This window comes from Rutidosis leptorrhynchoides, chromosome 1, assembly GCF_046630445.1.
Source record: "Rutidosis leptorrhynchoides isolate AG116_Rl617_1_P2 chromosome 1, CSIRO_AGI_Rlap_v1, whole genome shotgun sequence".
NCBI lineage: Eukaryota > Viridiplantae > Streptophyta > Magnoliopsida > Asterales > Asteraceae > Rutidosis > Rutidosis leptorrhynchoides.
Window position 1 is genome coordinate 68,637,039 of NC_092333.1, and position 144,179 is coordinate 68,781,217.

Here is a 144,179-nt window from a genome sequence, read left to right on the forward strand (position 1 = left end):
TAAATCCGTTTTGAGTGAATCAAATTGCTATGATTTCATATTGAACTCTATTTTATGAATCTAAACAGAAAAAGTATAGGTTTATAGTCGGAAAAATAAGTTACAAGTCGTTTTTGTAAAGGTAGTCATTTCAGTCGAAAGAACGACGTCTAGATGACCATTTTAGAAAACATACTTCCACTTTGAATTTAACCATAATTTTTGGATATAGTTTCATGTTCATAATAAAAATCATTTTCTCAGAATAACAACTTTTAAATCAAAGTTTATCATAGTTTTTAATTAACTAACCCAAAACAGCCCGCGGTGTTACTACGACGGCGTAAATCCGGTTTTACGGTGTTTTTCGTGTTTCCAGGTTTTAAATCATTAAGTTAGCATATCATATAGATATAGAACATGTGTTTAGTTGATTTTAAAAGTCAAGTTAGAAGGATTAACTTTTGTTTGCGAACAAGTTTAGAATTAACTAAACTATGTTCTAGTGATTACAAGTTTAAACCTTCGAAAAAGATAGCTTTATATGTATGAATCGAATGATGTTATGAACATCATTACTACCTTAATTTCCTTGGATAAACCTACTGGAAAAGAGAAAAATGGATCTAGCTTCAATGGATCCTTGGATGGCTCGAAGTTCTTGAAGCAGAATCATGACACGAAAACAAGTTCAAGTAAGATCATCACTTGAAATAAGATTGTTATAGTTATAGAAATTGAACCAAAGTTTGAATATGATTATTACCTTGTATTAGAATGATAACCTACTGTAAGAAACAAAGATTTCTTGAGGTTGGATGATCACCTTACAAGATTGGAAGTGAGCTAGCAAACTTGAAAGTATTCTTGATTTTATGAAACTAGAACTTTTGGAATTTATGAAGAACACTTAGAACTTGAAGATAGAACTTGAGAGAGTTCAATTAGATGAAGAAAATTGAAGAATGAAAGTGTTTGTAGGTGTTTTTGGTCGTTGGTGTATGGATTAGATATAAAGGATATGTAATTTTGTTTTCATGTAAATAAGTCATGAATGATTACTCATATTTTTGTAATCTTATGAGATATTTCATGCTAGTTGCCAAATGATGGTTCCCACATGTGTTAGGTGACTCACATGGGCTGCTAAGAGCTGATCATTGGAGTGTATATACCAATAGTACATACATCTAAAAGCTGTGTATTGTACGAGTACGAATACGGGTGCATACGAGTAGAATTGTTGATGAAACTGAACGAGAATGTAATTGTAAGAATTTTTGTTAAGTAGAAGTATTTTGATAAGTGTATTGAAGTCTTTCAAAAGTGTATAAATACATATTAAAACACTACATGTATATACATTTTAACTGAGTCGTTAAGTCATCGTTAGTCGTTACATGTAAGTGTTGTTTTGAAACCTTTAGGTTAACGATCTTGTTAAATGTTGTTAACCCAATGTTTATAATATCAAAAGAGATTTTAAATTATTATATTATCATGATATTATGATGTACGAATATCTCTTAATATGATATATATACATTAAATGTCGTTACAACGATAAACGTTACATATATGTCTCGTTTCAAAATCATTAAGTTAGTAGTCTTGTTTTTACATATGTAGTTCATTGTTAATATAATTAATGATATGTTTACTTATCATAATATCATGTTAACTATATATTAACCATATATATGTCATCATATAGTTTTTTTTACAAGTTTTAACGTTCGTGAATCACCGGTCAACTTGGGTGGTCAATTGTCTATATGAAACCTATTTCAATTAATCAAGTCTTAACAAGTTTGATTGCTTAACATGTTGGAAACATTTAATCATGTAAACATCAATCTCAATTAATATATATAAACATGGAAAAGTTCGGGTCACTACAATAAGTATATTAACAATGAGTTATATACATATAAACAAGACTACTAACTTAAGGATTTCGAAACGAGACATATATGTAACGATTATCGTTGTAACGACATTTAAATGTATATATATCATATTAAGATATATTAATATATCATAATATCATGATAATATAATAATTTAACATCTCATTAGATATAATAAACAATGGGTTAACAACATTAATTGAGATCGTTAACTTAAAGGTTTCAAAACAACACTTACATGTAACGACTAACAATGACTTAACGACTCAGTTAAAATGTATATACATGTAGTGTATTTAGATGTATTAAAATACTTTTGGAAGACTTCAAGACATATATCAAAACACTCATACTTAACGAAAATGGTTACAGTTACTTTCCCATTCTTTTCTTTCATCAAGAATTCTAGTCGTATTCTTACCCGTATTATACACAGCTTCAAAACGTACTTACTATGGGTATATACCAATAGGAACTAGCATGGGATTCCACTCTTGATTATGTCATGTATGACTAATCAATTTTAACTTCTACCATGAGCTAGTCAACTAACTAGAACTCCTTTTAACCCCACTCACCACTCACCAATTACCACTCATCATTCACTCCATTTCACTTCCAATTCTCTTTCTAATTCTCTCTCAACACACACACACACTATTATGAACGTATTTTTCCAGTAGTTAATCATCATCTTCATTAAAAATCACTTCAAGAATCAAGCTATAATCATCATAGGAAGAACACTTCAAAAATCCCTTCAAGTTTACTAATTTACTTCTAAGCTTTCTAATCCATTCCAAGTAATCATCTAAGATCAAGAAACCTTTGTTATATACAGTAGGTTATATTTCTTATTCAAGGTAATATTTATATTCAAACTTTGATTCAATTTCTATAACTATAAACTATCTTAATTCGAGTAAAAATCTTACTTGAACTTGTTTTTGTGTCATGATCCTACTTCAAGAACTTTCAAGCCATCCAAGATCCTTTGAAGCTAGATCATTTCTTGTCACTTCCAGTAGGTTTACCTACTAAACTTGAGGTAGTAATGATGTTCATAACATCATTCGATTCATATATATAAAACTATCTTATTCGAAGGTTTAAACTCGTAATCACTAGAACATAGTTTAGTTAATTCTAAACTTGTTCGCAAACAAAAGTTAATCCTTCTAACTTGACTTTTAAAATTAACTAAACACATGTTCTATATCTATATGATATGCTAACTTAATGATTTAAAACCTGGAAACACGAAAAACACCGTAAAACCGGATTTACGCCGTCGTAGTAACACCGCGGGCTGTTTTGGGTTAGTTAATTAAAAACTATGATAAACTTTGATTTAAAAGTTGTTATTCTGAGAAAATGATTTTTATTATGAACATGAAACTATATCCAAAAATTATGGTTAAACTCAAAGTGGAAGTATGTTTTCTAAAATGGTCATCTAGACGTCGTTCTTTCGACTGAAATGACTACCTTTACAAAAACGACTTGTAACTTATTTTTCCGACTATAAACCTATACTTTTTCTGTTTAGATTCATAAAATAGAGTTCAATATGAAACCATAGCAATTTGATTCACTCAAAACGGATTTAAAATGAAGAAGTTATGGGTAAAACAAGATTGGATAATTTTTCTCATTTTAGCTACGTGAAAATTGGTAACAAATCTATTCCAACCATAACTTAATCAACTTGTATTGTATATTATGTAATCTTGAGATACCATAGACACGTATACAATGTTTTGACCTATCATGTCGACACATCTATATATATTTCGGAACAACCATAGACACTCTATATGTGAATGTTGGAGTTAGCTATACAGGGTTGAGGTTTATTCCAAAATATATATAGTTTGAGTTGTGATCAATACTGAGATACGTATACACTGGGTCGTGGATTGATTCAAGATAATATTTATCGATTTATTTCTGTACATCTAACTGTGGACAATTAGTTGTAGGTTACTATCGAGGATAGCTGACTTAATAAACTTAAAACATCAAAATATATTAAAAGTGTTGTAAATATATTTTGAACATACTTTGATATATATGTATATATTGTTATAGGTTCGTGAATCAACCAGTGGCCAAGTCTTACTTCCCGACGAAGTAAAAATCTGTGAAAGTGAGTTATAGTCCCACTTTTAAAATCTAATATTTTTGGGATGAGAATACATGCAGGTTTTATAAATGATTTACAAAATAGACACAAGTACGTGAAACTACATTCTATGGTTGAATTATCAAAATCGAATATGCCCCTTTTTATTAAGTCTGGTAATCTAAGAATTTGGGAACAGACACCCTAATTGACGCGAATCCTAAAGATAGATCTATTGGGCCTAACAAACCCCATCCAAAGTACCGGATGCTTTAGTACTTCGAAATTTATATCATATCCGAAGGGTGTCCCGGAATGATGGGGATATTCTTATATATGCATCTTGTTAATGTTGGTTACCAGGTGTTCACCATATGAATGATTTTTATTTCTATGTATGGGATGTGTATTGAAATATAAAATCTTGTGGTCTATTGTTACGATTTGATATATATAGGTTAAACCTATAACTCACCAACATTTTTGTTGGCGTTTTAAGCATGTTTATTCTCAGGTGATTATTAAGAGCTTCTGCTGTCGCATACTTAAATAAGGACGAGATTTGGAGTCCATGCTTGTATGATATTGTGTAAAAACTGCATTCAAGAAACTTATTTTGTTGTAACATATTTGTATTGTAAACCATTATGTAATGGTCGTGTGTAAACAGGATATTTTAGATTATCATTATTTAATAATCTACGTAAAGCTTTTTAAACCTTTATTGATGAAATAAAGGTTATGATTTGTTTTAAAATGAATGCAGTCTTTGAAAAACGTCTTATATAGAGGTCAAAACCTCGCAACGAAATCAATTAATATGGAACATTTTTAATCAATAAGAACGGGACATTTCAATTGAATCACAATATTGATACGTGAGCATTCATATCTTATCTTTTATATATTAATAGTGTATCCCTGACTAGTGCTCGAGTATATATGATTATGCATGTTTGTATGCTTAGTTTCGTCGTTAAATAGTTTATGATAAATCACGAATTTGATACATATGCTACTGAGATAAGGTATATGATATGCATGTCGTTGAAAAGCTAAAGAAAAATTAATAACTTTTCATTTAGAAATCGTGTGGGTTCGATGAACGGATTAAAAGATATGGTCAACTGAATTATTATTAATTTTAATATTATTATTAAAACGATTATTATAATTATTATCAGTTGATGTTATTACTAAAATTTTTTTTATTACTAAAAATTAATATTTTTATTGAAACTATCATTTTATTATTTTTATCATTATTATTATTATCAATATTATTTAATCAAATAAATATGCGTACAAAGATATTTTTACCACACGTAATATAATTACATTAATAATACATACCACTATATTTTTATGATATTAAGTGAATTTTATAAATTTTATTACTTGAGATATATAAAAGTATATTTTTATCATATATAAATTTAAATATAAATTTTTATTTATTAATAAATGACTTGTATTATTTAGTATAATAAGATCTGATAAATATATTTAAATATATAAAACGACTATATATAAGTTATATAATAAACATGTATAGATTTTGGAAGTCATTTTGGGTCAAGTTGACATTTGTTGACTTTTGCATGTCGGTCTCGAGCATTAGGATTGTGATACACTACGACCTGACCTAAATTGTTAGACAGATATTGACCAACATATAAATATATATATATATATATTTAATATAGGTTCATGAATCCGAGACAAACCCTGCACTTGTTCAGTGCCGTCATATACATAATTGCTACGAAATACAGTATTGTGAGTTTCATTTGCTCCCTTTTTAATTGCTTTTGCAATATATATTTTTTGGGCTGAGAATACATGCGCTGTTTTATAAATGTTTTACGAAATAGGCACAAGTACTGAAACTAATTCTATGTGGGTTTAAACCAGAAATATACCCTTAGCTTGGTAACATTAAACTACTTGTCTATGTACGGTAGGCGCGAATCCTAAAGATAGATCTATTGGGCCTAACAAACCCCATCCTGACTATGGGATGCTTTAGTACTTCGAGGTTTATATAACACACCTGATTCGGTGTACTTTTAGAGGGTAAAACATGAACGTTAAGGCTTGTTACCAGGTGCCTACAACTTATAGAATACTTTTATACACTTGCGAGTGTACATATATTTATAAACGGAAATCTTGTGGTCTATTAATATATTGAAATGATTGATATGATAAACCTATGAACTCACTAACCTTTTGGTTGACACTTTTAAGCATGTTTATTCTCAGGTATTAAAGAAATCTTCCGCTGTGCATTAGCTCATTTTAAGGATATTACCTGGAGTCATTAATGACATACTTTGAAAGACGTTGCATTCGAGTCGTTGAGTTCATCAAGATTAATATTAAGTCAATTATAGTTGGATGTAATATGAAATGGTATGCATGCCGTCAATTTTTGATGTAAAGAAAGTTTGTCTTTTAAAAACGAATGCAATGTTTGTAAAACGTATCATATAGAGGTCAAATACCTCGCGATGTAATCAACTATTGTGAATCGTTTATAATGTATATGAACGAATCCTTTCAGTTAGTATCAGAGCGGTGGTCTTAGCGAACCAGGTCTTGAATTAGTGTGTCTAACTGATAGTTGTTAAGATGCATTAGTGAGTTTGGACTTCGACCGTGTCTGCATGTCAAAAGTTTTGTTTATCATTTTTAGTCGGAAATCATCTACTTACCATCCTTAGGAAATTACCTGCTTATCATTCTTAGTCTAGACACGTCTTGCTGCATTGATTGCATGAATAGTGTATAGACAAAATTCATATCTTAGCGTATCTGCTAAATCATATCTTATCGTATCTATTACCGTAAACTTTGCCTGACATATTCCGTAAATTCCTCCGTAATCTATGAAATCTTTTGATCTATATATATATAGATATTCTATGTAGTTAGAATACCACCCGATAGCCGGAAAATCATTTCGTATCAAAAAAATCCTTTATCAAATCGTACAAAATGGAATTCGTCATCAGTTCAAGTTTCTCGGATTCCGAAATGGAATCCCACTCAAGCTCTGAAAGCAGTGTGACTGGAATGGATCAACCAATCAGCCATCATCTATTCTGGATGAATTGGGGATGGTTCATAGCCTCCTTAATCATTGGAGACAAGAAGAAGGCGATCCTTTCCATCCACCACATTGCCCTATTGGCAATGAACCTGAAGCACTTACCGACGAACCTGTCCGAAACACCATTTTCTCTCTCATTTCCAGAGTATCTCGTCATGATTATATACTACACCAAATTCTAGATCTTATTTATCTGCTCGTCCGAACCGACAATCACCCCGGTGTAATAGAAGAAGTCAACGAGCTTCGCACTCGGGTAGTGGCTTTGGAGAATATGGTGCAAAGTTACAAACACCAGCAGCAGCACCAGCAGCATAACCAGTACCACCATCAACAACATCAACATTACCATTACCACCACCACCACCAACAACAACCGCATCGTAAACCTCAACTTCACAATCTGTCCCACAAGCATCGACGTCATACGCCATGTAGATACCAAGGAATACCACAACGATGAAGTACTGATTCATAACTTCATTGGGAAAACATTCTACGACGATTATGTAATTTCTAAAGTTTAGAAATTATCTATGCTAGCCTTAACCATAAATCAAATGAGTTTAATTTAATATTAACTCATTAAATCTATATTATATCTAAAGAAATATACACATATATATTTCCATAAAGACTGTAATAAAATTCTTTTGTACAAAATATTAATTGTGAAATTTTTTTTAACGGGTAGGTAATACCCGAGAGATATATAAATTCACAATTAATATGTTACATTCTTCGAATCTGATTCAGCAAATCATCCATTATACTCCCTACTTTCACAACAATATACATTCTTTTATAGAAATCAAAACAACCATACTCATTCAAAATCTAATTACATATTCTGATTTTGAAATCTCAGAATTCGATTCAAGATATAACCGAAATCATCACTCTTATATTTCTACATCTTTCAAAACTATACTTTGACTTCAAAACTGTCCTAGAACCTCATTTCTATTCATGGAACTCACAAAAATATTTGTATCATTCAAAATCTTAGAACATCATATGTATATTAACAATTACAATATGTGTTCAAACACTTCGAAATTATTAAAGACATGCGAGATGATGATCCAACCACACATTACCCACTGCCATGCACCTGAAAAGCTCTCGAAACCAAAGTTATAGTTTAACACGTATCCGTGTCAGATCCTTTGATATTTATTACCAAATATAATTTTTCAATCTCTTTCCAAAATAGACAGTTTTGTCATAGCTTCAACAAATCACCTTCATTTGTTTATACGAATAAACCTTATATAACAATTACCCCTTCATCATTGTTACCGGGGAACCTTTCATATCTCGCCACATTAGCAGTAAACTTATCAAAAACTTCATTAACCTTCGACTTAAGCCTCTCCGAAAAGCCACTATACTTATTCATTAAAACCCCATCATGTACTCACCTACATCCTGTAACAATAATTATCACACCAACTACTGGGAATTAGCAATCAGTATTTTGAATTTCGCGACAATTTTACGTCAAAAGTTATATGTATACATATAACGTCTATCTCCTAGACTTACATACTTCGAATGTGAATTTTCTGAAAAACATCCCAAACTATGAACTAGTTCTCCGAAATTGGAAAAATGCTGATGAAGCAGCAAAAACTGTAAACGACTTTAACAGTCAAAAGTTTGATGATAAAGAATAGTATGTTGGTAAAGCTGAGAAAAAGAGAAGGTTTGAAACTGGAAAATGGATTGAGCAGACCATGAAGGAGGCTGTGGACAAATCACAAAGACTAAACCTGCCTTCAAAGGATCCAAATGATTCAGAGTCTACTGAAATAGTTAGCAAACACCTTACTTCTTATTCTAAACCTTCACAGACAAATCTTCTTCATCATCCATCTATGTTAAGAATTCTAAGATATTATCGTATCTTTTATTATAAATATCTTCGATATTCATGAAGATATTTTCACAACTATTCTTATCCAAAATCTTCTATCTATTCGCAATATCTGCGTTACAACATAAAAAGAAACTGTGTTAGTTTCTAAATTCTGAAGAAAAAAAAATTCAAATTTAAAATAGGAATGTTTTTGAAGTAGTATTGGGAACTGAAGCATTAGTTAGTATAATATAATGACACTTGATCAATGTGATTATATTATAGTAAGTCATACTGAGTTTCTAATGGAACGTGATGATTCACAGAACATACCGTCATCATGTACTATTTACACGACTCTTACATTCTACCCAATTTCCAAACATATTAAGAACATATCATCTTGATAGCTCTATATTTTAGGATATTCTGGTAATTTGCCAAATCAAGATCGTGCCATTACGATTTTATTCTTGGAACATTAACTATGTTCATCCAAAAATTCATATCTACAAATTCTGGACCATTATCCTCTTGACTTAAGGTCGGGAAGAGAAAACGAAAGCATGAAGCTCCGAAATATAATGGAGAATATAAAGCCCGATAACAACCCCGAAATTACAAACCTTGTATATCAATGCGTATATCAATATAAAGACACGGGAGGATGAAAAACACAATAACCCCAAGGTAATGGTAGAAGAAAATAACTTCCTCCGGTGGTAGATGAAAAAGAAGAATGACATATATGAAAGTTAAGAGTATATCAAGAATCAATACTGGATGAAGCATATTAACGAATGCTTTAAAGTATGAATTGGGGAGAAAGACTAGAAGGTGGGAGCTGTGGAAATAAAGAAACGAAGGGGTGGATTTATAGTAAAATATCAGACAGAGAAATCGAGACAGATGATTGCATTTAATCAAATAAGATCCTGATTTCCTTAATCGCCAAAGAACCAAATCTTATTGCAAAGATTTTCTTTAAATTCCATGAATTCCGGAAATCAATCATAACTACGTCATCGGTTAAAACGAATATACGTTTACTCATTTCACTCTCTTGCGATAGCTTCACTTATACTCTTCGTGTAATCAAATTGTTTTATCTATATTACTCAATGATGATAAAACTCTATTTATCAACTCATATTCGTCATGAAAACATTTTTAAAGTTAGCCATGACGACCTCGATCAAATTTCGGGACGAAATTTCTTTAACGGGTAGGTACTGTGACGACCCGGAAATTTCCGACCAAATTTAAACCTAACCTTTATATGTTTCCGACACGATAAGCAGAATTTGTAATGTTGAATCTCAAAAAGTTTGGAACTACATTCATGTAATCAATTACCCTTTAACCGTGTTTGACGATTCACGAACAATTATGTGTATATAGATATGTATATATAATATATATAATAACTGAAAATATTAACAAAGTATTTGATATATATGATACTTTACATGAACGTATTTGTTTCGATATATTTATCGACAGAATTAAGAGATAATATCAAATGATTGAATTATCAGATACATTATGATATGATTACGGGCCAATGTTATGAGGTCCACTGTGATTTAAGAAATCTATTCTTTTTGACAATATTCGGAAAATGGTAAAGTGATCTATAAGTAAGAATGTGGAGTGTAAATAACTTAGATGTTGGATATCGACAAGTTAAGTAACTCGACATTTTTCATTAAGATGATTTCATACGTTTATTAAACCTTTGGATTTTATCCCATGCTTCACCAACAGACTGTAATTTAAAAACTTGAAACCTATTATGAATATATATAATTCTACTTTTCTAAAATGTTTTATGATATAACGATTTAAATTAATATTAAATATATTTATACGCGTATTATACGTACATAGTTTTATACTTTTACTATACTTTAACTTTACCTTTACTTTACTTTTACTTTACTTTAACTTTAATAATTCACTTTAATAATTCACTTTAATAATTCACTTTAATAATTCATACTTTAATAATTCACTTTAATAATTCATACTTTAATAATTCACTTTAATAATTCATACTTTAATAATTCACTTTAATAATTTAAAAATCTATTATAAATAGAATTCAATAGGTTTTATTATTTCATAGAAACTTGAAAATATATTTCTCTAAACTCTCTCAATCGAATTACATATATATATTTACTTAGTATTATTTCAAGATATTATTAGTATACATAAAATACTACGACGGAGTTATATTCAGATGATTTCAAAATAAGTTTTCAAACGGGATAGAGCTAAGGAAATTATGGGTTATAGCTATGGAGGTTATGGATATTGTTCAAGGGTATTGCTCGTGAGGTCAACCTAACTTTTATCATTTTCGTTGCGTCTACGTACTTTCCTGCAATATTGAATCACAATATTGATACGTGAGAATTCATATCTTATCTTTTATATATTAATAGTGTATCCCTGACTAGTGCTCGAGTATATATAATTATGCATGTTTGTATGCTTAGTTTCGTCGTTAAATAGTTTATGATAAATCACGAATTTGATACATATGCTACTGAGATAAGGTATATGATATGCATGTCGTTGAAAAGCTAAAGAAAAATTAATAACTTTTCATTTAGAAATCGTGTGGGTTCGATGAACGGATTAAAAGATATGGTCAACTGAATTATTATTAATTTTAATATTATTATTAAAATGATTATTATAATTATTATCAGTTGATGTTATTACTAAAATTTTTTTTATTACTAAAAATTAATATTTTTATTGAAACTATCATTTTATTATTTTTATCATTATTATTATTATCAATATTATTTAATCAAATAAATATGCGTACAAAGATATTTTTACCACACGTAATATAATTACATTAATAATACATACCACTATATTTTTATGATATTAAGTGAATTTTATAAATTTTATTACTTGAGATATATAAAAGTATATTTTTGTCATATATGAATTTAAATATTAATTTTTATTTATTAATAAATGACTTGTATTATTTAGTATAATAAGATCTGATAAATATATTTATATATATAAAACGACTATATATAAGTTATATAATAAACATGTAGAGATTTTGGAAGTCATTTTGGGTCAAGTTGACTTTTGTTGACTTTTGCATGTCGGTCTCGAACATTAGGATTGTGATACACTACGACCTGACCTAAATTGTTAGACAGATATTGACCAACATATAAATATATATATATACTTAATATAGGTTCATGAATCCGAGACAAACCCTGCACTTGTTCAGTGCCGTCATATACATAATTGCTACGAAATACAGTATTGTGAGTTTCATTTGCTCCCTTTTTAATTGCTTTTGCAATATATATTTTTGGGCTGAGAATACATGCGCTGTTTTATAAATGTTTTACGAAATAGGCACAAGTACTGAAACTAATTCTATGTGGGTTTAAACCAGAAATATACCCTTAGCTTGGTAACATTAAACTACTTGTCTATGTACGGTAGGCGCGAATCCTAAAGATAGATCTATTGGGCCTAACAAACCCCATCATGACTATGGGATGCTTTAGTACTTCGAGGTTTATATAACACACCTGATTCGGTGTACTTTCAGAGGGTAAAACATGAACGTTAAGGCTTGTTACCAGGTGCCTACAACTTATAGAATACTTTTATACACTTGCGAGTGTACATATATTTATAAACGGAAATCTTGTGGTCTATTAATATATTGAAATGATTGATATGATAAACCTATGAACTCACCAACCTTTTGGTTGACACTTTTAAGCATGTTTATTCTCAGGTATTAAAGAAATCTTCCGCTGTGCATTAGCTCATTTTAAGGATATTACCTGGAGTCATTCATGACATACTTTGAAAGACGTTGCATTCGAGTCGTTGAGTTCATCAAGATTAATATTAAGTCGATTATAGTTGGATGTAATATGAAATGGTATGCATGCCGTCAATTTTTGATGTAAAGAAAGTTTGTCTTTTAAAAACGAATGCAATGTTTGTAAAACGTATCATATAGAGGTCAAATACCTTGCGATGTAATCAACTATTGTGAATCGTTTATAATGTATATGAACGAATCCTTTCATTCGTAGCCTACTTAATCATTAGAGACAAGAAGAAAGTGATCCTTTTCATCTACCAAATTTCCCTCTTGGCGAAGAACCTGAAGCATTTACTGGCGAACCTGTTCGTAATACCATTTTCTCTCTCATTTCCAGAGTATCTCGTCATGACTATATACTATCTCGAATTTTAGATCCTATTCATTCGCTCGTTCGAACCGACAATCACCCTGGTGTAATAGAAGAAGTTAACAAACTTCGCGCTAGAGTGGTGGCTTTGGAGAACATGATGCAGAACTTACAAGCATCACAAGCCCCACAAACGCCAACTGTACCACCGAAAACAACACCAACAGTACCATTACCACCACCAACAACAACTGCATCGCAAACCTCAACTTCACAATCTATCCCACGAGCATCAACGTCATACGCCCTATAGATACCAAGGAATACCAACAACAACAAACGATGAAGTATTGATTCATAACTTCATCGGAAAAATATTCTACGGTGATTATGTAATCTCTAAAGTTTTAGAGATTATTTATTCTAATCATAATCGTAAACCAAGATGAGTGGATGGATAGAGATGATACAGGGCAGAATAGGAACCCTGACAGGAATAGTTCATGCGTTACAAAATAGACTTGTTATACGAGCAGCACCAGCAGTACCTACAGCATTATTAGCACCAGCATCACCATCAGTATCATCAACACCAGCAACACCTGTAGCACCACAAGCTCCACCAGATCCATAATCACTGCAAACATCATCACTAATCAACAACGCGTATATTGTATCAACGAGTTATGAAGTATTAACTCATTCCCTCTGAAGAAATTATATGTATATTTTATATATATATGAATTTTGAAATCAAAATAAATCTTTTCGTACTAAGCTATTATGTATGAATTAAATAAGGGTAGATACTACTTGGTTAAATTCATATTACTAATATGCTAAGATGTACATCCTTCCTTAACAACTTAACCATCGTTAACTACGATCTCTGTTTCAACTCAATGAATTCCGTTTCATAATAAATTAAGTGTATTATTCAATTACATGTTTGATTTTACACTTTCGATATACTCGAAACTTTCTAGACAACATCATTCGTACCTTGCGAAGTTTACAAGAATCCCACGAACACCAACATCATTCACTGAGTAAATATCCATAAGAATGAATAATGAAGTATTGATTCATAATTTTATTTACATCGAAGTGATAATCCACGAAGATTACGAAACTTCTAAAGTTTTAGAGATTATTCATTTCTAGTTCCAGCTGAAAATCAAATGAGCTTAATATGATATTAACTCATTAAATCTGTATTACATTTGAAGAAAATATACATATTAATATTTTCATGAAAATTGTAATAAAATTCTCTTGTACAAAATATTACTTGTGAAACTTTTAATGGGTAGGTAATACCCGAGAGATATATAAATTCACAATTAATATATTACATTCTTAGATTCGAATTCAGCAAATTATCCACTATACTCCCTACTTTCACAACAATATACATTCTTTTATAGAAATCAAAACAACCATATTCATTCAAATTCAATTGCATATTCTGATTTTAAAATCTCAGAATTCAATTCGAGACATAACCGGTATCATCACTCTTAGATTCCTACATCTTTCAAAGCTATACTTTGATTTCAAAACTGTACTAGAACATCATTTCTATTCATAGAACCCAGAAAAATATTTGTATCATTCAAAATCCTAGAACATCATATGTATATTAACGATTAAAATCTGTATTCAAACCCCTCAAAATTCCTGAAGACACTTCAAATAATGAACAATCGAAATGATGATCCAACCACATATTATCCACAGTCTTGCACTAGAAAAACTCTCGAAACCAAAGTCATAGTTTAACACATATCCGTGTCAAATCCTTTGGCATTCATTACCAAAAATAACTTTTCAATCCCTTTCAAAGTAGACAGTTTTGTCACAGCTCCAGCAAATCAACTTCAATGGTTCATTCGAATAAGCCTTATTACAACGATTACCCCTTCATCATTGTTACCGAGGAACCCTTTATGTCTCGCCACATTAGCAGTAAACATACGAACAACTTCATTGATCTTTTATACTCATTGAAACTATATCATGTACTCATCCACATCTTGTAACAATAATAGTCATACCAACTACAGGGAATTAGCAATTGATATTTCGAATTTTGCAGCAATTCTATACGAATAGTTATATATATATACATATAACATCTATCTCCTACGCTTACATACTTCGAATGTGAAGTTTCTGAAAAACACCCTAAACTGCGAACTAGTTCTCGAAATTTTGAAAAATACTGATGAAGCAGCAAAAACTGTAAATAACCTTAACAGCCAAAATTTTGATGATACAGAATAGTGTGTTGGCAAAGCTCAGAAAAAGAGAAGGTTTAGAACTGGAAAACGGATTGAGCAAACCATGAAGGAGGCTGTGGACAAATCACAAAGACAAAACCTGCCTTCAAAGAATCTAAATGATTCAGTGTCTACTAAAGTCATTAACGAATACCTTGCTCCTGATTCTAAACCTTTACGAACAAATCTTCATCATCATCCATCGACATTAGAAATTCTAAGATATCATCATATCTTTCATTATAAATATCCTCGATATTTCTGAAGATATTTTCATAACTATGCTTATCTGAAATTTTTCATTTCTTCACACTATCTGTGTTATATCATAAAAGAAACTGTTTTAGTTTCTAAATTATGAAAAATTCAAATTTAAAATATGAATGTTTTTGAAGAAGTGTTGGAAACTGGAGCATGAGTTAGTATAATATAATGACACTTGATCAACGTAATTATATTAAAGTAAGTCATGATGAGTTTCTAAATAGAACGTTATGATTCACAGACCATATCGTCATCATGTACCATGTTACACGACTCTTACATTCTACCTCATCTCCAAACACATTAAGAACATATCTTCTTGATAGTTCTATTTTTCCGGATATTCTGGTAATTTGACAAATCAAGATCGTGTCATTACAATTTCCTTCTTAGAACATTAATTATGTTCATTTTGAAATTCATACCTACGAATTCTGGACCATTACTTGCTGTGCTTAATGGATATAAGAGAAAACAGAGCATGAAGCTCCGAAATAGAAATGGGAGTATAAATCGTAGCAAATAAGAGAGAGTATTAACTGTGGATGTCAATGATTATAGAAAGACAAGAGCAGTGACTCCGAAAAATAAGGAAAGATATAAAGCCCGACGACAGCGCATAAATTACAAACCGTGTATATCAATAAGTATTGCAACGTAAAGACACGGGAGAACTAAAAATACTATAAAACCAAAAGTATAGTAGAAGTGAATAGATTCCTCTGGTGGCAGATGAAAAAGAAGAATGACAGATATGAAAGTTAGGAGTATATCAAGAATAAGAACGGGATGGAGCATACTGACGAATGTTTTAAAGTATGAATTGAGGGAGAAAGAATAGAAGATGTGAGCTATGAAAATAAGGAAACCAAGAGAGTGGATTTATAGCAAAATATCCGACAGAGCAATCGAGACAGATTATCGCATTTAATCAAAGAGAATCCTGATTTCCTTAATTATCGAAGAACCAAATCTTGTTACAAAGATTTTCTCTAAATCCCTTGAATTCCGAAAAATCAACCGTGACTACGTCACCGGTTAAGACGAACCTACATTTACTCATTTCACTCTTTTGTAATAACTTCACTCGTACTCTTCACATAAACGAATTGTTTTATCCATATTACTCACTGATGATAAAACTCTAATTTCCAACTTCTATGAGTCATGAAAACATAATTATTGTCAGTCATGACCATCCTAATCAAATTTCTGGACGAAATATCTTTAATGGGTAGGTACTGTGACAACCCGGAAATTTCCAAACAAATTTAAACTTAATCTTTATATGTTTCCGCCACGATAAGCAAAGTCTGTAATGTTGAAATCTCAAAAACTTTGAACTATGTTCATGTATTCATTTACCCTTCAATTGCTCTCGATGATTCACGAACAATTATGTGTAAATAGATATGTATGAATATATACATATGTGTGATTATTAAATTGAGAAATATTAATAAAACATTTAACGGTTTGGTTGATATGAAAATAAGTTATGAAATTGTTATATGACTTGAAAATGTTAACAAAGTACTTGATGAATAATACTTTACATAAACGTATTAGTTTCAATATATGTTTATCGACGAAAATTAAACGATAATATTCAAATGATTGAATTATCAGATACATTGTGATTATGATTACGGGTCTCTGTTATGAGGTCCACTATGATTTAAGAAATCTGTTCTTTTTGACAATATTCAAAAAATGGTAAAGTGAATTACAAGTAAGAACAAATGTGTCAATTAACGAGAACTAGACAAGGATTAGTGGAGATTTCGGTTTGATTTCCAATTCTTACTTTACGATATTTTTCTTTTGACTTTGATAAGATAACTATTATAACTTTCATGTTAGTTAATGTGAAGGTAAGAACGTGGAGTGTAAATAATTTAGATGTTGGATATCGAAAAGTTAAGTAAATCAACATTGTACATTAAGATGATTTCATACATTTAATTAACCTTTGGACTTTATCCAATGCTTCACCAACAGACTGTAATTTAAAAACTTGAAAACTATTATGAATATATATAATTCTACTTTTCTAAAACGTTTTATGATATAACGATTTCCATTATTTTAACATTTTAACAAAATGATTCTTAAATATATTTAGTTTTGGAAATCAAAATTATCATATTTATTTGATTTAGTTTCAAACGTACAAAAACGTTTTCAGTTTAAAAAGAACTTTATTATTAAAATGTATATAACATTTATAAATATCTAGAACCACTTTTGACAACTCATTACTTAACCAGTATGATAAATATAACTATATTTATATTTTATTTTATTAAATATATAAAACGATTTAAATTAATATTATATATATTTATACTCGTATTATACGTGCATAGTTTTATACTTTTACTATACTTTAACTTTACCTTTACTTTACTTTTACTTTACTTTAACTTTAATAATTCACTTTAATAATTCATACTTTAATAATTCACTTTAATAATTCATACTTTAATAATTTACTTTAATAATTCAAAAATCTATTATAAATAGAATTCAATAGGTTTTATTATTTCATAGAAACTTAAAAATATATTTCTCTAAAATCTCTCAATCGATTTACATATATATAATTACTCAGTATTATTTCAAGATATTATTAGTATACATAAAATACTACGACGGAGTTATGTTCAGGCGATTTCAAAATAAGTTTTCAAACGAGATAGAGCTAAGAAAATTATGGGTTATTGATGTGTGCGAGGTGTAGTACGAAATACTATTATTTTTACTACGAAATACAACGAAATATAAAACAAGTTTTATTTAATTTATGGATTGATATACCTATACCTTGCTACAACACTTATAGGCAGTGTACCTAATCGTAGAGTAGTGTAGTTTTTAGTAAGTCAGGTTCGTTCCACGGGGAGCTAGTGATACGTACTATATTTTTAACAACTATATTTATATAATATATATATATATAGTATATATATATATGTATATATATATATGTATATATATATATATATGTATATATATATATATATGTATATATATATATGTATATATATATATATATGTATATATAAGTAGTAATAATATTATATAAAAGGGGGTTTTACCGTTTAATGACCGATTTGTCGATTTTATATTTTAAGCGTAAAGATAAATGACAATAATTAAAGTGCGTAAAATAAATGACAAAATTAAAATGACAATAAATAAAAGTGCGATAGAATATGAAATAAACAATTATGCTTATTTAAACTTCCGTAAACATGATGTTTGACGTTTTGATTTTAATTTATTACTCTGGGTTAATTATCCTTTGTCCTGGATTATTTGAAACCTATCTGGTTTTTGTCCATAATAGTTCATCGGTCATAATTATAAAATGCTCGTCAAATTAACCTTATTCCCGAAGTCAAATATTCCAACTAATTAGGGATTCGAACTGTAACAAGGTTTTAATACTTTGTTTAATGATTATACCAGGTTATCGACTGCGTGTAATCCAAGGTTTTAATAATTTGTTAACAATTACACCAATTATCCTTGTATGTAATCCATCCCTGTTTTAATGAGATATGAATATTAATTTACCCACTTGATCAGAATGAATAATCAATTACCCAACCCGAATAATTAATTAAATGATTGTAAATGATGTCGTATAAACGTCACTAAATAGGACATACATAATCATTTTAATAATTATTAGATTAACTAATTTGAAGATAGGTTCGACAGGTTCTAATGAGTTGTCATTCAATTAGACAATACCCCCTACCTATTAATAGTCAATAGTCCAATGTTCACAAGTGTCGGTCTTTTGTCCAAACCTTAATTATGTTACAAAATCCAATAAACCCGTCATAATATTTAGTCTAACATCACGATTACTTCGGCTCAAATAAGCATAATAATAACTTAGTTACGAGACATTAATTTAAAAAGGAAGAACATAGCTTACAGTGGTGATTAATCGCGTAGCGTTACACGGACAGAGTTTCATCTTATAAAACCTTAAAATATTTCTTACAATAACCCGATTATTATTAAACTTAATTTAAACTTATATATATATATATATATATATATATATATATATATATATATATATATATATATATATATAGTGGACCAATCCATGGATAAGCACTAAATGGGGCACAAACTGGATAAGTAAAATTTTAAAAATTTAAAAAAAAAAAAAACGATCCTTTAATATGCAAATAGAAGAAAACGAAAAAATTTTAAAAAGTTTTTGAACAAAATCGTTCGAAAATCGATGATGAATGGTAAACATCGATGATGAATGGTAAAAATTGATGATGAATGGTAAAATTAACCATTCATCTGGTTAATTTATCATTCATTTTTGTTCGCGATGAATGATAAAATTAATCAATGCTAAAAAAAAGCAGATGAATGGTTAATTTAACCATTCATCTGTTTATGATGAATGATAAAAAACAGATGAATGGTTAATTTAACCAATCATCTGGTTTTTTTTAGCATTGATTAATTTTATCATTAATCGTAAACAAGATGAATGATAAATTAACCCGATGAATGGTTAATTTTACCATTCATCATCGATTTTTGAAAGATTTTGAACTTTTTTTTATGAAAAAAATTGATTAGAGGTGCATTTTAATGCAGATTTATGAATGTAAAAAAAAATTCAAAAAAAAAAAAAAATTTTATTTTGCTTATCCGGTTTGTACTCCTTTTAAGCTTATCCATAGATCGTTCCCATATATTTATATATATATATATATATATATATATATATATATATATATATATATATATATATATATATATATATATATATATATATATATATATATATATATATATATATATGTTTTCGTTACAGAGAAGGAAAAGAAAAAGATGTTGTTTAAAACTCTTCGAATTCGCTGGCTTTTATAGGACCTGGTCACAACTTTACTGCCATACGATCGCATGGAAGTTGTGCCTCCAGGCCATGCGATCGTATGGCCCTCTATGACAGCTAACATTGATTTGTTTTCTTCTTTGTCGACGTTTTATTTAAATATATATATATATATAATATATATAATTTATATTAATTATATATATTATATTAAATTCTTGTGCATAGTTGACTTGTAATTTTCGCTCCATTGACTCGCGCGTTGATGCTCGGTTTATGCCTCGGTTTCGGATTTTCAAACGTCCTTTCGTACGCGTAGATATCTTGTACTTTGCGTTCCGCGGCTTGTACTCTTGTACTTTTTAGACGTTTCCCATCAATAAATTGAACCACTTGAATTATATCTTGTACATTTGAGCTTTTTGATCATTTGCGTCTTCAAATCGTCATTTTCTTCTTTTGTCTTCGCACTTATTTATTTAAACGAATATTACATAAAAATGGAACAATTGCAACTAAAAGCTTTACATATTGGAAGGATATTGATACTAAATATATGTTCATTTAGAGCACTATCAAATATCCCCACACTTGAACGTTGCTTGTCCTCAAGCAATACATAACTTGAAATTAAATCACACTTCACTCGAATCACACTTTTTTTATTCTCACACTTTATACATCAGTGATTTTGATACGGTGGTATAAACAATGATAGTAACAATGTGGTTTACAGTCCCACATGACTATAAAAATTTAGATCCTTTAAGGAAATTGAATCTTTATGAAAACATTTGATCTTTTAAAAATTCAAGAGATTTTACCCTAGACAAGTTTTCCAGAATAACCCTTCACCGGTGTTTGCAAAATATTTTTGTGGGTTTTGTGGGTTTCAGATTTTTAAAATTTTAGCTCAAAACTAGTGGTTTTGTGTCACCCACTTACTAACCTTGTATTAGGAAAGCAACACGTCCAGTATACTTGCTCCGTATATTACCTTTCGGTAAACTACCGTCCGGTTGTAAAGAAAAGCAATGAACAAGCAACTGTTAAGGCAATGTCTAATGACATGCAGATGATCATGGTCAAAAACATGTCGGATGCAATTACTATCCTTTGTAGGAGCAATAGTAAAGATCACCCTATAATTTTTCGGTCTGGCACAAGGTCCTGTCTTCGACCATGCTATGCAACCACCGTTCTTACGGTTGACACCCGATTTGGTTCAGGTGACCTAATGAATTCCGGTGAATTCTTAGGATTTTACGTTCAATGGTAACGAACGCATTGAAAATGGTTTTTTAGAAAACAAATCGGTTTTAATTTGATCAAAATATTTTCTCGTTCAAGCTCGAGTTTAGATATCATCGAATTCCATGAGTTTATAATTCTCAAGCTTTAAAGTCAATCTCAAGGATTGAGTAATATCATGCTTAAAAGCTGATTTTTAATCTTTAAGGAGATTATCCTTTCTGGGGTCTGATTCATTAGTCTTATCAAGCTAAATTGCACGACACCCTCCCCATTTTACGAGACAGATCCTCTCATAAGTCTGACCACTTGGCGACCCTGTTTGATGCTGAGGTCCGTGGATTTCCTGCTGATTTTAGAGATGACTTTTCTAGATTTTTCGTCAACCTATAGCTGGTCCGGACGACAACTTCTTGACCTAAATCAAGAAGCGCGTGTCTTTTCCAGAAGACTCTACTTCCTTTTAATGATGGAATTGATTCATCGTGTAGATCCATTTTTCTTTCATATATATTACACTATATTGGGTAAAACTGATTAGTTTAGTCTAAAGCAAAAGTACCTGCAATAATCTTGTACAAAATATGTGATATATGTTTTAAAGAACTTGGTGCATTCTTCCTACACTTAGCTTTTATTTATTCTTTTCTTTGCCTTTTTATTCTCTTTTATTTCATTTTAAATGAATTCAAGAGTTTTAGGTTGTTTCTCCATTTATGTTCTCTCCGAGGTAACAATAATTTCGGCATTAACACCTAGTTTTATCGTTCATAAATATGTATAAACATGATTTTGAATTCATTTAGTTGAAAATTTTTCAAAATTTTCAAATTTTCATAAAATTTGGCAGTTAAACCAAGTGTAAATCCGAGAGAATTTATAACCCTTCCCCACACTTGAGATCATGCAACGCCCTCATTTGCATGAAATCAGACTATAATTATAAATTCATGAGGGTGATTAGTGTAGAAAAGTGATTAAAAATACCCAGTTTGTAATTACTAAGCTCGTCAAATGATAGATGGTTCGCCTCATCGTTCATTCCTTTGTTGTAATTTCACATATGTTTTGCGTCTTATCGTCAAAATTAGTAGCTTTTGCTGAACTTAATGTCAGTCTTTGAAAGTGTGCTGTTTTACCATGTTTTACATAAGATAAACTACAAACATAATATTTTTATTATTTTTTTATTTTTATTTTTATAAAACCTTTATTTATTAAAACAATTTAAATGAATAATTTTTTTTTAAATTTTTTTTCTTTTACTTTAGGTAGTTTCGGTATGTTTACCTAGCCGTCCCTCGACAAAATTTAAAATTTGTCGTTAAAGCGATTGTTTTAAAAGCAAAGATTTTTGAGTTTTTTAATTTTTTTGGTATACTTTAGATCAATAATGATAACAAAATTTTTCACCCCGCCCTCGGGTAAAGCAATTTCGGTTCCATGACCTAGTCTTCAACTTACGATGAATTTTAGAAATTATTTTTTAAACTTAATGAAATAAAGTAATTTTTGTTTTTTAAAATCACACAAAAATTAAATTTAAAAATGTAAATTAATTTCATTCAAAACCTACAAAACAAAAATTCAGAATGGGGGAGAAAACTAGTTCTTTAGTGTCTGCTAGTGGAAAAGACCAATCGGATTCCATTCTCGGAACTACACGAGAACAGAACAACTAACTTTAGACAGCGTTTTCTTTTTAGAACATTTGAATCTCCCCACACTTAGGTAGCTGTGGTGTCGAAATTGTGATTAACTTCATTGTTAATTTCTCTTGGACCATAATCAACTTGCATATCTGTGACTTTTGCTTTAAGCCATTGGTCGGATTCCTGTGTAATATCTACAAATTCAACTACTTTCTCCTTTTCTTTAGGCGACAGATTGGATACTAACCGGTTACATAACTTAAAGTTCCCCTTGGTTATAGCATCGCGAATCCGTTTAATAAGTTTATTCATTGAACTGTTAATAATGAGATCATTTAATTTCATATCAACAATAGGGTTCTTTGTTATCAGGTCATCATTAGGTGTTACTTCATCTTCCCCACACTTAGGTGTTTTATTATTGCTAAGCACTACCGTTGGAGTTGGTAAAACAATATGCTTCTCATCGATCGTTTTTATTGGTTCAACGAATTTGGTTGGGGGAGATTTAGACTTTCGAATCACAAAGGTGATTGATTTTTCATCATTACTAAGTGTCATTCTACCCTCTCTTACATCAAATAACACCCTGGTGGACGCTAGGAATGGTCGACCTAAAATTAGTGGAATGTTTGAGTCCTCTTCTATGTCAATGACAATAATTCGACTAGAAAGGTTAAATTACCTACTTGAACGGGTAGGTTGTTAGCAATTCCAACTGGGTGTTTAATGGTTTGATCAAAGAGTCGAACACTCATTTCCGTTGGACTTAACTCACCTACACCTAATCTCTTATATAATGAAAGAGGCATAACACTTATACTCGCACCTAAATCTGCTAGTGCATCATACATGACACAATCACTAAGTAGACAAGGAACAATAAATTCACCCGGATCACCTAACCTAGGTGGAGGTATTGGTGGAACTGTCTTCACCGAGTTTATTTTTATGATTTTTGTTTCTTGCACTTTTTCATTCTTCTTCTTTTTCCTAAGGTATCACAAACTTTATTACCTATCACTTGCTCATACTCAACTCCTTTTCTTGGAAACGGGATGGGTGGGGTGCCACCACTGGCTTTACATAATCGGGTAGTGGTGGTGTTGTAACTTCTTCATTGTTACTCACATTTAAAACCTTCTTATCTTCTGGTGCTGGTTTTTCAGAATTCGTTGAAACCATATTAACATTCTCATTCCGAGGATTTACTTCAGTATTACTCGGTAGCTTTCCTTGTTCCCTCTCACTCATCATGCTAGCAAGAGTACCTACGTGTTTTTCTAGATTCAAAATGGAAGCTTGTTGAGTTCTTAATGACTGATCAAACCTCTCATTTGTTGGGTTTGAGATGTAATAAATTGTGTTTGAGATTCCATTAGCTTTGCCATCATTTCTTCTAGATTTGACTTTTTCTCTTCGATTTGTTGTGGTGGTTTATACAAGCCTGGTCTTTATTGATTGAAAGTGTTGTTTTGAGTTGGTTGGTTATTCGGACCTTGTTGGTTGTACAAGTTATTGTTGGGTCCATTTGGATTGTAAAGAATGTTTTGATTTCGATTAAAGTTTGGCCTTGGCGGTCGATAATTATTTTGATAATTATTTCCCGACCTTTGGTTCATGTAGGAAATATTCTCACGTTGTTCCATCGTTTGCTCAATGTGACAATCTTTTGTTAAGTGTGGTCCACCGCATTGCTCACAACTGATTCGTATTGCGTGAATATCTTTAGTCATTTTTTCCATTCGTCTCTCGAAAGCATCTATTTTTACAGAAACGGAATCAAAGTCATGGCTAGAATCGGCTCTAGCCACTTTAGATGAACGAAAAATATCTTTTTCTTGGTGCCACTCATGCGAGTGGGAAGCTGTGTTATCAATAATTTTGTGAGCTTGGTTGCGGTTTTCTTCATAATGGAACCACCAGCTGCTGTGTCGATGTCTTTTCGTGTAGCAACGTCAACACCTTGGTAGAATATTTGTACTATTTGATAAGTATCTAAACCGTGTTGAGGACATCCTCTCAACAATTTTCCGAATCTTGTCCACTCCTCATATAATGTTTCATTTGGCTTTTGCGTGAACGTAACAATTTCTCCTTGAAGTCTCACGGCTTTAGATACCGGAAAAAATCTTTTAAGAAATTTCTCAACTAAAACATCCCATGTGTCCATCGCTCCTTCAGGTAACGATTCTAACGAATCTTTGGCTTCTCCATTTAAAGTCCAGGGAAACAACATGAGATAGATCTGTTCATCCTCAACTTCTCTGATTTTGAATAGAGTACACATCCTATTAAAGGTTCGAAGATGTTCGTTTGGATCTTCTTTTGGCGTACCACTATATTGGCATTGATTATTTACCATGTGTAGGATTTGTCCTTTGATTTCATAATCTGGCGCATTAATGTCTGGCTTAATAATGGCGTGTCCTTGGCCCGTGCTTGTGGCTCTCATTCGATCTTCCATACTTAGAGGTTCCTGATTTTCCATGATTGAATTTGTTGAATCTGAATCACTAGGGGATTCTGATTTAATAGTTTGTGGTTCAGGAGGAATGATTAGTGGTTCAGGATCTTGAAATTGTCCTTGAATATCCTCCGGATTTTCAATTTTGAAGTAGGGTTCAAAAAATGGATTATCGGGATTTTGAGTTGGAGTACTTGTTTGACTAGATGATGATTCTAAAGAAAAATCAACGGCGATAATATTAGCTAGATGTCTTGATCGAGTTACAGGTGGTGAACGTATGAAAGGTGGTGAACGTTTTGCTCGGTGCATTCACTGAATAACTTATTAGTTATCAAAATAAAAATTATATAAGTTATCAAATTAATAGACTTTTCTGCTTTTGCCCACGTTTCGAATAGCCAAAAGATGCAGCAGGGAGCCAGGATCCTTTAAGTCGGAAAATCCACAACTCAGCCACTAACAAATCCAACTATTACTACAAAGCAGAAAATTTGGATGTCTATCAATTTAACGGCTTAAAATAATTTTTCGTTGAAATTTTGAAGATAAAATCTATGTCCTAAAAACTAGAGCGTAGAAATGAGAAAGAAAAAGAGTGCGTTGAAAAACGTCGAAAAATAAAAATAAGAAAGAAAAATGTCGAAACTTAAAAGTCTAAAAATTAAATATAAAAAGTTGCGTCTAAAGGTATTAAAGCTTAAAAGGAATTCTAAATCAAAAACGGCAATTACTTAAAAGGCACTAAAATCTATTAAATATTAAAGCGATAAGTGACGTCGTAAAATTCTAAAGCGCATAAATCTTAATCTAAAGAAAAATCACTTAAGAGATTTTACGACAAAGCTTAAAAATCTAGAAATATAAAATTACTACGGAAAAATACTAAGTTTAAAACTAATTACGAACGAAAAATTATAAAAATTACGAATTAAACGATTAAAATATACAATAATGATAAAATTACTTATTTTTATAAAAATATTATTTTTATATTATTATTTTATAAAAGTATTAATTTATATATTTAATAATAATAATTACACTTAATATTACAAATAATATTAAAACTAAACTAAATATATTAATTAACTAAAACCCTAATTAGGTTTAATAATAATAATAATTAATAAAAACCCTACGTGTAATAAATGCGTACAAGGTTTCCTGTTAGCCTATCTCATGCGATCGCATGAGTTTATACCTTCAGGCTCATGCGGTCGCATGGCCCAGTAATCCAGAAATGGTTGGGACTGCTAAACTGACTCGGCCCAAACTTAATATTTATATTTATTATTTGTTTTTTAATTTTTTAATTTTATATTATAGAAAATATTTATATAATTTTAAAATAAACTTATATTTTAAAATCTAAAAATAAAAGTACTTGTTAATTTTATATATAAAATCTTAAAATATATATATATATATATATATATATATATATATATATATATATATATATATATATATATATATATATATATATATATATATATATATATATATATTCTTTTTATTATAATTTTTTTACACTTATTATAAAAACAAAATATTTTTACGAAATAAGAAATAATATATTTTTACAAAAATATAGCGTTTTTCACCGAGTCCCCGGCAGCGGCACCAAAAACTTGATGTGTGCGAGGTGTAGTACAAAATACTATTATTTTTACTACTAAATACAACGAAATATAAAACAAGTTTTATTTAATTTACGGATGGATATACGTAAACCTTGCTACAACACTTATAGGCAGTGTACCTAATCGTAGAGTAGTGTAGTTTTTAGTAAGTCCGGTTCGTTCCACAGGGAGCTAGTGATACGTACTATATTTTTAATAACTATATTTATATGATATATATATATATATACATATACATATATATATATATGTGTATATATATACATATACATATATATATATGTATATATATATATACGTATATATGTATATATATATATATATATGTATATATGTACACATATATATATATATGTATATATATATGTATATCTATATATGTATATATGTATATATATATGTATATAAAGATAAATGACAATAATTAAAGTGCGTAAAATAAATGACAAAATTAAAATGACAATAAATAAAAGTGCGATAGAATATGAAATAAACAATTATGCTTATTTAAACTTCTGTAATCATGATATTTAATGTTTTAATTTTAATTTATTACTCTGGGTTAATTGTCCTTTGTCCTAGATTATTTGAAACCTATCTGGTTTTTGACCATAATAGTTCATCGGTCATAATTATAAAATACTCGTCAAATTAACCTTATTCCCGAAGTCAAATATTCCAACTAATTAGGGATTCGAACTGTAACAAGGTTTTAATACTTTGTTTAATGATTATACCAGGTTATCGACTGCGTATAATCCAAGGTTTTAATACTTTGTTAACAATTACACCAATTACCCTTGTATGTAATCTGTGATGACCCGGGAATTTCCGACCAAATTTAAACTTAATTTTTTATATGGTTCCGACACGATAAGCAAAGTCTGTAAAGTTGAATCTCAAGTTTTTTGAACTGTTTCGTATATTCAATTAACCTTTGACCATCCTCGACGATTCACGAACAGTTGTGTAAAAATAAAAATGTAAATATATATATATATATATATATATATATATATATATATATATATATATATATATATATATATATATATATATATATTATTTGGAATTAATAAAATATAATTTAATAAATCGAATTAATTATGTAAAATATTACACAAGATAAAAAGTTGTTATTTAAAATAAAACTATATGTAAATATATGTATATATATAATTTCTTTGTATAATTATTATTATATTATAATATATATATATAAAATGTATAAATAATAAATATTCCATTAAAGTTATTATATAATATATCATATAAGTAATGATACATATATAATATAAGAATAAATATAGTTATAGTAACATCGTTATTACTTTCAACATCAATACTAGTGATATTAATATTATTTAAATATATACTCTATAGATATGAATTTAATTTAATATATATATAAATTGATATACTATTATTATTAATATTATTATTATCATTAATAATATTAGTATTATTATAATTAATATTATTGTTATTAAAATATTATGATTATAAATTTTATAGTTATTGTTATCATCATCATTAATAATAGTATTATTATCACTATTATGTTAATATTATTATTATTATTATTATTATTATTATTATTATTATTATTATTATTATTATTATTATTATTATTATTATTATTATTATTATTATTATTATTATTATTATTATTATTATTATTATTATTATTATTATTATTATTATTATTATTATTATTATTATTATTATTAGTTATAATATTAAGAGTGTTATTATTAATGTTATATTTAGTAATAAGAATAAGATTAACTAAAATACATAAATATATATATATATATATATATATATATATATATATATATATATATATATATATATATATACGGATACATGATATGATATATGTATATATACAAAAATAATTACAGATATATTATTACGGATTATATATTTGGTTACCAGATATATACGGATTCAGTTCTTATCCTAATCAACTTTATGAATTTTGTTTCTATCTCAATTTCTGGTTACCAGACGAAATTATCACGTATATGAAAATAAATTAGTTGGACATAAAAGTCCTTAATTGGTACGAATGGTTTGCAATCAGTATCTGTTATGCATATATTTTTGTTTTATCCTACTGATTGAATTATTATGTCGATAATTTGAGAACAAATTGAGTGGGTTGGATCATCCTCTAACTTTTGACTAAATAATATATTAGTATTATTATTATATACATATATTTATATGATATATTAACATAGATGATTGAGGGTAGAGAACCCAATCTATGTTTCTGCTTTTCACTTCTAAACCGTCACCAGTTGGTCATCTCTTTGTTCCTATTACAAATCAAAACTAAGCACTGCTACTAGTTCCTTGTTGTTCCTGGTTCCGGCCCGTAACTAACTCAAAACAACAACCCGAACAATCATCAATGATCAACCCTTATTGCCGTTAACTTTTATGGTATGTTTTCTGCTTCAGCTCAAATCTATCACCATGCTCAAGAACCACCATGCCACTTTGTTTTTATTCGAACCACCATTGCATGCCTTCTTTGCTATGAACCCACAACCACAATAACCGATAGCCACCTTCAACATGTAAACCACCTTCTAGCACCTTGAGAACCACCACAAAGTATCACCAAAGCTCGAACACCCAACACCCACCACCGCTGTACAGCTTCATATTTTTTTTTCTTTCTCTTTGTTTGTTTAACCGCTACCACGTAGCTAATGGCTGCTGCCAGCTATACCTGCTATGCATATAATTCCTCCTGTTTTATGGTTAAACCGAAATCAAACAATCCACTTGATATTTATATAACGTGGCCGACATTTTGGTGATCCCATTTATCCACTTTATAAAAAAAAAAAAAACGAATTGATGACTGGTACGAATTTGATTTTTGGACCGAGTATTGTTCTTATTTAAGTGATAATAATGATGATTAAACTGCTTCAACTACTACACAATGACTCATTTTCGGTTACTGTGATTAAAATATGAGTATGAACTAGATATGTCATTGTCCCTTTTTGGTTTTGGTTAAAAGTCGAAGGCCCCCCATTATCTTTTGTTTGTCGACACAATTCATTGCAATTGGAAGTTTATTCAATGTGGGCCGAGAATTTTTTTTTTTTTTTTTGTGTGTTCACCGAAAATTGTTTTGATTTGTTGGGCCGAATGTATTAATGGGCCAAATAAGATACATATAGGTGACGGTTAGAAATAATACAAGTGTGGGGATGATATGATTATGGTTCAATAATTAAATTAAAGATGATGAGGTTAGAGAAGAGGATTGAACAGGCGTATAGGTTATATAGTTGATAACGCGAGTTAATAAAGAAAATCGGATAGCTCAGCTGGTTAGGAGGTGTGTCATGTAACCGAGAGGTCTCGGGTTCAAGCCTGGGCTATGACATTTTTTTTGAAGATAATTCCTTAAGGAAGTATACTCATTATTCTTACTATTATTATTTTATTCATTTTTATTATTAAAATAAGTATTATTAATACTAATAACAATAATATTATCATTATCATTATTATTTTTACCAGTAATATTATTATTATCATTATTACAACTATATTAATATTATTATTATTATTATTATTACTAATATCATTATTATTATTAACATTACTAATAAAAACTTTAATTTTAAATGTATTTTGTATATAAATATAAGTATATTTTTATGATTTTAAACTAAAAAGATGGCTATTATAGGTAGATACAAACATTCGATATATAGAAGTATATATAACAAGTATACTACTTTTACTAATAAAATACCTTTTGATCATTTACGTTTTAATATAACCCTAATTTATTAAAAGTATTATCATAATAAAATTTTGCGTACTTAAAAATATTAATACTAACTATGTATTCAAAATATTTTAATAGAGTATATAATATATCATTATGATAATTTAATAAAATATATAAAATAAATATATTTAAGTAATTAATATTAAACAACAAGTATATTACTAATATCAGAATAAATATATTTAATTGAATATTATATGTGTTAATATACATACTTGATATAGGTTCGTGAATCCGAGGCCAACATTACTTTTGTGCAATGTCGTTCTATGTATTTTTACTACAAAATACAGTATGGTGAGTTTCATTAATCCCTTTTTAAATGCTTTTACAATATATATTTTTGGGACTGAGAATACATGCGCTGCTTTTATAAATGCTTTACGAAATAGACACAAGTAATCGAAACTACATTCTATGGTTGGATTATCTAATCGAATATGCCCTTTTTATTAAGTCTGGTAATCTAAGAATTAGGGAACAGACACCCTAATTGACGCGAACTCTAAAGATAGATCTATCGGGCCCAACAAGCCCCATCCAAAGTACCGGATACTTTAGTACTTCGAAATTTATATCATGTCCGAAGGAGGATCCCGGAATGATGGGGATATTCTTATATTCATATTGTGAATGTCGGTTACCAGGTGTTCAATCCATATGAATGATATTTTTGTCTCTATGCATGGGACGTATGTTTATGAGAAACAGAAATATGAAATCTTGTGGTCTATTAAAATTATGAAATGATTATTTATGTTAAACTAATGAACTCACCAACCTTTTGGTTGACACTTTAAAGCATGTTTATTCTCAGGTATGAAAGAAATCTTCCGCTGTGCATTTGCTCATATTATATGGAGTCATTCATGGCATATAGAGGTCAGAACCTCGCAATGGGACCAACTGTTGAAGATTCCGTCCAGATGGATTAGGTCGGGTCTCTACAGGTGGTATCAGAGCGGTGGTCTTAGCGAACCAGGTCTTGCATTAGTGTGTCTAACTGATAGTTGTTTAGATGCATTAGTGAGTCTGGACTTCGACCTAGTAGTTGTTAGGATATATTACTAAGTCTGGTCTTGAGCCTGGTCTGCATGTCAAAAGTTTTACTTATCATTTTTGTCGAAAATTACCTGCTTATCATTCTTAGTCTAGACACATCTTACTGCATTGATTGCATGAATAGTATATAAACAAATTCATATCTTAGCGTATCTGTTATTGTTACCTTTGCCTGACAGCTTCCGTAGATTCCTTCGTAACTTATGGGATTTTAGTATTATATATGTATATGTAAATTATGTATTGCAGGATACTAATCTACATCCTATAATTTATTTCTTATCGAAAATCCTTCATCTGATCGCACGAGATGAATCCCTCAACTAGATCGAGTCCCTCGGATTCCGACAGCTATTCCGACATAGATGTTCACCTAAGCTCCGAAAACAGCGTCATCGGCATGAATCAACCAATCAGCCATTATCAATTCATCTGATGGGTTCTTAGTCGACTTAATTAATGGAAACGCACAGAAGGTAATCCCTTCCACCAACCGAATTCACCTCTTGACAATGAACCTGAAGCGTTTACCGGCGAACCTGTTCGAGACACCATTTTCAGTCTCATTTCCAGGGTAACTCGACAAGATTATATTCTATCCACAATTCTAAACGTTATTCATCCACTCGTTCCGATCGACAATCATCCTGGAGTAATAAGTCAACGAACTTCGTGCTCGAATAATCAATTCGGAGAATATGGTTCAAAATGTACCAGCTTCAGCAACATCACCGACATCAACAGTACCATCAGTAACAACACCAGTACCATCAACAATCCATATTTCAATATCATCATTTGTACTTTGACTATGATCTTTGTTCTACGTATCGTTCTACCTCATTTATCTTCGTTCAACATGGCGAATATGTAATCTCTAAAGTTTTAGAGATTATTTATTCTAGTTCCAACCGAAAAGCAAATGAGTTTAATATCATATTAACTCATTAAATCTATGAATACATCTGAAGAAAAAAAATATATGTATATATGTTCTCATAAAGATTGTAATTAAAATTTCTCTTGTACCAACTGTTAATGGTGAAAATATTTTAACGGGTAGGTAATACCCGAGGAATATTTAAATTTCACATTAATAAGTTACATTGTACATTCTTCAAATATGATTCAACAATCATTTACTATCCTATTTACAATCACAGATATACGAATCCGTTCACCACAAAACAACCATTTTCATTCAATTTTATATTTGGATTTTGACCTATCAGAATTCAACAAGTGGCATAATGAAGGAATAATGGACACAATAAAAATTGAATAGAAACAGACTAATTGACAATATGAAATTTTGTTAAGAAACCACGCTAACAAAATCCTAGCTAACTGTTCCTAGCTAACTGTTAATTCCATATTACATTTTATTTATCGCAATTTAATTATCGCAATTTATTTTATAGTAATTTTAATTCTCGTAATTTTATTTAAATGTCATTTAATTTCTGTTATTTACTTTACGCACTTTAATATTCGTCATTTATTTATTTTTATTTTTTTATTTTTTATTTTTTTTTGTTATTTATTTTACGCATTTTAAATATCGGGACACGTATACAATGTTTTGACATATCATATCGACCCATATATATATATATATATATATATATATATATATATATATATATATATATATATATATATATATATATATATATATATATATATATATATATATATATATAGTTTGAGTTGTGATCGAATCTGAGGCGGATACGGGTCACGATACGTATTAATTAATTCGAATATTATATATTAAACTATATATGAATTATTGGACTGTTGATGTGAACTATCAACTGTGAACTACCAACACTGGATAATTAAAATGAATTAAAATATTGATTATAACATATGAAACTAAACAATTCTTCAAGTTTGCCACTTGATTTCATTTTAAACCCCATTCGTATCATCACAATTACAATCTGCGTTCAAACCTTTCATAATTCTTGAAAACACCTCAATCGAGAGGATGAACCAACCGCACTTCATCTACGGAAGGAAAGATTTATGCATATAGTTATGCACCTGAGAAACTCTCGACAACTGAGTAAAAGTTTAGCACGTAGCCGCGTCAGATCCTTTGGCATTTATTAGCAAAAATAACTTTGCGATCCCTTTTCAAAGTAGCAAATTTTGTCACAGCTTTAGCAAATCAACTTCGACTTTTCGTTCGAAACAACCTTATTATCACCTTGACTAATATGTATGTTCTTTTATTGTTACCGGGAACCTTTTATATTCCACCATATTACCGTCAGCGTTTAATCATCTAAAAACACAATTTCTTGAAATCATCTCGGATCGATAACTAATGATTCAGATAGGGTAGCAGTAAATGTAGAGGAATCGGCAATCAGTACTTTGAAAACTCACAGCATATCTACATCAACAGTTATATGTATAACATTTATCTTTTAGAATAATGATCTTTCATCTGAAATCCTGAAAAGCACTCAGTCTACAAATCAAATACTCTGAATGTTGAAAAAGTTGAAGGAAGCAGCAGAAACCGTAGACAACCGTAAACGACCTTAACCGTCGAAAGTTGATGATAAAGAATTGTAGGTTGGCAAAGCTCAGAAAAAGTTTGAAACTGAAAAACTGATTCAGCAAACTATGAAGAAAGCCATGGACAGATCACAAAGAATAAGTTTGACTTCAAAGAATCTAAGTGATTCAGTACCTGCTGAAGTCATTAACGAATACCTTGCTTCCGAATCTAAACCCTTACAGATAAATCTTCTTCATCATCCATTGATATTAGAAATTCCAAGATATCATCGCAGCTTTCATTATAAATATCCTCCATATTTCTGAAGATATTTTCATAACTATTCTTATCTGAAATTATTAATCTCTTCCTGATATCAGTGTTACATCATATAGAAACTGTTAGTTTCTACATTCTGTAAACTTTCGAGTTTAAATATGAATGTTATTGAAGTAATGTTGGGAACTGATGCATGAATTAGTATAATATAATGACACTTGATCAACGTGATTATATTACAGTAAGTTATGCTGAGCTTCTAAATGGAACATGATGATTCACAGATTATAACGTCATCATGTGACATGTTACATAACTCTTTCATTCTGATTAACTTCTGAACATATCAAGAAAATATATTCTTGATAGTTCTATTCTCAGTAACTCTGGTAATTTGACAAATCAAATCGTGTTATTATGTTCTTTCTTGTTTAGAATATTATATTCATTCGAAACTCCGTACTTACGAATTCTGGACCATTACAAGAGGTGTCCAATCGTAAAAAGAAGAAACGAAGGGACAAAGCTCCAAAAGAAATAGAAATTGGAGTATAAATCGCAGCAAATAGAAGGGAACGTTAACTGTGGATGATAATGATTATAGAAAACAGAAGCAAGGACTTCGAAGTATAAGAGAAAATATAAAGCCCAATGATAACACCGAAGTTACAATCATGGATATTAATACAAATAACAATATAAAGACACGGTATAATTAAGAATAGTATCATCCTAAGGTAATAGTAGAAGTAAACAGATTCTTCTGGTGGAAGATTGAAAAGAAGGATGACAAAAATGATGATTAGGAAAATATCAAGGATTAGAATGGGATTAAGTATTTTCACAATCTTTTAGATGTAAGAACTAAGAAAAAAAAAATATAGGAATGGTGAGAATAATGGAACAAAAGAGCTTAATTTATAATGGAAATATCAGACAGAGTAATCGAGACAGATCACCGTATTTAATTATAGAGATCTTAATTTCCTTATTCGCTGAAGAATCAAATCTTATAGATTTCGAAGATTTTCTTTAAATTCCTTGATTTCCGGAAATCAACCATGACTACGTCACTGGTTAAGGCGAATCTGCATTTACTCATTTCATTCTTTTGTGATAGCTTCATTCGTACTCTTCGAATAATCGAATTGTTTTATCCATATTAATCAATGATGATAAAACTCTATTTAACAGCTCTTATTCGTCAGAAAAACATTCTTATTGTTAGCCATGACGACCACACTCAAATTTCGGGATGAAATTTCTTTAACGGGCAGGTACTGTGATGACCCGGGAATTTACGACCAAATTTAAACTTAATTTTTTATATGGTTCCGACACGATAAGCAAATTCTGTAAAGTTGAATCTCAAATTTTTTGAACTGTTTCGTATATTCAATTAACCTTTGACCATCCTCAACGATTCACGAACAGTTGTGTGAAAATAAAAATGTAAATATATATATATATATATATATATATATATATATATATATATATATATATATATATATATATATATATATATATATATATATATATATATATATATATATTATTTGGAATTAATAAAATATAATTTAATAAATCGAATTAATTATGTAAAATATTACACAAGATAAAAAGTTGTTATTTAAAATAAAACTATATGTAAATATATGTATATATATAATTTCTTTGTATAATTATTATTATATTATAATATATATATATAAAATGTATAAATAATAAATATTCCATTAAAGTTATTATATAATATATCATATAAGTAATAATACATATATAATATAAGAATAAATATAGTTATAGTAACATCGTTATTACTTTCAACATCAATACTAGTGATATTAATATTATTTAAATATATACTCTATAGATATGAATTTAATTTAATATATATATAAATTGATATACTATTATTATTAATATTATTATTAACATTAATAATATTAGTATTATTATAATTAATATTATTGTTATTAAAATATTATGATTATAAATTTTATAGTTATTGTTATCATCATCATTAATAATAGTATTATTATCACTATTATGTTAATATTATTATTATTATTATTATTATTATTATTATTATTATTATTATTATTATTATTATTATTATTATTAGTTATAATATTAAGAGTATTATTATTAATGTTATATTTAGTAATAAGAATAAGATTAACTAAAATACATAAAAAAAAACTATATATATATATATATATATATATATATATATATATATATATATATATATATATATATATATATATATATATATATTAATATATATACGGATACATGATATGATATATGTATATATACAAAAATAATTACAGATATATTATTACGGATTATATATTTGGTTACCAGATATATACGGATTCAGTTCTTATCCTAATCAACTTTATGAATTTTGTTTCTATCTCAATTTCTGGTTACCAGACGAAATTATCACGTATATGAAAACAAATTAGTTGGACATAAAAGTCCTTAATTGGTACGAATGGTTTGCAATCAGTATCTGTTATGCATATATTTTTGTTTTATCCTACTGATTGAATTATTATGTCGATAATTTGAGAACAAATTGAGTGGGTTGGATCATCCTCTAACTTTTGACTAAATAATATATTAGTATTATTATTATATACATATATTTATATGATATATTAACATAGATGATTGAGGGTAGAGAACCCAATCTATGTTTCTGCTTTTCACTTCTAAACCGTCACCAGTTGGTCATCTCTTTGTTCCTATTACAAATCAAAACTAAGCACTGCTACTAGTTCCTTGTTGTTCCTGGTTCCGGCCCGTAACTAACTCAAACAACAACCCGAACAATCATCAATGATCAACCCTTATTGCCGTTAACTTTTATGGTATGTTTTCTGCTTCAGCTCAAATCTATCACCATGCTCAAGAACCACCATCGCCACTTTGTTTTTATTCGAACCACCATTGCATGCCTTCTTTGCTATGAACCCACAACCACAATAACCGATAGCCACCTTCAACATGTAAACCACCTTCTAGCACCTTGAGAACCACCACAAAGTATCACCAAAGCTCGAACACCCAACAACCACCACCGCTGTACAGCTTCATATTTTTTTTCTTTCTCTTTGTTTGTTTAACCGCTACCACATAGCTAATGGCTGCTGCCAGCTATACCTGCTATGCATATAATTCCTCCTGTTTTATGGTTAAACCGAAATCAAACAATCCACTTGATATTTATATAAGGTGGCCGACATTTTGGTGATCCCATTTATCCACTTTATAAAAAAAAAGAAAACGAATTGATGACTGGTACGAATTTGATTTTTGGACCGAGTATTGTTCTTATTTAAGTGATAATAATGATAATTAAACTGCTTCAACTACTACACAATGACTCATTTTCGGTTACTGTGATTAAAATATGAGTATGAACTAGATATGTCATTGTCCCTTTTTGGTTTTGGTTAAAAGTCGAAGGCCCCCCATTATCTTTTGTTTGTCGACACAATTCATTGCAATTGGAAGTTTATTCAATGTGGGCCGAGATTTTTTTTTTTTTTTTGTGTTCACCGAAAATTGTTTTGATTTGTTGGGCTGAATGTATTAATGGGCCAAATAAGATACATATAGGTGACGGTTAGAAATAATACAAGTGTGAGGATGATATGATTATGGTTCAATGATTAAATTAAAGATGATGAGGTTAGAAAAGAGGATTGAACATGCGTATAGGTTATATAGTTGATAACGCGAGTTAATAAAGAAAATAGGATAGCTCAGCTGGTTAGGAGGTGTGTCATGTAACCGAGAGGTCTCGGGTTCAAGCCTGGGCTATGACATTTTTTTTGAAGATAATTCCTTAAGGTAGTATACTCATTATTCTTACTATTATTATTTTATTCATTTTTATTATTAAAATAAGTATTATTAATACTAATAACAATAATATTATCATTATCATTATTATTTTTACCAGTAATATTATTATTATCATTATTACAACTATATTAATATTATTATTATTATTATTATTACTAATATCATTATTATTATTAACATTACTAATAAAAACTTTAATTTTAAATGTATTTTGTATATAAATATAAGTATATTTTTATGATTTTAAACTAAAAAGATAGCTATTATAGGTAGATACAAACATTCGATATATAGAAGTATATATAACAAGTATACAACTTTTACTAATAAAATACCTTTTGATCATTTACGTTTTAATATAACCCTAATTTATTAAAAGTATTATCATAATAAAATTTTGCGTACTTAAAAATATTAATACTAACTATGTATTCAAAATATTTTAATAGAGTATATAATATATCATTATGATAATTTAATAAAATATATAAAATAAATATATTTAAGTAATTATTAATATTAAACAACAAGTATATTACTAATATCAGAATAAATATATTTAATTGAATATTATATGTGTTAATATACATACTTGATATAGGTTCGTGAATCCGAGGCCAACATTACTTTTGTGCAATGTCGTTCTATGTATTTTTACTACAAAATACAGTATGGTGAGTTTCATTAATCCCTTTTTAAATGCTTTTGCAATATATATTTTTGGGACTGAGAATACATGCGCTGCTTTTATAAATGCTTTACGAAATAGACACAAGTAATCGAAACTACATTCTATGGTTGGATTATCTAATCGAATATGCCCTTTATATTAAGTCTGGTAATCTAAGAATTAGGGAACAGACACCCTAATTGACGCAAACTCTAAAGATAGAGCTATCGGGCCCAACAAGCCCCATCCAAAGTACCGGATGCTTTAATACTTCGAAATTTATATCATGTCCGAAGGTGGATCCCAGAATGATGGGGATATTCTTATATGCATATTGTGAATGTCGGTTACCAGGTGTTCAATCCATATGAATGATATTTTTGTCTCTATGCATGGGACGTATGTTTATGAGAAATAGAAATATGAAATCTTGTGGTCTATTAAAATTATGAAATGATTATTTATGTTAAACTAATGAACTTACCAACCTTTTGGTTGACACTTTAAAGCATGTTTATTCTCAGGTATGAAAGAAATCTTCCGCTGTGCATTTGCTCATATTATATGGAGTCATTCATGGCATATAGAGGTCAGAACCTCGCAATGGGACCAACTGTTGAAGATTCCGTCCAGATGGATTAGGTCGGGTCTCTACATAATCCATCCTTGTTTTAATGAGATATGAATATTAAATTACCCACTTGATCAGAATGAATAATCAATTACCCAACCCGAATAATTAATTAAATGATTGTAAACGATGTCGTATAAACATCACTAAATAGGACATACATAATCATTTTAATAATTATTAGATTAACTAATTTGAAGATAGGTTCGATAGGTTCTAATGAGTTGTCATTCAATTAGACAATACCCCCTACCTATTAATAGTCAATAGTCCAATGTTCACAAGTGTCGGTCTTTTGTCCAAACCTTAATTATGTTACAAAATCCAATAAACCCTTCATAATATTTAGTCTAACATCACGATTACTTCGGCTCAAATAAGCATAATAATAACTTAGTTACGAGACATTAATTTAAAAAGGAAGAACATAGCTTACAGTGGTGATTAATCGCGTAGCGTTACACGGACAGAGTTTCATCTTATAAAACCTTAAAACATTTCTTACAATAACCCAATTATTATTAAACTTAATTTAAACTTAATATTATATATATATATATATATATATATATATATATATATATATATATATATATATATATATATATATATATATATATATATATATGTTTTCGTTACAGAGAAGGAAAAGAAAAAGATGTTGTTTAAAACTCGTCGAATTAGCTGGCTTTTATAGGACCTGGCCACAATTTTACTGCCATGCAATCGCATGGAAGTTGTGCCCCCAGACCATGCGATCGCATGGCCCTCTATGACAGCTAACATTGATTTGTTTTCTTCTTTGCCGACGTTTTATTTAAATATATATATAATATATATAATTTATATTAATTATATATATATTATATTATATTCTTGTGCATAATTGACTTATAATTTTCGCTCCGTTGACTCGCGCGTTGATGCTCGGTTTATGCCTCGGTTCTGGATTATCGAACGTCCTTTCGTACGCGTAGATATCTTGTACTTTGCGTTCTGCGGCTTGTACTCTTGTACTTTTTAGACGTTTCTCATCAATAAATTGAACCACTTGAATTATATCTTGTACATTTGAGCTTTTTGGTCATTTGCGTCTTCAAATCGTCGTTTTCTTCTTTTGTCTTCGCACTTATTTATTTAAACGAATATTACATAAAAATAGAACAATTGCAACTAAAAGCTTTACATATTAGAAGGATATTGATACTAAATATATGTTCATTTAGAGCACTATCAGTTATAGCTATGGAGGTTATGGGTATTGTTCGAGGGTATTGCTCGTGAGGTCAACCTAACGTTTATCATTTTCGTTGCGTCTACGTACTTTCCTGCAATATTGAATCACAATATTGATACGTGAGCATTCATATCTTATCTTTTATATATTATTAGTGTATCCCTGACTAGTACTCGAGTATATATGATTATGCATGTTTGTATGCTTAGTTTCGTCGTTAAATAGTTTATGATAAATCATGAATTTAATACATATCCTACTAAGATAAGGCATATGATATGCAGGTCGTTGGAAAGCTGACGAAAAATTAATAACTTTTTATCTAGAAAGCTTATGGTTTCGATGAACAGATTAAAAGATATGGTCAACTGAATTATTGTTAATTTTAGTATTATTATTATTAAAATGATTATTATTATTACTATCGTCGTTATTATCGTCGTTATTATTATTTAATAATAATAATTATTATTATTAATATCATTATCGTTATTAATATAAGTATTATTATTGTTATTGTTATTACTATCGTTATTATCATTAAGGTTATTGTTAGTATTATTATTATTATTATTATTATTATTATTATTATTATTATTATTATTATTATTATTATTATTATTATTATTATTATTATTATTAGTATTATCATTAATATTATTATAATACTTATTAGTATCATTATCATTAAAACTAATATTAGTATCATCTAATTATTATGATTACTATTATTATCATTATTATGAATACGATATAAAAGAGGACTAAAAGCTATTAAACAAGTCAATTAGGAAATAATGAGTATAAGTTTCATGATTCAGTTAAAATATTGTTAAGATTATGATTTAGAAAAAAATATTGTTTTCATTATTTTTTATCATTATTAGTAATATTATTAGACATTAGTATTACTACAAAAGATTATTATTTGTTATCAAAATTATTATTATCATTAGTAAATATCAATATTGTTATTATTATTATCATAATTGTTATTATTAAAATAATTAATATTATTATTATAAAATAATATAACTTTTGGTTCATTATTATTATTATTATCAATATTATATTATTTAATCAAAAAAATTCTTGATACAAATATATATTTATGATACATATCACTACATTTTTATCATTAAAAAGATATTATGTGAACATTATACAAATTATAATACTTACTATATAAAAATATATTTTTACTATATATTAACATAAATTTTTATCATTAATACATTATAATAAATGATGAAATTAAAATATTGTAAGATACTGATTTAAATAAAAATATCGTTTTCATTATTTTTATCATTATTATTATTATTAAAAGTATCAATAATATTAACACTATCATTCTATTAAAATTATCATTTTTAATAGAAATATCATTGTTATTATAAGATATCATTATTTAGTATCATTTTAGTATTATTATTATTATTATTAAAAATTATCATTTTGAATAAAATTATTATTTTTATATAAAATATTATTATTATTATAGTTAATATTAAAAAGTATCGTTATTATTAAAATTATCATGATTAGAATTATCAATTTATTATAATAATTATCATCATTAGTAAATAAATATTGTTATTATTATTATTAGTAGAATAATTATTATTATTATTATTATTATTATTACAAAATAATACAACTTTTTCTCATTATTATTATCATCAATATTATTTTATCAAATAAATATGTGATACAATTACATTAATAATACATACCACTATATTTTTATGATATTGAGTGAACTGTATAAATTTTATTACTTGAGATATATAAAAGTATATTTTTATCATATATAAATTTTAATATAAATTTTTATTTATTAATAAATGAATTGTATTATTTAATTTAATAAAATCTTATAAATATATTTAAATATATAAGACGACTATATTTAAGTTATATAATAAACATGTATAGATTTTGGAAGTCATTTTGGGTCAAGTTGACTTTTGTTGACTTTTGCATATCGGTCTCGAGCATTAGAATTGTGATACACTATGACCTGACCTAAATTGCTAGAGAAAATATTGACCAACATAAAAATATATATACTAATATAGGTTCGTGAATCCGAGGCCAACTTTGCACTTGTTCTATGACGTCATATGTATTTTTACTACGAAATACAGTATTGTGAGTTTCATTACTCCCTTTGTAAATACTTTTGCAATATATATTTTTGAGACTGAGAATACATGCGCTTTTATAAATATTTGACGAAATAGACATAAGTAATTGAAACTACATTATATGGTTGGATTATCGAAATCGAATATCGCCCTTCAAGTCTGGTAACCTAAGAATTAGGGGAATGGCCCCTAATTGACGCGAATCCTAAAGATAGATCTATTGGGCCTAACAACCCCCATTCATGTCTATGGATGGCTTTAGTACTTCGAGATTATTATTATACATACGAGATGTCTGTGGGGATATTCTATACATTAAGGTTAATGTCGGTTACCAAGTGTTCAATCCATATGAATAATTTTTATGCAGATGGATATATGCATGCGTGATGTTTATGAGAAATGGAAATATGAAATCTTGTGGTCTATTAAAAATGATGGAAATGAATATTGATGATAAACTAATTAACTCACCAACCTTTTGGTTGACACTTTAAAGCATGTTTATTCTCAGGATTGAAAGAAATATTCTGCTGTGCATTTGATCATTTTAAAGATATTACTTGAAGTCATTCATGATATATTTCAAAAGACGTTGCATTCAAGTCGTTGAGTTCATTAAAGATTAGGATTAAGCAAATGATATATTAGGTCATTTATAGTTGGATATTATGAAATGATATGCATGCCTATCAACTTTCGATGTAATGAAAGTTTTCTTTTAAAATGAATGCGGTGTTTGTAAAATGTATCATATAGAGGTCAAATACCTCGCAATGTAATCATATGTTATTGTATTCGTCCTTATGGATTAGGACAAGTCGTCTCATGTGGTATCAGAGCGGTGGTCTTAGCGAACCAGGTCTTGCATTAGTGTGTCTAACCGATAGATATTAAGATGCATTAATGAGTCTGGACTTCGACCGTGTCTGCATATCAAAAGTTTTGCTTATCATTTTTGTCAAAAATTATCTGCTTATCATCTTAAGTCTAGACGCGTCTTACTGCATTCATTGCGTAGATAATGTATAGACAAATTCATATCTTTACATATCTATTACAGTAAACTCTGTCTGACATCTTTCGAAAATTTCTCCGTAACTTATGTAATCTTGGTATTATATATACATATGCAAAATATGTATTGAGGAATACCAAACTCAATCCTATAATCTATTACATATCAAAGTTCATTTTCCTGAGCGTACGAGATGAACCCCTTAACTAGTACAAGTTCCTCAGATTCCGATATGGATTTTCACTCGAGCTCCGAAAGCAGTGTGACCGGAATGGATCAACCAATTAGCCATCATCTATTCTAGATGAATTGGAGATGGGTTCGTAGCCTACTTAATCATTGGAGACAAGAAGAAAGTGATCCTTTCCATCCACCAAATTTCCCTCTTGGCGAAGAACCTGAAGCATTTACCGGCGAACCTGTTCGTAATACCATTTTCTCTTTCATTTCTAGAGTATCTCATCATGACTATATACTATCTCGAATTTTGGATCCTATTCATCCGCTCGTCTGAACCGACAATCACCCGGGTGTAATAGAAGAAGTTAACGAACTTCGCGCTAGAGTGGTGGCTTTGGAGAACATGATGCAGAACTTACAAGCATCACAAGCCCCACAAACGCCAACTGTACCACCGACAACAACACCAACAGTACCATTACTACCACCAACAACAACCGCATCGCAAACCTCAACTTCATAATCTATCCTACGAGCATCAACGTCATACGCCCTGTAGATACCAAGGAATACCAACTACAACAAACGATGAAGTATTGATTCATAACTTCATCGGAGAAATATTCTACGGTGATTATGTAATCTCTAAAGTTTTAGAGATTATTTATTCTAATCATAATCGTAAACCAAGATGAGTGGATGGATAGAGATGATACAGGGCAGAATAGAAACCCTGACAGGAATAGTTCATGCGTTACAAAATAGACTTGTTATACGAGCAGCACCAGCAGTACCTACAGCATCATTAGCACCAACATCAACATCAGTATCATCAACACCAGCAACACCTGTAGCACCACAAGCTCCACCAGATCCATAATCACCGCAAACATCATCACTAATCAACAACGCGTATATTGTATCAACGAGTTATGAAGTATTAACTCATTCCCTCTGAAGAAATTATATGTATATTTTATATATATATGAATTTTGAAATAAAAATAAATCTTTTCGAACTAAGCTATTATGTATGAATTAAATAAGGGTAGATACTACTCGGTTAAATTCATATTACTAATATGCTAAGATGTACATCCTTCCTTAACAACTTAACCATCGTTAACTACGATCTCTGTTTCAACTCAATGAATTCTGTTTCATAATAAATTAAGTGTATTATTCAATTACATGTTTGATTTTACACTTTCGATATACTCGAAACTTTCTAGACAACATCATTCGTACCTTGCGAAGTTCACAAAAATCCCACAAACACCAACATCATTCACTGAGTAAATATCCGTAAGAATGAATAATGAAGTATTGATTCATAATTTCGTTTACATCGAAGTGATAATCTACGAAGATTACGAAATTTCTAAAGTTTTAGAGATTATTCATTTCTAGTTCCAGCTAAAAAATAAATGAGCTTAATATGATATTAACTCATTAAATCTGTATTACATTTGAAGAAAATATACATATTAATATTTTCTTAAAAATTGTAATAAAATTCTCTTGTATAAAATATTACTTGTGAAACTTTTAACGGGTAGCTAATACCCGAGAGATATATAAATTAACAATTAATATATTACATTCTTAGATTCAAATTCATCAAATTATCCACTATACTCCCTACTTTCACAACAATATTCACTCTTTTATAGAAATCAAAACAACCATATTCATTCAAATTCAATTGCATATTTTGATTTTGAAATCTCATAATTCAATTTGAGACATAACCGGTATCATCACTCTTAGATTCCTACATCTTTTAAAGATATACTTTGATTTCAAAACTGTGCTAGAACATCATTTCTATTCATAGAACCCAGAAAAATAATTGTATCATTCAAAATCCTAGAACATCATATGTATATTAACGATTAAAATATGTATTCAAACCCCTCGAAATTCCTGAAGACACTTCAAATAATGAACAATTGAAATGATGATCCAACCACATATTATCCACAGTCTTGCACCAGAAAAACTCTCGAAACCAAAGTCATAGTTTAACACATATCCGTGTCAAATCCTTTGGCATTCATTACCAAAAATAACTTTTCAATCCCTTTCAAAGTAGACATTTTTGTCACAGCTCCAGCAAATCAACTTCAATGGTTCATTCGAATAAACCTTATTACAACGATTACCCCTTCATCATTGTTACCGAGGAACCCTTTATGTCTCGCCACATTAGCAGTAAACATACCAACAACTTCATTGATCTTTTATACTTATTGTTATTGTTATTACTATCGTTATTATCATTAAGGTTATTATTAATATTATCATCATTATTATCATCATTATTATTATTATTATTATTACTATTATTATTATTATTATTATTATTATTATTATTATTATTATTATTATTATTATTATTATTATTAGTATTAGTATTAGTATTATCATTAATATTATTATAATACTTATTAGTATCATTATCATTAAAACTAATATTAGTATCATCTAATTATTATGATTACTATTATTATCATTATTATGAATACGATATTAAAGAGGGCTAAAAGCTATTAAACAAGTCGATTAGGAAATAATGAGTATAAGTATCATGATTCAGTTAAAATATTGTTAAGATTATGATTTAGATAAAAATATTGTTTTCATTATTTTTTATCATTATTAATAATATTATTATGACATTAGTATTACTACAAAAGATTATTATTTGTTATCAAAATTATTATTATCATTAGTAAATATCATTATTATTATTATTATTATTATTATTATTATTATTATTATTATTATTATTATTATTATTATTATTATTATTATTAGTAAAATAATTAATATTATTATTATAAAATAATATAACTTTTGGTTCATTATTATTATTATTATCAATATTATATTATTTAATCAAATAAATACTTGATACAAATATATATTTATGATACATATTGCTACATTTTTGTCATTAAAAAGATATTATGTTGATGTTAAAGCTAAGGGGTATAAAATACGATACAATTTTACACAAGATATTTATTTATTTATAGAATGGATATACTTAAACCTTGCTACAACACTTATAGGCAGTGTACCTAATCGTACAGTAGTGTAGTTTTTAGTAAGTCCAGTTCGTTCCACAGGGAAAATCTTTAAATAAAGCTTAACGCTATATTAGTTTTAATTTATAAAAATACAAATATATATAAGTAATATTATTATTATAAAAAGGGGGTTTTTACCGTTTAATGACCGGTTTGTCGATTTTAAAACTTAGTCGCAGTTAAAACCTAATGTAAAATATTGAAAATAAATATAACTTAATTTAAAGCGTAAAGTAAATAACGATAATGAAATTGCGATAAATAAAAGTGCGATGAAATAAAATACAATAATTAAAAAGTGCGTTAATTAAAAGTGCAATTAAATACAATGACAATAAACAAAAGTGCAATAATTAGAAGTGCAATTAAATATAAAATAAAGGAAATTAAATATGAAATAAAAGAATTATGCTTATTTAAACTTCCGTAATCATGATGTTTGACGTGTTGATTTTTAGTTTTATGCCCATGGGTTAATTGTCCTTTGTCCTGAATTATTTAATATGTCCGTGTAGTTTTTGTCCATAACAGTCCATCAGTCATAAATATAAAGTGCGAGTGTCCTCGTCAAATTATCCTTATACCCGAAGTCAAATATTCCAACTAATTGGGGACTTAAACTGTAACAAGGTTTTAATACTTTGTTTAATAATTACACCAGGTTATCAACTGCGTGTAACCCAAGGTTTTAATACTTTGTTATCAATTATGCCAAGTGTCCTTGTACATAATTTCACCCCTGTTTTAATAATTCCATAGACTATTAATCCATTCCCGTGTCCGGTTAAATGAACGATTATTCGTACATATAAATATCCCGCCCATCGTGTCCGATCGAGTGTATATGGTTATTTATAGGGACATCCAATTGTAAATCTTTATATTAAAATTAACAAACTATCATTTAGTTAAACAAATATAAAGCCCATTAATAGCCCATAGTCTAATTTCTACAAGTGTCGTTCTTTTGTCCAAACCCCAATTATGGTACAAAGCCCAATTACCCAATTTTAATATTTTTAGCCCAACATTATGATTGCTTCAGATTAAATAAGCATAATAATAACTTAGCTACGAGACATTAAATTAAAAAGGTTGAACATAACTTAAAATGATTAAAAATAGCGTAGCGTTACAAGGACAGAATTTCGACTTACACCCTTACAACATTCGCTAATACACCCTTATTATTGAAATTTAAAATTAAAATTAAAATTAAAATATAAATATATATATATATATATATATATATATATATATATATATATATATATATATATATATGTTTTTGAGAGATAGATAGAATTAGGATATATAAAACGTTCAGAATGCGCGAGTTTTTATAGGCATTTTTGTCCATGACAGCTCCGCGAGTTGCGGCATTTTTGCACTACAAACTCCGCGAGTCGCGGAGTTCGTAAATCCAGCTCACACAAGTTTGGATCCTAGTCTGCCGACGGTTTTAATATATAAATATAATATATATATAATTTATATAATTAATTATATATTATATTATATTTATATACATAGTTAACTTGTAATTTTTAGTCCGTTGCATCGAGCGTTGAGAGTTGACTCTGGTCCCGGTTCCGGATTTTCGAACGTCCTTGCGTACAATTTAATATCTTGTACTTTGCGTTTTGAATCTTGTACTCTTGTAATTCTGAGACGTTTCTTATCAATAATTGGAACCTCTTTGATTGTATTTTGTACTTTTGAGCTTTTTGGTCGTTTGCTCTTTAATTCGTCGAATCTATCTTTTATCTTCACCTTTTATTATTTAACCGAATATCACTTGTAAATAGGATAATTGCAACTAAAAGCTTGTCTTTCTTCAGGAATAATGCTATGAAATATATGTTCGTTTTTAGCATTATCAAATATTCCCACACTTGAGCGTTGCTTGTCCTCAAGCAATATAGTCTTGAAATATACTAGAATCACTTCTTTATTCTTCACACTTTGTACATCAGTGATTTCTATACGGCGGTATAAACAATGGTAGTAACGATGTGGTTTACAGTCCCACATGACTATAAAAATTTAGATCCTTTAAGGAAATTGGATCTTTATGAAAACATTTGATCTTTTGAAAATTTCATTCTAGCTTTTACCATAGATAAGTTTTCCAGAATAACCCTTCACCGGTGTTTGCAAAATATTTTTGTGGGTTTGGCGGGTTTCAGATTTGAAATTTTTAGCTCAAAACTTGTGGTTTTGTGTCACCCACTTACTAACCTTGTATTGGGAAAGCAACACGTCCAGTATACTTGCTCCGTATATTACATTTCGGTAAACTACCGTCCGGTTGTAAAGGAAAGCGTTGAACAAGCAACTGTTAAGGTAATGTCCCCTGACATGCTTTTAATTATGGTCTATAACGTGTCGGACACAATTACTATCCTTTGTAGGAGCAATAGTAAAGCTCACTCTTATAATTTTTCGGTCTGGCACAAGGTCCTGTCTTTGACCATGCTATGCAACCACCGTTCTTATGGTTGACACCCAATTTGGTTCAGGTGACCTAATGAATTCCAGGTGAATTCCTAGGATTTTACGTTCAATGGTAATGAACACATTAAAAATGGGTTTTCAGAAAACAAATCGGTTTGTAATTTTGATCAAAATATTTTCTCGTTCAAGCTCGAGTTTAGATATCATCGAATTCCATGAGTTTGTAATTCTCAATCTTTAAGGTCAATCTCTAGGATTGAGTAATATCAGTCTTAAAAGCTGATTTTTGATCTTTAAGGAGATTATCCTTTCCGGGGATCTGATTCATTAGTCTTATCAAGCTAATTTGCACGGTGCCCCCCATTGTACGAGATAAATCCTTCTCATGGTTAGGATAAATCTGACCACTTGGCGACCCTGTTTGATGCTGAGGTCCGTGGATTTCCTGCTGATTTTAGTGATGACTTTTCTAGATTTTTCGTCAACCTACAGCTGGTCTGAACAACAACTTATTGACCTAAATCAAGAAGCGCGTGTCTTTTTCGGAAGACTTTACTTCCTTTAAATGATGGAATTGATTCATCGTGTAGATCCATCCCTTCTTTTCTTTCATTGGGTAAAACAGTTAATTATCGTCCAAAACAAAAGTATTTTCAATTATTTGTACAAAAATATGTGATATATGTTTTGAATAACTTGGTAAAAATTTCCCACACTTGGCTTTTATTTTCTTTTCTTTGCCCTTTTATTTTCCTCTATTCCATTCTTAAATAAATTCTAACATTTTGGGTTGTTTCTCAATTTATGTCCTTTCCGAGGTAACGACAATTTCGGTATTAACACCTAGTTTTCATCGTTCATAAATATGTATAAACATGATTTTGAATTCATTTAGTTTGAAAATTTTGAAATTTTTTTACTAGAAGTGGGTAGTCAGTATATATAAGACTAGGGCTGTTCTTTGTTATCAGAGAGCACTAGATTCTAATACAACTACTGCGTTACTAGTATTTTTAATGGTGACCAAGTGTTTAAATAAATTTTTTTTTTTAAATCCGAAAGAATTTAACCCCTTCCCACACTTAAGATCTTGCAATGCCCTCATTTACAAGAAATCAGTAACAATTTAAATTATTGAGGGTGATTAGCGTAGAAAAATGATTAAATTTTACCAAAGTTTCCAAACATATTGGCGTTTGTTTGCTGAATGATAAATGGTGCATATCATTTGTTCATTCCGTCTTGTTGTTACATCACATTTATTTTTCATCTTGTCGTCAAAATTAGTTGCTTTTGCTGAACTTAATGCTATTCTTTGAAAATGCGTTGTTTTACCCTGTTGTGTACATAAGATAAACTGCAAACATATATACATATTTTTGAAGTTTGGTATATTACCCCACATTCAAAAATTATTAAAATCTAATAATAAAAGTTAGAAAATTATAAAAACTATTACAATATCAACATAGGTGTTAAATGTAGTAACATTACAAAAATAAAATAAATAAAACTAAATAAACTAGGGTTGGTACTGATACCAGTAGGGGTTCCATGCATAACCGTATGTGTTATAAAATGCTTCAGCTGGGTTATAAGTAGGATACGGTGGTTGGATTTCTATAGACCAGGGAGGAAATATGGGCTTTGGAGTAGGAATATAGTTTCTACCTACATGTTGGCAATGAGCTATGATGTGGTTTTGATGAACTTGTCAATCTTCAAATGCTCGATGTCTAGCATTTTCATAATCTTGTGAAGCTATAAACCTTTGCATTTCTGTCATTTCATTTCCCCCTCCCACATTACCTGGCTGTTGATTTCTTTCCACCTGTGGATGTCTTCCATTATATGGTACTGCGGCGTTATTTCGCCTCTTCAAAACCTTAGCACCATGATTTACATTTAAATCAATTGTATCGTGGGGTTCTGGTTCTTCGATTAATAATCCCCCGACTTATATCCACACCGAGATACTTAGCAATTAATGTAATAAATATAGCACCTCCTATGGTCTCATCCCCCAAACCATAGCTGATAAATAATAACCCACACAATAAGGTATACTTACAGCGCTTTGTGGGTCTCGAATACACATGTGGTAAAATAAATCTTGCTCATTTACCTTTTCCTTATTTTTACTTCGCTGTGTAATTGAGTTCGCTAGAAACCTGTGAATTACTCTTAACTCAGCTCTATCTATATCCATATAAGAGTAATTTCCCCCTTTAAATCGGTGATGGCTAGTCATTTGACTCCATACACCATGCGTATCAAAATTTTCATCAATCTTCCTACCATTTAATATCAACCCTTGACAATCGGCAGATGCTAGCTCCTCAGGCGTATATATACGTAAGGCCTGAGCCATGTCTAGTAGAGACATGTGGTGCATCGAACCTCCTAACAAAAATCTAATAAAAGTTCGATCGGTTAAACTAGCTACCCGATCATTTATTTCTATACTATACAATAATTCTTCACACCATACTTTATATACAGGTCTACGCATGTTGAATAAACATACCCAATCGTTAAAAGTAGAATTACCATACCTCTGTGTAAGTAATTCTCTAATTGGCTCGGCCAATTCCACTACCTCTAATGGTTCCCATTCTATTACCCTAGGTACTTCAACAGCTTTAGAATGAAGAGTGTGCAAGCCCCTTTGGTATTTTGGATAATCTGTCCAACGTCTGTCTAATCTCAAGTTCGGGTGCAAATCTTCCACGTGCATATCTGAAAATGTCATAACTGGATGAGGTATATCTTGTTTGTAATAGTTATCAATATCCTGTTGTTCCGCATTCTCAGGAGGAGCAATGCGAGCGTGGGATGAAGATTCACCCCTTTCAGTCTGCAAAACATATCAAACACAATTTTTGTGCATCCAAATATGCATTAGTGTCAGCAAAATCATCAATCAAAATAATTACAATGACATGTTCAATTTATATCAAACTTATGCTCATTTTCCTATTTTTATTAAATCTACACTTTTTCAAATAAGCATATACGAAAATGTTCGCCAAGTTCATATGCATTCAACTCAAATAACATGTCAAAATAATCATTATTAGCAATTAAACAAGTTTCAAATGGCATTATCTCTCAAAAATCAAGTTCATGAATTTAAGACTTAAAAAAGTCCACTTTAATTCTCAAAAATCATGTTTAGGCTCAAAGTTTGGATCATTTAGCTACCTAAATATGTTACACTACTTAATTTAGCAATAATTCATGACAAAAATCGGCCATAACCTGTTTATATCAAAAAGCCCCAAATTGCTCAAGAACACAAACCCTAGATTACTCAAAATTTGAAGTTTAAGGCTTCTAATCATGTTAAGTAGCATCAATCTAGGTTATACAAGCATAATACATAAGCAATTTAAGCATACTTACACTAAAAAGCATCAAAATCGAATTGGGTATAAATTTGTTCAAGAACACTAATTTTCGGATTAAATGGGTGTTTTGATGAAGAAATTACCGTTTTCCTACAGTAATTCCTTGATAGCATCCTTCTCAACATGATTTTGTGAAAGATTTGATGAAAAATGGCCAAAAATTGCGAATTTGGGAGGCTTTTTTCGGGTTTTTTTCGCAGTTATTTGGGTGTGGGTGTTGGTAAACTGATCTGTTCTTGTGTTTTATTTTTTTCTGGAATTTGCATCCTCCGCGAGTCGCGGTGTATAACACCTTCAAACTCCGCGAGTCGCGGTGTCCTTTTTTTTTATATATAAAAACCTTAACTTATAAAACAATTAATTAATTATTTTTAAAATTTTGTTTCCCTTGTTATTTAGGACGAGGTCGTTTCGAAACGATGTCCTAGTCCGTCCCTTGACAAAATTTTAAAATTTTTCAATTTAAAGCTCGGTTTTAAAAGCAAAGATTTTTGGGTTTTTTTAATTTTTTTTTGGCATACTTTAAGTCAATAAGATTAAAAATAATGATAATAAAAATTCTTGTCCCGCCCTCGGGTAAAGCAATTTCGGCTCAACGACCTAGTCTTCAACTTACGACGAATTTTAAAAATCGTATTTTTAACTTAATGAGATAAAGTAAATTTTTGTTTTTAAATTCACACAACTTAATTTAAAATGCATAAAATTCAAAATTAATATTAAAAATTCACACCAAACTTAAATTTAATTTTGTTTTTATACATACAAACTTATATTAAAAATATTAATTTTTCAAATATTTACAATTTAAATATATTGATTTAAAAAGTTTACAATATCAATTTAAGATTTATATATTAATTTTTAAAAACATGGTAAAAATAAAATTAAAAATCTTTTTAGCTTTTATTCCACTTTAATCAATCAAATATTATCAAAAATATACGCCCCTCTTTTCGGTAAAGTAATTTCGGTTCCATAACCTAATTTAACTCATGACAAATTTTTGAAATATTTTGAGTTGATTGATTAAAGATATTTATACCTTAAGAATAAACGTTAAATTTCGCAGTGATGTAATAAATTTTTGTATGATATCAATAATTTCGGTCGCAAGACCTAATTTCATCGAATACCAATTTAATACTTTATAGCGAATAAATTAGCGTTTATTATCAAAAGGTTAAAAATAAAAATAAAAATAAAAATAAAAACTGTAAAAACTTACCTGTGAAATAGATTTCTTTAGTGATATGCTCTAGCTCACTCATAAGATAGTCGGACTAATTAATTTTCCATGGCTACATAGGCGTAACCTCGAGCATTTAATGTTTTTTCTTCTAAACATATGAACGGTCCATCTCTGCATAAAGTAACAAATTTGGTGTTTGAATAGGTTTGATTATTTGAACATTTACCTTCGTGTGACCATTTTCCGCATTTGTGACATTTTTCAAGGTGTCGTGCTCTTCTTTTCGCTGCGGATTTTGATTTTCCTTTACCAAATTGTAACTTATTATCTTCGCATCTGGATTCTTTTCTTACTCCGTCCAATTTTTCTCTGATTACCGATACCAGTTCACTCGAAAGTGTGTCATTATTACGTTTAGTGATCAAAGCGTGTAGCATTAGACCATGGTTTAGTTCACATGAAGTCTTCATCTCGTAAATCCTAAAAAAATAAAAAATTCAGAATGGGGGGAGAAGACTAGTTCTTTAGGGTCTGCTAGGGAAAGACCATTCGGGTTCCATTTTCGAGAACTACACGAAAACAGAAAATCTAACTCTAATAGAAATACATATTATCCTTTAAAGACTTGATTCTCCCCACACTTAGTTAGCTGTTGTAATAACCCGTCCTAATCCATCCGGACGAAGTCCATATCGATTATAAACGATTCACAACAGTTGGTTACATCGCGAGGTACTTGACCTCTATATGGTACATCTTACAAACATTTCATTCGATTTTAAAAGACAATCTTTCTTTACAACGAAAGTTGACGACACGCATAACATTTCATAATATATCCAACTATAATTGACTTAATAATAATCTTAATGAACTCGACGACTCGAATGCAACGTCTTTTTGAAATATGCCATGAATGACTCCAAGTAATGTCCTTAAAATGAGCAAATGCACAGCGGAAGATTTATTGCATACCTGAGAATAAACATGCTTTCAAGTGTCAACCAAAAGGTTGGTGAGTTCATTAGTTTAACATAAATAATCATTTGATAATTTTAATAGACCACAAGATTTCATATTTCCATTTCTCATAACATACGTGCCATGCATAGAGACAAAAATATCATTCATATGGATTGAACACCTGGTAACCGACATTCACAATATGCATATAAGAATATCCCCATCATTCCGGGATCCTCCTTCGGACATGATATAAATTTCAAAGTACTAAAGCATCCGGTACTTTGGATGGGGCTTGTTGGCCCGATAGATCTATCTTTAGAGTTCGCGTCAATTAGGGTGTCTGTTTCCTAATTCTTAGATTACCAGACTTAATAAAAGGGGCATATTCGATTTCGATAATTCAACCATAGAGTGTAGTTTCGATTACTTGTGTCTATTTCGTAAAACAGTTATAAAAACATCGCATGCATTCTCAGTCCCAAAAATATATATTGCAAAAGCATTTAAAAAGGGATTAATGAAACTCACGCATATAAATATTGTAAAATAGTTAATAAAGCATTTTCATGTATTCTCAGCCCAAGAACATAAAGAGTAAAAGGGATCAAATGAAACTCACGCATGTAAATATTGTAAAACAGTTAATAAAGCATTTGCATGTATTCTCAGCCCAAAAATATAAAAGGGTAAAAAGGCAAATGAAACTCACCTAATGTATTTGGTAGTAAAAATACATATAACTATATTGAACAACTGAACAAATGCAGGGTTGGCTTCGAATTCACGAACCTATATCATTTATTTATATATCAATACACATAATTGAAATCGAACAAAAAATTATATATATATATATATATATATATATATATATATATATATATATATATTAGTTATTTCATTTTATTTTAATAACATATATATATATATATATATATATATATATATATATATATATATATATATATATATATATATATATATATATATATATATATATATATATATATATTCACTTTGTTATATAAAATATTAATTTTCGTTATGTTATATGTATTAAATATATTTTAACATATATATATATATATATATATATATATATATATATATATATATATATATATATATATATATATATATATATATATATATATATGTTTATTAATAATAGTATTTATAATAAAACCAAAATAATATTAATAGTGGTAAAAAAAATGATAGTAATTATAATACTAAATTTTACTAATGAGAAAATAATATTAATAATTCTATAAATAATACTTATAATGATAGTGATAATTATAATTGTAAAATATTAATTTTACTGTTAATGATAGTTATGTTACTGATTTTAGTAATTACATAATAATACTCGTGATAATACAAATAATAATACTTATGTTAATATTAACAATTCTATTATTTATAAAAAGATACTAATACTAATATTTACGAAGATAATAGTAATTTGTATTATATTTCCTAATGATAATAATAAATACATTTAGGATACTTATAATAATAATTATAATACTAATAATAACAATAATAATAATAATAGTAATCACAATAATATCAATAATAATAATAAACATAATAATAACTAATAATAAATTTAATAAAAATGAAATTAAGAGTATATACCCCATTAAAAGCCTTTTCTAAAAAGAATCGCTCCATACGAGACTCGAACCCTTGACCACTCGCTAACTCGCAAACACTCTTAACCATGGCTCCATCCACTGTCTTTCTGTTTTATTCCAGACCCGTGAGTATATACTCATTTATATCATTTCGGCCCAACAACTTAAATTATTTAAGCCTACTTAAAATCCCTAGTGACCCAATTTGTTTAGATTTGATCTCGGCCCAATTAACAAATCAGATTTCTAGGCCCAACAAATCTGTTATTAAATAAAAAAAATAACTTTGCCATAGCTGGGGATTGAACCTCTAACCTCTTGCACACCCCTAACATAACCAGACCACTCCGCCATTCTTCCTTTTCTGTTTTAATATCCTCTTTTATTTATAAAACCCGTTTATTCAGTTTCTTATTTATTCTACCTAAATAACACCCAGAACTATTTAATATCCTCTTCATCTTTCATCATCGCTATCTTATACTCGTTCCAGGATCACAATCATCATCGCCTAATCCTTTTCTTCATCATTATCATAATCAACCGTAACCCAAATCATATTCATGAAATTAAAATCACTATACATCGTCTCTATCATTTCATGTGTGTTGGGTCGTGAAAGGAAAGAAAAAACAATAACATCACTAAGGATTATTGTTGTTCTTCGACAGAAACGAGGAAGTAACAGCTGCAGTTGCAGCTGCACAACCATAGCAGCAACCGTGAGCAGGAAAAACATAATATAATAGTGGTGTTTCACATTTAAGATTAAGAGAGAGGGAAGAGAGAGATGATAGTGAGGGTGTTCTTGAAGATGAGGGTTGTAAATGGTAAGGTGGCGGGTTATAGTGGTCAAACTGATGTCGACCGATGATGATGGTGAAGTGGTGATCGGCGTGGGGTTTAACTAAGAACATAAATCATCGAGTATCAATATAATATCGAGCTTTAATCGTATGACATGGTGATATGGCTACGGCTCACACCTTTTTGTTTTTTTTTTTTCCAAAACTGTATCCTTCATATATGTATAAATAGCAGGTGTCGATCTTGGGTTTAGTTTTCGAATAGTATCAAAACTGTAGTAGTAATTGCTCGATGGTTATGTGGGTGTGAAGTTGGTTAAACAACGATAGCAGGGGGTGGTGATATGGTATGGTGATGGTGTTGATCTTAGTCGACTGGCCATAGCTGCAATACTTCAAAAACAAAATGGTAGGTGAGGTGGCGGTTTTTAGGAAGATAGCGTTGTAAGTTGGTTTCGGGTGTTGATAATGGTAGCCGGAGGGTGCTCGTTACATGGTGGTTGTCGTGTTTCTAATGGTAGTGAATGGAGGCTGTGAATGTGGTAGGGTGATTATGATATACATATATTACATCTATATATATAGATATATCTATATTCTATTCTAATATGGAGTAAGTAATAATAATAAGAATATAATAATAATAATTCATAAATCAAATCAGATTGAAAATAGTATAGCAGCCGGCTTGTTGTCCTCTTCTACCGACAAATTTACGGAGCGTGTCCATTGCTAAACAGTTAAAGTATAAAAGTGTTCCTAAAAATTTCAAATTTTTAGATTAAACATATTTAATTATTTCACTCATTACCTGTTTGAAACCTGATCAAAAAGGTTCAAAAATTATTTATTTTCTGTTCCAATTTATATGTACGGAGTACTAATATTTAAACTTAATAAAGTAAAAATATTTTTAACAAATCTAACATCTTCGTAATCGATTTACAGTTCAACTATTATTTTAGTCCTTCATGGACATGTAATATATCTATATTAAAACTAATGAAACGTCAACCGATTGTTACTGACATTTACTAATTAAGCTCGAAATCATTCATTTTCCATTTACTCTCCCTCTAAATACAATCAGTTTTAAATAACAAGTTTATCACATAAATATATATTATATATTTTTAAACAAATAGATTTAATATTATTTATATATTTACAAGTACTATTTATATATATATATATATATATATATATATATATATATATATATATATATATATATATATATATATATATATATATATATATATATATATATATATATATATATATATATATATATATACATTTGAAATAATAGTTTTCATTATATCGCATCTTTTTTTACATATTTATTTCCAACAATTAACTCATATATTATTTCAATTAATATTTCAAATTATTATATATATATATATATATATATATATATATATATATATATATATATATATATATATATATATATATATATATATATATATATATATATATATATATTTAAATATACATGTATCTATTTACAATTAGTTGTTCGTGAATCATCGAGAACATTCGAAGGTCAATTGAATACATGAACACAGTTCAAAATTTTGAGACTCAACTTTACAGACTCTGCTTATTGTGTCAAATTCATATAAAGATTAAGTTTAAATTTGGTCAGAAATCTCTGGGTCATAACAGTACCTACCCGTTAAAGAAATTTCCTCCCGAAATTTGAGTGAGGTGGTCATGGCTAACAATAAAAATGTTTTCATGACAAATATGAGTTGATGAATGGAGTTTTATCATTATTGACTAATATAGATAAAATGATTCGATTAGGTGAAGCGTACGAATGAAGCTGTCACAATAGATTTAGATAGAGATTTAACTTTTGACGTAGTCATGGTGGAATTTAGAAAATAAGGTGCGTCTTAACTTTTGACGTTGTCTTGGTTGAATTCCAGAATTCAAGGAATTAAAGAAAATCTTCAAAATCTATAAGATTTGATTCTTCGGCGAATAAGGAAATTAAGATCTCTATAATTAAATACAGTGATCTGTCTCGATTACTCTGTCTGATATTTCCCTTATAAATCAAACTCTTCCGTTCCATTATTCTCACCATTCCTATACTATCTTTCTTAGTCCATACATCCAAAAGATTGTGAAATGCTTAATCCCATTCTAATCCTTAATGTTTTCTTAATTATCATTTCTGTCATCATTCTTTTCAATCTTCCACCAGAAGAATCTGTTTACTCCTACTATTACCTTGGGGTAATACTATTCTTAATTATACAATGTCTTTATATTGTTATTCGTATTAATATCCACGGTTTGTAACCTCCGTGTTGTTATTGGGCTTTATATTTTCTCTTATATTTTGGAGCTTTGTCCCTTCGCTTCTTCTTCTTGCGATTAAACACCGCTTGTAATGGTTCAGAATTCGTAGATATAAACTTCGGAATGAACATTGTTAATGTTCTAAGAAGGAACTCGTAATGGCACGATTTGATTTTGTCAAATTACCAGAATCACTGAGAATAGAACTATCAAGAATATATTTTCTTGATATGTTCTGAGTTGAAGTAGAATGAACGAGTCATGTAACATGGCACATGATGACGTTATGATCTGTGAATCATCACGTTCCATTAGAAACTCAGCATGACTTACTGTAATATAATCACGTTGATCAAGTGTCATTATATTATACTAACTCATGCATCAGTTCCCAACATTACTTCAATAACATTCATATTTTAAGCTCGAAAGTTTACAGAATATAGAAACTAACAGTTTCTATATGATGTTACACTGATAGCACTAATAGATTAATGATTCAGATAAGAATAGTTATGAAAATATCTTCAGAAATATGGAGGATATTTATAATAAAAGATACGATGATATCTTGGAATTTCTAATATCGAAGGATGGTGAAGAAAATTTGTCCGCAAGAGTTTGGAGTCAGAAGCAAGGTATTCGCTAAAGATTTCATCAGAAACAGAATCATTAGGATTCTTATTGTACAAGTTTAGTCCTTGTAATTTGTTCAGGGACTCCTTTATAGTTTGCTCAATCAGTTTTTCAGTTTCAAACTTTTTCTGAGCTTTGCCAACATACAATTCTTTATTATCAACTTTTGGCTGTTGAGGTCGTTTTCAGTTTGTGTTGCTTCATTAAAATTTTCAAAATTCAGAGTATTAATTCGCAGACTGGGCGCTTTTCAGAATTTTCGGAATGGAAGATCATAGTTCTAAGAGATAATTGTTATATAGATACATATAACTGTTGATGTGGAAACGTTGCGAGCCTCACAATACAGATTTGTTGACTCCCGGTAATTGGTATTACAGTTCTCGTTACAAGATGCGGATGAGTATATAATAGGGTTTCAATGAATAAATATAATGATTTATCAGAGAGATTTAAGTCAAGAAGCAACGAGGTTGCTGGTACGTCTCCTGGTAATATGGTGGAATATAAAAGGTTCCCCGGTAACAATAAAAGAACACACATAAATATCAAGGTTATAATAAAGTTAATCCGAATGAAAAGTCGAAGTTGACTTGCTGAAGCTGTGACAAAATTGGCTAATTTGGAAAGGGATCGCAAAGTTATTTTCGGTAATAACAACGCCAAAGGAACTAGTACAGATACGTGTTAAACGTCTACTCAAATTCCGAGTGTTTTCAGGTGCATAACTATATGCGTCAATCTCTTCTTTCGTAGATGAAGTGCGGTTGGTTCATCCTCTAGGTTGTGGTATTTTCAAGAATAATGAAAGGTTTGAAAGCAGATTGTAATCGTCAAGATATAAATGAGGTTTAAGATGAAATCAAGTGGCAAACTTGAAGAATTGTTTAGTTTCATATGTTATAATCAATATTTTAATTCATTTTAATTGTCCAATGTCGGTAGTCCACAGTTGATAGTCTACAGTTAACAGTCCAATAATTCATATATAGCTTAATATATAATATTCGAATTAATTTATATGTATTGTGACCCGTGTACATGTCTCAGACTCGATCACAACTCAAATTATATTTATTATTGTAGAATCAACCTCAACCCTGTATAGAGAACTCGATCATTACTTCATATAGAGTGTCTATGGTGATTCCAAATAATATATATAGATGCGTCGATATGATATGTCAAAACCTTGTATACGTGTCTCGATATTTAAAGTGCGTAAAATAAATAACAGAAATTAAATGACGATAAATAAAGTGCGTAAAGTAAATAACAGAAATTAAATGACGATAAATAAAATTGCGAGAATGTAAATTGCGATAATTAGATTGCGATAAATAAAATGTAACCAGTTAGCTAGGCACAATTAGCTAGGAACAATTAGCGTGGATTCTTAACAAAATTTCTCATAGTTAATTTGTTTATTTCTAACAAATTTTATTTTGTCAAATGTTTTCTTCATTATGCCACTTGTTGGATTCTGATAAATCAAAATCTCAATATGAAATTGGATGAATTTGGTTATTCTGTGGTGAACGAATTTGTATATCGATGGATGTAAGTAGGATAGTAAAAGACTGTTGAATCAGATTCGAAGAACGTACAATGTAACTTATGAAGGTGAAATCTAAATATTCCTCGGGTATTACCTACCCGTTAAATTATTTTCACCATTAACAGTTTGTACAAAAGAATTTTTAATTACAATCTTTATGAAAATATATCTACATATATATTTTCTTCAGATATAATCATGGATTTAATGAGTCAATATGATATTAAACTCATTTGATTTACCGTTAGAACTAGAGTACATAATCTCTAAAACATTAGAGATTACATAATCACCATGAAGGACGAAGATAGTTTATGTAGAACGATTCGTAGAACGATGATTATGCTTGAGGTGTAGATTGCGAGGTTGAGACGTGTGATGATGTTGTTGTTGTTGGTACTGGTTATGCTGCTGGTGCTGCTGATGGTGGTATTGTTGTTGTCGGTGGTACAAGTGTTGTTGGTGCTGAGGTTGGTGATGATGTTGGTGTAGTAAGTATAGCTTGTAGATCACACACCATTCTTGTCAGGGTTTCTATCCTACCCTCTATCATTTCTATCCATCCACTCATCTGATTCGATAGATCTTGATTATCAATTCGAAGTTCCCTAACTTCTTCTAATATTCCCCTTCGATTGGTATTCAGAAATAGAGGTTGAATATTTTCTGAGATTGCAGTAATGCGACCTTCGAGGTGGAAAACTTTAGCAAGAAGGGTGAATACAGTGTTGCGCATAGGTTCACCGGTGAGTACATCGTTTTCTCCGATGTTAGGAGGTAAGTTTGGTTCGCGGTATGGCTCGCCTTCTTCATTTCTCCATCGAGTGAGTAAGTATCGGACCCACCCCCATCTCCTCCAGAAAGAAAAATAACTAAATGGTTGAGGCACTTGTGGTTCATTGACTTCGGAGTCTGCTTCAATATACATCTCGAAATAGCTTCCGGAAATAATGGAATCCAAGCTAGATGTAGGATACATCTCTCACGATCAGTTAAAGGGTTTTGATATGAAATGATTTTCGAATATCGAATGATATTCTAATTATATATAGAATATCTATACATACTTCCAAAGATCCCATGAATTACGGAGAAAATTAAGGAAACGTGTCAGATAAAGTTTACAGTGACAGATACGCTAAGATATGGGTTTTGTCTATACACTATTCATGCACTCATTGCAGTAAGATGTGTCTAGATAAAGAATGATAAGCAGGTAATTTCCTAAGGATAATAAGTAGATGATTTTCGACACGAATGATAAGCAAAACTTTTGACATGCAGACACGGTCGAAGTCCAGACTCACTAATGCATCCTAACGACTTATCAGTTAGACACACTAATGCAGACCTGGTTCGCTAAGACCACCGCTCAGATACCAACTGTAATAACCCGCCCTAATCCATCCAGACGAAGTCCATATCGATTATAAACGATTCACAACAGTTGGTTACATCGCGAGGTACTTGACCTCTATATGATACATCTTACAAACATTTCATTCGATTTTAAAAGACAATCTTTCTTTACAACGAAAGTTGACGACATGCATACCATTTCATAATATATCCAACTATAATTGACTCAATAATAATCTTGATAAACTCGACGACTCGAATGCAACGTCTTTTTGAAATATGCCATGAATGACTCCAAGTAATGTCCTTAAAATGAGCAAATGCACAGCGGAAGATTTATTGCATACCTGAGAATAAACATGCTTTCAAGTGTCAACCAAAAGGTTGGTGAGTTCATTAGTTTAACATAAATAATCATTTCATAATTTTAATAGACCACAAGATTTCATATTTCCATTTCTCATAACATACGTCCCATGCATAGAGACAAAAATATCATTCATATGGATTGAACACCTGGTAACCGACATTCACAATATGCATATAAAAATATCCCCATCATTCCGGGATCCTCCTTCGGACATGATATAAATTTCGAAGTACTAAAGCATCCGGTACTTTGGATGGGGCTTGTTGGGCCCGATAGATCTATCTTTAGAGTTCGCGTCAATTAGGGTGTCTGTTCCCTAATTCTTAGATTACCAGACTTAATAAAAGGGGCATATTCGATTTCGATAATTCAACCATAGAGTGTAGTTTCGATTACTTGCGTTTATTTCGTAAAACAGTTATAAAAACATCGCATGTATTCTCAGTCCCAAAAATATATATTGCAAAAGCATTTAAAAAGGGATTAATGAAACTCACGCATATAAATATTGTAAAATAGTTAATAAAGCATTTGCATGTATTCTCAGCCCAAAAACGTAAAGAGTAAAAGGGATCAAATGAAACTCATGCATGTAAATATTGTAAAACAGTTAATAAAGCATTTGCATGTATTCTCAGCCCAAAAATATAAAAGGGTAAAAAGGCAAATGAAACTCACCTAATGTATTTTGTAGTAAAAATACATATAACTATATTGAACAACTGAACAAATGCAGGGTTGGCCTCGGATTCACGAACCTATATCATTTATTTATATATCAATACACATAATTGAAATCGAACAAAAAATTATATATATATATATATATATATATATATATATATATATATATATATATATATATATATATATATATATATATATATATTCACTTTTTTATATAAAATATTAATTTTCATTATGTTATATGTATTAAATATATTTTAACATATATATATATATATATATATGTTTATTAATAATAGTATTTATAATAAAACCAAAATAATATTAATAGTGGTAAAAAAATGATAGTAATTATAATACTAAATTTTACTAATGAGATAATAATATTAATAATTCTATAAATAATACTTATAATGATAGTGATAATTATAATTGTAAAATATTAATTTTACTGTTAATGATAGTTATGTTACTGATTTTAGTAATTACATAATAATACTCGTGATAATACAAATAATAATACTTATGTTAATATTAACAATTCTATTATTTATAAAAAGATACTAATACTAATATTTACGAAGATAATAGTAATTTGTATTATATTTCCTAATGATAATAATAAATACATTTAGGATACTTATAATAATAATTATAATACTAATAATAACAATAATAATAGTAATCACAATAATATCAATAATAATAATAAACATAATAATAACTAATAATAAATTTAATAAAAATGAAATTAAGAGTATATACCCCATTAAAAGCCTTTTCTAAAAAGAATCGCTCCATACGAGACTCGAACCCTTGACCACTCGCTAACCCGCAAACACTCTTAACCATGGCTCCATCCACTGTCTTTCTGTTTTATTCCAGACCCGTGAGTATATACTCATTTATATCATTTCGGCCCAACAACTTAAATTATTTATGCCTACTTAAAATCCCTAGTGACCCAATTTGTTTAGATTTGATCTCGGCCCAATTAACAAATCAGATTTCTCGGCCCAACAAATCTGCTATTAAATAAAAAAAATAACTTTGCCATGGCTGGGGATTGAACCTCTAACCTCTTGCACACCCCTAACATAACCAGACCACTCCGCCATTCTTCCTTTTCTGGTTTAATATCCTCTTTTATTTATAAAACCCGTTTATTCAGTTTCTTATGTATTCTACCTAAATAACACCCAGAACTATTTAATATCCTCTTCATCTTTCATCATCGCTATCTTATACTCGTCCCAGGATCACAATCATCATCGCCTAATCCTTTTCTTCATCATTATCATAATCAACCTTAACCCAAATCATATTCATGAAATTAAAATCACTATACATCGTCTCTATCATTTCATGTGTGTTGGGTCATGAAAGGAAAGAAAAAAAAATCACATCACTAAGGATTATTGTTGTTCTTCGACAGAAACGAGGAAGTAACAGCTGCAGTTGCAGCTGCACAACCATAGCAGCAACCGTGAGCAGGAAAAACATAATATAATAGTGGTGTTTCACGTTTAAGATTAAGAGAGAGATGATAGTGAGGGTGTTCTTGAAGATGATGGTTGTAAATGGTAAGGTGGCGGGTTATAGTGGCCAAACTGATGTCGACCGATGATGATGGTGAAGTGGAGATCAGCGTGGGGTTTAACTAAGAACATAAATCATCGAGTATCAATATAATATCGAGCTTTAGCCGTATGACATGGTGATATGGCTACGGCTCACACCTTTTTGTTTTTTTTTTATTTTTTTATTTTTTTTATTTTTTCCAAAACTGTAACCTTCATATATGTATAAATAGCAGGTGTCGATCTTGGGTTTAGTTTTTGAATAGTATCAAAACCGTAGTAGTAATTGCTCGATGGTTATGTAGGTGTGAAGTGGGTTAAACAACGATAGTAGCGGGTGGTGATATGGTATGGTGATGGTGTTGATCTTCGTCGACTGGCCATAGCTATAATACTTCAAAAACAAAATGGTAGGTGAGGTGGCGGTTTTTAGGAAGATAGCATTGCAAGTTGGTTTCGGGTGTTGATAATGGTAGCCGGAGGGTGCTCGTTACATGGTAGTTGTCGTGTTTCTAATGGTAGTGAATGGAGGCTGTGAATGTGGTAGGGTGATTATGATATACATATATTACATCTATATATATAGATATATCTATATTCTATTCTAATATGGAGTAAGTAATAATAATAAGAATATAATAATAATAATTCATAAATCAAATCAGATTGAAAATAGTATAGCAGCCGGCTTGTTGTCCTCTTCTACCGACAAATTTACGGAGCGTGTCCATTGCTAAACAGTTAAAGTATAAAAGTGTTCCTAAAAATTCCAAATTTTTAGATTAAACATATTTAATTATTTCACTAATTACCTGTTTGAAACCTGATCAAAAAGGTTCAAAAATTATTTATTTTCTGTTCCAATTTATATGTACGGAGTACTAATATTTAAACTTAATAAAGTAAAAATATTTTTAACAAATCTAGCATCTTCGTAATCGATTTACAGTTCAACTATTATTTTAGTCCTTTATGAACATGTAATATATCTATATTAAAACTAACGAAACATCAACCGATTGTTACTGACGTTTACTAATTAAACTCGAAATCATTCATTTTCCATTTACTCTCCCTCTAAATACAATCAGTTTTAAATAACAAGTTTATCACATAAATATATATTATATATTTTTAAACAAATAGATTTAATATTATTTATATATTTACAAGTACTATTTATATACATATTTATATACATATTTATATACTTATATATATATATATATGTATATATATATATATATATATATATATATACATTTGAAATAATAGTTTTCATTATATCGCATCTTTTTTTACATATTTATTTCCAACAATTAACTCATATATTATTTCAATTAATATTTCAAATTATTATATATATATATATATATATATATATATATATATATATATATATATATATATATATATATATATATATATATATATATAATATACATGTATCTATTTACAATTAGTTGTTCGTGAATCGTCGAGAACATTCGAAGGTCAATTGAATACATGAACGCAGTTCAAAATTTTGAGACTCAACTTTACAGACTCTGCTTATTGTGCCGAATTCATATAAAGATTAAGTTTAAATTTGGTCAGAAATCTCTGGGTCCTAACAGCTGTGGTATCGAAATTGTGATTAACTTCGTTGTCGACTTCCATCGGACTATCTATGTAGTGTTTAACTCTGTGACCATTAACTTTAAATTCAATCCCATTTGAATTTATTAATTCTATCGTTCTGTATGGGAAAACTCTTTTTGACTATGAATGGTCCAGACCATCTTGATTTCAATTTTCCAGGAAATAGCTTGAATCATGAATTGAAAAGAAGAACTCTGTCACCTTCTTTAAATTCTTTTGAACTTCTGATTCTTTTATCATGCCATTTCTTCGTTCTTTCTTTATAGATTAATGAATTTTCGTATGCTTCATGTCTTAATTCTTCTAATTCGTTTAATTGACTTAACCGTAGTCGTCCAGCTTCATGTAAATCAAGATTACATGTCTTCAAAGCCCAAAATGCTTTGTGTTCAATTTCTACTGGAAGATGACATGCTTTTCCATAAACGAGTCTGAAAGGTGTGGTTCCAATTGGAGTTTTGTAGGCTGTTCTAAAAGCCCAGAGTGCATCCTCCAATTTTATGGACCATTCCTTTGGATTTGATCCTACAGTTTTCTCTAGAATACGTTTCAAAGCTCGGTGTGTATTTTCAACTTGTCCACTTGTTTATGGATGATATGCGGTGGAGATTTTATGAGTTACTCCATATCTTTTAAGAACTTTCTCAAGTTGATTATTACAAAAATGAGTTCCCCGATCACTTATTAAAGCTTTCGGTGTTCCAAACCTTGCAAAAAGACGTTTTAAAAAGTTGACTACAACTCGTGCATCGTTAGTTGGGAGAGCTTGTGCTTCCGCCCATTTAGATACATAATCAATGGCTACGAGAATGTATAAATTATTATGAGATTTTGGAAATGGACCCATAAAGTCAATACCCCAAATGTCAAATACTTCACATACTTGAATGACATTTTGTGGCATTTCATCACGTTGACTTATTTTTTCGGCCCTTTGACAAGCATCACAGGATTTGCAAAGAAGGTGTGCGTCTTTGTAAATTGTAGGCCAATAGAATCCAGCATCGTAAACTTTTCTTGCTGTGAGTTGAGGCCCATAATGCCCTCCTGTTGGTCCTGTGTGACAATGGTTTAAAATTTTACTAGCTTCATCTCCAAATACACATCGGCGTATTATTCCATCGGGACAACTTTTAAACAAATGTGGATCTTCCCAGAAATAGTGTTTTATATCACTGAAGAATTTCTTTCGTTTTTGGTACGATAATCCTTTTTCAAGGAATCCACATACTAAGTAGTTTGCATAGTCTGCAAACCATGGAATTTCATTATAAACTATCTTCAATAGATATTCATCAGGAAAGTTGTCTTGTATGGCCGATTCATTTAGAACTTCTAATTCAGGATTTTCAAGACGAGAAAGATGATCGGCTGCGAGATTTTCTGCTCCTCTTTTATCTCAGATTTCAATATCGAACTCTTGTAAGAGTAAGATCCAACGGATTAATCTTGGTTTGGCATCTTGTTTCGAAAATAGGTATCTAAGAGCAGAATGGTCGGTATAGACCACGGTTTTAGCTAGAACGAGATATGAACGAAATTTGTCAAAAGCAAAGATAATAGCAAGGAGTTCTTTTTCAGTAGTTGTGTAATTTGTTTGTGCTCCTTGTAACGTCTTACTAGCATAATAAATAGGCTGAAATTGTTTTTCAATCCTTTGTCCTAAAACAGCTCCCATTGCAAAATCACTTGCATCGCACATAAGTTCAAACGGTAAATTCCAAATTGGAGTTATCATGATTGGCGCATTAGTGAGTTTTTCTTTAAGAATATTAAAAGATTTGATGCATTCATCTGAAAAGATGAATGGAGCATCCTTTTCTAGGAGTTTATTCATAGGAGTGGCAATTTTAGAAAAATCTTTTATGAAACGTCGGTAAAAACCGGCATGCCCTAGAAAACTCCTAACTCCTCTAACATTAGTGGGATGTGCAACTTTAGCAATTACATCTACTTTAGCTCTATCCACTTCAATTCCTTCTTTTGAAATTTTATGTCCAAGAACGATGCCTTCTTTAACCATGAAATGGCATTTCTCCCAATTAAGAACTAGATTTAATAGTTCGCATCTAATAAGCATTCGTTCAAGATTAGCTAGACATGATTCAAAAGTATCACCGAAGACTAAAAAGTCATCCATGAAAACTTCCATGCATTCTTCTATCATGTATTGAAAAATTGCCATCATGCACCTTTGAAAGGTTGCAGGGGTGTTGCAAAGTCCAAATGGCATGCGTTTGTAAGCAAAAGTACCATAAGGGCACGTGAATGTGGTTTTCTCTTGGTCCTCGGGTGCTATTGGAATTTGAAAATATCCGAAAAAACCATCAAGAAAATAATAGTAACTATTTCCGGCTAATCTTTCCAACATTTGATCAATGAAAGGTAAGGGAAAGTGATCTTTTCTGGTGGCGTCATTTAATTTTCTATAATCAATACATACACACCATCCTGTTACAGTCCTAGTAGGAATAAGCTCATTTTTCTCATTTGTAATGACAGTCATGCCACCCTTCTTAGGCACGCATTGAACTGGGCTTACCCATGGACTATCAGAAATTGGATAAATTAAACCTGCATCAAGCAGTTTAATAATTTCTTTCTTAACTACATCTTGCATATTAGGATTTAGTCTTCGTTGGTGTTGCACATACGTTTTATGACCTTCTTCCATAAGGATTTTATTTGTGCAATACGAAGGACTTATTCCTTTAATATCATGAATCTTCCATGCAATAGCTGGTTTATGAGCTTTCAACACAGAAATGAGTTGTGATTTCTCATTTTCAGTAAGAGAAGACGATATTGTTACAGGTAATTCAGATTCACCATGTAAATAAGCGTATTCCAAATGGTTTGGAAGTGGCTTTAACTCTAATGTTGGTGGTTCTTCTATCGATGATTTATATCGATATCTGTCTTCTTCTTTTAGCATTTGAATTTCTTCTGTTGTTGGTTCATATCCATTAGCTATTAGTGTAGCTAACATTTCAGTTTCATCAATTGGTTCAGTTCCTTCTCCTAAAGAACATTCTCCTATTCCTTGTAAGTCTGGAAATTCTTCTAACAATTCTGCATGTGATTCTATAGTTTGAATATAATAACATGTATCATCTGCAGATTACGGTTGTTGCATTGCTCTATCAACTGAAAAGGTAACATTCTCGTCCTCTATACTTAGGGTCAATTTCTTACCAAACACGTCTATCATTGATTTAGTCGTGTTTAAGAATGGTCCTCCTAATATGAGAGGAACTTGAGAATCTTCTTCCATATCCAGAACAACAAAATCTACTGGAAATACTAAAGTACCAACTTTAACTAGCATATTCTCCATTATCCCTCTAGGATATTTTATTGATCGATCGGCTAGTTGTATGCTTATTCTTGTTGGTTTCAATTCTCCAAGGTCTAGTTTAGTGTATAGTGAATTCGGCATTAAATTTATACTAGCACCTAAATCTGCCAATGCTTCTATTGAACTAAGACTACCCAGAAAACATGGAATTGTGAAACTTCCTGGATCGGATAGTTTTTCTGGTATCTTATTCAACAGCACTGCTGAACAATTAGCATTCATAGTAACAGCCGAGAGTTCTTCCATTTTCTTTCTATTTGAGATTAGATCTTTCAAGAATTTAGCATATCTAGGCATTCCTGAAATTACATCAATGAAAGGAAGATTTACATTTATCTGTTTAAACATATCCAAGAATTTGGATTGCTCAGCTTCAAGTTTCTCTTTCTTCATTTTACTCGGGTAAGGAAGTGGTGGTTGGTATGGTTTAACATAAGGTTTAGCCTTAACTGTGTTATCTTCATTAACCTTTTCAACTACCGGTTCTGTTTCCTTATCTTGCTCAGGTTGTGGTTCTTGTGGAGTAGGAATAGCGTCCTCAGAAATTACAGGTATTTCAGGTGGTTTAAGTGTAATACCACTTCTTGTGGTAATGGCTTTAGCTGTTTCATTCCGGGGGTTAGCATTTGTATCACTAGGTAAACTTCCCGGTTTTCTTTCACCTATTAACCTTGCTAGGTTACTTACTTCTTGTTCCAAATTTTGAATAGAAGCTTGTTGATTTCTAAATGCTTGAGCATTTTGTTCATTAGTTTGTTTATGAGATGTGAAAAACTGCGTTTGAGTTTCAACTAGCTTCGTCATCATATCTTCTAAATTCGGCTTTTTATCATCGGTTTGTGGTGGTTTGTTTTGAAAATTAGGTCTTTGCTGGTTGTAAGTATTGTTGGATACTTGTTGATTACTTGGACCTTGTTGGTTTTTGTATGGAATATTTCGATTATAATTTTGGTTTCGATTGTAAATCGGTCTTGGCGGTTGATAATTATTCTGATAATTATTTCCAGGCCTTTGGTTTATGTATGAAATATTCTCTCTTTGTTCCATTAGTAGTCCAATACTGAGACAATCTTTTGTCAAATGTGGTCCTCCACACTGCTCACAACTAATTCGTATTGAGTGTATATCCTTAGTCATCTTTTCCATTCGTCTCTCGACAGCATCTATCTTTGCGGAAATGGAATCTAAGTCATGGCTAGAATCAGCTCTAGCTGCTTTAGATGATCTAACGATATCTTTTTCTTGGTGCCACTCATGTGAGTGGGAAGCAATGTTATCAATAATTTTGTAAGCATCAGTTTCGGTTTTCTTCATAATAGAACCACCAGCTGCTATATCGATGTCTTTCCTTGTAGTGATGTCGCATCCTTGGTAGAATATTTATACTATTTGACAGGTGTCTAAACCATGTTGTGGACATCCTCTTAATAACTTTCCAAATCTTGTCCACGCCTCATATAGAGTTTCATTCGGTTTCTGTGTGAACGTAACAATTTCTCCTTGAAGTCTTACAGCTTTAGATGCCGGAAAGAATTGTTTAAGAAATTTTTCAACTAAAACGTCCCATGTATCAATCGCCCCTTCAGGTAACGATTCCAACCAATCTTTAGCTTCTCCCTTTAAAGTCCAGGGAAATAACATGAGATATATCTGTTCATCTTCAACTTCTCTTATTTTAAATAGTGTGCAGATTCTATTAAAGGTACGAAGATGTTCATTTGGATCTTCCTTCGGCGCACCACTAAATTGGCATTGATTTGTTACCATGTGTAGAATTTGTCCTTTGATTTCATAATCTGGCGCATTAATGTCTAGATGAGTAATTGCGTGATCTTGGCCAGTGCGTTTAGCTCGCATTCGGTCTTCCATACTTAGAGGTTCCAGATTTTCCATAATTGAATTTGTTGAATCTGAATCACTAGAGGATTCTGATTTAATGGTTCGTTCCTCAACAATCTCTGTTTGAATGATTGGTGGTTCTGGAGAAAAAATTAATGGTTCAGGATCTATGAATCGTCCCTGAATATTCTCCAGATTCTCAATTGTGAGGTTGGGTTCAAAAAATGGATTATCGGAAATTTGAATTGGAGTACTTGGTCGACTGGATGACGATTCTAAAGAAAAATCAACGGCGGCAGTATTTGCAAGATGTCTTGATCTGGTTACAGGTGGTGAACGTACAAAAGGTGGTGAACGTCTTGCTCGGTGCATTCACTGAATATCCTATTAGTTTTTAAAAGGAAAGAAAAATTGTATAAGTTATCCAATTAATAGACTTTTCTGATTTTGCCCACGTTTCGAATAGCCAAAAGATGCAGCAGAGGGGCAGGATTCATTTAGTCTCAATATAATTGAGTACTGTTTGGCTCCAATAACCCGGTCCACGTACAAATCCAACTTTTACTACGAACCAGAAAATTTTGATGTCTATCAATTTAACCACTTAAAATAAATTTTCGTAATTTTAAGAAATTTAGAGAAGAAATAGAATAAAAATCTATGTCCTAAAACTAGAATGGCGAGAAATAAGAAAGAAAAAGAGCGAGTCGGTATTAAAATTAAAATTGGAGAAATAAGAAAGAAAAAGAGTAACTTATAAAACTTTAAAACACTCGACTAACCCAACCTTATTATTATCACTAACTTAAAATTAAAATTGCAAATTGAGATTACTAATTGGAGTGATAATTGATACCTAGGTAAAAGGTGTCCAAAAATTAAAATAAGAAAATAGCGCGTCGAAACTTAAAAAAAAAAAATTAAAAACTAAGAATTAAAAGTTGCGTCTAAAAATATTAAAGCTTACAAGTAAAACTATATCTCAAATGGAAATATCTTAAAAAGGTACTAAAACCAAAAAAGGCGTCGCAAAATTCTAAAGCACCTAAATCTTAGTCTAAAGAAAAAGCACTTAAGGGATTTTACGGCAAAGCCTAAAAATCTAGAAGTAAAAATAACTATGGCAAAAACTAAATCTTAAAACTAAATTTGAAAAATACAAAAATTACGCTAAAAACAATTAAAAAGGTACGAAATATAAAAAGATATAAAAGTGATAAAATTACTTATTTTTATAAAAATATTATTTTTTATATTTATTATTTTATAAAAGTAATAATTTTTATATATTTAAAACTAAATAATAATTAATTAAAACTAAATTATATTAATAATAAACTAATTAGGGTTTAAATAATAATAATAATTAATACTCCGTAATTAATGCGAATTTAGGGTTTCTGTCAGGCGCGTCAGGTTAAACTCCGCGAGTGCGGTGTCTAGCTGGCAACAAACTCCGCGAGTCGCGGGGTATGAAATTTCAGATTAGTTGGTTTCGTTTGACAGGTTTCGTTTTTAATATTTATATATATATATATATATATATATATATATATATATATATTATTTTTCTATTTTAATAATTATATAAAATATTTATATTAAATAAATAAAACTTATATTTAAAAACTAAAATAGAAATAAAAATACTTTATAATTTTATAAATAAAAATCTTAAAAATAAATTTATATATATATATTTTTTCGGTTTTTAATTTTTTATATTTTTTTATTTAAAAAGTATATATTTTACAAAAACTAATTAAAACTTAATAAATTTTTTTTTTATGTGTGTGGCTTTTCGCTTCGGTGTTCCCCGGCAGCGGCGCCAAAAATACTTGATGTTAAAGCTAAGGGTTATAAAATACGATACAATTTTACACAAGATATTTATTTATTTATAGAATGGATATACTTAAACCTTGCTACAACACTTATAGGCAGTGTACCTAATCATACAGTAGTGTAGTTTTTAGTAAGTCCGGTTCGTTCCACAGGGAAAATCTTTAAATAAAGCTTAACGCTATATTAGTTTTAATTTATAAAAATACAAATATATATAAGTAATATTATTATTATAAAAAGATGGTTTTTACCGTTTAATGACCGGTTTGTCGATTTTAAAACTTAGTCGCAGTTAAAACCTAATGTAAAATATTAAAAATAAATATAACTTAATTTAAAGCGTAAAGTAAATAACGATAATGAAATTGCGATAAATAAAAGTGCGATGAAATAAAATACAATAATTAAAAAGTGCGTTAATTAAAAGTGCAATTAAATACAATGACAATAAATAAAAGTGCGATAATTAGAAGTGCAATTAAATATAAAATAAAGGAAATTAAATATGAAATAAAAGAATTATGCTTATTTAAACTTCCGTAATCATGATGTTTGACGTGTTGATTTTTAGTTTTATGCCCATGGGTTAATTGTCCTTTGTCCTGGATTATTTAATATGTCCGTCTGGTTTTTGTCCATAACAGTCCATCAGTCATAAATATAAAGTGCGAGTGTCCTCGTCAAATTATCCTTATACCCGAAGTCAAATATTCCAACTAATTGGGGACTTAAACTGTAACAAGGTTTTAATACTTTGTTTAATAATTACACCAGGTTATCGACTGCGTGTAACCCAAGGTTTTAATACTTTGTTATCAATTATGCCAAGTGTCCTTGTACATAATTTCACCCCTGTTTTAATAATTCCATAGACTATTAATCCATTCCCGTGTCCGGTTAAATGAACGATTATTCGTACATATAAATATCCCGCCCATCGTGTCCGATCGAGTGTATATGGTTATTTATAGGGAAGTCCAATTGTAAATCTTTATATTAAAATTAACAAACTATCATTTAGTTAAACAAATATAAAGCCCATTAATAGCCCATAGTCTAATTTCTACAAGTGTCGTTCTTTTGTCCAAACCCCAATTATGGTACAAAGCCCAATTACCCAATTTTAATATTTTTAGTCCAACATCATGATTGCTTCGGATTAAATAAGTATAATAATAACTTAGCTACGAGACATTAAATTAAAAAGGTTGAACATAACTTACAATGATTAAAAATAGCGTAGCGTTACACGGACAGAATTTCGACTTACACCCTTACAACATTCGCTAATACACCCTTATTATTGAAATTTAAAATTAAAATTAAAATTAAAATATATATATATATATATATATATATATATATATATATATATATATATATATATATATATACGTTTTTGAGAGATAGATAGAATTAGGATATATAAAACGTTCAGAATGCGCGAGCTTTTATAGGCATTTTTGTCCAGGACAGCTCCGCGAGTTGCGGCATTTTTGCACTACAAACTCCGCGAGTCGCGGAGTTCGTAAATCCAGCTTACACAAGTTTGGATCCTAGTCTGCCGACGGTTTTAATATATAAATATAATATATATATAATTTATATACTTAATTATATATTATATTATATTTATATACATAGTTAACTTGCAATTTTTATTCCGTTGCGTCGAGCGTTGAGAGTTGACTCTGGTCCCGGTTCCGGATTTTCGAACGTCCTTGCGTACAATTTAATATCTTGTACTTTGCGTTTTGAATCTTGTACTCTTGTAATCCTGAGACGTTTCTTATCAATAATTGGAACCTCTTTGATTGTATTTTGTACTTTTGAGCTTTTTGGTCGTTTGCGTCTTTAATTCGTCGAATCTATCTTTTGTCTTTACCTTTTATTATTTAACCGAATATCACTTGTAAATAGGACAATTGCAACTAAAAGCTTGTCTTTCTTGAGGAATAATGCTATGAAATATATGTTCGTTTTTAGCATTATCATATGTGAACATTATACAAATTATAATACTTACTATATAAAAATATATTTTTACTATATATTAACAAAAAAAATTATCATTAGTACATTATAATAAATGATGAAATTAAAATATTGTAAGATACCGATTTAAATAAAAATATCATTTTCATTATTTTTATCATTATTATTATTATTAAAAGTATCATTAATATTAAAACTATCATTCTATTAAAATTATCATTTTTAATAGAAATATCATTGTTATTATAAGATATCATTATTTACTATCATTTTAGTATTATTATTATTATTAAAAATTATCATTTTGAGTAAAATCATTATTTTTATATAAAATATTATTATTATTATAGTTAATATTAAAAAGTATCGTTATTATTAAAATTATCATGATTAGAATTATCAATTTATTATAATTAATATCATCATTAGTAAATAAATATTGTTAGTATTATTATTAGTAGAATAATAATAATAATTATTATTATTATTACAAAATAATACAACTTTTACTCATTATTATTATCATCAATATTATTTTATCAAATAAATATGTGATACAATTATATTAATAATACATACCACTATATTTTTATGATATTGAGTGAACTGTATAAATTTTATTACTTGAGATATATAAAAGTATATTTTTATCATATATAAATTTTTATTTATTAATAAATGACTTGTATTATTTAATTTAATAAAATCTAATAAATATATTTCAATATATAAGACGACTATATTTAAGTTATATAATAAACATGTATAGATTTTGGAAGTCATTTTGGGTCAAGTTGACTTTTGTTGACTTTTGCATATCGGTCTCGAGCATTGGGATTGTGATACACTATGACCTGACCTAAATTGCTAGACAAAATATTGACCAACATAAAAATATATATACTAATATAGGTTCGTGAATCCGAGGCCAACCTTGCACTTGTTCAATGACGTCATATGTATTTTTACTACGAAATACAGTACTGTGAGTTTCATTACTCCCTTTTTAAATGCTTTTGCAATATATATTTTTGGGACTGAGAATACATGCGCTTTTATAAATGTTTGACGAAATAGACACAAGTAATTGAAACTACATTATATGGTTGGATTATCGAAATCGAATATCGCCCTTCAAGTCTGGTAACCTAAGAATTAGGGAAATGACCCCTAATTGACGAGAATCCTAAAGATAGATCTATTGAGCCTAACAACCCCCATTCATGTCTATGGATGGCTTTAGTACTTCAAGATTATTATTATACAGACGAGATGTCTGTGGGGATATTCTATGCATTAAGGTTAATGTCGGTTACCAGGTGTTCAATTCATATGAAAGATTTTTATGCAGATGGCTATATGCATGCATGATGTTTATGAGAAATGGAAATATGAAATCTTGTGGTCTATTAAAAATGATGGAAATGAATATTGATGATAAACTAATGAATTCACCAACCTTTTGGTTGACACTTTAAAGCATGTTTATTCTCAGGATTGAAAGAAATTTTTCGCTGTACATTTGCTCATTTTAAAGATATTACTTGAAGTCATTCATGGCATATTTCAAAAGATGTTGCATTCAAGTCCTTGAGTTCATTAAAGATTATGATTAAGCAAATGACAGATTAGGTCATTTATAGTTGGATATTATGAAATGGTATGCATACCTATCAACTTTCGATGTAATGAAAGTTTATCTTTTAAAATGAATGCAATGTTTGTAAAATGTATCATATAGAGGTCAAATACCTCGCAATGTAATCATATGTTATTGTATTCGTCCTTATAGATTAGGACGGGTCGTCTCATCAACTTTGGTTAAGTTACACAACTACCCCTTAAGTTTACACTTCCTCAGGGGTTAAAAGTGTAAATATATAATTTTATTAAAATAAAAGAAACTAATTCCACCCGAATTTATAACGGGCCCTATCTTTTCGCTCGGTGCGAGTTAAATTTTTTCAAGACCACCGTTCAATTACAAAAAAATCTTACGAATCCAACAGGACTAACTATACGCGAATAGGACACTTTTTAAAAAAACGCTAAACACAATGACAACCCGTATCTTCCCGCTCGCCACGAGTTAGATTTTTTCGACGGCAGCGTCAGACTCGAAATAATTTTATGAAAAAAACTAAATTAACCAAGTTCGAAACGGACACTTTTTAAAAAACGCTTAACACAACGACAACCCGTATCTTTCTGCTCGCCGCGAGTTAAATTATTCCGATAGCACCGTTACACTCGAAAAAATTTGTTGAACAAAACAAAACTAACTACGTTCGAAACGGATACTTTTAAAAAAACGTTTAACACAACGACATCTAAAACGGCGCTTAACACATGGGCCGTGTTCCCCTATGTAAATAGACAACGCTACGTTAAATATGAATATGCGGCCCGAAAGCCCTCGCCACAACACGCGAGCCGGTCCGGACTAGTTAAGAATAAGAATAAGAATTACAAACGTATTTCTCTATTTACTTTTTCCCGCATAGACTTTTTCATTTCAATCTAATAGTTTACATATGTCGTAGTAACTCTGAGACTATTTGTAACGGGCTTAAGTAACGCCAGTTACTTTGCCCATGTAGACCAAGAAACGCCAAAATATGCAGTAATGGGGCGGCTCTTTGTGGTGTTTCTTTGGTGTTTAGGAGAAAGTAACGGGACAAGAAACACCATGTTACTTGTTTTTTTTATTTTTTTATTAATTTAAAAATATTTTTTATTCCTTTTTAATACTTAACCCAATTATATTTTTACACATCATCACAGTACTCTTAACCAACACAAAAAAGAAACACCACCACTACTTCACTCAAAAAAGTAACACGTCCTACTCATCAAAAAAGTGCAAAAAAAGTAAGTGACACCACAAGTAACACCACTCACCGTTACAAATAGTCTGAGTAACAGCCAAACTAGAAGTAACATTAATTACATAGCATTATTACACATTAGACTATTTGTAACGGTGAGTGGTGTTACTTTTGGTGTCACTTGCCTTTTTGCACTTTTTTGATGAGTATGATGTATTAATTTTTTGAGTGGAGTACTGGTGGTGTTTCTTTTTGGTGTTACTTTTAGTGGAATGCTGAGGTGTCATTTTATTTTTCCTTTTCCTGTTTTATTTAATTGTATCTATATTATTTATATTATTATATGATTATATTTATATTTTAAAAATATTTTTAAACTATAACGGCTATATTATTAAACCATTTTTTTTAAACGGCTAGTTTTTACCCATATATATACAACCACTCTTCTCAAATCATAACACACACTTAATTTCTTCTAAAACTCTTAAACCATAACACACACACACTTCGAAATGAGTTCATTGAATGTTTGTGTTAAAGTTCATTACAGAGGTGAATTTGATCGAGAATTGATGAATTATACCCCGCATGAAACACGAGATTATTACATGGATGTTTGTAAGTGTCCAAATCATATATCGTTGCTTGAGTTGCTCTGGCGAGACATAATCTACCCCTTCAAACAAATATGGTTTTTCGAAAAACTCAACAATCATGCCTCGCTACTAGAAGAAGATCATGATTGGTTTGGTGTGATTGGGCGAGCCTTGTTACGTAACCAACCAATTACTCCGAATGGATTGATGAAAGCTATGCCATTGAGGCAAGTGAAGATGAAGCTGTAACTAAATCTCCACCGTTTCAGCAATACGATATTCGCGATTACGAAGATTGATGAATGTGTTTGTTGAAGATAGCCCTTAGGAATTAAAGTAATCGTTTTTAGGAACTAAGTTGTTTTTCTATTTTTAAGAATTAATGTAATCGTTTTAGGAATTATTATAATAAACGGCTATATTTTATGGTTAGCCAATAAATTAATACAACTAAACATGAATTACATTAACTGAAATTACTAAAAAAATTACATAATTTTAAAATTCCTTAACGAAACCATAAAATACATAACAAATTACTCATTATTATTAGCGGCCCGAAAGTAAGGTGATAAGTTCCAAACGTATGGCCGCTGTACACTTTTGAAGAATCGTCAAACTTAGACGACCTGTCGCATCGGGACCTGTGACGACCTGGAAATTTCCGACTAAATTTAAACTTGATCTTTATAAGCTTCCGACACGATAAGCGAAGTCTGTAATGTTGAGTCTCGAAAATTTTGGAACAGATTACTTGAAGGCATTTACCCTTTGACTATTCTCGACGATTCACGAACAATTGTGTGTAAATATATGTATATATATATATATATATATATATATATATATATATATATATATATATAAATGTAAGTATATATGATAAATGGGGAATAATAAAATATAATTTAAACATAAGAATAAAATATATAAAAATAAGATACAAAATAATTGAGTTTTAATTTAATATGAGACTATATATAAATATATATGATTCCTATGAATAATTATTACGAGATGTATATTGGAATATATATAAAAGATATAAACATCATATGTATTATATATATATATATATATATATATATATATATATATATATATATATATATATATATATATATATATATATATATATATATATATATATATATATATGTCATACAATTATTAAATATTACATAATTAGTAATAGGTAATATTAAAGTAATAAATTACAAATTAAACTATAGCTGTTATATTAATGTTATTACTTTCATTGTTATTATTATTATTAATATCAGTATTATTAATATTATTATACATATAAAAATTTGATACATCTAAATTACTAATATTATTGTTATCATCATTAAGATCAGTATTATTATATATAGTAAAGTAATAAAATTTATGATCATAGTTATTATTAAGATGTTTATTATTTTTATTTTTATAATTACCATTATCATTAAAATCATTACTATTATTATGAATATTATTAAAAAAATAATAAAATTTATTATTTGTATCCTTAATATTATTACTATTATTTTAAATTGTATTATTATTATTATCTTTATTATTAGTATTACTAGTTTTGTTATCAAAAATTAATATTAATGATTAATAGTAATATTTGTAATAGGAATAAAAATATGTTTACTTAATAGATAAAATGCAGACATAAATATATATATATATATATATATAAAATTCTGATATATAGATTATGATCAAATAGAAATACATATACAAAAATACAGATATCTGCATATAGATACAAAAAAAGCATATTCATATATTTTATAAATAAACAAATACAAATAAATACATGTATATATATATATGATCGCGTATTCAGTTTCCTTTCATTATCCAACTGTGATGTAATTTGTCTTCTGCATTTAAACTGGTGCGAATGAGATTCAATTAAGTCATATTAACAAACAAAAGCTATTAATTCGACTGCCTTTTTTTATTTTCGTTCTGACAGGATATCTTCTTTGTCGAACTAATTAAGCTTTAATACAATCATAAATTGAGTTAATCCATCTGTATTTAAATATGATAAACTTTATATAATGCTCCACTAAGGTAATTTGAGAGAAAACAACAAAAATCAAAGTTTAAATTGAAGAACACGACTCTTTTTCTCTGTTTTGTTCCATTATTTCAAAAACTTCGAAAATGAATATATTTTCAAATTGTGTTGATGCAATCTTGTTAGGAATTGTTTACTTAACCTTTCTACAAAATCCTAAACTCCAATTCTTCCTATCGATTGTTAATTTCAAGGTCAAAGTTTTGATTTTAAAAGTCAAATGGTTGTTCTTTATTCAAATTCGAGACTGTGTTTATGTTTCTGACTTAATTGAAGGTATAGAAAGATTCTAAGAATGATTTTCTACCAACTTTGTGTTATAATCGTAGGCTAAAACGAGTTAGAATTCAAAATCACCATTTGAGTTCATTATCGAGTTCTTGAACTTCTGTGTTTTTTTTGTCTTAATTAACTCAGTCAATTATAAAACGTTTTTATATAAGATTCAAATCCTAAAACTAATAAAGTAATTTGTTATTACTTAACTTTGAAACCTGGTCGTTTTCTTTTTATTCGATGAAGAAGAAGATAAGGAAACAGTTAGAACCTGGTTAAATAAAGTTACTATAGGTATTATAACAGAAAAAGGAAAGGCAGACGGATGGTTATGGGTGTTAGTGCGTGAGCGAGAGGTCTCGGGTTCAAGCTCGGTCGTGTGCTTTTTTTTGGAAAACCAATTAAAGGTAGTTTTTATTTATTACATTTATTATTATGATTATTATTATTATTATTATAAATTGTTATTGTTATTGTTATTGTTATTAGTATTATTATTATCATTGTCACTATTATTAGTATTATTATTAGTATTATCATAAATATATGTATTATAACCAATATTATTATTATTAGACGTATAAGTATTATTAATATATTTATTATTATTAATTTTACCATTTAAGTATTATTATGATTATTATTATTATTATTATTGTTATTATTACACTTATCATCATTGTTATTATTATTATTATTATTATTATCATTAAGTATTATTATTATTATTATTATTATTATTATTATTATTATTATTATTATTATTATTATTATTATTATTATTATTAGTAATTATTATGAATATTAGTTATTACTGCTATTTTTACTAATATAAGTATTAGTTACCAATTATTATTATTATTAACATAACCCTAGTTACAATTATAATCATTATTATTATTATTATTATTATTATTATTATTATTATTATTATTATTATTATTATTATTATTATTATTATTATTATTATTACTACTACTAATAATATTACCAATATAAGTATTATTATTAAGTAATATGATTATTAATATTATCGTTATTAATATCCAAAAACTACCTTTAAAACAGATAAATATTTTCCATATAAAATATATTTGTTATATATACTATAATTGTATTAAAATTTCACATAACTATATATATATATCAAACCTATTAATATTATTTATATAAATACATATAAATAACAAACTATCGATTTTTAAATATAACATTAAACAATTATGTATATAAATATGGATATATTAATATAACTATAAAAATATTAATCATTATGAATATATAGATAATAATCATTTTCAAATATAAATACAAATTAATTACATAATATATAAAGTTATAATTGTTTGATTATGAGTATATATTTTAATAGATATACAAATGATATAGGTTCGTGAATCCGAGGCCAACCCTGTATTGTTCAATGTCGTCATATGTATTTTTACTACAAAATACAGTATTGTGAGTTTCATTTGCTCTCTTTTTAAATGCTTTTGCAATATATATTTTTGGGACAGAGAATACATGCGTTGCTTTTGTAAATGTTTTACAAAATAGACACAAGTACTTGAAATTACATTCTATGTTGGATTATGAATACCGAATATCACCCTTTTAGCTTGGTAGCCTAAGAATTAGGGAACAGACACCCTAATTGACGCGAATCCTAAAGGTAGATCTACGGGCACTAACTCCCCCCATACTGGAAAATGGTATGCTTTAGTACTTCGAGTTATTAATACAGATGGATTTCTGTTTTGGGGATATTCTATATGCATTTTGTTAATGTTGGTTACCAGGTGTTCAACATATGAATGGTTTTTATGCAGTTTGCATGTTATTAAAAAATGGAAATGAGTATCTTGTGGTCTATTATATATTTGGAAATGATTGTTTATGATAAACTAATGAACTCACCAACCTTTTGGTTGACACTTTAAAGCATGTTTATTCTCAGGTATTAAAGAAATCTTCCGCTGTGCATTTGCTCATTTTAGAGATATTACTTGAAGTCATTCATGACAAATTTCAAAAGACGTTGCATTCGAGTCGTTGAGTTCATCAAGATTATTAGTAAGTCAATTATAGTTGGATATATTATGAAATGGTATGCATATCGTCAACTGTCGATGAAATGAAAGATTGTCTTTAAAAAACGAATGCAATGTTTGTAAAATGTATCATATAGAGGTCAAATACCTCGCGAAGTAACCAAATGTAATGTGTTTATCCATATGGATTAGGACGAGTCTCTACATGTGGTATCAGAGCGGTGGTCTTAGCGAACCAGGTCTTGCATTAGTGTGTCTAACTGAAAGTTGTTTAGATGCATTAGTGAGTCTGGACTTCGACCGTGTCTGCATGTCAAAAGTTTTGCTTATCAATTCTAGTCGAAAATCATCTGTTTATCGTCCTTAGGGAATTACCTGCTTATCATTCTTAGTCTAGACACATCTTATTGCATTGATTGCATGAATAGTGTATAGACAAAATTCAAATCTTAGCGTATCTGTTACTGTAAACTTTGCCTGACATATTCCGTAAATTCCTCCGTAATCTATGAAATCTTTTGTTCTATATATATAGATATTCTATATAATTAGAATACCATCCGATATCTGAAAATCATTTCATATTGAAAAACCCTTTACTCAATCGTATGGAATGGAACTTGCCACTAGTTCAAGTTCTTCGGAATCCGAAAGCTATTCTGACATGGATGCTCACCTAAATTCTGAAAGCAGCGTCACCGGAATGAATCAACCAATCAGCCATCATTTATTCTGGATGAATTGGAGATGGGTTCGTAGTCTACTTAATCAATGGAGACGTGAAGAAGGCGATCCCTTCCACCAACCGAATTCACCTCTTGTTGAAGAACCTGAAACACTTACCGGTGAACCTATCCGAAACACCATTTTCAGCCTCATTTCTAGAGTAGCTCGTCATGATTATGTTCTATCCACAATTCTAAATCTTATTCATCCACTCGTTCCGATCGACAATCATCCCGGAATAATAGGAGGAGTCAACGAACTTCGCGTTCGAGTAATCAATTTGGAAAACATGGTGCAAAACTTACTAGCTTCAGCAACATCACTGACAGCAACAGTACACCATCAGCAACACCAATATTACCATCACCACCACCAACAGCAACATCCGCATCCCACACTTCAACATCACAATCTATACCACGAGCATAATCTTCGTTCTATTGTTCTACATCAATTATCTTCGTTCTGCATGGCGATTATGTAATCTCTAATGTTTTAGAAATTATGTATTCTAGTTCTAACAGTAAATCAAATGAGTTTAATATTATATTGACTCATTAAATTCATGATTACATCTGAAGAAAATATATATCTATATATGTTTTCATAAAGATTGTAATTAAAAATTCTTTTGTACAAACTGTTAATGGTGAAAATATTTTAACGGGTAGGTAATACTCGAGGAATATTTAGATTTCATATTAATAAGTTACACTGTACATTCTTCGAATCTGATTCAACAGTCATTTACTATCCTACTTACATCCACAGATATACGTATCCGTTCACCGCAGAATAACCATTTTCATTCAATTTCATATTTGGATTTTGACCAATCAGAATCCAACAAGTGGCATAATGAAGAAAACATTGAACAAAATAAAATTTGTTAGAAACAAACAAATTAACTATGAGAAATTTTGGTAAGAATCCACGCTAACTATTCCTAGCTAATTGTTCCTAGCTAACTGATTACATTTATTTATCGCAATTTAATTATCGCAATTTTAATTCTCGCAATTTTATTTATCGTCATTTAATTTCTGTTATTTATTTTATGCACTTTAAATATCGGGACACGTATACAAGGTTTTGACATATCATATCGACGCATCTATATATATTATTTGGAATAACCATAGACACTCTATATGCAGTAATGCTTGAGTTAGCTATATAGGGTTGAGGTTGATTCTAAAATAATATATATACTTTGAGTTGTGATCGAGTCTGAGACATGTATATAATGGGTCACGACACGTATTAATTAATTCGAATATTATATATTAAACTATATATAAATTATTGGACTGTTAACTGTGGACTATCGACTGTGGACTAATAAAATTGGACAATTAAAATGAACTAAAATATTGATTATAACATATAAAACTAAACAATTCTTCAAGTTTTCCACTTGATTTCATCTTAAACCTCATTTGAATCTTGACGATTACAAACTACGTTCAAACTTTTCATGATTCTTGAAAACACCTCAAGCAAGAAAATGAACCAACCGCACTTCATCTACGGAAGGAAAGATTGATGCATATAGTTATGCATCTGAAAAACTCTCAGAAACTGAGTAAACGTTTAACACGTAGTTGTGCTAATTCCTTAGTGTTATTATTACCCAAAATAACTTGATAATTCCTTTCTAAGTAGCAAATTTTGTCACAGCTCCAGCAAGACAACTTCGACTATTCGTTCGAAACAACCTTATTATAACCTTGATATATATATATATATATATATATATATATATATATATATATATATATATATATATATATATATATATATATATATATATATATATATGCGTACTCTTTTATTGTTACTAGAGAACCTTTTATATTCCACCATATTACCATCAGCGTTTAATCATTTAAAAACACAATTATCTTGAAACCACCTCAGATTGGTAACCGATGATTCAGTTATGGTAGCATTAAATGCAGAGGAAACAACAAAATTGTAGATGGTCTAAATGGACAAAAGTTTGATAATAAAGAATGGAATGTTGGGAACGCTCGATAGAAAAATTTGGTACTAAAAAAAAATAGATTATGCGAAACTATGAAGGAAGCTGTGGACAAATCACAAAGACTAAACCTGCTTTCAAAGAATCCAAATGATTCATTATCTGCTGAAGTCATTATCGTATACCTTGCTTCTGACTCTAAACTCTTGCGGACACATTTTCTTTACGATCCTTCGATATTAGAAATTCCATGATGTCAACGTATCTTTCATTATAAATATCCTCCATATTTCTAAAGATATTTTCATAACTATTCTTACCTAAAATCATTAATCTTTTCGTGCTATCAGTGTTACATCATATAAGAAACTGTTAGTTTCTATATTCTGAAAACCTTCGAGTTTAAAATAAGAATGCTTTTGAAGTAGTGTTGGAAATTGATGCATGAATTTGTATAATATAATGACACTTGATCAACGTGATTATATTACAGTAAGTCATGCTTGTGATGCCCCGTACTAAATCAACATATACGGACCATCAACAACCAGATCATTACAAGGTCAAACACTATACGTTGTTTCAAAAGAAGTTTGCGTTCATAATCAAAGGTGATGTCTTAAACAACATCAAATGTTTCACAACCAAAAGTATGCCTCAATGAACAGAAGCATGTAATAATAGTACGTGACCCCAATGGTCGTTACAAATCATAGTTTTAAAAGTAGTAAAGTTTGAATGCAAGGTAAAATGTTTCATGCGGTGACATCTCTAGTAAGCACAGCGGAAGTCTACAAGGCATGACTAGTACAACAACAGAAGCAAGCTAACCTTAAGCACCTGAGAAAAACATGCTTAAAAACGTCAACAAAAAGGTTGGTGAGCTATAGTTTAAGTACAACAGTAATGTAAGGTAGGCCACGAGATTTCAGTGCTTTAACAAGCGTTTCAAAATAGCAATTCAAATCAGTATGATAAAGTATATGTTCAACCGTGGGCACTCGGTAACTAACTTAACGTTTAATAATGTATCACCCCCTGAAAGTACACTTGGAAAGTGCGTATGTTTATGAAGTATTAAACACTCGTTAAATGCTAGCGCGACTAGCCCGAGTGGGGATGTCAAACCTTATGGATCCATATCTAAGATTCGCATTCACCGGTTCAAAAACCAATGACTAAACGTTACCGAGCTAAAGGGAATGTTTATGCCGTTGTATAACCCACACATATATAAAGTTTAAGTACTCGTGCCTAGTATGTAAAACGTAAAATGCGTATGTATTCTCAGTTCCCAAAATAGTTAAAGTAAAAAAGGGATGCTATAACTCACAGTGGTAAAGTAGTAGTAAAGTCGAATCGGGAAGTAAGCAAGTGTGTAGGTCCGGAAAGTCCTCAACCTAAGTCAAATATTACTAAGTTAGTAAATCATCCCAATAGGTTTAAATGTATGTAAATTAGGTCTTAATGGTTGTCATCATTCATCATCAAACAAAAGGTGTAACGTAAGTTTCATTCTAGAAAAGAGTTTAAAACAAAGGCTGACTTCGGTCAGTCACCACGGCCTCCATACCTACTGAAATAAGGTGAGACTAGTGGCCATGGCTCCGTATATGAGTCCTCTAATTATGGTAAAAATTCCAGAAGCAAACTCGTCTTTTTTTGACCGTGGCGACGGTCTAAGTGCGAGTAGGTCAGAATTTTCAGCACAACGTTAAAGGACATAGTGACACTCGGAGGGCCATAGATCCTAAACCGTAACTCGGATTAAGACGAGTCTAAAATGAAAAATTATCTACTCGAACAGAGCTAATTGAAAATCAACTTTACAGTAGCCCATGTATTCGGGTCTGTTCCAAAAAACAGTAAACAGTAGGTTCCGGTGGGTTCTTGGTGCTCGATGCTTATCACGGTTCTCATCCTTGACGCATATAGCTTCAAGTGTACAACTCGTTGATGTGTTTGAATCATCTTAACCAAGGTTTGACCATAATAACACTTGTATAAGTCTAAGACATGTAGCACAACTCATTTAAGTGTTGCAAGTAGCTTGATGAACCAAAGTTACATCAAAATCTTAGATCCGACACATACATGAACTATAAAAGTAATATTGAACTACAAACTTGAAAGTACTTCTTAGTTAGATCTTGAAGATCCACAACCCAAAGGTCTAGATCTAAAGTTATTAAGTTAAATCCTAAGTGATAACACTTGAATCTTTACTTTAATGAAACTATAAGCTATAAAACTTTGATTTTCAACTAGTAAAGTGTATGTAAGCTTACAAGCTTTTATTTATGACAAAATAAGTAGACCATAAGCTATAGAACTTAGATCCATAACAAGTATATGAAGTTATAACTAAAAAGTTATACTTCCATGTTCTCGAACTTACAAAGTTAACTTTTAGTTCCAAGAAATATGAGATCAAGATTAACTAGTAATACTTGACCAAATCACAACTTTAAAGTACATAAAATGAAGAAGTAAGTTAAATCTACAAGTAAATAAGTTCATGGTTATTCATACTTTTAAAGATTCAAGCCAAAGTCTTGATCTTTAAGGAAGTAAACTTTAAGTTTACAACATGAACTTCAAGTATGGTTTTACAACACATGAACTTACAATCTTTTAAAAGCATTAAGTGTAGAACATAAACTAGAAGGTTTATGTTCTTGTATGTCTTGTAAGAACAAGTTGATATGAAGAATCAAACTAACAAGTTTGATTCTTAATAATTAGTAAGTAAACAACAACAACTAACAACTACAAGAAATTAAACAACAACAAAGAACAAAATATTATGATGATTATGTAGCTAGGCTACGGTTTTGACAAAGAAAAGAAGAGAGAAAAGTCTTGCAAGGAACTCACAATTTGAGAGAAAACCTTGAGAGGAAATGTGAAGTATTTTTTTTTTTTTTTTTTTTTTTGTGTGTAAAAGTGAAGTGTAATGAGAGAGAGCTAGTAGATAAGTTACAAAAAAAAAATTTTGAATCCTCCCTTTGCTACCCAAAGCCGACGGTTTACACAACCAAAAGGGGAAGGGACTAGTCCACTAGACTCTTACATGTAAAGGCTTAAAAAGATGGTTATAAGATGTGTTTGCATGGGAAGTAACATGTAACTAGATTCCATGTGCACAAAACAATCTAGTTAAGTCTAAGTAATACTTACATGAGTGTAATGGGCTAATTAATCCATTAAAGATGTAGGGTGGGCTTCTAAGCCCACTAATCACTAATAAAAGCCCAAGTTCCATTAATTAACAAATTAATCCAATAAATCCTAAGTAATTAACTAGTAAACTTAGTTAATTAAAAATGATTAATAATAATTAATCATGAATGTAAATAATATCTGAAAATATTATTCGTGAAATGTTCGTGTGTCACAAAGACGTGTCGGGCATGTAAAGTTAATCGTGGTAACAAGTAAATGTAATAACATACATTCATTAAATCACAAGTATTAATAATAACAATTATTAATTAAAAGTTGGAATTTCCAGGGTCGTTACATTACCCACCTTTTAAAGAAAATTTCGTCTCGAAATTTTAAGGAGTGACCAACAATGGTACCGTATATAAATAAGGAGGTGCGTATCAAAGTTCCGTGAGTCTCGCGGCTCAGAAGTGAGTTATTTACATTGAAAGGTACTTCGGCGTATGAAAGTGAGAATAGGTATATGCCGTTAATTAAGTCTCTTATCCTAAGAGGTCAACAAATTGATTTCGTTTCTGATTAACAGGATTATGTCATCTGAATGTATATCCACAAAAGGAAAGATGGTGTGTTTAGCCTTACAGGCATCTTCAGTGAGCTGGATGCGTGAAATGCATCATGAATGTTGTTAAGCTCATTTAAAACATCGAGCGTTTATGTCGTAATATAAAGTTGACAGGTAGAATGGAGAACATGGTGATCACAACCATGCGCTTTGGTGTCTGGATAGTGTTAGCCATGGATTTGACAAAACACCTTGATTTCGGAAGGAAGCCACAGGCATAAGGAACCCGATATTTAAGAACGTTTCATTTGAATAAGTGAATTGAAATTTTAGCTAAAAGTGACCAATCGGACTTGCAAGCCATAATTATTCATAATGTCTTCAGAACGGTCTGAACGAACAATGAGGGATGTCATCTAGTTTACCATACTGCAGGTGAACCTAACCTTGGATGAAATGAAAGCACATATCCGTAATGTAACTTCATCCTTTCAGTTACATGTTGAAGTTAGGATTAACATTAACTAGAGCAACATACAGTTGCAATCAATGAAGGAAGAAATATTTAGAGTATCCACATCAGTGTCGTAGATGTTTTAAGCAGTCCCCTCCCAAGGGATAACAAGATTCATAAGTTCTCAAAGTATCTTATATTACATTTCTGAAAGAAAGTCTCACGAAAGGTGTGATCTATGAACGAGAGTGAATTCTTCGAACGGTTCGTTTTGAATTTATCCGTGTACTTAAGGGAACGCGCGGATGAGAAGATGCGTTAACCCTTGGTCATAAAGAATGGTTTACTCCGAGTGAAAAGAATCTCCAAAAATGATTTTTGTATCTCAACATACTGATTCCTAGAGATGATGTTTATGAGGGTGTTGCGTTTTAGCCGTGAAATATTGAGAGTAGAAACTCACCTAGTGTCTTTCCTACAATAGGGTGACCACTGAGTGTACCTCAAAAAACTGATTAATCGGCCCGCGCTTTTATCATGTCTAACTTTAAAAAGAACATTTTATGGGTGTAAAGATTTTCTAACAAATTTTATAAAACTGCCATCCAAGTGGTTCAAGAGTTTTTAACAAAGATCTTAATAGTAAGATTTATCCCTATCGGAGGGTGAGACGAAGTATGATCCCTACATGGTGTAGTCTTAATACAAAAACTTTTAATAAAATCAACTAAGGGAGTTTTGAAAACAAAACCTTTAAACGTTTGTTGTGACAACATAAACGGAACGAAGTTCCTAGTAGATTTAGAAGTAGGTACAACGTGTACCATTTTGTACAAAACTATTTGACTTAAGTTGAATAACTCGATAAAGGAGCGATTTTTAAATAATTTGAAGATATAACTTAGTATGTACTAACCAAAATAAGTAAAGGTAAATTTATTGACTTAATTATATACATACATATATGATTTTATAAATCGCATAAGTGACAGAAAAATTTTTATTACTTTCATCTGTCCATAAATCCCCTGAGGACCGTACGAATAATCAACATGTAAAAATTCTGATAAACATAGCTTTTTGTATTTTAGAGGTTGCGATTTGAAAAAAGGATTGGGTGGAAAATCTTTAAATCATCGGGTGACAAGTTACTAGATAATATAAACTAATGAATTAAATGTAGTTTTGATAATTATTAGGACATAAGTCTTTTGGGCCAAAAATGTTCTCGTGCGAAGCTGTTGTCAAAAAGTGAGTTATGAAGGATAGAGCATGAGGATGAGAAGTTAATCGCTTCCTGTCTTTGCAAAATGCCAAACAGGTCATGACTAATAATAAAGTCGGAATACTGATGGTGTTAATATCACTAAATGAGAGTTTCTTGGAATAAGTCAGGACTTAGATTTATGTAAGAAAGAGCATTGTTCCAACAGGTGTGGCGAATAAGATCCATGGGGTAACGCAATAATTTTGAATGGTTTAAGTGTTAGTGGATGCCCGAAGGCCTTGCATGACCCGGTAGTAAGTGCCTTTATCACATACACATGAATCTTTTGATTCAGACGATTGTAAAGTCTTCATGATGACTTGGATATGGGCAAGCAATGAAAAATTTTACATAACAAGCAACGAAAGTTTTATAGAGATCATTTAAGGTGACAATGCAAGAAAAGAAATGAAGTTCTTAGTAAATATAGGCTACTCCAAGTAAAATGTCTTTTGATTAAAAGAGTTGATTTGTAAAAGTGAAAGTAAAATTTCGCATGTACTAGTCAAAAGTAAGTAATCATTTACTTTATTATATATAACATATACGGCTCCTAAAATTTGTACGAATGTCAATAAAATAAATTTATTTTCATAAAACCTTGAGAGGATCTCGCGGTTAAATGGTGTGTGTGTAAAATTTTGGCAAACAAAATTTTCATATTTCGAAGGTTACAAGTTGGAAAAAGATTGATGAGGATTGAGTAAAAGATTTTTGTAAATTTCAGGTGATATTTGAGGTAATGAAAACTACTGAATTTATAGGTGATTGATGTCTATTAGTAGGGCATAAGTCCTTTGACCAAAAGTGCTTAAGTGTGAAGTTGTTGCTTATAAGTGAGATACGAATGGGAGAGTATGAGGATGAGAGTTAACCACTCATTGATTTTAGGAAAATTTCGAACCGGTATGACTAATATCGAGGTAAGAAGGACGATGTTGTGGTTATCATCGAATAAGAAATTCCTCGTAATAAGTTAGGATTTAGAGTTGCGTAAGAATGAGTATCAAATGAGATTCTTGGGAAATCTTCAATATAGAATTTAAATTGCTGAAGTGACGGAATACAATTTCCTTAAAGTATCGTTGTGCAAGTTTGTCCATTGTATCGGTTTCTTTCATGGCTAGAAGGTGAGTAGTTTTGGCGAGATGGTTAATAATAACCCAGATGATGTCCTAACCGCCTTACCGTCTCTGGTTGTTTAGTGATGAATTTCTTCCCATTTCCATTGTGGGATTTCGGGTTGCTGTCATGTAACTAATAAGGTTCAGTTTTCGGGCTACATCTCTTCCCATAATAGTTTCACCATTCTTGCGAGGTATACGAATAAATTTTCATCATTATAAATAAATTTCGCTTTCATCCTTGAAAGTCAGTTCGTTCCAACTATTTCATCAAAGCTTCCTAACTTGATGAGTATTAGGTTAATCTTAAAGTTCATCCCCACTATTGCATCCAACTTTCTAAATTGATGGGTGTTAGGTTAATCTTAAGGTTCATTCCAACCAATCTTATTATACTGCTGTGAAAATTTTATCAATCTTCTCAAATAACATATGCCTGCACGTAGGTAACTAATCCTTTTCAACTACTACATTAAAACTCCCAAGTTTGGTTAATATGAGCCCATCTCCAAATGACCCACCTGTTAATCTTAAAGTACTACCTTAAATTATTCCTCTATCTCTGCCAGCTTACCATTTGCTGGTCCTATAGAATACTTAACTCTCATGGTTGTTAATGGCTCATTATTCATAACATTAAGGTTCTTAGATATAAGGTTTCTATCATTTTAGTATTAAACAACTCCGAAATAGTAAAACGTTGTGACGAAATTTACCCTAGCTAAAATCAGGATTCCATGCGAGTCTCCATAACGATTTCTTTACCGCAGGTAAGTTTAAAGTTTTTCTATATGGGAACTTTTTCCTTAAATGCCCAGGGTGTCGATATCTATAAAAAAAAATTTGGGTTATCAATCCTGCAATCAAGGCCCTTCTTGTACAGTAGTTGGGTTACGTGGTTATTCTTTCCCTACCTTTAACAGGCTACAATGCTTATGCTCAAGTGATCCCTGCCAAAATTTTCCCTGGATCACCTCATATTCCTCGTGTAGTAACATTGGAACTTCTGCATGATTTACCTCAATATAATCACGCTGGCCTGGCGTCATTATATTGTGCTAAATCGTACGTTCATTCTAATATCATTCCATATGGTCAATGTAACGTGATCACTTCCAGTTATACTCAATTTCATTTAACAGTGCTTTATCTATGCCATCTCAAAACCAAGTCTACATAATTAAATCTCATGGTTTCTCGATGTGGGTGCGTGTGTTCCGTAGGTCATGCATCAATGTCTAATTGTCCCAAATTTCTTCAAAATGTTCGGGTTCAGGTAACGTCGTTAGGTTCCTTTCTAGAAATTCAATCTAGGTCTCATGTCGTGTAACAAGTAATAATACGGTATGTCTTGAGGCGACTCCCAAGTCTTTGGGTATGGCTGAGCACCAGTTGAAAATACTATGACCTTGTGAAAGGAGATGCCTTCCTGGCTTCTCTAATGCCTATGAGTGTTAGGGACCTAAGTCCAGAAGTGCCGTTAGATCGTCGAATAGTGGTGAAGAATAGAAGAGGTACTTGACGGTCACGAAAGCATACGGGATATGGGTCAACTTGCGGAAACTGAACAACCTCCTGATGCTCATACGTTATACGTGGCTAATTAGAGTAAGTTCGGGGTGCGGTTAATCCAGCCATTCTTCACATATCTCCTCCTCCGAAGATCACTTTAGTGGGCGTGTAATCCGAGAGGTACTCCTCCTTAGTTGTGTGAAGTAATGTTTCGATCTCTGGATCGGTGGAACAGTAGTAACATGTGGGTTACGATACCAGCCCTTAGGGTTAGACGAGTGGAAAAAGGGTTCGGAAAAACATCTGAACTAGGAAATATAAATTCTCCAAGTCGGTACAGCGAATAGCAGACAGATAGCAAGCACGCAGTCAGGCATAGCAACTACAGTAGCCTAGATCGTCTACAGCAGTACGTAGCATGGCAATAGTAACAGTATCATACCGAAGTAACATACTAAAAGCAGATAGTAGCATGAAGTAGCGAGGATAAGAAAATGCATACAGCGAGTTTACATAGCAGTAAAAGGAAACGGTAGCATGCAGTAAGTTCATACAGCAGTAGAAGTAAGCAGTGGTATGCAGTAGTAGTAAGCAGTAACATGCAGTAATATAACACAGTAGCATGTAGCAGGTTCCGCAGAAACAAATAAACTAGCAAGTTGTAGATTAGTCCTATTAGTGAATCCTACTCGGGTCGGTCCAGACTCACTAATTCATCCTAATTCCCTACAACCAATGCTCTGATACCAAATGTGATGCCCCGTACTAAATCAACATGTACAGACCATCAACAACCGGATCATTACAAGGTCAAACACTATATGTTGATTCAAAAGAAGTTTGCATTCATAATCAAAGGTGATGTCTTAAACAACATCAAATGTTTTACAACTAAAAGTATGCCTCAATGAACAGAAGCATGTAATAATAGTACGTGACCCCACTGGTCGTTACAAATCATAGTTTCAAAAGTAGTAAAGTTTGAATGCAAGGTAAAATGTTTCATGCGGTGACATCTCTAGTAAGCACAGCGGAAGTCTACAAGGCATGACTAGTACAACAGCGGAAGCAAGCTAACCTTAAGCACCTGAGAAAAACATGCTTAAAAACGTCAACACAAAGGTTGGTGAGCTATAGTTTAAGTATAACAATAATGTAAGGTAGGCCACGAGATTTCAGTGCTTCAACAAGCGTTTCAAAATAGCAATTCAAATCAGTATGATAAAGTATATGTTCAACCGTGGGCACTCGGTAACTAACTTAACGTTTAATAATGTATCACCCCCTGAAAGTACACTTACCAAGTGCGTATGTATACGAAGTATTAAACACTCATTAAATGCTAGCGCGACTAGCCCAAGTGGGGATGTTAAACCCTATGGATCCATATCTAAGATTCGCGTTCACCGGTTCAAAAACCAGTGACTAAACGTTACCGAGCTAAAGGGAATGTTTATGCCGTTGTATAACCCACACATATATAAAGTTTAAGTACTCATGCCTAGTATGTAAAATGTAAAATGCGCATGTATTCTCAGTTCCCAAATAGTTAAAGTAAAAAGGAATGCTATAACTCACAGTGGTTAAGTAGTAGTAAAGTCGAGTCGGGAAGTAAGCAAGTGTGTAGGTCCGGAAAGTCCTCAACCTAAGTCAAATATTACTAAGTCAGTAAATCGTCCCAATAGGTTTAAATGTATGTAAATTAGGTCTTAATGGTCATCATCATTCATCATCAAACAAAAGGTGTAACGTAAGTTTCATTCTAGAAAAGAGTTTAAAACAAAGGCTGAATTCGGTCAGTCACCACGGCCTCCATACCTACTGAAATAAGGTGAGACTATTGGCCATGGCTCTGTATATGAGTCCTCTAATTGTGGTAAAAATTCCAGAAGCAAACTCGTCTTTGTTTGACCGTGGCGACGGTCTAAGTGCGAGTAGGTCAAAATTTTCAGCACAACGTTAAAGGACATAGTGACACTCGGAGGGCCATAGATCCTAAACTGTAACTCGGATTAAGACGAGTCTTAAATGAGAAATTATCTACTCGAACAGAGCTAACTGAAAATCAACTTTACAGTATCCCAGGTATTCAGGTCTTTTCCAGAAAATGGTAAATAGAAGGTTCCGGTGGGTTCTTGGTGCTCGATGCTTATCACGGTTCTCATCCTTGATGCATATAGCTTCAAATGTACAACTCGTTGATGTGTTTGAATCATCTTAACCAAGGTTTGACCATCATAACACTTGTATAATTCTAAGACATGTAGCACAACTCATTTAAGTGTTGCAAGTAGCTTGATGAACCAAAGTTACATCAAAATGTTAGATCCGACACATACATGAACTATAAAAGTAATATTGAACTACAAACTTGAAAGTAAACTAACTAATCAAGATCTTAAGTTGTAGAACATACTTCTTAGTTAGATCTTGAAGATCCACGACCCAAAGGTCTAGATCTAAAGTTATTAAGTTAAATCCTAAGTGATAACAATTGAATCTTTACTTTAATGAAACCATAAGCTATAAAACTTAGATTTTCAACTAGTAAAGTGTATGTAAGCTTACAAGCTTTTGTTTATGACAAAATAAGTAGACCATAAGCTATAGAACTTAGATCTATCACAAGTATATGAAGTTATAACTAAAAAGTTATACTTCCATGTTCTCGAACTTACAAAGTTAACTTTTAGTTCCAAGAAATATGAGATCAAGATTAACTAGTAATACTTGACCAAATCACAACTTTAAAGTACATAAAATGAAGAAGTAAGTTAAATCTACAAGTAAATAAGTTCATGGTTGTTCATACTTTTAAAGATTCAAGACAAAGTCTTGATATTTAAGGAAGTAAACTTTAAGTTTACAACATGAACTTCAAGTATGGTTTTACAACACATGAACTAACAATCTTTTAAAAGCATTAAGTGTAGAACATAAACTAGAAGGTTTATGTTCTTGTATGTCTTGTAAGAACAAGTTGATATGAAGAATCAAACTAACAAGTTTGATTCTTATTAATTAGTAAGTAAACAACAACAACTAACAACTACAAGAAATTAAACAACAACAAAGAACAAAAGATTATGATGATTATGTAGCTAGGCTACGGTTTTGACAAAGAAAAGAAGAGAGAAAAGTCTTGCAAGGAACTCACAATTTGAGAGAAAACCTTAAGAGGAAATGTGAAGTACTTTTTTTGTGTGTGTGTAAAAGTGAAGTGTAATGAGAGAGAGCTAGTAGATAAGGTAAAAAAAAAAAAATTTGAATCCTCCCTTTGCTACCCAAAGCCGACGGTTTACACAACCAAAAGGAGAAGGGATTAGTCCACTAGACTCTTACATGTAAAGGCTTAAAAAGATGGTTATAAGATGTGTTTGCATGGGAAGTAACATGTAACTAGATTCCATGTGCACAAAACAATCTAGTTAAGTCTAAGTAATACTTACCTGAGTGTAATGGGCTAATTAATCCACTAAAGATGTAGGGTGGGCTTCTAAGTCCACTAATCACTAATAAAAGCCCAAGTTCCATTAATTAACAAATTAATCCAATAAAGGCCAAGTAATTAACTAGTAAACTTAGTTAATTAAAAATGATTAATAACAATTAATCATGAATGTAAATAATATCTGAAAATATTATTCGTGAAATGTTCGTGTGTCACAAAGACGTGTCGGGCATGTAAAGTCAACCGTGGTAATAAGTAAATGTAATATCATACATTCATTAAATCACAAGTATTAATAATAACAATTATTAATTAAAAGTTGGAATTTCCAGGGTCGTTACTGAAATGTCCCGTTCATATTGATTATAAACGTTCCATATTAATTAATTTCGTTGTGAGGTTTTGACCTCTATATGAGACATTTTTCAAAGACTGCATTCATTTTTAAAACAACCATAACCTTTATTTTATGAATAAAGGTTTTAAAACATTGCGTAGATTATCAAATAATGATAATCTAAAATATACTGTTTACACACGACCATTACATAATGGTTTACAATAGAAATATATTACATCGACATATGTTTCTTGAATGCAGTTTTTACACAATATCATACAAACATGGACTCCAAATCTTGTCCTTATTTTAGTATGCAACAGCGGAAGCTCTTAGTATTCACCTGAGAATAAACATGCTTTAAACGTCAACAAAAATGTTGGTGAGTTATAGGTTTAACCTATATATATCAAATCGTATCAATAGACCATAAGATTTCATATTTCAATACACATCCCATACATAGAGATAAAAATCATTCATATGGTGAACACCTGGTAACCGACATTAACAAGATGCATATATAAGAATATCCCCATCATTCCGGGACACCCTTCGGATATGATATAAATTTTGAAGTACTAAAGCATCCGGTACTTTGGATGGGGTTTGTTAGGCCCAATAGATCTATCTTTAGGATTCGCGTCAATTAGGGTGTCTGTTCCCTAATTCTTAGATTACCAGACTTAATAAAAAGAGGCATATTTGATTTCGATAATTCAACCATAGAATGTAGTTTCACGTACTTGTGTCTATTTTGTAAATCATTTATAAAACCTGCATGTATTCTCATCCTAAAAATATTAGATTTTAAAAGTGGGACTATAACTCACTTTCACAGATATTTCCTTTCTCGGAAATAAGACTTGGCCACTGATCGATTCACGAACCTATAAAAATATGTACATATATATCAAAGTATGATCAAAAATAAATTACAACCATTTTTATTATGTTTTAAAAATTTGAGTGTATTAAGTCAGCTGTCCTCGTTAGTAACCTACAACTAGTTGTCCACAGTTAGATGTACAGAAATAAATCAATATATATTATCTTGAATCAATCCACGACCCAGTGTATACACGTCTCAGGCTAGATCACAACTCAAAGTATATATATTTTTAGAATCAACCTCAACCCTGTGTAGCTAACTCATACATTACTGCATATAGAGTGTCTATGGTTGTTCTAAATAATATATATACATGGGTCGATATGATATGTCGAAACATTTGCATATGTGTCTATGATATCCCAAGATTACATAATATATTAGAATACATGTATAATACAATATAAGTTAGCTCGGATATGATTTGTATAGATTTGTTAAACATTTCTCGTAGCTAAAAAGATCAAAAATATCCAATCTTGTTTTACCCATAACTTCTTCATTTTAAATCCGTTTTGAGTGAATCAAATTGCTATGGTTTCATATTGAATTCTAATTTAAGAATCCAAACAGAAAAAGTATAGGTTTATAGTCGGAAATTTAAGTTACATGTCAGTTACTAAAGAGGTAGTCATTTTCGTCGAAAGAACGACATCTTGATGACCATTTTGAAAAACATACTTTCACTTTGAGTTTAACCAATATTTTTGGATATAGTTTCATGTTCATATGAAAAATCATTTTCCCAGAAGAACCACTTTTAAATCAAAGTTTATCATAGTTTTTAATTATCCAAACCAAAACAGCCACCGGTTTCACTACGACGGCGTATATCCGATTTTATGGTGTTCATCGTGTTTCCAGGTTTTAAATCATTAAGTTAGCATATCATATAGATATAGAACATATGTTTAGTTGATTTTAAAATTCAAGTTAGAAGGATTAACTTTTGTTTGCGAACAAGTTTAGAATTAACTAAACTATGTTCTAGTGATTACAAGTTTAAACCTTCGAATAAGATAGCTTTATATGTATGAATCGAATGATGTTATGAACATCATTACTACTGGAAATGAGAAAAATGGATCTAGCTTCAAAGGATCCTTGGATGGCTTGAAAGTTCTTGAAGCAGAATCATGACACGAAAACAGTTCAAGTATGATTTTCACTCGAAATAAGATTGTTATAGTTGTAGAAATTGAATCAAAGTTTGAATATGAATATTATCTTGAATTAGAAAGATAACCTACTATAAATAACAAAGGTTCCTTAATCTTAGATAATTACTTGGAATGGATTAGAAAGCTTGGAAGTAGACTTGCAAACTTGGAAGTATTCTTGATTTTTATGAAACTATACTTATGGAATTTATGAAGAACACTTAGAACTTGAAGATGGAACTTGAGAGAGATCAATTAGATGAATAAAATTGAAGAATGAAAGTGTTTGTAGGTGTTTTTGGTCGTTGGTATATGGATTAGATATAAAGGATATGTAATTTTGTTTTCATGTAGATAAGTCATGAATGATTACTAATATTTTTGTAATTTTATGAGATATTTCATGCTAGTTGCCAAATGATAGTTCCCACATATGTTAGTTGACTCACATGGGCTGCTAAGAGCTGATCATTGGTGTAGTGACCTGAGCTTTTCCATGTTTATATATATTAATTGAGATTGATATTTACATGATTAAATGTTTCCAACATGTTAAGCAATCAAACTTGTTAAGACTTGATTAATTGAAATATGTTTCATATAGACAATTGACCACCCAAGTTGACCGGCGATTCACGAACGTTAAAACTTGTAAAAACGACATGACGATATATATATGGATATACATATGGTTAACATGAGATTATGATAAGTAAGTATCTCCATAAGTATATTAACAATGAGTTATATACATATAAACAAGACTACTAACTTAAGGATTTCGAAACGAGACATATATGTAACGATTATCATTGTAACGACATTTAAATGTATATATATCATATTAAGATATATTAATATATCATAATATCATGATAATATAATAATTTAACATCTCATTAGATATAATAAACAATGGGTTAACAACATTAATTGAGATCGTTAACTTAAAGGTTTCAAAACAACACTTACATGTAACGACTAACGATGACTTAACGACTCAGTTAAAATGTATATTGAAGGTATTTCATATGCCCGAGAGACATATTAAATTAACGTGGCTAACATGTTATGATCCAAGTCGGGTCATACCCAATAACAAGCTTACCGACACCTTATAAGTATTTAATTTTAACGGTTGGATCGTTAAATAAATACGCGACACTTGAACTTTAGAAAATCAGGTTTCTAAAGTATTATCACTTGAGATAAATTATTTGGATAATTTATATATATTAAGGATTTAATTATTTATTGGTTTAAATAATTATGTTGTGATATGTTTTATAAATTGGTTTATAAAAATGCAAGTAACAAAAATGCATGACAAATACATGGTCTTTTATTACAGGTTTTTTTTAAAAAACAAATCTTGTTAAAACCATGTGGGGGAGGACGGTTTTGGCAGCCCCAAGGCCTCACCCCATGCCTTCTTTTGGTACTTTTAAGATCACAACTCCTTATGTATGCATGCTTAACACATATACCAATCATTGACTCAAGATACACATGGAACAAGTGGGAAAAACACTCTTACTTCCTTTGTTGTGCTGCTGGCCGAATTTTTCAAGTGAGAAAGAGAGGTTCTTTGCTTGAAAATTAATTCCATCAAGTGTCCTAAAATCCTAACCAAATAATAGAAGGTGTTGGTGATTGAAAGCTTGGGGTATTACTACACTTGAGGCTTCAAGTTAGAAGCTCATTTCATCATCATCTTTGAGGGTTGTTGCTGTCCAAATTTTCCAGCAACTTATGAGAGGTTTTCAAGCTTATTCAAAGGTGATTAAGGTTCCAAAGTATAGCTAAGATTAAGGGTGGTGTTGGAGCATAAGAGCTTGGGGTTCTACACACTTGAAGTTTCAAGTTAGGAGCTCCTTCCACCTTCATCTTCATCAAAGTTTCTGCACTTCTTGAGCAGCCCTCAAACTTGTTTTGAGGAGGTATAACATCTTTCCTTTCTTGACAATTAGTAAGCATATATTCATAACTTGATCCAAGATGGGATTTAGCTTTAATTGGTTTAAAGATAACAAGTAAAATTTGATAATTACACGCTTCCGTTTATAATTATTCTTAAAAGGTTTTAAGACTTATCAAACTTGTTAAATCCCTACAATGGTATCTAGAGCCGAAGTTGTTGAAATATGCTTCGAATTGTTGTCTTTAAACCCACTATATTTGCATTTCAAGTACATGCATGAATATGGAATGCAAAAATTTTCGGGTTTGGGAGGGTTGGTCATGTTGGCCGAATTCTAGGACACCCAAAATGGGTTTTGGGTTGCTCTATTTTGGTCACTTTGATTGATATATTGATGTTCACAATTCTAGCCTTGACCTTGTGTTGCATGCATGTGTGTTTGGTTGATTTATGATTCATTTGGTATGTATTATTATTCATTCAAATGGCATGTAATAATTATTCAATTGGTTTGTAATAATTCATTCATTTGGTTATGTAATTCATTTTGGTATGTAAAATAGAATGAGTTGTAATTTCATTTTCTAGATAAATGTATTAGGATACATATTTTGTAAAAATGAAGAACAAGATCATGAAGACTTGAAGAACACAAGGAGCATTTGGATGCAAGGTTAAGTGGGAGATTGGAAATCTCTTGCTTTGTGTTATAACCCCTTATCCGGTGGCATTTGTTTTCTGCTAAACAAATGCCCACCAAAATGGCTAGATTGTGAACACACTTATTTTGCATGTGTGGTTGTTTGTATGATTATTGTTTTGTATGTTTGGTTGATACAATTAATCAATAACAACAACAAACAAAACGACAATTTAATTGGTTAAATTAGACGTTCTAAGTACATGCAAAACGGAAATTTAAATGGTTAAATTAAAATAGCAACCAAAAACCTTAATAAATGGTTATTAAGAACAAGAAAAGGATAACGTGTATAAAATGGTTTATATCAAGTAATTGGCTCAATTACAAAACATGAAATTGGTTTTTCATAAGTACCATACACTAAATGCATGTTGGTGTATGGCATAAAAGTTTTCTCAAACTAGAATTAAACGAAAACTTAAAATCCCTTTTACTAACAAGGTAAACAAGTTTAACGCCATCCTATTGTGTGACACTTAAAAGTATTAGGGAACTCATGATGGGATAAAGGTCACCTAACCGTTATGAGCAAACTAATATGATTAAGGTAAATTTCGCATGCTTGTGGGATAAAGGTCACCTAACCACTTGTATGTTAAATTTACAAGTCTATACAAGTAGGATGACTTGATTTGGGAATCATGAACTTAGGGTCACCGAAGCATGAAGAACAAATAGGCGTTGATGGGATAAATATGCCATGCAAAAGGATTGCATGATCCCATACACTAGAAATTGCAAATGGATTGCAATTGTCATTTATTGACTACCTAGCTAAATCAAATTGCGGGATAAAGGTCACCTAACCGAAATTTGGTTTACCGTTGGATTCTAGAATTTAATAATTCAATTGGATTTAAAGGGTATTGAATGTTAAATTAAAATTAATACTTAAACGAACTTTGTTAAATTTTGTAGATGGCCGCCAATAACAACAACATTCCAAACGCACCAATCAACTTTAATAACCTATCATTGAGGTCCATCCTCAAAAAGGAAATTAACTCCCAATCCGTTTCATCTAATGCACTAAAGATGAAAAGCCTCACTGATCGATTGCACCGTCTCAACAGTCCCGTGTCAAATGAATTAACCACGGACCTTATCCTCAACTCTTTGTCAAAAAGGTTTGACACATGCGTGTTGAATTACAGCATGAATGATTGGGATAAGAGTATTGACGAATTACATGTCATGCTAAGGATGGATGAATCAAGCATGGGTAAAAAGGCTTCACCCATGCTCATGATCAAAGAAGGTAGATCCAAGGATGAATCCTCTTCTAAACCAAAGGTGGCTAAGAAGAAAGGACCCACCTACAAGGGCAAAGGAAAAGGGAAGATGGTTGCCCCAACCAAAAACACTAAATGGCAAAAGGTTGCCAGACAAGCAAACCCCAAGGAAGATCCGTGCTTTGGTTGCGGTGTGATAGGTCACTGGAAACGCAACTGCCCGGTCTACCTAAAGGAGTTGAGTGCAAAGAGGGATGCAGGGCAAACCTCAGGTAATGTATACATGATATACGTTGAGCTTAGTATTACTTCTTCTAATACATGGGTATTAGACACAGGATGTGGAACTCATATTTGCAATTCATTGCAAGGGTTCATAAGAAGTAAACTAAATGCGGGAACAACAAGTCCCTACATGGGAAATGGTGCAAAGGTGCACGTAAAAGCTCAAGGAGACTTTGTTTTAAAGCTACCAAGTGGTTTGGAGCTTATATTGAAAAATGTTTTGTATGCACCTGATTTAACACGAAACATTATTTCTGTTTCCCGTTTAAGACATTGTGGTTTTAATCTTAATTTTATTAATGATGATATCCATGTCCTTTTGAATGATATGTTCTATTTTAAGGCCTCGCCTTTGAATGGTATTTATGAATTGGTTCATGATAACACATCATTCGATAGCTCAATATACCAAGCAAGCACCAAGAAGCTCAAGATGGATTTGAGTGATTCCTACTTATGGCATTGTCGCCTTGGTCACATAAACAAGAATCGAATGCATACACTTCAAAAGAATGGTCTTTTAAAATCAAGTGAGCTGGATTCGTTTGATGTATGTGAATCTTGTTTACAAGGCAAAATGACTAAAGCACCTTTCAAAGGGACCTATGAAAGGGCTAAAGACTTATTAGGATTAATACATTCGGATGTATGTGGACCTTTTAAGCCCATGACTAGGAATGGTGAAAGATACTTCGTCACTTTCATTGATGACTTCAGTAGTTTCGGATATGTCTACTTATTAAGACACAAGGATGAAACTTTTGAAACTTTCAAAGAATATCAAAACGAAGTACAAAATCAACTCAACAAGACAATTAAGGTACTTCGTACCGATAGAGGAGGTGAATACCTAAGCGATGCTTTCCAAGATCATCTTAGGAGTTGTGGGATTATCTCACAACTTACTCCACCCGGAACACCTCAGCTTAATGGAGTGTCCGAAAGGAGAAACCAAACCCTAATGGATATGGTTCGATCTATGATGGCAAGAAGCTCGTTACCTCTATCATTTTGGGGTTATTGTCTATGCTCCGCAGCTCGTATTCTAAATATGGCCCCAACCAAGAAAATGGAACGAACACCTCATGAGATATGGTTTGGTAAACCTCCATCTCTATCATACTTAAAGGTATGGGGATGTGAAGCTTATCCTAAGCGTTACGTCCCTAATAAGTTGAATGCTCGATCCACGAAGTGTATCTTCATAGGATATCCCAAGGACGGTATGGGATACTATTTCTATGATCCATCCGAGCAAAATGTATTTGTTGCTCGGAAGGCGGAATTCCTTGAAACTAAGTTCCTAATGGAAGGTAATAGTGAAAGGAAGATAGATTTTGAATAGGTTCAAGATCAAGGAAATGATACACAATTGGTTGACACTAGCACTCAACATGAAAATGTTGAGAATGATCAGATGGATGATCAAAGAATACAATACGTTCGTAGATCTGGTAGGATTAGTAATCCTCCTAAGAGATTTGGATTCTCATGGATGGTTGCTATGTGATTCATTTGGATGAACCAGCGAACTACCAAGATACTTTATCACGGATTGATAAAGGTAAATGGCAGGAAGCCATGAACGTCGAGATACAATCCATGTATGACAACCAAGTTTGGGAATTGGTTACACAACCTACTAACTCTAAGTTAGTTGATTGTAAATGGCTTTTCAAAATGAAAACCGACATACATGGAAACTTGGATACATATAAAGCTAGACTTGTTGCAAAAGGTTTCACTCAAACTTAAGGGGTTGACTATGATGAAACTTTTTCACCTGTGGCAATGCTGAAGTCTATAAGGATATTATTTGCCATTGCCGCTCATTATGATTACGAAATATGGCAAATGGATGTCAAAACTGCTTTCCTAAATGGATATCTTATGGAAGATGTCTATATGGTTCAGCCCGAAGGTTTTGTCGATCCGAAATATCCTAAGAAAGTTTGCAAGTTAAAGAAGTCAATCTACGGATTGAAACAAGCATCTAGGATGTGGAATCATCGTTTTAATGAGGAAGCCAAGAAATTTGGTTTCATTAAAAATGGTGATGAAGCTTGTGTATACAAGAAGGCTAGTGGGAGCACTATCATGTTCCTTGTGTTATATGTGGACGATATATTATTATTTGGGAATGATATACCGACGATGCAAGGTGCTAAAACATGGCTAAAAGGTTGCTTCTCCATTAAGGATCTTGAAGAAGCACAATACATATTGGGATTAGGATCTACAGAGATAGATCCAGGAAATTGATAGGTTTGAATCAAAGTGCATACATTGAAAAGGTTCAAGATGGAGAACTCTAAGAAAGGTTTGGTACCTATTCAAAGAGGAACACTTCTCAGTTCATCTCAGTGCCCTACCACAAAAGATGAACAAGAAAGAATGAAAAATGTCCCATACGCGTCTGCTATTGGGTCAATAATGTATGCAATGATATGCACTAGACCGGATGTGTCATGCGCTCTTAGCTTGACAAGTAGATACCAGAATAACCCAGGAAACAGTTATTGGATTGCTGTTAAAAGTATATTGAAATACCTTAGAAGGACTAAGGATATGTTTCATATATACGGGTCTGGTGAGGAGGAACTCGCTGTAAAAGGTTACGTGGACGCGAGCTTCCAAACTGATTGAGATGGATCTCGGTCACAATCCGGTTATGTCTTCATTTTAAATGAAGGTGCGGTCTCTTGGAAGAGTTATAACCAGGATGTTGTTGCTTTATCCACTACAGAATCAGAGTACATCGCCGCCTCATTGGCAGCTAAGGAAGCTGCAAGGATGAAGAAATTCATCGACGACTTAGGAGTGGTCCCTACCATTCAGGACACTCTTGAGATCTTTTGTGATAATGAAGGTGTGATTGTTCAAATCAAGGAACCTCGTGCTCATCAAAAGACCCGTCACATTGAGCGGAGATTCAACTACATAAGGGATGAAGTTGAAAAAGGAAAGATATGTATTCACAAAGTTCACACAGATCATAATATAGCGGATCCACTCACGAAGCTCTTACATGGGCCAAAACATGAGGAACATGTTTGTGCATTAGGGCTTCGATATTCTAGTGATTGGTCGTGATCTATTTTAAGTATTGTACCGGAACGAAATTATTCAAACTCATTAATATAACTATGGAGTTAATTTATTTGAGTTATGTTCCTATTTTGCATATTTCATCCATGAATAAGCAATTATTCTAAATTTCCGTAGTCAATCACATTTGTGGGAACAAGTGTGAGGTTTAGACTATTATGAACTTGGATTGGTATACATTCATAGGTTGAATGTGGGGCAGGGTTGCTACCAAGGTTCATAGATATTTGTGGGATACAAATATCGGAAGACCCGCTCTCAAGATTTACTGTATGGAGCCTTTGTGGTTGATCACATGTAATCTTGAGTAAAGGCGAATATCATTGTATCCTCTGACCTGAGATACATATTGGGTTCGGATATTCACCAAGTATTGTGCCTTGATTCTTTCCTTCGCTATTCTGAAATATGGTAGTACATAAGGAAGAACTCAGGTATATTACAAAGTGTATATCTAGGACGTATGTAGTCAAGATGGAATTTGTCCCTCTTATTCGTTGAGAGTCAGATGTCTAAGGCCTGATAAAGTTAAATCTATAGGAGAGTGATCACTCTGTATCTCTTGGATTTAACATGACATCTAGGACGAAAGGATATAATGAAAGATTCACCTAATCATATTCGAGATGGGAACTCGAAAGGGATGATGTTATTGAATGGCACAAAGTCATAACATATTAGGGGTGATGGACGGTGTGTTAGGCTGTATCCATCACTTGCATTAATTTCTTATGTTTCTCGTGCAAGTGGGAGATTGAAGGTATTTCATATGCCCGAGAGACATATTAAATTAACGTGGCTAACATGTTATGATCCAAGTCGGGTCATACCCAATAACAAGCTTACCGACACCTTATAAGTATTTAATTTTAACGGTTGGATCGTTAAATAAATACGCGACACTTGAACTTTAGAAAATCAGGTTTCTAAAGTATTATCACTTGAGATAAATTATTTGGATAATTTATATATATTAAGGATTTAATTATTTATTGGTTTAAATAATTATGTTGTGATATGTTTTATAAATTGGTTTATAAAAATGCAAGTAACAAAAATGCATGACAAATACATGGTCTTTTATTACAAGTTTTTTTTAAAAAACAAATCTTGTTAAAACCATGTGGGGGAGGACGGTTTTGGCAGCCCCAAGGCCTCACCCCATGCCTTCTTTTGGTACTTTTAAGATCACAACTCCTTATGTATGCATGCTTAACACATATACCAAGCATTGACTCAAGATACACATGGAACAAGTGGGAAAAACACTCTTACTTCCTTTGTTGTGCTGCTGGCCGAATTATACAAGTGAGAAAGAGAGGTTCTTTGCTTGAAAATTAATTCCATCAAGTGTCCTAAAATCCTAACCAAATAATAGAAGGTGTTGGTGATTGAAAGCTTGGGGTATTACTACACTTGAGGCTTCAAGTTAGAAGCTCATTTCATCATCATCTTTGAGGGTTGTTGCTGTCCAAATTTTCCAGCAACTTATGAGAGGTTTTCAAGCTTATTCAAAGGTGATTAAGGTTCCAAAGTATAGCTAAGATTAAGGGTGGTGTTGGAGCATAAGAGCTTGGGGTTCTACACACTTGAAGTTTCAAGTTAGGAGCTCCTTCCACCTTCATCTTCATCAAAGTTTCTGCACTTCTTGAGCAGCCCTCAAACTTGTTTTGAGGAGGTATAACATCTTTCCTTTCTTGACAATTAGTAAGCATATATTCATAACTTGATCCAAGATGGGATTTAGCTTTAATTGGTTTAAAGATAACAAGTAAAATTTGATAATTACACGCTTCCGTTTATAATTATTCTTAAAAGGTTTTAAGACTTATCAAACTTGTTAAATCCCTACATATATACATGTAGTGTATTTAGAAGTATTAAAATACTTTTGGAAGACTTCAAGACATATATCAAAACACTCATACTTAACGAAAATGGTTACAGTTACTTTCCCATTCTTTTCTTACATCAAGAATTCTAGTCGTATTCTTACTCGTATTATACACAGCTTCAAAACGTACTTACTATGGGTATATACCAATAGGAACTAGCATGGGATTCCACTCTTGATTATTTCATGTATGACTAATCAATTTTAACTTCTACCATGAGCTAGTCAACTAACTAGAACTCCTTTTAACCCCACTCACCACTCACCAATTACCACTCATCATTCACTCCATTTCACTTCCAATTCTCTTTCTAATTCTCTCTCAACACACACACTATTATGAACGAATTTTTCCAGTAGTTAATCATCATCTTCATCAAAAATCACTTCAAGAATCAAGCTATAATCATCATAGGAAGAACCCTTCAAGAACACTTCAAAAATCCCTTCAAGTTTACTAATTTACTTCCAAGCTTTCTAATCCATTCCAAGTAATCATCTAAGATCAAGAAACCTTTATTATATACAGTAGGTTATCTTTCTTATTCAAGGTAATATTCATATTCAAACTTTGATTCAATTTCTATAACTATAAACTGTCTTAATTCGAGTAAAAATCTTACTTGAACTTATTTTTGTGTCATGATCCTACTTCAAGAACTTTCAAGCCATCCAAGATCCTTTGAAGCTAGATCATTTCTTGTCACTTCTAGTAGGTTTACCTACTAAACTTGAGGTAGTAATGATGTTCATAATATCATTCGATTCATATATATAAAACTATCTTATTCGAAGGTTTAAACTCGTAATCACTAGAACATAGTTTAGTTAATTCTAAACTTGTTCGCAAACAAAAGTTAATCCTTCTAACTTGACTTTTAAAATTAACTAAACACATGTTCTATATTCATATGATATTCTAACTTAATGATTTAAAACCTGGAAACACGAAAAACACCGTAAAACCGGATTTACGCCGTCGTAGTAACACCGCGGGCTGTTTTGGGTTAGTTAATTAAAAACTATGATAAACTTTGATTTAAAAGTTGTTATTCTGAGAAAATGATTTTTATTATGAACATGAAACTATATCCAAAAATTATGGTTAAACTCAAAGTGGAAGTATGTTTTCTAAAATGGTCATCTAGACGTCGTTCTTTCGACTGAAATGACTACCTTTACAAAAACGACTTGTAACTTATTTTTCCGACTATAAACCTATACTTTTTCTGTTTAGATTCATAAAATAGAGTTCAATATGAAACCATAGCAATTTGATTCACTCAAAACGGATTTAAAATGAAGAAGTTATGGGTAAAACAATATTAGATAATTTTTCTCATTTTAGCTACGTGAAAATTGGTAACAAATCTATTCCAACCATAACTTAATCAACTTGTATTGTATATTATGTAATATTGAGATACCATAGACACGTATACAATGTTTCGACCTATCATGTCGACACATCTATATATATTTCGGAACAACCATAGACACTCTATATGTGAATGTTGGAGTTAGCTATACAGGGTTGAGGTTGATTCCAAAATATATATAGTTTGAGTTGTGATCAATACTGAGATACGTATACACTGGGTTGGGGATTGATTCAAGATAATATTTATCGATTTATTTCTTTTCATCTAATTGTGGACAACTAGTTGTAGGTTACTAACGAGGACAGCTGACTTAATAAACTTAAAACATCAAAATATATTAAAAGTGTTGTAAATATATTTTGAACATACTTTAATATATATGTATATATTGTTATAGGTTCGTGAATCAACAGTGGCCAAGTCTTACTTCTCGACGAAGTAAAAATCTGTGAAAGTGAGTTATAGTCCCACTTTTAAAATCTAATATTTTTGGGATGAGAATACATGCAGGTTTTATAAATGATTTACAAAATAGACACAAGTACGTGAAACTACATTCTATGGTTGAATTATCGAAATCGAATATGCCCCTTTTTATTAAGTCTGGTAATCTAAGAATTAGAGAACAGACACCCTAATTGACGCGAATCCTAAAGATAGATCTATTGGGCCTAACAAACCCCATCCAATGTACCGGATGCTTTAGTACTTCGAAATTTATATCATATCCGAAGGGTGTCCCGGAATGATGGGGATATTCTTATATATGTATCTTGTTAATGTTGGTTACCAGGTGTTCACCATATGAATGATTTTTATCTCTATGTATGGGATGTGTATTGAAATATGAAATCTTGTGGTCTATTATTATGATTTGATATATATAGGTTAAACCTATAACTCACCAACATTTTTTGTTGACGTTTTAAGCATGTTTATTCTCAGGTGATTATTAAGAGCTTCCGCTGTCGCATACTTAAATAAGGACGAGATTTGGAGTCCATGCTTGTATGATATTGTGTAAAAACTGCATTCAAGAAACTTATTTTGTTGTAACATATTTGTATTGTAAACCATTATGTAATGGTCGTGTGTAAACATGATATTTTAGATTATCATTATTTGATAATCTACGTAAAGCTTTTTAAACCTTTATTTATGAAATAAAGGTTATGGCTTGTTTTAAAAATGAATGCAGTCTTTGAAAAACGTCTCATATAGAGGTCAAAACCTCGCAACGAAATCAATTAATATGGAACGTTTTTAATCAATAAGAACGGGACATTTCAGTTGGTATCCGAGCGTTGGTCTTAGAGAACCAGAATTTTGCATTAGTGTGTCTTATCGAGTTTGTTAGGATGCATTATTGAGTCTGGACTTCGACCGTGTTTACTTAAAAAATGATTGCTTAGCAAATTTTGTTAGAAACTATATATTTTTAACATGTGAATATTATGTGATATATTAATCTCTTAACGCGTTTGATATTATGTGATAGATGTCTACCTCTAGAACAAGTCCCATTGACTCACCTAATAATAATGAAGAGTCAAATGTAAATTGGAATGATTAGTGGACTGATTCACAAGTTCCCGAAGAGGAACCGGAAGAAGAGTCGGAACCGGAAGAAGAATCTGAACCGAAAGAAGAATCGGAACCGGATGAAGAAATAGAACCGGTGGGGGAAATAATAAAACGGTTAAGTAAAAGAAAATCCTCAACCAACCGACCAAGGTTAATTATGGTCAATGGTGTTTCCGCCAAGGAAGCAAAATATTGGGAGGATTACCAATTCTCAGATGAATCGGATTCCGACGAGAATTCCGATGATGTTATAGAAATTACCCCAACTGAATTTAAAAAGGCAAAAGAAAATAATAAGGGAAAGGGCATAAAAATAGAGAAATCTAATTCCAACCCCGATGAACTTTATATGTATCGTCAACCCCCGAAGTCCTTAAGTTGTAATAATGACCCGGGAACCTCTAAACCACCAGGTTTTTCTAAACCAATGTGGATAACGACGGCTCGTATTAGGGGAACATCATATATCCCTAGAAACTTGGCAAAACGAACCAAAACCGAAGAAGAATAAACAAGCGAGTCGGAATAAGATAGTTCTATTCGTTTGGTGTAATATATGTAATATAGTGTGCTTATGCTTTATGATATGTAGTGACCCGAACTTTTCCATGTTTATATATATTAATTGAGATTGATATTTACATGATTAAATGTTTCCAACATGTTAAGCAATCAAACTTGTTAAGACTTGATTAATTGAAATATATTTCATATAGACAATTGACCACCCAAGTTGACCGGTGATTCACGAACGTTAAAACTTGTAAAAACTATATGATGACATATATATGGATATATATATATAGTTAACATGATACTATGATAAGTAAACATATCATTAAGTATATTAACAATGAACTACATATATAAAAACAAGACTACTAACTTAATGATTTTTAAACGAGACATATATGTAACGATTATCGTTGTAAAGACATTTAATGTATATATATCATATTAAGAGATATTCATACATGATAATATCATGATAATATAATAATTTAAAATCTCATTTGATATTATAAACATTGGGTTAACAACATTTAACAAGATCGTTAACCTAAAGGTTTCAAAACAACACTTACATGTAACGACTAACGATGACTTAACGACTCAGTTAAAATGTATATACATGTAGTGTTTTAATATGTATTTATACACTTTTGAAAGACTTCAATACACTTATCAAAATACTTCTACTTAACAAAAATGCTTACAATTACATCCTCGTTCAGTTTCATCAACAATTCTACTCGTATGCACCCGTATTCGTACTCGTACAATACACAGCTTTTAGATGTATGTACTATTGGTATATACACTCCAATGATCAGCTCTTAGAAGCCCATTTGAGTCACCTAACACATGTGGGAACCATAATTTGGCAACTAGCATGAAATATCTCATAAAATTACAAAAATATGAGTAATCATTCATGACTTATTTACATGAAAACAAAATTACATATCCTTTATATCTAATCCATACACCAACGACCAAAAACAACTACAAACACTTTCATTCTTCAATTTTCTTCATCTAATTGATCTCTCTCAAGTTCTATCTTCAAGTTCTAAGTGTTCTTCATAAATTCCAAAAGTTCTAGTTTCATAAAATCAAGAATACTTTCAAGTTTGCTAGCTCACTTCCAATCTTGTAAGGTGATCATCCAACCTCAAGAAATCTTTGTTTCTTACAGTAGGTTATCATTCTAATACAAGGTAATAATCATATTCAAACTTTGGTTCAATTTCTATAACTATAACAATCTTATTTCAAGTGATGATCTTACTTGAACTTGTTTTCGTGTCATGATTCTGCTTCAAGAACTTCGAGCCATCCAAGGATCCATTGAAGCTAGATCCATTTTTCTCTTTTCCAGTAGGTTTATCCAAGGAACTTAATGTATTAATGATGTTCATAACATCATTCGATTCATACATATAAAGCTATCTTATTCGAAGGTTTAAACTTGTAATCACTAGAACATAGTTTAGTTAATTCTAAACTTGTTCGCAAACAAAAGTTAATCCTTCTAACTTGACTTTTAAAATCAACTAAACACATGTTCTATATCTATATGATATGCTAACTTAATGATTTAAAACCTGGAAACACGAAAAACACCGTAAAACCGGATTTACGCCGTCGTAGTAACACCGCTGGCTGTTTTGGGTTAGTTAATTAAAAACTATGTTAAACTTTGATTTAAAAGTTGTTATTCTGAGAAAATGATTTTTATTATGAACATGAAACTATATCCAAAAATTATGGTTAAACTCAAAGTGGAAGTATGTTTTCTAAAATGGTCATCTAGACGTCGTTCTTTCGACTGAAATGACTACCTTTACACAAACGACTTGTAACTTGTTTTTCCGACTATAAACCTATACTTTTTCTGTTTAGATTCATAAAATAGAGTTCAATATGAAACCATAGCAATTTGATTCACTCAAAACGGATTTAAAATGAAGAAGTTATGGGTAAAATAAGATTGGATAATTTTTCTCATTTTAGCTACGTGAAAATTGGTAACAAATCTATTCCAACCATAACTTAATCAACTTGTATTGTATATTATGTAATCTTGAGATACCATAGACACGTATACAATGTTTTGACCTATCTTGTTGACACATCTATATATATTTCGGAACAACCATAGACACTCTATATGTGAATGTTGGAGTTAGCTATACAGGGTTGAGGTTGATTCCAAAATATATATAGTTTGAGTTGTGATCAATAATGAGATACGTATACACTGGGTCGTGGATTGATTCAAGATAATATTTATCGATTTATTTCTGTACATCTAACTGTGGACAACTAGTTGTAGGTTACTAACGAGGACAGCTGACTTAATAAACTTAAAACATCAAAATATATTAAAAGTGTTGTAAATATATTTTGAACATACTTTGATATACATGTATATATTGTTATAGGTTCGTGAATCAACCAGTGGCCAAGTCTTACTTCCCGACGAAGTAAAAATCAGTGAAAGTGAGTTATAGTCCCACTTTTAAAATCTAATATTTTTGGGATGAGAATACATGCAGGTTTTATAAATGATTTACAAAATAGACACAAGTACGTGAAACTACATTCTATGGTTGAATTATCGAAATTGAATATGCCCCTTTTTATTAAGTCTGGTAATCTAAGAATTAGGGAACAGACACCCTAATTGACGCGAATCCTAAAGATAGATCTATTGGGCCTAACAAACCCCATCCAAAGTACCGGATGCTTTAGTACTTCGAAATTTATATCATATCCGAAGGGTGTCCTGGAATGATGGGGATATTCTTATATATGCATCTTGTTAATGTCGGTTACCAGATGTTCACCATATGAATGATTTTTATCTCTATGTATGGGATGTGTATTGAAATATGAAATCTTGTGGTCTATTATTATGATTTGATATATATAGGTTAAACCTATAACTCACCAACATTTTTGTTGACGTTTTAAGCATGTTTATTCTCAGGTGATTATTAAGAGCTTCCGCTGTCGCATACTTAAATAAGGACGAGATTTGGAGTCCATGCTTGTATGATATTGTGTAAAAACTGCATTCAAGAAACTTATTTTGTTGTAACATATTTGTATTGTAAACCATTATGTAATGGTCGTGTGTAAACAGGATATTTTAGATTATCATTATTTGATAATCTACGTAAAGCTTTTTAAAACCTTTATCTATGAAATAAAGGTTATGGTTTGTTTTAAAAATGAATGCAGTCTTTGAAAAACGTCTCATATAGAGGTCAAAACCTCGCAACGAAATCAATTAATATGGAACGTTTTTAATCAATAAGAACGGGACATTTCAGTTGGTATCCGAGCGTTGGTCTTAGAGAACCAGAATTTTGCATTAGTGCGTCTTATCGAGTTTGTTAGGATGCATTAGTGAGTCTGGACTTCGACCGTGTTTACTTGAAAAATGATTGCTTAACAAATTTTGTTGGAAACTATATATTTTTTAACATGTGAATATTATGTGATATATTAATCTCTTAACGCGTTTGATATTATGTGATAGATGTCTACCTCTAGAACAAGTCCCATTGACTCACCTAATAATAATGAAGAGTCAAATGTAAATTGGAATGATTCGTGGACTGATTCACAAGTTCCCGAAGAGGAACCGGAAGAAGAGTCCGAACCGGAAGAAGAATCGGAACCGGAAGAAGAATCGGAACCGGATGAAGAAATAGAACCGGTGGGGGAAATAATAAAACGGTTAAGTAAAATAAAATCCTCAACCAACCGACCAAGGTTAATTATGGTCAATGGTGTTTCCGCCAAGGAAGCAAAATATTGGGAGGATTACCAATTCTCCGATGAATTGGATTCCGACGAGAATTCCGATGATGTTATAGAAATTACCCCAACTGAATTTAAAAAGGCAAAAGAAAATAATAAGGGAAAGGGCATAAAAATAGAGAAATCTAATTCCAACCCCGATGAACTTTATATGTATCGTCAACCCCGGAAGTCCTTAAGTTGTAACAATGACCCGGGAACCTCTAAACCACCAGGTTTTTCTAAACCAATGTGGATCACGACGGCTCGTATTAGGGGAACATCATATATCCCTAGAAATTTGGCAAAACGAACCAAAACCGAAGAAGAAGAAACAAGCGAGTCGGAATAAGATAGTTGTATTCGTGTGGTGTAATATATGTAATATAGTGTGCTTATGCTTTATGATATATGTAAAAATTGCTTGTATTAATAAGTATTTTTTTTATGAATCTAACTCTTGTCTATTTTACAGTATAAAAACACAAAATGGATAGACAACCCAATATTTTAAGAGACCTACCCGGAGACATGATTGATGAAATCTTGTCTAGAGTCGGTCAGAATTCTTCGGCACAACTATTTAAGGCGAGATCAGTTTGTAAGACATTCGAAGAACGTTCCAAGAATGCCTTGGTTTATAAAAGGCTTTCGTTCGAAAGATGGGGGATATCACATTGGGAAATCCATAAGTTACGATGTGTTTACTTTGACGCATATATTGCGGAGAACCCAAATGCTATTTTACGCAATGGGTTAAGAAATTATTTTGACTCAATATATCCGAATATTGGACTTCGTGATTTAGAAAAAGTGGCTAACATGCAACATAAAGAAGCATGTTATGCTTACGGATTAGTAATGTTCGCTTCTCACCAAAGTGAGAACAAGAACATCGGGCTACAACTATTAAACAAAACGTTCCCACAAGTGACGGAGTCGGTAATTGGGGTAAGAAATGAGGTTTTTAGATTGTTACGGGACTGTTGGACATTACGTAACCCTCGTCCCTTTGACGACGTTACAACACGCTGTCTTATCAACGGCCATAACGGTTATGTTCCACAAGACCAAGGATGGGAAGTAATCCTAGTAAAACCAGAATGCATGACTTGTTTCTGGACGTATGAATTACGTGTCTTTATTGCCTTTGCTGAACGACTTGTGTACTAGCTAGAATTATCTTCACAACCATCTTGTATCAAATTTATTGTGTGCTATATTTCATGCTATATGTAAAATAAGCGGTATTGTAAGTTTGTAAAATATTGTGTAAAAGTTTGAACGCGAAATATTATTATAATCAGTTTTTCATATAGAATTGTAGTAGTTGAATTGTATATTAGCTACTAAGTATGAACTTAACGGGTAGGTACTACCCGAATTTAAACTTATAAAACGCTAATATGAAGAAAAAGCTTTTATAAATGAGTTCATATTATGCTACGAAATACTATTAACTACTCTTAATATTCTGTATGATTAACTTGTTCCATTTAACTATTTTGAAGGAAATGGCACCGACTACTCGACACACCGTGAATATGAATGAAGAGGAATTCCGTACTTTTCTAGCTTCAAACATAGCCGCAGTACAGGCTGCGTGAAAAGACCCGTCCTTATCCACCTGGACGAAGTCATCAACATTTGGTTCCATTGCGACGATCGACTCCAAGTAATGTCCTTAATATGAGCAAATGCACAGCGGAAGACTTAATTCATACCTGAGAATAACATGCTTTAAAAAGTCAACATAAAGTTGGTGAGATATATAGGTTTGTTGCTAGCAGAGTTATAACTATGGACCACAAGATTTCATGTTTATACATAATACACTCCTCGTGTATGGAAAAGTCGTTGAGCACTTGGTAACCATACTTAACATTTAAATCACAGCAGCATATTCTTAAATAAACCCTACACCGTACCAAGTGTAGTAACGAGACGAAGTACTGTGCAACCGTTTAAAACTGGTCGTCCAGCCCGGTTGGGGTTGTCAGGCCCGATAGATCTATCAACAGGATTCGCGTTTACGCTCCTCACGTAAATATTAGCTACCAAGTATAAAGAAATATGCCATGGTACAACTCAACGTATAATTTATTTTTGATCACTTGTGTCCATAACGTAAATCATTTATAAAAACAGCGCATGTATTCTCAGCCCAAAATATTTAGAGTTTAAAAGGGACTATATACTCACCTAATGTATTTTGTAGTAAAAATACATATAACATCATTGAACAAGTGTAATGTTGGCCTCGGATTCACGAACCTCAAGGAAGAAATCCTAAAATATGACCAAGTCCGGGTTCGAACCCGCGATGTCCCGCTAACCCGATAATATCCTTGACATTACTCTTTTATTAATGCTAACTTCTTTATCATCTCATCATTCATTGTCACAACACGACATCTATATCTTTTTTTTTTTTATAGAATAATGAAGTTGTTTCAAATAATTTGTTGCATCTGAAATCAACTTGTATCCCTATTGTGAATCCCCACGTCTACCATGATCATACTTATCATAATCGTAAAAAAATGAAAAGAAGAGCGAAACAGCTGCACAAGCCACCTCATCGTCCACTATGTTTTAAATATATCCTCATCATTCTTCGCCATTTAGTAAAAAAAATAAAAGGGTTCCGATTGTTTTACAATAAAGTAATCGAATTAGTGGAATTGTAATCATCCTAACGTCATTATCCATTTGCGGCCCATCTACCTAAACAGATCCAACTACTTCATAATCTTGTCTACCATATCACTTTATACGTTCCCCATATTAACTAGTATGAGATTTTTAATATTGTATAAGATAATGACATTCAACATATAAAATTACATTGGGACTTAAATTGTGAGCTGTCATTATCGTCCTTCATGGTAACAATATTTCGTTGCCATCATTAAAGTATCATCCTAATCGTGTACACGTCAACTTTATATAAGCATCGATTCATTGTAATGAAAAAGAAAAGTTAGACAAATGAGTACTACGGCAGTAGAACACGTACACTAGTGGTCAGCCGTTTTCGGTTTAAGCAGAAACGAATGGGTCTGCTATTGTAACAGTAAAACAGAAACATTTGCGGCGGTTTTATGATCGTGATTAAGGTGGTGTTAATTCACGAAGGTTTGGTGAGAATAACGGCTTCATGGTGGAAGAGTAAGGTGGCATGTTGAGATAATGATGATGGGTTTGTAATGGGTTTACTATGGAGGTGATTTGGTGTTCGTACAGGAAGAAGGTGGAGTTTGATTGGTTGATAAACAGAAAAGGTGATTAGTGGTGGAGACCTTGGTGTCTTTGATTGAAACACAAACATAAGATAGTTAGAATTAAGGAGATGATGTGTTTTCGGGTGATGCAGTGGTTTTCGATGAGTGATCATGGTGAGAAGGAGGATTAAAGTGATGTTCACAAAATAAAAAAAATGGAGTACTTCTGTGGGTTTGATTGTGTTAGTGTACATGGATATGTTTATGTATATATTACATCATATATATAAAGAAAATGATGGATTTAGGTTCACGGGCTCAACAGAAAAAAATAAAGTGGAAAAAGATAGATATCAAACTTTGGATCTTTATCTATGTAATTACATATATATAATTTGTTTTTAATAATTATATTAATAATAATATTTTTAATATCATTAATAATAATATAAATAACAAGAATAATAATATTTATTAATATTAATAATGATAATGATATTAATAATAATAATAACATAAATGGTAAAAAAAATAACAATTTATATGCATACTACTTTCAAATCTATATGTTTTATATCAAAATAATAATATTAATGTTACATATATTAATATTAATATCAATGATAATGTAAATCATAATACTAAAATATAACAATTATGTTTATACTTGTAATTAAATTAAATAGGTTATTATTATATATTATTATTTATGTCATGTTGATAATATATTCTTTGATAACATATTTTGAAAATTTGTTATTATATTATATATGTATATGTTCATTTGAATAGCAACTTAATTATTTTATGTATTACTTTAATTATTCAATTCAATTCAATAATTAAATTGTATTTTATTATCTCAAATTATTATATATATACTATGATTTATATTTACACATATATATTTATTTACAACAATTGTTCGTGAATCGTCAGGCTTGGTTAAAGGGTAACTGATTATCCGAATATAGATTTCAAACTTTCTAGACTCAACATTACAGATTTTACTTATCGTGTAGGAGACATATAAAGAATAAAGTTTAAATTTGGTCAGAAATTTTCGGGTCGTTACAGTACCCACCCGTTAAAGAAATTTCGTCCCCAAAATTTGATAGAGGTCGTCATGGGTAACAATATGAATGTTTTCATGACAAATATGAGATAATAATGGAGTTTTATCATTATTGAAAGATATAGATAAAACGATTCAGTCATGTGAAGCGCACGAGTGAAGCTATCACAAAAGAGTGAAATGAGTAAATATGGAATTGTTTTAATCGATAACGTGGCTACTATTGATTTCCGGGATTTAAGGGATTTAAAGAAAATCTTACGTAATAAGATTTGGTTCTTCGGCGATCAGGATCTTCTTTGATTTAATGCGGCAATCTGTTTCGATTTCTCTGTCGGATACTTCACTATAAATCCACTCCTTCGTTTTCCTTATTTTCCACAACCTACATCTTCTACTCTTTCTCCTTAATTCCCACTTTAAGACATTCGCCAATATGCTCCCTCCCGTTTTGATTCTTGTTATACTTCTAATTTTCATATCTTTTATTCTTCTCTTTCATCTGCCGTCAGAAGAATCTATTTACTTCTATCATTTTCTTGGAATATAATGTTTTTAATTCTCCCGTGTCTTTACGTCGCAATACGTATTGATATACACGGTTTGTAATTTCGGGTTTGTTATTGGGTTTTATATCTTCCCTTATACTTCGATGTCTCTACTTCTGTCTTCCACAATCATTGTCATCCACAGTTAATGCTTTCTTTTATTTGCTGCGATTTATACCCCAATTTCTATTTCGGGGCTTTGTCCCTTCGTTTCTTCTTCCCGTCCTCGAGTCAAGCGAGCAATGATCCGAAATTTGTAGGTATGAAATTTGAAATGAACATAGCTAATGCTCTTAGAAATGGTAATGGCACGATTTTGATTTGTCAAATTACCAGAATATCTTGGGAAGGACCGAATCATCAAGAAATATTTTCTTGATATTTTTAGAATTTAGATAGAATGTAAGAGCCGTGTAACATGTCACATGATGATGGTACTGTAAATCATCACATTCCATTAGAAGCTCAGCATGACTTACTGTAATATAATGACGTTGATCAAGTGTCATTATATTATACTGATTCATGCTTCAGTTCCCAACACTACTTCAAAACAGTCATATTTTAAACTTGAGGGTTTCAGAATTTAGAAACTAATACAGTTCTTTTATGTTGTAACGCAGATGTTACGGAGTGATAAATGATTTCAGATAAGGATAGTTGTGAAAATATCTCCAAAAATATGGAGAATATGTATAATGAGAGATACGAAAGTTTCTTATAATATTTAGGATAAGATGATGATGAAGGATAAGATCCGTAAAGGTTTAGAGTCAGGAGCAAGGTGTTTGCTACAGAATCGTCATGATTCTTTATGTACAAGTTTAGTCCTTGTAATTTGTTCAGATTCTCTTTCACGGTTTGTTCAATCCGGTTTTCAGTACCAAATTTTCTATCGAGCGTTCCTAACACTTCCTCTTTTTATCATCAACTTTTGGTCATTAAGACTGTCTATAACATGCTGCTTTGTCAGCATTTCAAGAATTACTTCATAGTTCAAGACGTTTTTCAGAAACTTCACATTCGGGGTATGAAATTCTTAGAGATAAACGTCATAAGTATAGCTGGAGAAGTTCTGCCAGATTTTCAAAATACGACTTGCGGATTCCGCCAAAGGGATGCCGAGCTGCTGGTACATGATGTCGTGAAAGGTTCTCCAGTAACGACGGCGAAAGGACAACGTATTTATATCGAGATGATAATAAGACTAGTTTTACTGGGAAGTCAAAGTGGAGCTGTGATAAAAGTGGCTAATTTGGAAAGAAATTGCAAAGTTATTTTGGGTAATAATAACACTAAAGGAATTTACACTGCTACGTGTTGACTCAGTTTCCGAGAGTTTTCATCCGTAAACAAGGTGCGACTGGTTCAACTTCTCGATCAAGGCGTTTTCAAGAATCATGAAAAGTTGTGAATGTGAATTGTAATCGTCAAGATACGAATGAGGTTTAAGATAGAATCAAGTGGCAAACTTGAAGATTAGTTTAGTTTCATATGTTATAATCAATATTTTAATTCATTTTACTTGTCCACAGTTTGCAGTCTAATAGTCCGATTGTCCAATGGTCCAATAATTTCATATATAAATTAAATACATAATATTCGAATTAATTAATACGTATCGTGACCCGTGTACCGGTCTCAGTGTCGATCACAACTCAAAGTATATATATATTTTGGAATCCACCTCAACCCTGTATAGCTAACTATAGAGTGTCTATGGTCGTTCCGAAATATATATATATAGATGGGTCGATATGATAGGTCGAAACCTTGTATACGTGTCCCGTTATTTAAAGTGCGTAAAATAAATAAATATATATCATGACCCATTATACAACGTGTTGTCTCAGAATTAATCCGACGTATTGTTGTACATGTGTCCCGACGGTATGTAAAGTGCAGAAATTAAATAACAATAAATAAAATTGCAAGAATGTAAATTGCGATAAATTAAATGTTAATCAGTTAGCTGGGAACAGTTAGCTAGGAACAGTTAGCGTGGAATCTTAACAATATTTCAATTAGTTAATCCGTTTGTTTCTAACAAATTTTTAATTTGTCCAATGTTTTCTTCATTATGCCACTTGTTGGATTATGATAGGTCAAAATCCAAATATGAAATTTGAACGGAAATGGTTATTCTGTGGTGAACGGATACGTATATCGGTGATTGTAAATAGGATAATAGATGACCGTTGAATCAGATTCGAAGAATGTACAATGTAACTTGTTAATGTGAAATCTAAATATTCCTCGGGTATTACCTACCCGTTAAAATATTTTAACCATTAACAGTTTGTACAAAAGAATTTTAATTACAATCTTTATGAAAATATACTTGCATATATATTTTCTTCAGATGTAATCATGGATTTAATGAGTCAATAAGATATTAAACTCATTTGATTTACCGTTAATACTAGATTACATAATCTCTAAAACTTTAGAAATTACATAATCGCCATGTCGAGCGAAGATAATCGATGTAGAACGATTCGTAGAACGATGATTATACTCGAGGTGCAGAATGAGATGGTGAGGCATGGATTGTTGAAACTTGGGTTATTGGTGGTACTGGTACCGTTGGTGCTGAAGCTGGTGATGTTACTGGTGTTGGTGATACTGCTGGTGCTTGCAAATTGTGTACCGTGCCCTCTAAAGTTAACACTCGAGCTCGGAGTTCTTTAACTTCTTCTACTAACCCTGGTTGGTTATCAGTGTGAGGTAAAGGTCGGATATCTTCTCTAGTTCCGTTAATGGTAGCCTCAAGACGAAAAATTCTTGCAAAAAGGGTATAAACGGTGTTGCGAACAGGTTCGCCGGTGAGCGGGTCGAGCACTCCGACGTTAGGTGGTAAGTTCGGCTCGTGATATGGAGTACCTTCTTCATTTCTCCATAGGGTAAGTATTTCGCGAACCCATCCCCACTTTCTAAAGAAATCACGGTAGTTGATCGGTTGGTGCGCTCCCGTCACGCTATCTTCGAAGTCAGAAGAACTTGGTCGATTCGTAGAGGCCATCGTACGCGATCACAGAAAAGATTTTTGGTATGAAAAGCTTAGTGACAGCAAATAATAGTTGGATGGTATTCTCAATGCATAATATGCATAGATATATATAGTACCAGGATCCCTTAAATTACGGAGAAATTTACGGAAGATATTAAGCAAAGTCTATCGTAATAGATACGCTAAGATATAAATTTGTCTATACACTATCTATGCAATAAAGGCAGTAAGGCATGTCTAGACTTAGGAATGATTAGCAGGAAATTTTTCCGCTAGGAATGATATACAATACTTATAATATGCAGCTAAGGTCGAAGTCCAGACTCGCTAATGCATCCTGACAACTATCAGTTAGACACACTAATGCAAGACCTGGTTCGCTAGGACCAACGCTCTGATACCAACTGAAAAGACCCGTCCTTATCCACCTGGACGAAGTCACCAACATTTGGTTCCATTGCGACGATCGACTCCAAGTAATGTCCTTAATATGAGCAAATGCACAGCGGAAGACTTAATTCGTACCTGAGAATAACATGCTTTAAAAAGTCAACATAAAGTTGGTGAGATATATAGGTTTGTTGCTAGCAGAGTTATAACTATGGACCACAAGATTTCATGTTTATACATAATACACTCCTCGTGTATGGAAAAGTCGTTGAGCACTTGGTAACCATACTTAACATTTAAATCACAGCAGCATATTCTTAAATAAACCCTACACCGTACCAAGTGTAGTAACGAGACGAAGTACTGTGCAACCGTTTAAAACTGGTCGGCCAGCCCGGTTGGGGTTGTCAGGCCCGATAGATCTATCAACAGGATTCGCGTTTACGCTCCTCACGTAAATATTAGCTACCAAGTATAAAGAAATATGCCATGGTACAACTCAACGTATAATTTATTTTTGATCACTTGTGTCCATAACGTAAATCATTTATAAAAACAGCGCATGTATTCTCAGCCCAAAATATTTAGAGTTTAAAAGGGACTATATACTCACCTAATGTATTTTGTAGTAAAAATACATATAACATCATTGAACAAGTGTAATGTTGGCCTCGGATTCACGAACCTCAAGGAAGAAATCCTAAAATATGACCAAGTCCGGGTTCGAACCCGCGACGTCCCGCTAACCCGATAATATCCTTGACATTACTCTTTTATTAATGCTAACTTCTTTATCATCTCATCATTCATTGTCACAACACGACATCTATATCTTTTTTTTTTTTATAGAATAATGAAGTTGTTTCAAATAATTTGTTGCATCTGAAATCAACTTGTATCCCTATTGTGAATCCCCACGTCTACCATGATCATACTTATCATAATCGTAAAAAAATGAAAAGAAGAGCGAAACAGCTGCACAAGCCACCTCATCGTCCACTATGTTTTAAATATATCCTCATCATTCTTCGCCATTTAGTAAAAAAAATAAAAGGGTTCCGATTGTTTTACAATAAAGTAATCGAATTAGTGGAATTGTAATCATCCTAACGTCATTATCCATTTGCGGCCCATCTACCTAAACAGATCCAACTACTTCATAATCTTGTCTGCCATATCACTTTATACGTTCCCCATATTAACTAGTATGAGATTTTTAATATTGTAAAAGATAATGACATTCAACATATAAAATTACATTGGGACTTAAATTGTGAGCTGTCATTATCGTCCTTCATGGTAACAATATTTCGTTGCCATCATTAAAGTATCATCCTAATCGTGTACACGTCAACTTTATTAAGCATCGATTCATTGTAATGAAAAAGAAAAGTTAGACAAATGAGTACTACGGCAGTAGAACACGTACACTAGTGGTCAGCCGTTTTCGGTTTAAGCATAAACGAATGGGTCTGCTGTTGTAACAGTAAAACAGAAACATTTGCGGCGGTTTTATGATCGTGATTAAGGTGGTGTTAATTCACGAAGGTTTGGTGAGAATAACGGCTTCATGGTGGAAGAGTAAGGTGGCATGTTGAGATAATGATGATGGGTTTGTAATGGGTTTACTATGGAGGTGATTTGGTGTTCGTACAGGAAGAAGATGGAGTTTGATTGGTTGATAAACAGAAAAGGTGATTAGTGGTGGAGACCTTGGTGTCTTTGATTGAAACACAAACATAAGATAGTTAGAATTAAGGAGATGATGTGTTTTCGGGTGATGCAGTGGTTTTCGATGAGTGATCATGGTGAGAAGGAGGATTAAAGTGATGTTCACAAAATAAAAAAAATGGAGTACTTCTGTGGGTTTGATTGTGTTAGTGTACATGGATATGTTTATGTATATATTACATCATATATATAAAGAAAATGATGGATTTAGGTTCACGGGCTCAACAGAAAAAAATAAAGTGGAAAAAGATAGATATCAAACTTTGGATCTTTATCTATGTAATTACATATATATAATTTGTTTTTAATAATTATATTAATAATAATATTTTTAATATCATTAATAATAATATAAATAACAAGAATAATAATATTTATTAATATTAATAATGATAATGATATTAATAATAATAATAACATAAATGGTAAAAAAAATAACAATTTATATGCATACTACTTTCAAATCTATATGTTTTATATCAAAATAATAATATTAATGTTACATATATTAATATTAATATCAATGATAATGTAAATCATAATACTAAAATATAACAATTATGTTTATACTTGTAATTAAATTAAATAGGTTATTATTATATATTATTATTTATGTCATGTTGATAATATATTCTTTGATAACATATTTTGAAAATTTGTTATTATATTATATATGTATATGTTCATTTGAATAGCAACTTAATTATTTTATGTATTACTTTAATTATTCAATTCAATTCAATAATTAAATTGTATTTTATTATCTCAAATTATTATATATATACTATGATTTATATTTACACATATATATTTATTTACAACAATTGTTCGTGAATCGTCAGGCTTGGTTAAAGGGTAACTGATTATCCGAATATAGATTTCAAACTTTCTAGACTCAACATTACAGATTTTGCTTATCGTGTCGGAGACATATAAAGAATAAAGTTTAAATTTGGTCGGAAATTTCCGGGTCGTTACACTGCGCTACATACCAACAATAACCTTGGATCTAGCCGTACAGGAAATCGTGTAGGATGCACCTACAAAGAATTCACTGCCTGCAAACCTTTGGAATTTGATGGAACCGAAGGATTGATCGGATTGAAACGGTGGACCGAGAAGGTCGAATCGGTGTTTGCCATAAGTACGTGTACTGAAGAGGACAAAGTAAAGTACGCTACGCATACCTTCACAGGTTCTGCGTTAACATGGTGGAATACCTATCTAGAGCAAGTGGGACAAGACGATGCATACGCACTACCGTGGTCAGCATTCAAGCACTTGATGAACGAGAAGTACCGTCCCAGAACCGAGGTCAATAAGCTCAAGACAGAACTTAGAGGGTTACGAACCCAAGGATTTGATATTACCACATACGAAAGACGATTCACAGAATTGTGCCTATTGTGTCCGGGAGCATTCGAAGATGAGGAAGAGAAGATCGACGCGTTTGTGAAAGGATTACCAGAAAGAATCCAAGAAGATATGAGTTCACACGAGCCCGCCTCCATACAACAGGCATGTAGAATGGCTCACAAACTCGTGAACCAGATTGAAGAAAGAATTGAAGAACAAACTGCTGAAGAGGCCAATGTGAAGCAAGTCAAAAGAAAGTGGGAGGAAAACGGTGATAAGAATCACCAATACAACAACAACAGCAATTACAACAATAATCGCAACAATTATCCCAACAATCGCAACATCAATCGCAACTACAACAAACGGCCCAACAACAACAACAACAACAACAACAACAACAACAACTACAACAATCATCCCAACAACAATAATAACCGCAACAACAACAACAATCAGAAGCAGCTATGCCAAAGGTGTGAAAAGAATTACTCGGGGTTCTGCACCAAATTTTGCAACAAGTGTAAAAGAAATGGTCATAGCGCGGCGAAGTGTGAGGTCTACGGACCAGGGGTTAATAGAACGAAAGGAACAAATGGTGTCGGAATGAGTAATGGCGGAGCAAGTAGTGTCGGAGCAAGTTATGCCAATGTAGTTTGTTATAAATGTGGAAAACCGGGCCACATTATTAGAAATTGCCCGAACCAGGAGAACACGAATGGACAAGGCCGTGGAAGAGTTTTCAATATTAATGCGGCAGAGGCACAGGAAGACCCGGAGCTTGTTACGGGTACGTTTCTTATTGACAATAAATCTGCTTACGTTTTATTTGATTCGGGTGTGGATAGAAGCTATATGAGTAGAGATTTTTGTGCTAAATTAAGTTGTCCATTGACGCCTTTGGATAGTAAATTTTTACTCGAATTAGCAAATGGTAAATTAATTTCAGCAGATAATATATGTCGGAATCGAGAAATTAAACTGGTTAGCGAAACATTTAAGATTGATTTGATACCAGTAGAGTTAGGGAGTTTTGATGTGATAATCGGCATGGACTGGTTGAAAGAAGTGAAAGCGGAGATCGTTTGTTACAAAAATGCAATTCGCATTATACGAGAAAAAGGAAAACCCTTAATGGTGTACGGAGAAAAGGGCAACACGAAGCTACATCTTATTAGTAATTTGAAGGCACAAAAACTAATAAGAAAAGGTTGCTATGCTGTTCTAGCACATGTCGAGAAAGTACAAACTGAAGAAAAGAGCATCAATGATGTTCCCGTCGCAAAAGAATTTCCTGATGTATTTCCGAAATAATTACTGGGATTACCCCCACATCGATCCGTTGAATTTCAAATAGATCTTATACCAGGAGCTGCACCAATAGCTCGTGCTCCTTACAGACTCGCACCTAGCGAGATGAAAGAACTACAAAGCCAATTACAAGAACTTTTAGAGCGTGGTTTCATTCGACCAAGCACATCACCGTGGGGAGCTCCTGTTTTGTTTGTCAAGAAGAAATATGGTACATTCAGGTTGTGTATCGACTACCGAGAGTTGAACAAACTTACCATCAAGAACCGCTACCCACTACCGAGAATCGATGACTTATTTGATCAACTACAAGGCTCGTCTGTTTATTCAAAGATTGACTTACGTTCCGGGTATCATCAAATGCGGGTGAAAGAAGATGATATTCCAAAGACTGCTTTCAGAACACGTTACGGTCATTACGAGTTTATGGTCATGCCGTTTGGTTTAACTAATGCACCAGCTGTGTTCATGGACCTTATGAACCGAGTGTGTGGACCATACCTTGACAAGTTTGTCATTGTTTTCATTGATGACATACTTATTTACTCAAAGAATGACCAAGAACACGGTGAACATTTGAGAAAGGTGTTAGAAGTATTGAGGAAGGAAGAATTGTACGCTAAGTTTTCAAAGTGTGCATTTTGGTTGGAAAAAGTTCAATTCCTCGGTCACATAGTGAACAAAGAAGGTATTAAGGGGGATCCGGCAAAGATAGAAACTGTTGAAAAGTGGGAAACCCTGAAAACTCCGAAACACATACGCCAGTTTTTAGGACTAGCTGGTTACTACAAAAGGTTCATCCAAGACTTTTCCAGAATAGCAAAACCCTTGACTGCATTAACGCATAAAGGGAAGAAATTTGAATGGAATGATGAACAAGAGAAAGCGTTTCAGTTATTGAAGAAAAAGCTAACTACGGCACCTATATTGTCATTGCCTGAAGGAAATGATGATTTTTTGATTTATTGTGATGCATCAAAGCAAGGTCTCGGTTGTGTATTAATGCAACGAACGAAGGTGATTGCTTATGCGTCTAGACAATTGAAGATTCACTAACAAAATTATACGACGCATGATTTGGAATTAGGCGCGGTTGTTTTTGCATTAAAGACTTGGAGGCACTACTTATATGGGGTCAAAAGTATTATATATACCGACCACAAAAGTCTTCAACACATATTTAATCAGAAACAACTGAATATGAGGTAGCGTAGGTGGATTGAATTATTGAATGATTACGACTTTGAGATTCGTTACCACCCGGGGAAGGCAAATGTGGTAGCCGATGCCTTGAGCAGGAAGGACAGAGAACCCATTCGAGTAAAATCTATGAATATAATGATTCATAATAACATTACTACTCAAATAAAGGAGACGCAACAAGGAGTTTTAAAAGAGGGAAATTTAAAGGATGAAATACCCAAAGGATCGGAGAAGCATCTTAATATTCGGGAAGACGAAACCCGGTATAGGGCTGAAAGGATTTGGGTACCAAAATTTGGAGATATAAGAGAAATGGTACTTAGGGAAGCTCATAAAACCAGATACTCAATACATCCTGGAACGGGGAAGATGTACAAGGATCTCAAGAAATATTTTTGGTGGCCGGGTATGAAAGCCGATGTTGCTAAATACGTAGGAGAATGTTTGACGTGTTCTAAGGTCAAAGCTGAGCATCAGAAACCATCAGGTCTACTTCAACAACCCGGAATGGAAATGGGAAAACATTACCATGGATTTCATCACTAAATTGCCAAGGACTGCAAGTGGTTTTGATACTATTTGGGTAATAGTTGATCGTCTCACCAAATCAGCACACTTCCTGCCAATAAGAGAAGATGACAAGATGGAGAAGTTATCACGACTGTATTTGAAGGAAGTCGTCTCCAGACATGGAATACCAATCTCTATTATCTCTGATAGGGATGGCAGATTTATTTCAAGATTCTGGCAGACATTACAGCAAGCATTAGGAACTCGTCTAGATATGAGTACTGCCTATCATCCACAAACTGATGGGCAGAGTGAAAGGACGATACAAACGCTTGAAGACATGCTACGAGCATGTGTTATTGATTTCGGAAACAGTTGGGATCGACATCTACCGTTAGCAGAATTTTCCTACAACAACAGCTACCATTCAAGCATTGAGATGGCGCTGTTTGAAGCACTTTATGGTAGAAAGTGCAGGTCTTCGATTTTTTGGAGTGAAGTGGGGGATAGACAGATTACGGGTCCGGAGATTATACAAGAAACTACCGAGAAGATCATCCAAATTCAACAACGGTTGAAAACCGCCCAAAGTCGACAAAAGAGCTACGCTGACATTAAAAGAAAAGATATAGAATTTGAAATTGGAGAGATGGTCATGCTTAAAGTTGCACCTTGGAAAGGCGTTGTTCGATTTGGTAAACGAGGGAAATTAAATCCAAGGTATATTGGACCTTTCAAGATTATTGATCGTGTCGGACCAGTAGCTTACCGACTAGAGTTACCTCAACAACTCGCGGCTGTACATAACACTTTCCACGTCTCGAATTTGAAGAAATGTTTTGCTAAAGAAGATCTCACTATTCCGTTAGATGAAATCCAAATCAACGAAAAACTTCAATTCATCGAAGAACCCGTCGAAATAATGGATCGTGAGGTTAAAAGACTTAAGCAAAACAAGATACCAATTGTTAAGGTTCGATGGAATGCTCGTAGAGGACCCGAGTTCACCTGGGAGCGTGAAGATCAGATGAAGAAGAAATACCCGCATCTATTTCCAGAAGATTCGTCAACACCTTCAACAGCTTAAAATTTCGGGACGAAATTTATTTAACGGGTAGGTACTGTAGTGACCCGAACTTTTCCATGTTTATATATATTAATTGAGATTGATATTTACATGATTAAATGTTTCCAACATGTTAAGCAATCAAACTTTTTAAGACTTGATTAATTGAAATATGTTTCATATAGACAATTGACCACCCAAGTTGACCGGTGATTCACGAACGTTAAAACTTGTAAAAACTATATGATGACATATATATGGATATATATATAGTTAACATGATACTATGATAAGTAAACATATCATTAAGTATATTAACAATGAACTACATATGTAAAAACAAGACTACTAACTTAATGATTTTTAAACGAGACATATATGTAACGATTATCGTTGTAAAGACATTTAATGTATATATATCATATTAAGAGATATTCATACATGATAATATCATGATAATATAATAATTTAAAATCTCATTTGATATTATAAACATTGGGTTAACAACATTTAACAAGATCGTTAACCTAAAGGTTTCAAAACAACACTTACATATAACGACTAACGATGACTTAACGACTCAGTTAAAATGTATATACATGTAGTGTTTTAATATGTATTTATACACTTTTGAAAGACTTCAATAAACTTATCAAAATACTTCTACTTAACAAAAATGCTTACAATTACATCCTCATTCAGTTTCATCAACAATTCTACTCGTATGCACCCGTATTCGTACTCGTACAATACACAGCTTTTAGATGTATGTACTATTGGTATATACACTCTAATGATCAGCTCTTAGCAGCCCATTTGAGTCACCTAACACATGTGGGAACCATCATTTGGCAACTAGCATGAAATATCTCATAAAATTACAAAAATATGAGTAATCATTCATGACTTATTTACATGAAAACAAAATTACATATCCTTTATATCTAATCCATACACCAACGACCAAAAACACCTACAAACACTTTCATTCTTCAATTTTATTCATCTAATTGATCTCTCTCAAGTTCTATCTTCAAGTTCTAAGTGTTCTTCATAAATTCCAAAAGTTCTAGTTTCATAAAATCAAGAATACTTTCAAGTTTGCTAGCTCACTTCCAATCTTGTAAGGTGATCATCCAACCTCAAGAAATCTTTGTTTCTTACAGTAGGTTATCATTCTAATACAAGGTAATAATCATATTCAAACTTTAGTTCAATTTCTATAACTATAACAATCTTATTTCAAGTGATAATCTTACTTGAACTTGTTTTCGTGTCATGATTCTGCTTCAAGAACTTCGAGCCATCCAAGGATCCATTGAAGCTAGATCCATTTTTCTCTTTTCCAGTAGGTTTATCCAAGGAACTTAATGTAGTAATGATGTTCATAACATCATTCCATTCATACATATAAAGCTATCTTATTCGAAGGTTTAAACTTGTAATCACTAGAACATAGTTTAGTTAATTCTAAACTTGTTCGCAAACAAAAGTTAATCCTTCTAACTTGACTTTTAAAATCAACTAAACACATGTTCTATATCTATATGATATTCTAACTTAATGATTTAAAACCTGGAAACACGAAAAACACCGTAAAACCGGATTTACGCCGTCGTAGTAACACCGCAGGCTGTTTTGGGTTAGTTAATTAAAAACTATGTTAAACTTTGATTTAAAAGTTGTTATTCTGAGAAAATGATTTTTATTATGAACATGAAACTATATCCAAAAATTATGGTTAAACTCAAAGTGGAAGTATGTTTTCTAAAATGGTCATCTAGACGTCGTTCTTTCGACTGAAATGACTACCTTTACAAAAACGACTTGTAACTTGTTTTTCCGACTATAAACCTATACTTTTTATATTTAGATTCATAAAATAGAGTTCAATATGAAACCATAGCAATTTGATTCACTCAAAACGGATTTAAAATGAAGAAGTTATGGGTAAAATAAGATTGGATAATTTTTCTCATTTTAGCTACGTGAAAATTGGTAACAAATCTATTCCAACCATAACTTAATCAACTTGTATTGTATATTATGTAATCTTGAGATACCATAGACACGTATACAATGTTTCGACCTATCATGTCGACACATCTATATATATTTCGGAACAACCATAGACACTCTATATGTGAATGTTGGAGTTAGCTATACAGGGTTGAGGTTGATTCCAAAATATATATAGTTTGAGTTGTGATCAATACTAAGATACGTATACACTGGGTCGTGGATTGATTCAAGATAATATTTATCGATTTATTTCTGTACATCTAACTGTGGACAACTAGTTGTAGGTTACTAACGAGGACAGCTGACTTAATAAACTTAAAACATCAAAATATATTAAAAGTGTTGTAAATATATTTTGAACATACTTTGATATACATGTATATATTGTTATAGGTTCGTGAATCAACCAGTGACCAAGTCTTACTTCCCGACGAAGTAAAAATCTGTGAAAGTGAGTTATAGTCCCACTTTTAAAATCTAATATTTTTGGGATGAGAATACATGCAGGTTTTATAAATGATTTACAAAATAGACACAAGTACGTGAAACTACATTCTATGGTTGAATTATCGAAATTGAATATGCCCCTTTTTATTAAGTCTGGTAATCTAAGAATTAGGGAACAGACACCCTAATTGACGCGAATCCTAAAGATAGATCTATTGGGCCTAACAAACCCCATCCAAAGTACCGGATGCTTTAGTACTTCGAAATTTATATCATATCCGAAGGGTGTCCTGGAATGATGGGGATATTCTTATATATGCATCTTGTTAATGTCGGTTACCAGATGTTCACCATATGAATGATTTTTATCTCTATGTGTGGGATGTGTATTGAAATATGAAATCTTGTGGTCTATTATTATGATTTGATATATATAGGTTAAACCTATAACTCACCAACATTTTTGTTGACGTTTTAAGCATGTTTATTCTCAGGTGATTATTAAGAGCTTCCGCTGTCGCATACTTAAATAAGGACGAGATTTGGAGTCCTTGCTTGTATGATATTGTGTAAAAACTGCATTCAAGAAACTTATTTTGTTGTAACATATTTGTATTGTAAACCATTATGTAATGGTCGTGTGTAAACAGGATATTTTAGATTATCATTATTTGATAATCTACGTAAAGCTTTTTAAAACCTTTATCTATGAAATAAAGGTTATGGTTTGTTTTAAAAATGAATGCAGTCTTTGAAAAACGTCTCATATAGAGGTCAAAACCTCGCAACGAAATCAATTAATATGGAACGTTTTTAATCAATAAGAACGGGACATTTCATGATATATGTAAAAATTGCTTGTATTAATAAGTATTTTTTTATGAATCTAACTCTTGTCTATTTTACAGTATAAAAACACAAAATGGATAGATAACCCAATATTTTAAGAGACCTACCCGGAGACATGATTGATGAAATCTTGTCTAGAGTCGGTCAGAATTCTTCGGCACAACTATTTAAGGCGAGATCAGTTTGTAAGACATTCGAAGAACGTTCCAAGAATGCCTTGGTTTATAAAAGGCTTTCGTTCGAAAGATGGGGGATATCACATTGGGAAATCCATAAGTTACGATGTGTTTACTTTGACGCATATATTGCGGGGAATCCAAATGCTATTTTATGCAATGAGTTAAGAAATTATTTTGACTCAATATATCCGAATATTGGACTTCGTGATTTAGAAAAAGCGGCTAACATGCAACATAAAGAAGCATGTTATGCTTACGGATTAGTAATGTTCGCTTCTCACCAAAGTGAGAACAAGAACATCGGCCTACAACTATTAAACAAAACGTTCCCACAAGTGACGGAGTCGGTAATTGGGGTAAGAAATGAGGTTTTTAGATTGTTACGGGACTGTTGGACATTACGTAACCCTCGTCCCTTTGACGACGTTACAACATGCTGTCTTATCAACGGCCATAACGGTTATGTTCCACAAGACCAAGGATGGGAAGTAGTCCTAGTAAAACCAGAATGCATGACTTGTTTCTGGACGTATGAATTACGTGTCTTTATTGCCTTTGCTGAACGACTTGTGTACTAGCTAGAATTATCTTCACAACTATCTTGTATCAAAGTTATTATGTGCTATATTTCATGCTTTATGTAAAATAAGCGGTATTGTAAGTTTGTAAAATATTGTATAAAAGTTTGAACGCGAAATATTATTATAATCAGTTTTTCATATAGAATTGTAGTAGTTGAATTGTATATTAGCTACTAAGTATGAACTTAACGGGTAGGTACTACCCGAATTTAAACTTATAAAACGCTAATATGAAGAAAAAGCTTTTATAAATGAGTTCATATTATGCTACGAAATACTATTAACTACTCTTAATATTCTGTATGATTAACTTGTTCCATTTGACTATTTTGAAGGAAATGGCACCGACTACTCGACACACCGTGAATATGAATGAAGAGGAATTCCGTACTTTTCTAGCTTCAAACATAGCCGCAGTACAGGCTGCGCTACATACCAACAATAACCTTGGATCTAGCAGTACAGATAATCGTGTAGGATGCACCTACAAAGAATTCACTGCCTGCAAACCTTTGGAATTCGATGGAACCGAAGGACCGATCGGATTGAAACGGTGGACCGAGAAGGTCGAATCGGTGTTTGCCATAAGTAAGTGTACTGAAGAGGAAAAAGTGAAGTACGCTACGCATACCTTCACAGGTTCTGCGTTAACATGGTGGAATACCTATCTAGAGCAAGTGGGACAAGACGATGCGTACGCACTACCGTGGTCAGCATTCAAGCACTTGATGAACGAGAAGTACCGTCCCAGAACCGAGGTCAATAAGCTCAAGACAGAACTTAGAGGGTTACGAACCCAAGGATTTGATATTACCACGTACGAAAGACGATTCACAGAATTGTGCCTATTGTGTCCGGGAGCATTCGAAGATGAGGAAGAGAAGATCGACGCGTTTGTGAAAGGATTACCGGAAAGAATCCAAGAAGATATAAGTTCACACGAGCCCGCCTCCATACAACAGGCATGTAGAATGGCTCACAAACTAGTGAACCATATTGAAGAAAGAATTAAAGAACAGACTGCTGAAGAGGCCAATGTGAAGCAAGTCAAAAGAAAGTGGGAGGAAAACGGTGAAAAGAATCACCAATACAACAACAACAGCAATTACAACAATAATCGCAACAATTATCCCAACAATCGCAACATCAATCGCAACTACAACAAACGGCCCAACAACAACAACAACAACAACAACAACAACAACAGCAACTACAACAATCATCCCAACAACAATAATAACCGCAACAACAACAACAATCAGAAGCAGCTATGCCAAAGGTGTGAAAAGTATCACTCGGGGTTCTGCACCAAATTTTGCAACAAGTGTAAAAGAAATGGTCATAGCGCGGCGAAGTGTGAGGTCTACGGACCAGGGGTTAATAGAACGAAAGGAACAAATGGTGTCGGAACGAGTAATGGCGGAGCAAGTAGTGTCGGAGCAAGTTATGCCAATGTAGTTTGTTATAAATGTGGAAAACCGGGCCACATTATTAGAAATTGCCCAAACCAGGAGAACACGAATGGACAAGGCCGCGGAAGAGTTTTCAATATTAATGCGGCAGAGGCACAGGAAGACCCGGAGCTTGTTACGGGTACGTTTCTTATTGACAATAAATCTGCTTACGTTTTATTTGATTCGGGTGCGGATAGAAGCTATATGAATAGAGATTTTTGTGCTAAATTAAGTTGTCCATTGACGCCTTTGGATAGTAAATTTTTACTCGAATTAGCAAATGGTAAATTAATTTCAGCAGATAATATATGTCGGAATCGAGAAATTAAACTGGTTAGCGAAACATTTAAGATTGATTTGATACCAGTAGAGTTAGGGAGTTTTGATGTGATAATCGGTATGGACTGGTTGAAAGAAGTGAAAGCAGAGATCGTTTGTTACAAAAATGCAATTCGCATTATACGAGAAAAAGGAAAACCCTTAATGGTGTACGGAGAAAAGGGCAACACGAAGCTACATCTTATTAGTAATTTGAAGGCACAAAAACTAATAAGAAAAGGTTGCTATGCTGTTCTAGCACACGTCGAGAAAGTACAAACTGAAGAAAAGAGCATCAATGATGTTCCCGTCGTAAAATAATTTCCCGATGTATTTCCGAAAGAATTACCGGGAATACCCCCACATCGATCCGTTGAATTTCAAATAGATCTTCTACCAGGAGCTGCACCAATAGCTCGTGCTCCTTACAGACTCGCACCCAGCGAGATGAAAGAACTGCAAAGCCAATTACAAGAACTTTTAGAGCGTGGTTTCATTCGACCAAGCACATCACCGTGGGGAGCTCCTGTTTTGTTTGTCAAGAAGAAAGATGGTACATTCAGGTTGTGTATCGACTACCGAGAGTTGAACAAACTTACCATCAAGAACCGCTACCCAATACCGAGAATCGACGACTTATTTGATCAACTACAAGGCTCGTCTGTTTATTCAAAGATTGACTTACGTTCCGGGTATCATCAAATGCGGGTGAAGGAAGATGATATTCCAAAGACTGCTTTCAGAACACGTTACGGTCATTACGAGTTTATGGTCATGCCGTTTGGTTTAACTAATGCACCAACTGTGTTCATGGACCTTATGTACCGAGTGTGTGGACCATACCTTGACAAGTTTGACATTGTTTTCATTGATGACATACTTATTTACTCAAAGAATGACCAAGAACACGGTGAACATTTGAGAAAAGTGTTAGAAGTATTGAGGAAGGAAGAATTGTACGCTAAGTTTTCAAAGTGTGCATTTTGGTTGGAATAAGTTCAATTCCTCGGTCACATAGTGAACAAAGAAGGTATTAAGGTGGATCTGGCAAAGATAGAAACTGTTGAAAAGTGGGAAACCCCGAAAACTCTGAAACACATACGCCAGTTTTTAGGACTAGCTGGTTACTACAGACGGTTCATCCAAGACTTTTCCAGAATAGCAAAACCCTTGACTGCATTAACGCATAAAGGGAAGAAATTTGAATGGAAAGATGAACAAGAGAAAGCGTTTCAGTTATTGAAGAAAAAGCTAACTACGGCACCTATATTGTCATTGTCTGAAGGGAATGATGATTTTGTGATTTATTGTGACGCATCAAAGCAAGGTCTCGGTTGTGTATTAATGCAACGAACGAAGGTGATTGCTTATGCGTCTAGACAATTGAAGATTCAAGAGCAAAATTATACGACGCATGATTTGGAATTAGGCGCGGTTGTTTTTGCATTAAAGACTTGGAGGCACTACTTATATGGGGTCAAAAGTATTATATATACCGACCACAAAAGTCTTCAACACATATTTAATCAGAAACAACTGAATATGAGGCAGCGTAGGTGGATTGAATTGTTGAATGATTATGACTTTGAGATTCGTTACCACCCGGGGAAGGCAAATGTGGTAGCCGATGCCTTGAGCAGGAAGGACAGAGAACCCATTCGAGTAAAATCTATGAATATAACGATTCATAATAACCTTACTACTCAAATAAAGGAGGCGCAACAAGGAGTTTTAAAAGAAGGAAATTTAAAGGATGAAATACCCAAAGGATCGGAGCAGCATCTTAATATTCGGGAAGACGGAACCCGGTATAGGGCTGAAAGGATTTGGGTACCAAAATTTGGAGATATGAGAGAAATGGTACTTAGAGAAGCTCATAAAACCAGATACTCAATACATCCTGGAACGGGGAAGATGTACAAGGATCTCAAGAAACATTTTTGGTGGCCGGGTATGAAAGCCGATGTTGCTAAATATGTAGGAGAATGTTTGACGTGTTCTAAGGTCAAAGCTGAGCATCAGAAACCATCAGGTCTACTTCAACAACCCGAAATCCCGGAATGGAAATGGGAAAACATTACCATGGATTTCATCACTAAATTGCCAAGGACTGCAAGTGGTTTTGATACTATTTGGGTAATAGTTGATCGTCTCACCAAATCAGCACACTTCCTGCCAATAAGAGAAGATGACAAGATGGAGAAGTTAGCACGACTGTATTTGAAGGAAGTCGTCTCCAGACATGGAATACCAATCTCTATTATCTCTGATAGGGATGGCAGATTTATTTCAAGATTTTGGAAGAGATTACAGCAAGCATTAGGAACTCGTCTAGACATGAGTACTGCCTATCATCCACAAACTGATGGACAGAGCAAAAGGACGATACAAACGCTTGAAGACATGCTACGAGCATGTGTTATTGATTTCGGAAACAGTTGGGATCGACATCTATCGTTAGCAGAATTTTCCTACAACAACAGCTACCATTCAAGCATTGAGATGGCGCCGTTTGAAGCACTGTATGATAGAAAGTGCAGGTCTCCGATTTGTTGGAGTGAAGTGGGGGATAGACAGATTACGGGTCCGGAGATTATACAAGAAACTACCGAGAAGATCATCCAAATTCAACAACGGTTGAAAATCGCCCAAAGTCGACAAAAGAGCTACGCTGACATTAAAAGAAAAGATATAGAATTTGAAATTGGAGAGATGGTCATGCTTAAATTTGCACCTTGGAAAGGCGTTGTTCGATTTGGTAAACGAGGGAAATTAAATCCAAGGTATATTGGACCATTCAAGATTATTGATCGTGTCGGACCAGTAGCTTACCGACTTGAGTTACCTCAACAACTTGCGGCTGTACATAACACTTTCCATGTCTCGAATTTGAAGAAATGTTTTGCTAAAGAATATCTCACTATTCCATTAGATGAAATCCAAATCAACGAAAAACTCCAATTCATCGAAGAACCCGTCGAAATAATGGATCGTGAGGTTAAAAGACTTAAGCAAAACAAAATACCAATTGTTAAGGTTCGATGGAATGCTCGTAGAGGACCCGAGTTCACCTGGAAGCGTGAAGATCAGATGAAGAAGAAATACCCGCATCTATTTCCAGAAGATTCGTCAACACCTTCAACAGCTTAAAATTTCGGGACGAAATTTATTTAACGGGTAGGTACTGTAGTGACCCGAACTTTTCCATGTTTATATATATTAATTGAGATTGATATTTACATGATTAAATGTTTCCAACATGTTAAGCAATCAAACTTTTTAAGACTTGATTAATTGAAATATGTTTCATATAGACAATTGACCACCCAAGTTGACCGGCGGTTCACGAACGTTAAAACTTGTAAAAACGACATGAGGATATATATATATATGGATATACATATGGTTAACATGAGATTATGATAAGTAAGTATCTCCATAAGTATATTAACAATGAGTTATATACATATAAACAAGACTACTAACTTAAGGATTTCGAAACGAGACATATATGTAACGATTATCGTTGTAACGACATTTAAATGTATATATATCATATTAAGATATATTAATATATCATAATATCATGATAATATAATAATTTAACATCTCATTAGATATAATAAACAATGGGTTAACAACATTAATTGAGATCGTTAACTTAAAGGTTTCAAAACAACACTTACATGTAACGACTAACGATGACTTAACGAATCAGTTAAAATGTATATACATGTAGTGTATTTAGAAGTATTAAAATACTTTTGGAAGACTTCAAGACATATATCAAAACACTCATACTTAACGAAAATGGTTACAGTTACTTTCCCATTCTTTTCTTGCATCAAGAATTCTAGTCGTATTCTTACCCGTATTATACACAGCTTCAAAACGTACTTACTATGGGTATATACCAATAGGAACTAGCATGGGATTCCACTCTTGATTATGTCATGTATGACTAATCAATTTTAACTTCTACCATGAGCTAGTCAACTAACTAGAACTCCTTTTAACCCCACTCACCACTCACCAATTACCACTCATCATTCACTCCATTTCACTTCCAATTCTCTTTCTAATTCTCTCTCAACACACACACACACACACTATTATGAACGTATTTTTCTAGTAGTTAATCATCATCT